A 144,179-nucleotide genomic window follows, 5' to 3' on the forward strand; every position below is an offset into this window, starting at 1 on the left:
GAAATTAAGCCCTGGGAGTACATGGACCGCTCCAGGAAAGCTATGAAAGTGAAAGAAGAAGCTTTCATTTCCTCCTACCAGCTGTGTGAGCAGCTCCATTTTTAACTATCCTTATCCTACGTTTTAAACATTCCAGAAAAATCCCAGGATCTCTCTGAGAATGGGAAGCTCACAATTTCTTTAAAAAATTTTTAATATATTTTATTTTCATAAAAGTAGTTCACAGTAGTTCATTACAGACAATATTCAAATACCAATCCGAGCACCTTCCCACCACAGTAAGAGGGAAGTGTGTGAAGTTTGTTGTATTTCATTCTGGAGCCATTTAAGCCCATATATAAGAGAATACAAGCAAGTATGTGAAAGCCAAACAAATGTGTGCTAAGTAAGTGAGATAGAGTGTAAGAGGCTATGTGGTCAGCTCCAGGAAATTCTGCAGCACTCTATTCCAGGAGCTTTAGTTTATAGTCTCTGGGTCTTGGCCGTTGATGAAATTACATAGCGCTGAGGGCAGTTTGTGGGTGGACTGCCAAGCTACTGGAAAACTGGGGACCTGGGGGGAGGAGGCCCAGTTCCGATCCAAGTGGGCTTGGAGATCTCAGTCACAGGATCCCACATATCTGGGTTTTCCTGCCAGTCCGCTCTTGGGTGAGGTTCATCCTGTTTTGGGTGAGGCTCATCCCCTCTTGGGTGGGGCTCATCCGAGCATGTGGAGAGTGGCCTTGGGCATGGCAGTCATTGGGTTCTGAAGGTTTTCGGCTGCTGAGTTTCTGCTTGGGGCAGGGAGGGAGACTCAACCCGCCCCATCTGAGGTGCCCTGGTGAAGACAGCCTGGCATGAGGTCAGGACATTCTGCTTCACAATTTCCTTTTTTTAGAAAAAAATAATGTAGGGGTGCTGCTATTTATTTAGCAATTATTAAGCTGATTTAGTGTCTCATACTTTCTTAAGGCTGTAAATTCTGCCCCACTCTTTGAGCACACAGGGGACTATCAGATAACAGGACAGTACTTGGGAAGATGTCAAATATATAAACTAAAAGGTCTTGAATAAGCAGTCAATCCCACCAGTCTAGATGAGAATGAAAGAAGATAATCATAACAATGAAAAATATGGAGCTGGAGAGATAGTGGTAGGCTGCTTGCCTTGCATGCAGTTGCCTTGCATGCAGTTGACCCAGGCTTATTCCCAGCATCTCATATGATCCTTCAAGCACCACCAGGAGTAATTCCTGAGTGCAGTGCCAGGAGTAACCCCTGGGTATTCTGGATATGCCCCAAAACAAAACAGAACAAAACAAAAAAACAATGACAGATGTTATTCTTAAATTAACAAGATATATCTGGGAAACAAATGGGAATCTTCGGTACTTTGATAAGTAGCACAAAGACCCAGTTTTCCTATATCACCCCAGCCAAGGAGTTCCTTCATCATCATCATCATCATCATCATCATCATCATCATCATCATCATCATCCTGTTTATCATTTTGAATTTCTCGAGGGATCTCAATAACATCTCCATTCATCCTAGCCCTGAGATTTTAGAAGCCTCTCCTTACTTGTCCTTCCCAATGACTCCGCATTGGAAGCTCTTTCAGGGTTAGGGGAATGAGACCCAGTATTGTTACTGGTTTTGGCATATGAATATGCCACAGGGAGTTTCCAAGGCTCTCCCATGTGGGCAGGAATCTCTCGGTAGTCTGCTCGTTCTCCCAGAGGGAGAAGTAGGCTATAACCGCAGCAGCGTGGTTCCTGGAGCTTGCTTTTAAGTCTCTGGCTGTTGGCCGTTGATGGGATTACAGGGCACCGGCTGTGCAGTCCCTGGGTGTGACCACCTAGCTACTGGAAAATGGGAAATCTGGGCGGAGGAGGCCCAGTCCCGATCTGAGGAGGCTTGGAGGTCTCAGCCCCGGGTCCCACACACCTGGGTTCCTCTACCAGTACCTTCATGCGTGAGGCTCATCTGAACGTGTGGAGAGGGGCCTTGAGCATGGCTAAGGCTCTGGAGGTCTTCAGCCGTGGGAGCTCTGCTCGGGGCGGGGAGGGAAGCTGGAGCCCACCCCATCCAAGGGGAAGACAGCCAGGCGCGTGGGCCAGAGACTCTCTGCTCTAAGGAGTTCCTTACTTTTTAATAAACTTTTTTCGTTCCAGTTCTGAGTCTGAGCATCTTTCTTATTCAATATCTTCACTTTTGAAAATACTGAAGACCGTGGGAAACTATGGATGGATACAGAGACCCACTGTCACTGCTCCAGCATCAAAAGGGCTGTAGGGCACTATGGAGGCTCAGCAAGATTTAAAGGGCAAGAGCACAAAAAAGGAAACAACTGGAGAACAGTATTGGTGGAGGGAGTGGAAGAGTGTGAGACCAGAGAAGTCAGAAGACAAAATCACCCAGGCGGGGATGGGGCCGACTATGGGGAGCAGATATGGCAGACAGACTTCAATTGAAGGTAGCTGGCGATGCAAAACCTATGGGAAGGAATCCAGGGCTCCAGAAGGAGGTGGCTCTGTGGCGACAGGATTGTGGGCTTTGAGGGTGAGAGAACCCATGTAATGAAGCTGGGAATGCGCAGCTGAGAGTTGAGCTCAGATACTGAGGAAGAAGCTCCCTTCTCGCACAGGAGCAAAGGCAAGGAGCCACTCAGGTCTGTGCGTTTCAATTTAGTGGACAAAGTTATGTGAGTCACCAGCTGGTGGCTTCTTTCCTGGGTAGAGCAAATATTTGAAATGAGAAACATCTCCTGCTGTGAGGTTTGGCATTGCTGGGGTCGGGGTTGGGGGGTAACCGGGATGCTGGGGATCAAATCCAGGGCCTCACATGCAAGGCATAGGTTCCACCCCTGAGTCAAAGCCTTAGCCCCAGAAATTGAGATGTTCCTGGTGATTTCAGAGCACATACTGCATTGACCACATGGAAGCTTTGTAACTCTACCTCACAGTTGCTGTAGACAGTTGGAACAAAAGGGAATCCTTAATGAGATTTGATGTAAGACAATTGTTTTCTTAAAACAGTACAGAAGTTGCAAATGATTGCTATAATATTTGCAAAAATTGTGGTTAATCTGAGTTACCAGAAAATATGCAGAAATGACATTCATTCGGTAATAAGAACCTATCACCATATAAGTACCTTTTTATCTTTTTGGAAGTTTTGGGGCCACACCTTGCAGTACTGAAGAGTCATTCCTGGGTCTGCATTCAGGAATCACTACTGGTGGTCCTTCAGGGATCATATGGGATGCCTGGGGTCAAACTCAGGTCAGTTATGTGCAAGGCAAGTGCCTTACCTGCTGTACTATCTCTCTGGTCCCAATCTTTTTATATTTAAAACTGAAAGATAAAACTGAGGTGTAAATTGAAATTTATGTGAGAATAGGGGTGGAGACCTTTTTAAAAAATTTAGGCACATAATTTGCAATATTGTCAATGATGGGACTGGAGCGATAGCACAGTGGATAGGGCGTTTGGCTTGCATGTGGCTGACCAGGGTTTGATTCCTCTGTCCTGCTCGGAGAGCCGGCAAGCTACCGAGAGTATCCCGTCCAAATGGCAGAGCCTGACAAGCTACCTGTGGCGTATTCGATACGCCAAAAATAATAACAAGTCTCACAGTGGAGATGTTACTGGTTCTCACTCAAGCAAATCGATGAACAATGGGAGGACAGTGCTACAGTGCATTATTGTTTAAATGTAGGAGTACTGCTATTTATTCAGCCACCAATTAAGCTGACTGAAGCAGGCGTGAACTCCACAGGTGTAAAACAATTTTAGCTGCTAAGCTTTTTAGACATCTGGCCCCCAAAAGAATCCCACTAGGCGTGCCCGTTCATATTGTTGAGTTAAAACAAGTTACCTACTAAAAATCAACAGATCATGAATTGATTTTAAATTTTCTGCCAGAAGCTTAATGTTCTCTTTCCTTTAGAAATATTTCCAGCTACCACTAGGGGGTGTTTTGTTCAATGAATTTAAAAGTACAATTTTCTTTTGACTTCTATTTCAGAAGGAAATGTACTGAAAAGTAAACATGCTCCCAGCTATATCTGAGTGCTAATATTTACACTTTAACTGATTCCAATTTTCTTTACCAGCTCTGTTATGAAGGGGAAGTTTGCTTTTTCTCAAGTGTTACACTGTCTAGTTGTCACTGAATGAAATGAATAGAAATGAAATCTTTATCTCTCCTCATAGGACCTGGGGTCTGGGCTGGGGAAAGAGGTGACATTATTAGAGAGGTAGGAATATCTAAATGAAAGAGCCTGTTTCACTTAGAATTCTAGTTCCTTTAAAAATAAAACTTCCATATTTAAAATCAAATATCCCTTCATAGAAAGCAACTGTCATCTTTTCAAATATGATAGGAATGCTAGCCACATATGTGCCATACAATCAAATTTTCTACACAAACATTTCTCCCAACTAATAATATAATTATTTAAATAAGATCAGCACTTTTCCCTCGCACTAGAAATTGCATAGGATTGTATGTATCAATACAAAGCCTTTCTTTTCTTTTATGTTCAGTTTGAGCCTAGCTTCTTCCCAGTATGTGTCCTTGTTTTGTCTTGTCCCCTCTCTAAATTGAGGCTTTTCACTCCTCATTTCAATATCTGCCTTGCAGGTTGTTAAGGTGGACACAAGTTATTGTTATTTTTACCATTAGCATTATTATTAATTTTGGGGCTATACCTGGTGATGCCTAGGGTTTACCCCTGACTCTGTGCTCAGGGATCACTACTCACAGGGCTTGAGGAACCACATAGGATGCTGGAGATTGAACCAGATTGGCCATACGCAAAGCAAGTGCCTTCCCTGCAGTACTCCTGGGGACCATAAGCTCAGGAACCATATGGGGTACCTAGGCTAGAACCCGGGCTGGTCACATGCAAGGCAAGCACCTCACCTCCTGTACTATCTCTCCACCCTCCTTGGCACCCCCCCAATTATTTTCTTTTTTTTTTTCTTTTTTAAAATTTTATTGAATCACCATGTGGAGGGTTACATAGTTCTCAGGATTATGTCGGTTATACAATTCTCAAACACCCTTCCCTTCACCAGTGCCCATCTTCCATCACCAACCCCCCCAGTATACCTGCAGCCCCCTCCCACCTCCCCAGTCCCCACCCTTGTACTTGATAAGTTTCACTTCGTTTATGCCTTATCTCGATTACATTCCATGTTTCAACACACAACTCACTACCGTTATTGGGGTTTCCCCCCAAAAAGAAAAGCAGTCCTATTGCCAAGGAGGCATTTGATAGTTCTCCACTACTAAGAATATAGAGATATTAAGTCCCGCTGTTTGTTACATAACTTTTCTTTTTCCCCCTTGCCCCGCGCCACCGAGTTCACGCCTGTTTAGTAATCGCCACGCTGCCTGACAAGGGAAAAAAAAAAAAACGAAAAGGATGGTTATTTCCCGTCATCAGCAGACATGGGGCTCTGGCTTAGTTGATAGACTAGTAGAGTGTCTGCAAGCAGTTTCTGGAACCGAAGGTCTTGCGCTGGTATCGGCTCCGGCTCGAGATTCCACCAGCGTCCCACTGTTCCATGTACATAATTTTTCCCCTTATATCCCATTCCCACGCCACCAGGTCTGTTTGCTTAATGGACATCACACTGTAGTTGACGACACGCCGCGTTTCTTCCCGAGAAAGAAGAAAATTTCTTCTCAGCTGGCGTGGGGATATAGCTTAGTTTAGTCTAGAGAGATGGCTACTGTTTTGATTGCCTTCAATATTTCAGCAACAGACTTACTATTCTTGTTAGGATCTCCCGCAAAAGTCCGACCCATTAAGAAGGAACCATTACATATTGCTGATGCTAAGATGACATTAGGTCTTAGCTGCTGCGGCCGCGCGGTTTTGGGTTTCTGTATAAAGTCCAGGGAAAGTACAACCAGAAATAACATCACTACAAACTTTTACCCTTTTATGGTGCTCATAAGATGGAGAAGTCCTGCGCTGTGCTCAGGAGGGAGGAGTTGAGAGAGAGAGGTTAAAAGAATTGGGGGATGCCCGGTTCCCACTGTTTCAGCGCACCGTGGGGTCTCTGGTCCCATGCCGGAATTAGTTCAGTGGGCTGCCTGGAGTCCAAGGGCGCTCCCTTGGGCTCTTCCATCATGCTCGCTCCGCAGCCAGATCCAAAGGGCCCCCCCAATTATTTTCTAATGTTGCAAAGTAGCTGGGATGGAATGCTTGTCAAGAGCGTTCTTTCTTTCTGGTTCTTTGCTCTTCCTGCCTGTTCTGTGGCATCGCGTCTGTTTGCTCTTTCACTCCCCATGCTGAGCACTTGCCCTTCTCTGCCTTTTGCTTGCTCTGGAGGTTGAATTCTTCAGATTCCACAGCAATCTCCCTGCCCTTTGATTCCTGGTTGAGTGTGACTCACAGACAAAAAACCACAAAAACGTCCTATTTCACAATTTACTTATTTTTATTTATTTTTTCTTACCACAGTAATATTTTCCCGAGAGAGTGAGCAAACCAGTGAGAGAGAGAGAGAAAGAAAGAAAGAAAGAAAGAAAGAAAGAAAGAAAGAAAGAAAGAAAGAAAGAAAGAAAGAAAGAAAGAAAGAAAGAAGGAGTTTGTGTGTGTGTTGGGCCACACCCAGCTGTACTCAGGGCTACTTCTGGGTCTGTACTCCTAGTTGTCTTTGAATAAAATGGATATAAATAAGATCTCTGTTCCCTTTTCCCACCCAAGACAACTTAAAACCCCACATAGGGGCTGGAGCGATAGCACAGCGGGTAGGGCGTTTGCCTTGCATGCGGCTGACCTGGGTTCGATTCCCAGCATCCCATATGGTATCCTGAACACCGCCAGGGATAGTTCTTGAGTGCAGAGCCAGGAGTAACCCCTGTACATAGCCAGATGTGACCCAAAAAACAAAAAATTCGAGCGGGAACTAGTAACATCTCTCATTGAGAGACTTATTGTTATTGTTTTTGGCATATCCAATACGCACAGGTAGCTTGCCAGGCTCTGCTGTGCAGGCTCCATACTCTCAGTAGCTTGTTGGGCTCTCCGAGAGGGGCAGAGGAATCGAACACGAGTTGGCCGCGTGAAAGGCGAAAGCCCAACCGCTGTGCTATCGCTCCAGCCCAAAAAGCAAAAAATAAATAAATAAAATAAAACCCCACATAGTCTCTCCCAGGGTGCCGGCTCTAGCCCAGCCTCACCAGGGGCGTGTAGGGTTCGCTCAGGAGCACACCCCAATATATTTTTATTTCACTTGACTCATCTCTGTCCCTCTCTCTGCACCGAATGTGGTCAGTCAGGGACCTATCATCTCTCTCTCTCTCTCTCTCTCTCTCTCTCTCTCTCTCTCTCTCTCACACACACACACACACACACACACACACACCCTTATATATCGTGGGGTGGTCAGAAGCCTGGTACCTTCTGGATACCTAGGTACCTCAACTAACCAGGCTAGAGGTTCAATGCAAAGTCTCCAGCTCCAGCCTCGTAGAGTTGGGATTCCCTGGGTGACCCTTGCTCAGAGACCTCCGGGGCTGCACCCAGTAATGTTCAGGGACTATGTGGTCTCAGGGATCAAAACAGGGCCAGCCACATGCAAGTTACTTGTCTTAAACCCTGTGCTATGTCCCAGCTTCTAATAACGTCATTTGCCTGAGTGTGGAGTATTAGGCCCAGAACACTGGAAATGTTCTTAGTAACAACCTGTGTCCTCGAGAACTAAGGGAGCGCGTCGGTGGTCTTCACCTCTGCTCAGGACCAGAGCATGTTCCAGGCACTTGCCCTAGAGATTATGTGTGGTGCAGCGTGAAGAGAGCGGGCTGAAGAACTCGCGGCCTCTCTTGCCCTACAGCCGTGTAGCCGTTGTTCCTTTCTTGCTCACTGTCTCTAAAGAAGAACATCGAACATGTTCAACCAAATTCACTGTCCTCTATTTCTGGTCCCATAGGCCTGGCTCAAGCAAAGTGGCTCATTTTAAATTGTGAGCAGAAAGGATGTCTGTGATTTCTGGAATTGCTGGTTTGAGACCTTGACGGTTTTCTCCTCTTCCCCCTACCCACCTTTGGTATGGTGACAAGTGGTGTTTAACATGAGAAGAGTCTGTCTGTTTGCCATGCAAAATGAAAAGGAATAAAGAGTCTCTTGAAGCTTTGAGCCCTATAGGTGCACTTTCAGTAACAATTCTGGGATTGTCTGGGATAAGAATACAAAAGAGGGGGCTGGAGTGATAGCACAGCGGGTAGGGCATTGCCTTGCACCTGGTTGACTGGGGTTCGATTCCCAGCATCCCATATGGTCCCCTGAGCACGGCCAGGGGTAATTCCTGAGTGCAGAGCCAGGAGTGACCCCTGAGCATCGCTGGGTGTGACCCAAAAAGCAAAAAAAAAAAACCAAAACCAAAAACAAGATATATATATATTTTATATTTATATTATATTTATATTTATTTATACTATATATTTAAATATATATTATATAAATGTTTAAAACTAAAAAACTATGTTAAGAAAATATTCCATGCTTCTGCCTTGACAAATATACTTCCATAATAAAAATTAATAAGCACATAAATTTTTTTAGAACTGTGAAATATCAGCAATGATCATACTTAATCATCAATGCACATAACTTTGAATGTTCTTTGGGTCAACAACATTGAGAAGAGTAAAATATTTAAGACACAAGACAGGAGATGTGGTTCAGTGATAGAGCACTTATCTCTACCTGGGAGATCTTTGTTCAATTCCCAGCACTGATCAAAAAAAACTTTTTAAGACATAAAATTTGTGACATATTTGTTCTTGTCCTTGTTTTAATAAAATCATAAGATCTTTTGTCACTAGAGATATAAAGGACTATAAAGTAATTATTCAAAGTTTATAAAACTATACTGTCATCAAAAAAGAAAATTATGTAAGTGCAAGAATAAAAATGAAACTTTTAAAGTACAAACATTAAAAATTAAATTTTTGATTTCAAAATCATTGCTATCCTCAAATAATTAAGTTATCAATGAAACAAAATTATAATTAATAATATCAAACTTTAAAATCAATGTTATTTAAGCATAATTAATCTTAATAACTTGAAATTTTAATTAAATCATTAATATTTTATAGTTTTTATTGCAATTCTAGTGTTTAATGTTCATCTAGTTGCTAATATAAGGCAATTGGTATTATTTCATGCATGCATCTAGCTCTAATGTTTAAAAATTTAAGAGTACTATGAATTATTAACATCGCATAATGTTTGTCGGGCACCTTGTGCATCCTTTCACAATTCGACAAGTAGGAAGAGAAAAAGAAAAATGGGCATTTGACATTAGGGGAAATGACACTTAATTGTGCAAGAATCTAGAGAAAAGATTTGATGTGTTCATTTGTCTTTTTCTTATCTAAACGCTTCTACAATTCAAGTCCTCTTCCCTGAGCTCATTTTTGACCATGGCAGTGACACAGCCAACAAAATGTTATAACATACCTGTCCTCCTTTTATTTCCATGACACTTGAGGGAGCAGTAGATAGGTGTCTTCCTGGGGTGGGAACATGTGCTTCCTAAGGGTCTCAATTGTGTTCTGTGAGCATTGAGTGCCAGGTGTGGGGTGACAGAGTCAGCACTCAGCACAGTGCTCCCAATTGTCCAGGGAGAAGGGGACAGGAGTGGCAGAGCTGGAGAAGCCACCTGTTTCTAAACTCTAAAAAACAGGTTTAAGAGGGGTCAGAGAAATTGCTCAAGGGGTAGAGCACATTTCTAACATGATCAAGGCTCTGAGTTTGGCTCCTGGCACCTTAAGCACCCCCTGCCCCCAGCACCACTGGGTTTTACCCTCGTGGTTCCCAGCACCACCCCTATCTGATTATCTCCAGGCTGGATGGGGCATAGCCCCCAAACACCACCAGCACCAGTGATTGGACCAGCTGAGCACTGCTGGGTGTGGTTCCTGTTGAAAAGGGAAAGGGGTTTGCATTTCAAAGACCAGTGTACAATGAAGCCAGCAGCAAAGAACTGAGCCCTTGCCCTTAAATCTGATTAGTTTAATCTGCCTTAATTTAGAGAGAGGCTGGGGTGAGACACCAATGTGGTGACCCAGACAGGTGCTGGGAGAGCCCCATCTAGGAATAAGTGTGGGCTCTGTGGTAAATAAATCACAAACCAAGTGGGATTTTGAGCAAGTTTCAGTGCAGAACCCGTGAGCCTCCACACAAAAGCTTGGAACAGGTGGAAATACAATCCTTGGCCCCCAAACTCACAGAGCCAAGAAATGGGCTATGAAATTGTGAGGTTCTGTGAGACAAAATTGGCTCTCACACTCAGAAGCGTAATTCAAATGGAAGTTCCAACCGAAGGGTGACCCAGTGGACACAGAAAACAAAAATAGCACCACCATGTGGAATTCTCACCCACCCATAGTCAGGGTGCCCCGCAGACAACGGACAAACTTCAGAGGCTCAGATACTGAATCCACACACAGGATCTCTGCAGAGAGACTATTCACTGCGCTCAAGGGAATCTGGTGAACACAACTGGTCATCTTAATTCTCAGCTCCATGAGCTCCATGAGTCTGCCAGGTGGATCATGGAAATGGCTAAAGAGTGGGAATAAGAGCTCTTAAAAGGGGAGGACAAAGAGCAGGTCGCTTCCTCTTGAACCTTCTCTTCAACCTGCATGGATGGAAGGCAGTGCCCAGGCTAACTGCACGTGGCCAGAGAAGAAAAAAAGCCAAAGGGATAAAGAGCAGCAAGTGCCATAAGGAGGGGTGGACTGCAAAACATCAAGAGACCAGTGCAGATTTCGAAGGACAAAACCAGGGAATAACCAGCATGAGTCCTGGATGTATGATGTCATTGTCCCCAAATCACCTTCATAAAGCTGTTAAATAAGTAATGACAGCTTCATAAGCCTTGGGAGTTTTGTGTGCTAATTTGACATATAAAACTAAGGAACCACTAAAAAGTTTGTCAGTTTCAGGCTCATAACATAGAAAGTCATCCCACCATAGTACATTCTCCAAGTGGCGGGTCCCCTTCACATTCTTCCCACATTCAGCAGATACAGCAACTGCAAAATCAAGTTTCAGTACAGGGGAAACCAGCAAGCACACACACACACACACACACACACACACACACACACCAAAGCTAATTAAAATGTCATCAAATACTGAAATACTGTGTCACCTTCTGGAAAAGTGAAAGTAATTCAAATCTTTTTTTTTTCTTTTTGGGTCACACCCGGCGATGCACAGGGGTTACTCCTGGTTCTACACTCAGGAATTACTCCTGGCAGTACTCAGGGGACCATATGGGATGCAGGGATTCGAACCCGGGTCGGCCTCGTGCAAGGCAAACGCCCTACCCGCTGTGCTATCGCTCCAGCCCCAAAAAGTAATTCAAATCTTGAAGTCACTAATCCAAATAGTATCACTGTCAAAGACTTGGTTTAAAGCTGGATGTTTTACAGGGTGTTTGCTTTGCATATGACTTGGTGCCCCCTATGGTTTCCCAAGCCTCGCCAGGAGTGATTCCTGGTCTCAGAGCCAGGATTAAGGCTGAGCACTGCCAGGCATGGCCCTAAAACAAACAAAAACAAGGTGGGAGAGCACCTATCTAGTATGCTTAAGGACCTGAGTTCCATTCTGGCCACCACCAAAATGACTCTTGTGAACTACTGGGGTAGACCTGGAGACCCCCAGCAACACATCAAGCCATCAGGCTTGTGCTGTGAAGCCAAGCATCCCTCCATTGTGTGGCCCCCATTTGAAAGAAGGAGTTTAACATGTAGACACTGTTGCGTACCGCTGGTGACTCACACTTGGATGTGATTAAGTTAACATTAATTGTAGTGCCATGTCAATATGTTAAAGACTAAGAAGAGTGATGGCACCAGGGCGTGTGTGTGTGTGTGTGTGTGTGTGTGTATGTGTGTGTGTGTGGAATATAATGTATAAGCACTCATGAGTCTTCTGAAAGAAACTCACAGGTGAGAGAGAATGGAAGGATATATTCAAAACACTCAAAAATAACAACTGCCAGTGCAAGAGCTCTATTTCATCTCTAAGTTTCGTCTATATATAAAGTGGAGAAATAAAATCCTCTACCAATGGGCAAAAGCTGAAGAAACTAATATCAGGCCTCTCCTATAAGAAACATTGACAAGAGCTCTCCTAAGTAGAAGGTGTTCACAAAAATTTGAATAAGGAAATAGATGGACATACTCAAAACACCCAAATCATAAAGTAGCTATTCATCATGTATCAATAATCACCCTTAATATAATGAACTAAATTCATCTACCTAAAGGCACAGTGGTCAAATGGAATAAAATGCAAATGCGACTATATGCTTTTTATAAGAGACTCACTTCAACTATGTATAGACAGACTTAAGGAGAGGGAAACTGGTTCATCAAATCAATGGGAACTTTAAAAAGCCATCATGGGGTGGGAGTGGTGGGAGAGATGCTGGGATCATTGGTGGTGGAAAATGGGCACTGGTGGAGGGATGGGTACTCGACCATTGTATGACAGAAATGCAAGCACAAAGTTTGTAAGTCTGTAACTGTACCTCACGATGATTCACTAATAAAAATATTTTTTAAAAAGCCATCAGTATTATGTGTAATACTTATAGACATTTGATCAATGATGAACATTATGCAATGATCAATAAAACAGATATAATGAATATGAATATCTACAATACAGCATCTCTAAAATACACTGAGCAAATAGTAATGGAGCTAAAGGGGACCATTGACAGTAACACAACAATAGTAAGGGATTGTAAAAAAAATTTAGAAGACACACTTAAAATTAATTTTTGTGGCACTGAGTGTCAAAGATAGCAAGGCAGTCAGACTCCAGTAGTAGAGCTGTCATGCTCATGCTTGATGCCATTGTGAGACCAAAGACATGAATTCGTGAACCATTCAAGCCTACCAGGTTTTAAGCCATTGCAAAAATTAACGAAACAAATAAGAAATGACCATTATTAAATTTTGTGAAAGGTTTTTTTTTCATTTTATTTACAGTTCCCTAAATACTTTCCAGGTTGTATATTTTTAAACATGCTGTGTGTAGGGATTGTTTGAACTTCTGCTTGTCCTTTTTTTTTTTCTGTTGTTAATTCTGGTCTACTTTGGGAAAATATTTGCCTTCTCATTTAAATTTATAGTTATCAAAGTTATTTAAAGAGGATATTACTTAATGCCTCTTTTAGTAGTTTCCTTAGGATTTATAATATCCTTCTTTTCTTAGTCACAGTTTATCTTCGATTCTATTGGGTGTCCCAGGGGTGGCTCAGTGGCTCAGTGCTGGAGCCCTGAAAGTGCTAGGCCATGAGTTTGATGGGACTGTCTATGTGCCAAGTGTGGTCACGGCTAGCAGCTCCACTGTTTATGTTCCCTGCCTCCACAACAAAGGGTGCAAAATCTGGTGCAGAGCAGATGTGTGTAAGTACTGCAAGGTAAGTGGGTATAAAGACACTTGAGGATTGTAGCCATGAGTGCAACTGCTAGTAAGTATGTGTGTGGATATCACAACGAACCCTGGTGAGTGCTACACCCAAAATGTGCTCAAAGGTCACAACTAAATAAATGCATCCTGATAAGCATGTGTGCATGCACCCCAACTAAAATCCTCTAGTGAGTGAGCACCTTGGCTGGGCGTGTGAGCAGTACAACTAGATGGCCAACTCATGATGAGCAGCACCACTGAAACGTCCAAATATCACAACCAAGTTTGGTACTCACAAAAGCAACAGCAGAGAAGGGAAGGGGGGGGGGAATATTAAATGATATTATTCTATTTCACACCCAGTATAAGAACCTGACAATAGGGGGCAGGGAGTGTACAATGGGAAAGGCTGAATCCTTGCATGCAGCTGACCCAGGTTCAACACCCAGTATCCCAAAGGGTTCCCCAAGTACTGGCAGGAGTGACTCCTCAGCACAGAGCCAAGACTAAGTACTGAGCACATCCCGGTGTGCTACAACATCATCTAGCCTCCAGAAATAAAACTCACATACTATATTCCAATTTCTTCTTTCATCTTTTATTTGGATCACAGGGCTACTCCTGGTTTGTGCTTAGGGATTGCTCCCACGGTGTGCCTGGGGAACCATGTGGTTCCAGGGATCAAATCTGGGCCTCCTGCGTGCAAAGCATGATTTACATGTGCTCAGCCTATTGAGTTCTCTCAATATTTAGTTCTCCATCTTTTGTGCAACTGTACTCACATACATTGTTTTATCATATACTATAAACCTATAATTGCTATATATTGCTATTCTTTCTGCTTTTGATAGTCACTAATCTTTTAGAGTTATTAGCTACAAGAAAAATGTCCTTTTATATTGATATTCATTTTAGCAACTTTTGTGAAAACTATCCTTATCAATCCAAATTGCTATTATTTTCCTTCTTTCTCTTACATTATTTGCAGTGCAACTATGGCATTGCTGTAGCTAGCATTACAGTGCATACTTTGCTTGATCCTTGGCACTAAAAATAAATTAAGAATGATTTATATGCATGAAATATAATTAAATTAAAATAATTTAGAGTAAATTCTTTCGGCATTTCTCTAAAAGCCTTTTGATTTTGAAATATATTTTTATTGACTCTAGAAATTTAGGTTCACCAATTTTGCCCCTGATAGTTAAAAGTGGTCACCAAGGAGGCGTGCTTCATTTTAGATGTGCTGTAATTTCGATCATTTCCTCTGCAGGTAATTTTATTCTGGTAGCTTTTCAAGAATTGTGCTTAATTTTCAAAGTTGTTTGCTATGTGTCTAGGTGGGTTATTTTGCTTTTTTATTTATCTATTTGCATTTTTCAAATCAATCTATAAGCTTCATTTCTAGATTTATGGCTTGATGGTGTTTATTATTTTCAGAATATTCTGGATAATTATCTCATAGGATAACATGATCGAGCTTTAAAGGTGATACTGTTTCACACCTTTTTGGGTGCTTTGTTTTATTTTTCCCACATGTGCACACATTCTGGATGATGCCAGCCCTGATGTGAGTGGAGCCTGTGAATGTCATGAGGATTATTCCTGATGTGGTCGGAGGACTCTGGCATGTGTGATGACAGCCCAGTAGCTGGTTTGGGATTACACAAAACAGCTTATTCTAGGTCAAACTCACATAATTAGATAACCTCTTAAGTGAGGTCAGATGGATTCAAAGCAAGTAAGATTCTCAGACTCGTGTCGCTGAAGCCAAGTGGCATCTGGAGAAGGGAACATGTGGTAGGAACAAGTGGGCTGCCTGGAGTTGCTGAAAACAGTCTCCAGCTGACAGTCAGCAACAAAGCAGTGACCTCAGTCCCACAGCTGTAAAAAGCTAATTCTGTCAACAACCAGTGAGCTTGGAAGGGGATCTGGAGCTGCAAATGAGATCGCAGACCCCGTCAACACATTGGTTTCAGCCTTGCGAGACTCTCAGCAGAGAAGCCAGCTGTGGCATACCCAGACTTCTAACCTGAAAAAAAAATTGTGAGACAGTAGGTATTGTTGCAAACTGCTAAGTATGTAGGAATTAGCTATACAAATAGAAAAACTGAAAATGCACCTTTTGTAGAGTGGTTTTTGTAGGCATAACTGATTATTATTCATTTTAGGCATATACTATAATTAACGTAGTTGTATATATTTATTATCATCATCATCATCATCCCATCGATCGTCGAATTTCTCAAGCGGTCTCAGTAACATCTCCATTCGTCCTAGCCCTGAGATTTTAGAATCCTCTCTTTACTCATCCTTCCCAATGATGCCGCATTGGAGGCTCTTTCAGGGTCAGGGGAATGAGACCCATCATTGTTACTAGTTTGGGCATGTGAATACACCATGGGGAGTTTTCGAGGCTCTCCCATGTGGGCAGAAAACTCTCGGTAGCTTGCCAGGGTCTCCCAGAGGGAAAACTAGGATATAAGATGTTGCTCGGCCTGAGGCCTCGAGCTTTCGGGAGCTTGGTTTTATAGTCTCTGGATGTTGGCTGTTGGTGGGATTACATGGCGCTGGGGGCAGTCCCTGGGTGTGACCGCCTAGCTACTGGAAAATGGGAAATCTGGGTGGAAGAGGCCCGTCCCAATCCAAGCAGGCTTGGAGGTCTCAGTCCTGAGTCCCACACACCTGGGTTCCTCTGCCGGTACCTTCATGCATGAGGCTTGTCCGAATGTGTGGAGAGGGGCCTTGAGCATGGCTGTGGCTAGGCTCCAGAGGTCTTCGGACTTGGGAGCGCTGCTCAAGGTGGGGAGGGAAGCTGGAGCCCACCCCCTCTGATGGGGTTGGGGGAAGACAGCCAGGTGTGCAGGCAAGAGACTCTCTGTGTCACTCTCTTCTGGGAGCTTGTCTTTAAGTCTCTGGATGTGGGCTGTTGGTGGGACTACATGGCGCTGGGGACAGTTCCTGAGTGTGACTGCCTAGTATTTTTCCAGTGTTTGTATATATATTAAGAAAAGATTATCTGGGATTTATTGCCTTGTGGTCAGAGTGCTAGTACAGTTCAGGGCACTTGCCTTGCATGCAGTGGACTCAGTTCAATCCCTGGCACCACATGTGGTACCCTGAGCAAGCCAGGAGTGATTCTTTTTTTCTTTTTTTTTTGCTTTTTTTGGGTCACACCCAGCGATGCTCAGGGGTTACTCCTGGCTTTGCACTCAGGAACTACTCCTGGCGGTGCTTGGGGGACCATATGGGATGCCGGGGATCGAACCCGGGTCGGCCGCGTGCAAGGCAAACGCCCTACCCGCTGTGCTATCGCTCCGGCCCCCAGGAGTGATTCTTAAGCATAGAGTTAGGAGTAAGTCCTGAGCACTGCTGGGTGTGGCCCAAAACAAACAAACAAAAGATTCTTGTCTTAAAATGGCCAATCCTGATTCAATCCTTGGTATATTTGGTTCCCTGAGCACTACCAGGAATGATCTCTGAGCACAGAGCCAGGAGAAAGGCAAGAGCACCCAAAAACAATAGCACTGTAGCACCGTCGCCCTGTTGTTCATCATCGATTTGTTTGAGCAGGCACCAGTAAAGTCTCCATTGTGAGACTTGTTGTTACTGTTTTTGACATATCGAATACACCACGGGTAGCTGTCACGCTCTGTCGTGCAGGCAGGATACTGTTGGTAGCTTGCTGGGCTCTCTGAGAGGGATGAGGAATCAAACCTGGGTCGGCCGCATGCAAGGCAAACACCGTACCCGTTGTGCTATCGCTCCAGTCCCAAAAACAATAACTGAGAAAAATGCACTTTTTTGACAGCTTTAAGCGCTATATTATTAACTATAGTCATGTTGTACATTTTTTGTTTGTTTGTTTTTGATACTGGATAAAAGGCAGCAAAAGGACTCAGGAGAAAAGTGCAGAAATTGTACCAGTTTACTATACAGAAGCAAGCTCTAGGCACTGCAACGGATACACAGAGCTAACTGTTGTCTCTGTGTTAAGGAAACAGATCAGACACTTAGCGGGGTGTGGGAAGCAGAAAAAAAAAATGACAGCTTCCAAACCCACGAAGATGTGTACATTTTAATTCCTGAAACCAGAGCACATATATGTGACATGGTGAAACTAAGACTGCAGATAAAATTTAAATGGCTGACCCTTGAGACGGAAATGTTATTTTAGGTTAGCCTGGTTAGCTCAATGTAAACCTAATGATCTTTACTTTTTTTTTTTTAATTTGTATTTTGGGTCACACCTGGCAATGCACTGGGGATACTCCTGGCTCTGCACTCAGGAATTACTCCTGGCAGTGCTTGGGAGACCATATGGGATGCTGGGGATGGAACCCAGGTCGGCTGCGTGCAAGGCAAACGCCCTACCTGCTGTGCTATCGCTCCAGCCCCATGACCTTTACTTTTGGAACAAGTCGGAGAAATCTTTGAAGGTGCTATGGTGCTAGCTGTGGAGAGACACAGTCACAAGTTTAATTGTAGGCGACCTCTAGAGCCTCTAAAACCTCTGCTGGAGCACTGACACCTTGTCCATGAAGCCCCAGGACTCTAACAGATCTATAATGCTTTCAGTTTGTTGACTCATATCCCACAACCTCCGTTGTGTGAGCCCATCCATCTCCCCAGCTTTACAGACTCACAACTAAATCTTAGAAGAGAAGCAAGCCAAGCTGCAAAAATTCACGAGCACACGGATCTCCCAGGTGAAAACTCTGGGGCATCCTCCCGAGATGGAGAGGCCAAATCCCCACCCTGCCGAAGCCCCCGCAGTCATCCCCATAGTCCACAGCTGCCACCAAGCCAAAGGCTCAAACAACCCTACTGGACAAAGCTTCACAACTAATCTGCAAGTATACCAAACTGACAAAAATTCCAGGGTCACTAGTTTTCAGGCTGAAAACTCTGTGGTCCTCTTGGATTAAGGGACAAAGCCTCCAGACCACAAATCCTTACCCCAGCTGTACTTCTAGAAGCCCTGGAAGCCACACCCACATCTCACAACTGCCACTTATATATCCTGGAGTTTCTGTTGCGAAAATGTGGCTGCTACACCTCCAAACTCTATGGTATAATATGCCAGCAGGGGCACACCAAATTTGATGGGGAAGTAACATAGAAGCTAACTTTGCTCAATGAACAATAACACCAAAGGCTCAACTAGTGATGAACAGCTTAGTAAATCTTAGATAAGAACTTAATGACCCCATATAAGAATTTTGAGATATAAGATATAAGAATTTTCACAAAATTTCTATGTAGTTTCTGATAATTCAGTTAGTCATTTATTTGTAACAAGCAGTATAAAATAAATTATTTTGTGCCTGCTACAGGGGCAGGTTTGGTGGTGGTTGGAAAATATTGTTTTGGGGGCAATAGTGGAGGGAAGGTCACACTGATGATGGGATTGGTGTTGGAACATTGAATGACCCTAGCAAGCGTATTATGAAAAAATTTATAAACTATGATGTTTAAACAAAGGGGAAAAGACCACTTTGTTCACAGTGATTTTTTTAAAAGCAGCAATAATAGGAAATGAATACAAAAAGTGATAGACCTTGTACAAGAACTAACATCTCCAGACTTTAAGTACTTATTTGTGGGTGCAAATAAGAATATTAATTAGATATTCCATAAAATGTTACCACAGGTTGAAGAAAGATCCTTAGGAAAGGAGTAGGCAGAAAATTTTTATGAGATCATACAGGAGGGGAAATACTTCCTGAGTTATATTCAAAAAGGAAAGAATACATATCCTTAGTTCTTTTGAAAACAGAAAACACTTTCAAACTCATTTTATAAGCCAATCCTACCCTGATACTAAAACTAGACAAAACCCTAAGGGATTGGCCACCTGTAAGGCATTACCCCTGTACTTCCTGCCTCCCCTGTTTTACGTTTTTTTCCTTTCCAACACCAAGAGGTGCTCAGGGGTCACTCCCAGTAATGCTTGAAGGACCATTCAGAGCCGAAGATCAAGTGTCTGGAAAAGTTTGCCCAAAACATGCTTTGAAAGGCAAGGGAGAAGCTGGTAAGAAGAAAACTGAGCCAAGGACCATTGGCAGGTATTAAGGGCAGAGATTTGAAGGGCTTAGATGTTGATAAAAGCTGGCAGCTTTTATGTACCTGCAGATCCAAATTAACATTTGTCATTAAGATCAGAAGTTTCAATATTGTAAACCTCAAGGTTTGAAAGGTCTTGCACACCATTCCTTTGCAGGATCTTCAGTGGCACCTCTGTGGAGCTCAATAATGTTTCAATGAACATGCAAAGGATTATGAAACCATATATTGCATGGGGGGCACTCACACCTAAAATCAGTAAATGAACTGATCTACAAGTATGGTTATGGCAAAATCCACAAGAAGCGAATTGCCTAAACAGAAATGACTGCTCCAGCTCTTGAATTTGATTACCCTAACGCACAATAAAAATGGTGTCATCTGCATGGAGGATCTGACTCATGGAATCTATACTGTTGGAAAATGCTTCAAAAAAGTAATTTAACCCATCAAATTATCAATTCCCTGGAATGAAGAAAAAGACCTGCAGGGTTTTTTTCTTGCTTTTTTGGGTCACACCTGGCAATGCACAGGGGTTACTCCTGGCTCTGAACTCAAGAATTACTCCCTGGCAATGCTCAGGGGACCATATGGGATGCTGGGAATCGAACCCGGGTAGGCCACATGCAAGGCAAACGCTCTACCCACTGTGGTATTTCTCCAGCCCCAAAAGACCAGCAGTTTTGTAGAAGCTAGAGAGAAATGCAACAGGGAGATTAAATCTACCACTGATTAAAGGATGAATTAACGCATCCACTATATTTTTGTAATCTGATCAGTTAATATACAATAGTTTTCAAATTGAAAAATGAAGTATAAACAACTTTAATCCACACATGCCTATGTGATACTAGATAATTATAGCTGGTTTATAATAATCTTTACAAGTTCTTATACTTGGGCCAGGTTGTTTTCAACAGAAATCTATCCAACTTTGAGGCACTTACACAACTCTGAGGAATAAACAGAGTGAAAATGACAAGGAAGCAAAATGTTTCCAAAATCATATACTACCTTTGTCCCAAATATATTCTATATCTACAATAATTACTGCCAGTCTTAACTGAACTGGTCTGCAATGTCAAGAAAAAAATCTGAGTTTTGCTAATATTTCATTTGCAATGTGTTAGACTATGAACATTGTTATTTATGATCCAGCAAATAGCTTTGTGTTCCTGAAAATCACTTGACATGATTAGGTAAGCCAAATAAATCAGTGTGTATTATTAAAAGCATTTTCCTAAAAGTTCAGCAACTAGGGAAAGTCAATATTTTAGAATTTTTTTTTTTTTTTTTTTGCTTTTTGGGTCCCATCCAGCAATGCTCAGGGGTCATTCCTGGCTCTGCACTCAGGAATTACCCCTGGCCATGCTCAGGGGACCATATGGGATGCTGGGAATCGAACCTGGGTCGGCCGCATGCAAGGCAAACGCCCTGCCCTCTGTGCTATCACTCCAGCCCCTATTTTAGAATTTTTAAACAATTTTACATGCTCCAATTAGGCACAATATTGCCTTATTTTATTTTTTACTGCTATGACTTTAAACAAGCAATCTCCTACTCCACACCCAGGCATGGACAGATCAACCTATCTAAATTTCAAATTAAAAAAATTACCAGTTGAATTATATTCAAACAAGAGACCTATTAAAAGGACATTAAGAAAGGGTCTTAATGGAAGATCATGGTATAGACATCTTTCCTCATAAACCTCATGTAATGCCTTTGTTCTCAGTTATGAAATTCATAATAGAGAAGTTATCATATTAGATCCTGATAAACAAACCTCATTTTTTGTCTGATTTTTGTTAGGACTATGAAAACCAGTCTCATAGTTTCCATGCTTTTAAAAATTATGAATTTTAAAAGGGCTATCTTGAAGGAACATTCTCATCTTTCACAAATAAGCAAAAGTTGTTATAAAACGAAGTGAATAAAGTAAGCCAACTAGTTTAAAAAAGGTCTAAACTCTCAATATACTGTCAGATAATTGAAGCAATGCCTAGCAAAACCACAGCAACTGTTTTGTTAGATTCTGGTTTAAAGAATGATGAGGGGGCTGGAGCAACAGCACAGCGGGTAGGGCATTTACCTCGCACGCAGCCGACCCGGGTTCAATTCCCAGCATCCTAAATGGTCCCCTGAGCACTGCCAGGGGTGATTTCTGAGTGCAGAGCCAGGAGAAACCATTGAGCATTGCCGGGTGTGATCCGAAAAGGAAAAACAAAAAAAACACAATGATTTTAATGTAAACTCCAATGCCAAAAGAGGCAGAAGGGACTGTGACCACACTGTATTCATCTCACCCTTCTGGATAGCTAATGAAAAAAATACCATATACATGTGAGGAAGTCATTGGCATGTCCAGATAGAAATCAATGGTCCATTATTGAATGGCACAATCCTTCTAGTCTGAGCGCTGGTCTTATTTGGTAACTTATTTGGTAATAACTTGGCCTTATTTTACAGTTAAGTCTTGATCTGGTGGTTTGAATGGCTACTAAAGATAATAAAACATTTGTTTTGGTGACAAGAGATTGAACCCAGGCCCTCATAAATGTGCAGTACACATTGTACTTTTGAGCTATGGCCCCTTCCCTCTATTTTCTGCTATGGTAGGTCCTGACAGCACATGGATTATTTTAGGTGAAATCTTTGACTTTTGGAAACATTTTAATTGACTGCACTTTTTCTATTAGTCTATACAACTTGCATCTCACCACTTGATATATATTTTTTTCTCCAGAAAAGTCTGTCTTCTGCATTTTTCCCCTTCCCACAGAGTTCTATGTTCTCTAATGAACATGAAATTATCACTTTTAAAGAAAGTCTTAAGTCTTTTATCAAACATTAATCTAAAATAAGTACATTTCTTAGAATGTGCACTTTCAAACAAACAACAAAAACAGCTACTACTTTTTGCCTCCTCCAACTGGTTCAATGTAACAGACCTGAATCTCTTCATATCATCTTTAGCAAAACTGGCTCCCTCATTACTTACAAAATTTTCTTATTTCTTATTTATTCCACGACGCTATGTGGATTGTAAGCTTCCCAAAGCAGGGCTTTTTCAGTTTTAGTTATTGGTGTATCCCAAGCACCTAGAACAATGATATCTGGTAGACTCACACATTCACTGAGTCCTACAACAGAGGTCAGAGGTGTAATTAGAAGTGATGGGGGAACAAACCTAAGGTCTCACAGGCGATAGTGAAGGACTCCAGTTCTGAGTGACATTCTAGGATTTGGAGTGGAGGAGTACTGTAGCCTAACTTACATTTAAAAAATGATTCTAGCTACTGCAAATGAGCATGCACTATTAAGTGGGGATGTGGGAAAGTGAGAGACATCAAAAGATACATGTATTCTGGGCACAGAATGATGAAAGCGCAGGTTGAGGTGACAGACAGCAAGACTGGTTCAAAGGTGGACTGTGAGCTGGTCAGATAACTCAAAGGTCTGCTTTGCTTGTAGGAGGCCCGTTTTCAATCGCCAGCACTGAATGGTCTCCCAAGCACTGCTGGGAGTGGCCCCCAAGCGTCTCTCGGTGGAGGAAAGAAAAAAAAAAAACAGTGAGAGAGGCAGACAGACAGTACAGGAGTTAAGGTGCTTGACTCACATGTAACCAACCCCAATACTGCTAGGAGTAATCCTGGAGTACAGAGTCAGAAGTAACCCTTCGGCACTGCTCCCCAAAACAAAACAAAGGGAGGGGGAGAAGAACAGGGAAGGAGCTGTGAGAAACAGGCAAAACCTCTTGTTGCGGGGCGGGCGGGGGGATTCAAGCTATGAAAAAACAGAGACATCAAGATGGAGCTGTTAGGGATCAAGCAACTAGAAGAGTTGAGTTGTCATCACTTTACAAAGGACTGAGAGAGGGCAGGGGGAGAGGCGAGGAAGAGTTCAGTGTTGGCTATGTTATGTTTAAGATGTTCTGTTGGGCAATTATCCAGAGATGATCAAAGGCAGGTAGATCTGTGTGTGGCTAGCGTTAGGTCAAGCGGGGGACATGCAAGTTCAGTGTATGGATGAGGCTTAGAGTGAATGCAGAAAAGGGGAATGACTAGTTAAAAGGTCCTTGAGAAGGAATAAGTTTTACCACAGAAAATACACACCATCCCAGGGGTAAATAAAACCCTAAGGGGGTAAAATGGTTACTTTGTAAATGTTAGGAAAGAATAAACAAATTATGAACGTAATTTAAAGATAGAATTTATTCTCTGATGGTTTACTCATGCAAACTGCACATGAAAGAAAATAGTACAGTTTGTGTAACATTGCAAATATAAGGACCCAAAATGCTAGGTACAGAAGTAGTGTGACATCCTGAAAGTCAAAATGGAATCTGAGTTTATACAACTAATAATGATTTTTATTTGCTGAGTACAGACTGATTTACAATGAAAGTTTTGCTAACCTTGGTAAGCTCATTAACCATTTACATGACTTCTTACATCTATGTAGTTTTATTTTACAGTGGCAAGAATTCCTGTTACCAAGAACTTTAACTTGCATAAATAATAGAATGAAATAAAAATGCACCGAAGGACTTAGGAGAGTGAAAAATTGAGGCTTTTCCTAACCCATCCAAAAACTACAATAAAAAATAGCCTTCTTGCAGAATTCATATTTTGTGCCTTTGAGATCAACTCCTTAACTAGGACCAAAATAATGATTAAACACTGATTTAAAATTAAAAAATCAGTTAAAGGTAAAAAAAAAATATTTTTTTTAAAAAAATGCTTTTTAGGGAATAAGTCAAATAATAAAATGTCTATTATCTTCATACATAAAACTCCTGAAATGTCATTTGTATAATCTGAATGTTTCCCAGTTTGAAACTTAGGCAGGTGGGATATTTCCTTGAATTATCAAGGATATTCCATAAAGATTTTTAAAATGTCAGTCTCATTAGGAGATAGCACTGAGACTTTAGCAAATAGTGTAGTATGGATGCAGAACAAACCACACAACTTATTATAAATGCATTACATATATTTACACAATGGAATCCTGCTTGAATGCCAGAAGTTGCTACTGGGTAAGACTCATAACTATTTTACAAAGTTTTCTTACACACATCTACTACTTTTTTATTTTCATTTTTAACAATTTAATCTATTTTAAAATATTGTACTGTATTTTGAACATAACTGCAGAATAAAAATAGATAATGGCACATTAGAAAACTCAGTATCCCACAGATGACTGAATAATGAGAAAAGTGTACCTACAATCATCTCATCAGAAACAAACTACATCATGGAATGTTAGTTATCCAAGCCTGCACAGTAATGACATTTTAAATTGCAATCATCTATTGGCCAGCATCACACTGAAGGCATCGTTAAACATTCAAGCAAAGATTGCTGGCAATAAACTATTGAAAGATACACGCACACACACACATACACAGACGCTCTCTCACTCACTCTTGTTTCCCACATTATAATTACATTGTTCTAAAGATAGATACTGATTTATTCCCCACGAGAAACATTATCAAAATTTGCTACTAAAAGATGACAGTGCTTTCACAAGAATAAGTACAAGTTAGCTTGCAAGTACAAGACAATGGGGGTAAACAGTCTTAATTTTCTAAGTAGTAATTTAGGCTTTTCTGGCAACCATATCATACTTGATTATGCATAAACTTCTTGGTTTGTAACCTGAAATCTGCAAAACCAAAAACAAAACCCCAATAAAAATGATTAGCTATCTGATAACCCTGTATCATACATTATATAATTTCATTAGCTTCAAAACATTGGGTTTAAAATACTGAATTTAAGACTTAAAAAATAGTTATTAATAGTCATTTCTGAAATGATAAAGGACCCCCAGATTCATGTCCAGTTAAAATCTTAAAAAAAAAGAAACTGCACTGATATTGATTTAGAGAGTGCATAAAAGCACTATGTCTTTTACCATGTTTCAGTCACTTAAAAAGTGTTCTCTTATGTTTTCCCTTTTGCATAATGTGCAAAATAAAAGGCAAAAAGATTAAAAGCAAATTTCTATCTCTCCCTTGCTAGTGCTTTATGACCTTGTCACCATTACAAAGTCAAGAGGGATAATGCAGAACTTTGGTATAAATGATATAACAATACTACCATCCATCACAGTTGAGGGTTAAGAGGTGGCAAAAAACAAAAAAAAGGAAGTTGAAACAGAGAAATTCAGTAACACCCCCATTTATTAAAATACCACCAAACTAAAGTGAAATAAACCACAATGAATCATAATACAATTTACACATTTAGCACAGAAAATTTAATAAATCTAACAATATTTATTTTAAAAAAAGCAAAATCAGTCTTTTTTTCCAAGAGACTAGATCTGGTCGTCAATTGGTGCTATACCACCTTTAGAGCCAAATTTCATTTCAAGTAAAAAAAAATTTTTTTTAACCACAGATTTCACATAAATGGAAACTGGTCTTTCCTTGATTTCCCTTTGAAGTCACTAATAGGTATCTAAAACTGTTGCACTGCAGGTTTTAATCAACTTCCTGAGGGCTGTGACTGGGAGGAAGGGGCCATAACAATCTGCGAAAGCGCAGGCTCTGTACTCTGGTCCGCCATCTGGGTGAGGACTGAGGTGGCCACAGCTTCTGCCTTGGAGGTTGAACTGACTCCATTGGATGTGCTGACAGAACTGTGCTGAATAGCTTCAGGATGTGGACTACTCGGCACTGACAGATCTTCCGAACTATCATCTTTATCAGCAGCTAGGTGGAAAAAACAAGACAATTTCTTAAGCAAAACATCTGCAAGACAGAATTCTTTTTAAAGCTTTCTTAATGACAGTAAGACAGGAAGATCACTATAATGAGATCCAAATATAAAATAAAATTTAATGCAATAAATACCTTAGATTCCAGAGTTGAAAACTTACATGAATGAGAATAAACATTTTATTATATTGTATGAAATAGTTTAAATTTCTCCATTTACATTGGTTAAAATCAGAAAGCAATAACAAATTGGCTCTTACTGATTTATTCTCTGATCATTCTATTTGCCATTTCTTTCAAGTTTTGTTGGAACAAGTAATCTGATATGTGCGTAAGAGGGCAGGTTGGGGATGGGAGGGAAACTGGGGACACTGGTGGAGGGAAGGTCACACTGGTGGTGTGTTAGAATACTAAATGCCGAGACAATTGTATTATGAACAACTTTGTAAATCATGGTGTTTTAATAAAATAAAGATGGGCAAAAAAATCTGCAAGAACTGAGAGTAGATAAAAATTGGAAGTATTCTTACAAAATTTCCTTGTTTAGGCAAATAGGTATAACTGGAATTGAATAGCTATAGTGGGTAATGTCAAGAAGTAGGTAATTTTACCTGCATTAGTCAAACAAAGGCAAGGCTGGGAGATGGAAACAGCTGAGTACCAATGTAGCAAATGCTGCAGCAGAAATATCTGCTAACTGGTCTTAAGACAGAAAAGGGCAGAGGACTCTGGGAGATACCATCCTATAGATGTAAGTCCTTATTGGGCAAAACACACAACAAATCCAGTCTGTTTGCCGGCATGACATTCTTCCCAAAAGATTTTTTTAAAGTATAAGCACATGCATAAACAAAATGAATTCTTACATACAAATTATACCTTCAAATTACTCACTTTACATTCTCCAGAACTATATTTATTCTGGATGATTCTCCATCTACTACAGCATGGATGATTAGAACACCTGATTCGAATGATGCATACACATGAGAATAAGCAATATTTAGAATCTAAATGCCACCAGCTGTTTATAGCTGCATGAATTAATTGGTATTCAAATAAAAACATATAAAACACTACATACTGCAATTGAAAAGATATTCAGGAAAGGGCAATCTAAGTATTTATGAAAATTAATCTACTAATTTTTTGGTTTTAACAACAAATCTTTTTCATATTTTAAGAGACCAGAATCCCATAATTAAAAAAAATTTCATATGTACAATATATAGTTATAATCTATGTAAGTTATGAGATAGAATAACATGATTGTTTGTGAGCACAGTGTCCCAATTAACACAAGATATCAGCAATAACACACTTTCTGAAGGCTCCACTCCCCAGCAAAGGCAATTACTGCTCTGATAACAAATTCCCTTGTTTTTTTCACTTGGGATTTTACCATACAAGTATATATGACTAAAGAATGTTCAGTATTACTTTTAAAATCCTCCGAACAATTATCATACTGGATACACTACTTTACACATCATTTTCTTCAACTTGGCATGAAAATATTATTATTAACTGTTTAGAAATCAGAAAAAGAGAAAGTTTTCTATTAAATCTGAGAATACATACCGGACTGCTTACTAAATAACCATTCTGACAACCAATTATTAAAAGACTAAGATCCCATGAAGCAAGACTTGTTTCATAATTTGCAACATACATGATAAAGTGGGGAGGAATCTGGCCAGCACAACTTTTAGTTTGAATAAAATCCTTCATTTGAGGGTTTTCTAAAATACGATACACACAGAACCTCGATTCATTTACCTTAAATCCTGTATTTTTGAGAAAGTCTGTAAAATATACTAAAAAGACTAAATACTATCTTTAGTTTAAAATGCTATAAATGCAAAAACCATACCACTGGATATTAATTTGACCTCACATAATTAAAAAAAGCTTTTCAATAAGTAAGCTTAAAAATTATATGAAAGGATTCTTTACACTGGTAAAGGCAGCTTGTTCTTCTTCCCCATCCCTACACCGCCCGCCCCGGCCTTAGTTTTCCTACTCCAAACTTTGCTCCAAAGTCACTGGTCGGACCATGTGATGCCAGATAGTAAATCAAGCCTCCTACATGTAAAACATGCACTCAGCCCATCAAACTTTCTCTCTGGTCTAGCAATGGGAGTCTAAATGGAGGGATCCCTAAAAACGTTCTTTGCTCATTTATACTATTTTCAAAAGAAACTGGTCTTTTTTTTTTTCTTTTTGGGTCACACCCGGCATTGCACAGGGGTACTCCTGCTCTGCAGTCAGGAATCACTCCTGGTGGTGCTGGGGGACCATATGGGATGCTGGGAATTGAACCCGGGTCGGCCGCGTGCAAGGCAAATGTCCTACCCGCTGTGCTATCACTCCAGCCCCAGAAACTGGTCTTTTATTTAGTGTAAAGTTCTAGGGATATGTCGGCTTTCAAAGAAGAAGTAGGCTGGAATGCATGATTTAAGGATAAGTAGTAGAAGCAATGATTCAAAATGAAAACAGTGTAAGAAACAAGTGCTTATCTTAAGACTTCCAGAATTAGATAAATCAAATCTTTAGGCTGTGACAGAATTAGGCACTCAACTAATAAATTATGAAATTACAAATTATATATGTATATATATAAAACCTTTATAATGTGATATATCTGCATTGATAGTTCTAAAAGAAAATTTACTAGTGTAATCACAAGCCTTCGAGAGATATAAGCAATCTTATTGCATTCAAAATAATTTTCAGCTATACTTTAGCTATAAAAAACCGGGTGCTTGACAAAACAAATTCAATCTCTCTGAAGTTCTCAACTTATAATACATATATATTTATTTTATAAATAAATATTTTCATTATTGAATACAGAAGCTCTCAATTGCATTTTGGGACAAAGAAGTCTTCCTCTCACAATTACAGAAAGTGAAAATGCAAACTATGTTCAGACATTAAAAATAAAGTATGATTAGATAATTCTAAGCTTTTACTTCATGGAATCCAAAGAATGTGCATACTTTCACTCATGTTTTTCATATTACTTAAATGTTAAGATGAAAAAAATGTGATGGTGTGGTTTTCCTGTGACTGATAGGTTTCCTGATAAGTAGGACTTCTGTGTTTAAAAGAGACCCTATGATTAAGTGACTACATACTGTCACCAATAACTGCAAGACTTTGCAATAAACCTTAACTTCTCAAAATCTTATTTTCTTTCACAATTGCTTCAGAGACAACAATTATTACAACTCACTACCAAAAGGAATTGCTCTATGCTATAATATGATGAATAATGCTAGGTATTTGTAAAATTCCTTACGTTTCCTCAAAAACTTAAGTCAATCTCTATAACAATAGGGAGCTCAATTTTCCCCAAATATTTAAAATTTGAAAACAAAAATCACCTTAAAATTTCTGTAAAACTCAATTATCTCCCAAGAGTGAAGATATCTAATTTTATGCTAGAACTACAATTTACTTCAATCCGATTACCTACATGACCACACTGGGGAAAAGAATAATAATGCCCCACAGGCAAAACTGTCTTGTTCATTTCTTGCACTTGCATGTGCGCATGCGTGTGCGTGCATACACACACACACACACACACACACACACACACACACACACACGATGTATATTCATTAACAACTTGCCAATCTGGATTTTCAATTATTTGAGAATATAGTAATAAACCCATACATTTATACACTTTAAGAAATGCAGATTTCTTCTGCATTTCTGAAAAATTATTTTGCATTTGCTGAGCATGTACTACCAGAGATAAGATTGTCATAATTATGTAATAAATTAACAGATAATTTTGAAATGTATGTAATTTAAGAATTTTTCCTTTCAATTTTATACTCTTTTTCTGTTTCCTTTTGAACAATCAAAATGCAGGAAGTCTTTTCAGAAAATCCTGTATGTCCAATGCTGAACTCAGTAGCTTCTATAGAAAATTATGTTAAGTCAGATGGGAGCCATAATGGTCTCATCCCTGCAGCAATCATTGTTAATACAAACCTTGAACATATTTCTATATGGCTCCAATTTACTCCTCAATGTGTTTCACTGTTCTGTCAAAATGACTAGATACCAAAGGACTAAGATTTATATGTTCAAAACCGACAAAAATCAATGTTCTAAATATATATGGCAATAGAGAGTTGCAAAATCTACTCAATCTTTTAAATTAAAAAATATTGCCCATTCTGATGAAACTGCTTACAATGACTACAAGTAAAGATGGTGGCCATTAAATTTTATTGTGAGCACCTGAGGAACTGTTTGTATCCAACACAAAATGTTTCTTTCTTTTGAATTACTGACACTGGCAAATTAAAATGAAGTGGATACATATGGTTGAAACAATCTTCACATTTACAAATATCCTGAAATATCACTAAATCATAAAAAGGAAAGCTGTGGGTTATATATTATGAATGTAGCCTAATGCATTCCCAGCTCTGTTATTTGTTACAAATTTGTGTAAGATGGACAAAATTGGCCATTTATTCAGGAGTAACAGCTGGTTCCAACACTGTGCATCTTATCCAAAATAAAAAGGACATTACAAAAAGAAAAAAGAACAATTAACCTCTAAAGTGCTGAAAATAGAATTTGCTTGGGGGGTAGAGAGGGTTAGAGGACATTTAAGAGAAAATTTACAAGCAGATCATTTGAATATGGTTCTATTTTGATATCTGTATGTGTCAAAGGCACAATATAAAGATTCACCACAATTGAAGAAAAAAAACTCTATAGTATTGTGGTATCTAAACAAAAGGATACCTTATCCTTAAGCCAAGATACCTGCCCCTCCCTCTTTAAAAAACCTTGCTCAAATCTCATCATTTCTGAATACAAGGTTTGAAAACAGTATTTCATCCAGTCAATCTTAACATAGTGTTAATCTGAGAAAACATCACCACTACTAGCAGTACATCTTAAATTATTAGCTCGTTTTGCTGATCGTTAGTAATCCTTCAGAAATAAAGCTAGAAATAGGAAAATTTTAAAACTATAGATTCTTGATATGTGTCCTCCCCTTCCAATATAACTGTGCAGAAGTTCTGATGTTTATTATTATATTAAATATTACAAGTGCAGCCTCCATGTTTTAAATGGCAGCGTGGCTCATTCTAGCAGTATTTCACCGATGCAGCCTAAGGCTGTAGGTAATGGAACATTACTCACTATGATAGCCAGATTTCTTCTGCATGGCGGTTACAGGGCAATCTTTATGAGCCAGAAGAAGCTGTTTCAGCTGTGCCACTTCATTTCTCAGCAGGGTGACTTCACTCTGGAGAAGAAACAACTTATGTACCTTACCAACATCAGACTAAACATTTTTTACTGTTTACAGGAAAGATGAAGCAATAAACATAGGACATCTTTAACAGTATTAAGGAACTGCTGAAAATCCTGCTTAAATCGGTATACATTAGCTTTCTGATTTTGGTATTAGTACAAAAACTGCAACTTGTTTTAATTTGGCCTGGTGCTAAGATCAAAATCAGAGACTCACACATGCACGGCTAGTGCTCTACTACTGAACCACATCTTTCGGCCCAAGAAGGGAGCTTGGCTCAGCAGTAACAACTCTGCCTTTTTTGAGTGGTGTCTGGGATCAAATACTACTCCACCACAACCTACAAGCCCTTCTGAGAAACCCCTTGAGGGAGTTTTAAAATCAATCTGATATAGCAGAAAGTAAGAAACTTTCAAATAATATATACCAGATTATTAATAATATGATTTCTTGTCATTAATAAAAAGATAACTAGAAGTACTGACACAAAATTTTATTTTATTTTTTAAACTTTTTTATCTGGGGCCAGAGATAGTACAGTGGGTAGGGTGCTTGCTTACCCTGCATGCAGCTGACCTGAGATGGATCCCTGGCATCCCGTATGCCCCCTGGAGCACTGACAGGAGTAATTCCTGCGTGTAGCGCCAGGAGTAATCCCTGAGCATATTGGATGTGTCTCCAACATGAATACCTTACTTGAAGCACTGTGATTTGTAACAGTGTTAATGAGAGGATTTTGGATTTCATTCATACATCATTCCAACACCACACTCTCCAAAGGAGGGTCCATTTCTCTCCACCATTGTCTTGTGTCCTACCCTCTCTTGCCAACCCTACTGGCTTGGGAAGCTTAAGTTCTGCAGACCAGTTCTCAGGTTCTATTGCCTCTGGTCGTTTGTTACTCTCTTACTGTATTTCTTTATATCCCACATATGAGCAAAATCTTTCTGTATCTGTCCCTCTCCTTTTCACTAATTTTATTGAACATGATACTTTCTAATTCCACTGCAAACTGCATTTTTTTTTTTTTTTTTGCCACACCAGCAGTGTTCAGGGCTCATTCCTGGCTTTGAGCTCAAGGATCACTCCTGGTAGGCTCAGGAGACCTTATGGGATGCTAGGTAACAAACCCCATGCTTCTGTGTGTGCAAGGAAAAGACCCTACCCACTACTACATAATCCCTCTGGTCCCTTTTAAAAGTCAAGCAGTACGCCATTGTGTGTGTATGTATGTATATATATATATATATCAGTCTCTGTCTCCTCCCCACAATCCCTGCCCTGCGCCCCAACCTGAAAGTACTCAGTGCCTATACCTGGCTTTGTGCTCAAGGGATCACTCCTGGTGATGTGCTCAGGAGACAAACTGTGGTACCAGGGATCAAATTTGGGTCAGCTGTATGCAAGGTAGGTATACCCTACCTATTGTGCTATCTCTTCAGCACCATACCACTGTAACAGTTTTTTTAAAATTATATAATTAACTTTTCATAATGACAAGAGACTGAACTCAGGATCATATACGTCCAAAGAAAAAGTTTTACATGAGCTTCCATCTTCTCCAGCTCTTTTAACAGATTTTTGATTGCTGGGCCATACCCAGCAAAGATCAGACTTACTCCTTTCAGGCATCATTCCTAGCCGTGCTCTGGAAACCATATGTACTGCCGGATTGAACCATGCTTGCCTGGGTTGCTGGATTTCTCCGACAATCGTCCGACTTGCTGGACTAGTTCCCCAGCCCAACAGTTTTGTTCTTTGATTACCACGACTTATTTCAAGTACAATATTCTAGATAAAATTTAAGCTTTTCATTAATTGTTCCGTTACAAATGCTAATTTTTGCACTGTGCTTTTTAAAACACTGGTAGTTTGCAGTGTGAGAGTTATTTGACCTAACAGATTCAAGTTCACATTGCTTGACTTTAATTCCTTTTATTTTTTTTTTTTCCCATTTCTGCCATTGACTACCTAAGGAGGCATAATGAGTCTTAGCTGCTAACTTATCTGAAATCCAGCTTTCTGGTTAAGAAAACAAGGGCTAGAAATGACGTTTCTGAGCTTTTTATGTACATTTGTTTAATTTTTTCATTTAACTTGTGCTCACTAATTAAATCTATATAGTTAAAGTCCAAATAAACGGAAGTTCTCAAAATTAGTACATTATAATGTTACCAACTTATTAAATTCAAATCATTTCTAACTCAAAAGTTGGTAATTGGCACTAACTTATGTGTAATATACTTTAAGTATTTTAAATTAATATATGGGTGTGTATGTAATCATTATTTGGGTATCTCTGTAACAGTACTTATCCCACAGGATTTTCTTTGTTTTGGGGCCACACCTGGTGCTCAGAAGCTATTGCTGGCCCTGTGCTTGGGAGTGACACCTGGCAGTGTGCAAGGAACCTTATGTGGTACCTACGATTTGAACCTGGGTTGACTAGTTGCAAGGAAAGCATCTAATATCCTGTACTATCTTTCTGGCACTGAACTTTTAAAATTTTTTGGCTTACTTGTTTCATACCTCTACCAGACTCTCAAGATCCGGCATTTTTTGCTCTATGTATTCTCAGATCTTAGTATATAGCCTGCCATAGATTGGTAGGTACAATATTTAGACATGACAATGATAATGCTATATCTAGGATGTGTGGGTGGAGGGAAAAAAAACTCAATTAAGAGGAAATGAAATAGCTTAAACAATACACTGGCCAGATGTCCTAGTGTTTCATTCTTTTCTCTTGTTTTGTTTTGTGGCCACATCTCAGTGTACAGGGGCTATTCCAGCTTGGTGCTTGGGGGACCATGCAGTGCCAAGCACTAGCTGAACTCTCCCCAGATTTCTAATCTCATTCTTTATGTCAACAATCTCACTAACATAAGTAACAGTTAATTTTCTGTTATGTCTCCACTACAGAATTTTTAAAATCACAGAAGTCTTCTCTCTTAAATACTGTTATATTCATCACGTAGATTTGGAAATTTAATGCTGTATTAGAAAACATTCCTAAAAGCATCTATCAGCTAATTATCTAATTGATATAAAGAGCTGATTTAAATAATTCTAAAAGGATTAACAATTAGTTGGTAGTATTATAGCTGTTCAACTAATTAGATTACCTGGTCCATTAACACATGAACAAATGCGAAGATGCCACTAGCTAACAATGGGTAATGCACTCTGAAATCTAAAAAGGTAAGGCACGCGACTTTCATTATAACAACTTATATTTTTGTAGACTGAATATTAAAATGGTATCACACTTCTTTACTTTAAAGAGAAAATCCAAAATAGAAACTTAACATTGTAATTTGCAAACACATATGCCGAAAAGATAAAATATAGAAGAATGCTGCTATTCATCAAAATTAAATAACAAAGTATTCCTCAATAAGAAAGGCATATACATCATACATATACTTATTAATATACAGATATGTAAAATCCGTATGTGTAATGAGAAGATTCCTAAAGATTCTACACCCCTCTTTTCCCCAGCACTAGATTCTATACACAGGGGCCAGAGAGACAGCTCAGTGGGCTACAGTGCCTGCTTTGTGCAGGAGACGTGGGTTCCATCCCCAGCACTGTATTTCCCCAAGCACTGCAGGAGTGTCTCTCAAGCACAGAGCCAACCACAGCACTAAAGCCTGCCAGTGTATCGCGACCCCTAAAAAAAAAAAAGTTTCTCTGCACAGACCTTAGGATGAAAAAAAATGAAGCGGTGAAAGACTTGCTAGTATTTGTATTTATATAATGATAAAAAGCTAGTTAAGGCAAAGTATCTTAAGTTACTAAAATTAAGAAAAATATTAGGGGCTGGAGTGATAGCACAGCAGGTAGGGCGTTTGCCTTGCACGCGGCTGACCCGGGTTCAATTACCAGCATCCCATATGGTCCCCTGAGCACCGCCAGGGGTGATTCCTGAGTGCATGAGCCAGAAGTGACCCCTGTGCATTGCTGGGTGTGACCCAAAAAGCAAAAAAAAAAAAAATTAACTGAAAAAAAATAAATAACTAAAGAGAAATTTTTACTTCTCTATTGTCTTGTCCAAGTGTTTTTTTTCTTTTTTTTTGCTTTTTGGGTCACACCCGGCAATGCACAGGGGTTACTCCTGGCTCATGCATTCAAGAATTACTCCTGGTGGTGCTCAGGGGACCATGTGGGATGCTGGGAATCGAACCCGGGTCGGCCGTTTGCAAAGTAAACACCCTACCTGCTGTGTTACCACTCCAGCTGCTCCAAGGGTTATTTTTAAACTGAATTTTAATTGACTTTAGCCTCCTAAAGGCCTTCTGGCAGTATTATTCTTAAATTATTTGTAAAATATGCAGAATTATCTTCTAGTGTCATTTTTAAGATGTGAAATAGACACATGAAAGTATTTTAAAAACGTAAATAGCAACTTGTGAGCACTTACCATTTATGTCAAAACAACTATATTTATAAGGTAACACAGAGCTGAAGAAGAATATGCTGATCCAAAACTGAATGGAATTATTTTGGCACTGTCAATATTGTGTCCACTCTATTACCATATTTCACTGCATACTCAGATCTTATGCCTTCTTTTTTTTTTGCAAAAAAATGGGAGGATGTAGGGGTCAGATATAGTGCCAGTAAGGGACTTACTTTGTACACAATCAACACTGGTTCTACTGCTGGTATCACATATGGTCACCTGAGTACCACCAGGAATGATCCCTGAGCAGAGCCAGATATGGCCCAAAAAACCCAAGTCCCCCTGCACCACCACCACTTCTTCTAAGACAGGGTGTAACTAACTGCCTTGTCACCCCTTGAAAGATCAAGTAGACTAAAGCTCAGTTAGGAAATATTGGCTTTGAAGGATGAAACAGAAGAGGGGAATAGTAAATATGTACAGGACTTTTCATTCCCCAAAAGCCGAACATACATTCTTCTCCAGTGCACCTGGACATTTTCCAAGAGAGACCACATGCTGGGCCATAAAACATACCTTCCTAAAATTAAGAGGTTAGAAGTTGTTTCAACTATCTTTTCAGACCATGATGCACTGAAAATAGAAGTTAATCACACATAGAAATGGAGAATCAAGTCAAACACTTGGAAATTTAACAGCTTGCTACTAAACAACCAGTGAGTTAGCAATGAAATCAAAGAGGAAATCAAAAGATTCTTGGAATCCAATGAGAACAAGGTACCAGAACTTGTGGGACACAGCAAGAGCAGTGTTAAGAGAAAAGTTTGTTGCTTTGCAAGCATATAACAGGAAAGAAGAATGGGTCTGATGTAAATAACTGGACTTCACACCTTAAGATCTTGGAAAATGACAAACAAAAAGAGCCCAAACCAGGAAGGAAATGGGGAAAACAAATAAACAGAAATGTCCTCAAAGAAATTCAAATGGTCAAAGACACATGAAAAATGCCCTACATCGCTAATCAGGAAGATGCAAATTCAAAACAATAATGAGAAATTATCTTACACTATAGAAGCTAGCACACATCCAAAAGAACAAGAACCACTAGTGTGGGTGAGGATGTGGAGAGGAAGGGACTCTCCTTCATTGTTGGTGGGAATGCCAATTGGTCCAGTCTTTTTGGAAAACAATATGGACATTCCTTAAAAAATAAGAAATTGAGCTCCATTTGACCCAGCAATACCACTTTTGGGAATATACTCTGGGGGCCCAAAGACACACAGCAGAAATGCAACCTGCACTTCTATATGCACTACAGCACTATTCACAATGGCCAGAATCTGAAAACAAACTAAGTGTTGGAGAACAGACAACTGGATAAAGAAACTTTGGTACATCTACACAATGGAATACTTTGCAGCTGTATAGGAAAAATGAAGTTATGAAATTTGCTTATAAATGATGGGTATGGAAAGTATTATGCTGAGTGAAATGAGTAAGAAGAAGAGGGACAGACATAGAAACACTGCACTCATTTGTGGGATGTTTAAAAAAAGTGTGAGACTAATATTCAAGGCTAGGAAAAACAGAGGGCTCGAGCAATAGCACAGTGGGTAGGGCGCTTGCCTTGCATGCAGCCGACCCGGATTCGATTCCTCCGTCCCTCTCGGGAGAGCCCGGCAAGCTACTGAGAGTATCTCGTCCGCAAGGCAAAGCCTGGCAAGCTACCCGTGGCGTATTTGATATGCCAAAAACAGCAACAAGTCTCACAATGGAGATGTTACTGGAGCCCGCCTGAGCAAATTGATGAGCAACGGGATACAGGAAAAACAGGGGCCAGAAGGAATGGTCAATGGTTGGAAGACTGCCATAAATACTTGGGGGGTGAAGGCAATATAGATAAGGTACCAGTATGACAATAATAGTAATGATCACTCTGAACTAAAGAACTTAGTGTTGAAAGTAGGAAAGGGATAGATGATAACCTTTGAGTATCTGTATTGCAAGCCATAGGCCTAAAGGAGGGCGGGAGGTAAGAGGTGGTGGGGAGAGGAAGGAACAGGGACGGAGGGAGGGAGAAAAATAAGGGAGAGGGAGAGAGACAGACAGAGAGAAAGTGCACCTGACATAACACAGAAGGGGTGGGAGGAGGGATGAGGGGTCGGTAGGAAAACTGAGGACACTGATGAAAGGATGGGTGTTGGAATATTTTATGACTGAAACCAAATCATGAACAACGCTGAAACCATGTATATCTCACTGTGATTCAACAGAAGTTTTTTTTTTTTAAAACAACAACAACAAAACATACAGGACTGTAAACATGCACAGCGGCCCTGGCTGTGCTCAGGGTTCACTTTTGGCTCTGTGTTTAGGGATCACTCCCAGTAGGGCTTGAGGACCATATGTGGTGCATGGATTGAACCCAGATCAGATGTGTATAGGAAAGCATCTTCTCCACTGTACTATCTCTCTGGTCCCATGTTATGTAAAGCTTTTTAAAAGATTAAAAGACAAATTTTGGACTGAAAACCAGCGTGATTAAGTGGTGGCAATGACCAATCATGTGGCAAAATATAGTAATATGGTCACTCGAAAATTATAAGCTAGTAATGAAGTTAACTTTTCTAAATGTTTATCTTAAATTGATCAAACTTTTAAAAACATTAATCTTAAATTGATCAAATTGATAAAATAATGGCCAAAAAAATCAGGTGATTCATCAATCAAAACTTTTAATATCTGGTCACAGATTGATGACTAAATTCCATACTTATGATTTTTGACATTCTAGTTCAGTCACTACTGCCAAAATTAAGGAGCAAATATTGAATATATTCTTTGGCAAATTTCTTACTGCTTTAGATATATTTTCTTCATACTGTCCTTATAAAATTAATGATTAAAGTATTAAGAGTCTTATAAAATAATATAGTATGAGACTAACACCCAAGGACAGTAGAGTCAAGATCCAGGAAAACTGCTCCATGGTTGGAAGTTGAGAAGGAACCACTAAGTCAGTGATGGTTGGAGGGATTGCTTGGGATAGGAAATGTGTGCTAAAAGTAGACAAAGGACCAAACATGATGACTTTTCAGTATCTGTATTGTGAACCATAACTTTTCAGTATCTGTATTGTGAACCATATGTCCCAAAGTAGAGAGAGAGTAAGAAGGAAGGAGCCTGCCATAGAGACGGGGGAGGGGGTAGCAGTGAGGGTAGGGGAGTGTGGGGTAGGAGTCGGGAGAATAGGAATGCTGGGGACATTGGTGGTGGGAAAGCTACACTGGTGGGAAAGCTACACTGTTTGATCACTGTATGACTGAAACTCAATCATGATAGCTTTGTAACTGTATCTCATGGTGATTCAATTTAAAAAATGTATTTTTAAAGTATTAAGATTCTGCAGGGTTGGAGAGACAGCACAAAGGTAAGGTTCTTGCCTAGCATGCAGCTAAAACCCAGAAGTGGTCTGAATCGTAGCACCACATTTTGTGCCCCCAGCACCATCAGGAATGGCGCCCTTTTTCAAAAAAAGTGGGGAGTAAAGGGGGAAAAAAATCCTAATTTTAAATGAAGTATTAAGGTTCCCATCAGTGTTCCAAGGGTTTATTATGAATGCATCAAGTCCCACTAGAGAACAAAATGATAGACTTAAATTTTAAAACTACGTTGCAAAACTAATAGAATTGGTCCTTTTATTGTCATGCTTTGACTACTAGTCTCCTCTGCCAGACTACAAATTATGTTAAGTGCTAGGACACTGGCCTCTTCACACATATCTCCTGTATTTACTATTATGCTCTGCACACAACAGGTGTTAACAACAAAATAAATAACAAAGTCGTATTTGCATGGTGCAGTTACAACACTTTTCTAACTCACTTGATTTTCTTAATAGTACTAAGCCTTTATTTTTTTTCTAATTTTTTTTCTCCTTTATTTATTTTTAATTAGTGAATCACCGTGAGGGTACAGTTACAGATTTACTCATCTTTGTGCTCTTGTTTCCCTCATACAAAGTTCGAGAACACATCCCTTCACCAGTGCCTATTCTCCACCACCAGTAAACCCAGCATCCCTCCTACCCTCCCCAAACCCATCTCCCCCCACCTCACCCCGCCACTGTGGCAGGGTATTCCCTTTTGTTCTCTCTAATTAGGTGTTGTGGTTCACAATAAAGGTGTTGAGTGGCCACTGTGTTCAGTCTCTAGTCTACATTAAGCACATATCACCCTCCCGCCCCCCCCCCCCCATGGCCTCCGACCGCCTTATACTTGGTGATCCCTTCTCTGAGTTGCCCTCTCCCCAGAATGTGAGGCCAGCCTCCAAGCCATGGAGTCAGCCTCCTGGTACTTTTTTCTACTAGTCCTGGGTGTTAGTCTCCTACTCTGTTATTCTATATTCCACAGATGAGTGCAATCTTTCTATGTCTGTCTCTCTCTTTCTGGCTCATGCCCACTCTCACCACTTCTCTAGTACTAAGCCTTTAAATTTGAGAGCTTTTTAGTAAAAGTTGGTCAACAAAAATCTAAATCTGAAACCCAGAACAAAATGCATGAGGCAGAGTTGTATCATTACTACCCATTCCCCCCCTCCAGAATGCAATTTTAAAACTTCTCTAAAATATTTAAAACTTGAGAGTGGGGATAAAGTTATACCAGATAATATTTTTCAAAAACTAAAATAAATAGGCACTATGTCATATCTTCTATTTGTTGCTACTCCTTTTTATTTCAAGTAACAATACAGAAATTTAAATTTTTATGAAGTATGAGGAATAGATTTTACTACATACTTATTATATATCAATGAACCAATAAAGCCTTTTCCATATATTGACTTATGAGTGAAAACTCACATATCCAGCTCTCAAAGACTGCTTCTATTAATTTATTGAGTGCTATAAACTTTTGCAATATCTATAGTTTCAATAACACAAACTTTATTTAGTTTGGGGGTGGGGGTACACAAGGTGTTTGCAAGGGAAGCATCAAGTCCCAGGACCGAATCACTTGAGCTACATCCCTGATTCAGTATAAGTAATACCTGGTCGGTGTTTTGTTTGCTTTGGGGCCACACCCAGAGTTGCTCAGGGCTTACTCTAGTTCTGCAGTCAGAGATTAATCGACTGAAGCTGGGTCAACCACAGGCAAGGCAAGCACCTTACTGCTGTACTGTATCTTTGGTCCCAGTGATACCAAAGTTTTAAAAGCAAAATCTCCAAGTTTCATCCACTAAGTATATTGTTAAGGAACTCTCTATTATTGTAAGGAAAAACTCTGCTTTTTACTTATAAATGATACATACTGAAATTATAAACTAAGTTTAAGAAAAAGCCATAGAGATTAGAACATTTCAAGACAACAAAATCATATATTACTTCTAAAACAGAATTGTAATTTATAATCAACAAAATCTAATTCTTGGACTAAATTACCATGATTTTCTCTAGTACAATTGATGAAACTGCCCTTTTACAATGGCCTTATAAAGCAGAAATATAAATTCAGTGAATGGGGAAATAATATTTTCTTTAATGTTTAATGTGAACTTGGGGAAAATATAAACACTAAAACCTCAATACTTAATAAAACTTTCATTATATATAATCTGTAAGTAATCATGGGTTATTACTGCCCACAATAGCTGATCAGCTAAGTCTGTACATTGTGTAAAGGATCGAGGAAATGTTGAGTTGATAAATGTTAACACATAAAGGAGAATTTAATTATTTGTTTGACACTCAATTTCTTTATAAGTCATTCTTCTGTTCTTCACAGTTAACAGTTTTGCTGCTGGCAGACTGTAAGAAATCTTTTCTCTCCAAATATATTATAGGTATATATTAATTATACTCTAAAAACTGAAATGGTCAGTTTCTAAAATTGAATTAAAAAAAATTTTCCCACTCAAAATGTTTTGTGTTAGAATGTTTGTTCTGACATAGTTATCCATACATTAGTCACAGAGTAAAATAATCAACTGGTGCAGTTTTAAATCATACCCAGATTACAAATACAAGCAGTCTTGCAAGTATGCAAAATAAGATGATTACAAAATTAAAGTTACTAGAAATATTAGTTCAAAGAATGAATATCTGAGAGAAGAATAGCAGGGGTACCATAAAATTCATGTCAGTTCAGTAAAAGAGTTTTTCCGTGCTGTCATTCATAAAGTTCTATGATAACTCTTACATTAATTTGTAATTATTTCCTTTTTTATTTTGAGAACTGTAACACATAATAAAATTTCTTAAGTCATACATCCACTTAAAACAGTAAAACTATAACTTGACTACTTTCTTCCCAAAACATCCATGTTTCTCAATCCCATCTTCGTCACTATAACAGCACGTCATTCCTAAAGTTACACCTAAATTTAGGATTCATTTCATAACTCTAAAGTTATCTACCTAATTTTTTTTTTTTTTTTTTGCGCTTTTTGGGTCACATCACTCACTTTACTCCTGGTGGTGCTCAGGGGACCATATGGGATGCTGGGAATCGAACCCAGGTCGACTGCATGCAAGGCAAACGCCCTACCCATTGTGCTATCGCTCCAGCCCCAATATAAATATTTTATTAATAAAATAGTTCCACTATATGTTTTAATATTTAGCTTTTTAGTAACTACTGGGATGAGCTTCCCATAGGATTAATCATCTTTAAGTGAAAAATTCATTTAAGTTCTCAGCATATTTACAATGCTGTGCAACCTCCCTCTCGTCATAAAACAATTCTATAATTCCAAGGAAAATACCCCCACCTATTCATCCATGTTTTTTTCCTATTCCCTTCTTCTCCCAAGCACCTACTAGTCACCAATTCACATTTTGTTTCTATGAAGCTGTCAATTCTATACATTTCATGTGAATGGAACTCAATACAATGTGACTACATCTCCCCCGTTTATTACTAAAGTTTAATGTTTGGAGTTTCATAAATACTCTACCATGTTTTCACTCCCTGGGCCTGGGATGTGATTCAATGGCAAGGTGTTTGCTTTGTATGTGTGAGGCCTTGGGTTTGATCTTCAAAAAAAAGTAAGCCTGCCTCCCCTGCCCCCAAATAAGAGGTGTATTTGTTCTTTTTTGGAGGCACATCTGTTTGTCCTCAAGGCTTACTCCTGGCCCTCCACTCAGGATCACTTAGCAAACCATATATGGTGCTGGGATTGAACCTTACACAGCCACATGGAAGGCAAACGCCCTACCTACTGTACTATCTATCCAGCTCTTTCACTCTTTTTTAAGGCTTAATAATATTAATTTAAGTACTACATTTTACTGCAAAATCATCATAGATTAACTGCCCGAAATTTTTTTTGGCAAAGAATTGGGGTGCAACTCTTACTGTGCCAGTTTTACTTTCATAACAGGATATAATGATTATGTGGCAAAATACAGCATATACCACAAACTTTTATCCACCGGCAAGACATTCACGTTCTGGGGCTGGAGCAATAGCACAGTGGGTAGGGCATTTGCCTTGCACGTGGCCAACCTGGGTTCAATTCCCAGCATCCCACATGGTCCTCCGAGCACCGTCAGGGGTGATTCCTGAGTGCAGAGCCAGGAGTAACCCCTGTGTATCGCCAGGTGTGACTCAAAAAGCAAAACAAAACAAAACAAAACAAAAAAGACATTCACATTGCTTCTAGCAATTACTTTTTTTGTTCAAAATATTTCAGACATTTCCCCAGATTAATTCATACACATGGGTCTTCTTTTTTATCAAACTATTTAGAGAAAAATTCCTGATAACACATTTTTCATTTATCTCTATTCTTTGCCATGCATCTCTAAAACTAAGAACATTTTCTTTAGGAGGGCCTTCCAAGTGACTGCTGGCCAATAATGCCAGTGGCCCAATGCAGAGGAAGACAAAGATGCAGAGCTACTCTGGCCCTGTAGTGCTGGGGACCATCATGGGGCACCCCAGCAGTGCTGAGGCCTCCAGGGCTATACTTGGTGATGCTCATGTGCTCATGTAATGCTCATGCTCGTGTGGCAGTGGACCATGTGGTGCCAGTGATTAAACTGCAATTTTATGCCAAATTTTTCTGTAGATAAGTGGATGAGATCATTATGTGACACTTTTAAAATACTGTGTTATTACTGGAAAACAAAAAACAGTGCAATGATTATGCAGTGAAATACAGTAATCTCAACATTTAAAACAAAGGGAAGTGGGCAGAGAAAGAACACAGGGGATAAGGCACTTGCCTGCCACATTGATGACTCCTGTTCAATCCCCAGCATACATATGGCCCCCCAGCACTGCCTGGAACGCTCCCTAAGCATAGAGCCAGGAGTCAGCCTTGACAAGCATTGGGTGTGGCCCAAAACACAAAAACTAAAATTAAAAATTTACGGAAAAAAAAAAGGGAGAAAGAAACTTGATGCTGCCTGATACTATTATTTTAAAGTATAACAAAGCCTTAAATCCTTCTTACCTGCTACGGATCTAAAAAACGTATCCAACGTGCAGTATGGCATACTGGCATATTGGCAGTGCAGTATGAAATGGTCTCTACTGCCACCCAACCACACCATACCTATTCTTGGACAGTGAGAGTCCTTTCGTTTTTAAAGATGCTAACGTGGCACTCTTCACAAGCACTACAAAAATTTATAATTCAAAGAACAAAGTAACTTAACTAAAGCAACATGTTGAGATATAAACCAAAAAATAAGATATTTAAAAAATTACGTGACTTTCCTTTAAGTCAGATAGCTTGGATATGTTTGTACTACATAGTTTCTATCAGCACTGAAAGTTTTATGTTACTTCATCTCACGATTCAAGACTTTGCTTTGGTAAGAGTCCACACATACCCAATATTATGCTCCCCAAATGTCCGAACAGTTGACTAAGAAAAATGGGGAAGAGTTTTATATTCACAGTCACTTTTTGTTTTAGATAAAAATAAAAGTGACAGGTACATGCACCATACCTGCAGCTGACCATTTAATGAACTCAAGTCTTCTGCTTTTTTCTCTAAGGACTGAACCCAGACTTTCCTCTTTTGTCGGCATCTTGAGGCTGCTGCTCTATTTCGCTCCAAAAACTTTCTCCTTTTTTCATCAGGATCCTCGTTAGCTGCTCTTCTTCGACGGCCACTTGTATTTTGTGTCTGTGGTGTTGTATGAGCTGGAGAAGCCTATAATATACATCAATGGAAATGTGTTCTGTTTATATGTAGCAACTGAATTAACAGATAGTACAGGGCAGACAGAAAGGAAAGCCACTAACTGTATCTTCTAAGTCTCACTGTACATATCAACATTTGGAGTATGAGGAAAATTACCCTGGGTTTAACAAATTTCTTGAAATAAATAAGCACCACTAACAAGAGTTATTGTTCAAGAAATTAACAAATTTCTTTGTTTCTTGAAATGTAACAAAGTTATATTTCAAGAAATTAACAAATTTCTTGAAATAAATAAGCACCACTAATAGTAATTCACTACCAAAAACTGCATATTTTCACTTAAATAGCAAAAATTTTGAAACTAAAATGCAATAGAAACTATTGACTACAGGACTTTTTAAAAGTCTACTTTAAAACATGGAATTATTTAATCCATTGAAACTCATAAGGTACAAAAGTAAAAAAAAGAAAAAAGATGTAAAATCCATTATGGTAAAAGCCATTATTTTCTATGCTTTTTAAATTTTGATGGTGCCAGATCAAATGCCTCTTTATTAGGTTTATCTTGTTTGGGGATATAACTCCCACAACAATAGTGAGTTTTGTGTTGAAATATGGAACGTAATCAAGGTGAAGAGAAAATAAAGTGAAATTCATCAGTTATATAGTTGGGGTGGGGGGCGGGGGTATACCGGGGATTTTGGTGGTGGAATATAGGCACTGGTGAAGGGACGGTGTTTGAATACGGTATAACTGAGACATAAACCTGAGAACTCTGTAACTTTCCACATGGTGATAAAATTAAAAAAAAAAAAAATTTGATGGTGCCAGGAATGAATGTAGGGTCTCACACATGCAAGACAAGTGTTCTACTATACACCCACATCCCCAGCCCTTTTATGCTATTTTTGATATTAAAAAAAATTATTTTGATAGTTCACTAAGCATGGTTGGGAGTGACTCCAGAGGAGAAAAGCAGAAGTAACCTGAATAAGATATGCCCTTATCCTAAAATACTTTAGCTGTTAATTTCCTTTAAAACATGATTCTCTAAAATTAAGGAGTAAAAATATTTATATATTTTGCTGCAATTGGTTCTTAATCAGGTTTTAAATTTTAGGGTCAGCCTTTTTCTAAGGGACAGGCATATGTATTAACAATGCTCATTTTGTCCGGTGGATGCCATGGGTGAAATCCCAAAGAATTCTTGATTTTTATTTTAACCCGTTCTCCTGCTAATGGATATATTAGTATGGTTATCCAGGTTATCCGGGATCAGCCAGAGACAAATTTTCAGTAACTAGTGGTAACTGTCTAATGTCCAGGACTACAGAACAATGAAGAATCTCTAAGCCTCTTATAAACCCTAAGAATCTCTGCCACAAAATAGGTGCTAAAGCAGAATGAGTGATTGTAAATAGTGTAAAAAAACCAGAACTTTGTGGTTAGTATACATATGTGATCCAAAGAATCATGGAAACAGTCTTTGTCATGAATTATATTTAAAAATGTTACAAGCAAAATTTCTAATAAATATTAATAGTCCAAAAATTAAAAGTTTTACATATAAACTAAGATAAATTCTTCAGGGAAATTACTGCAGTAGTTCTCAATCTAGAAACTCAAAAAGTATTTTTTCATTTCCTTTACAAATAACTAGCATTTAAGATTATGGGTGTTATTTCATTTATATTATGTATGTTATTTTAACTTCTATAAAGATCAAGTATTAGATTACTTCTGTTACCTACATAATTGCAAGTTAATCTTTTAGAAATATATTTTTATGTCTGGCTTCAAGAATGGCAACCTTGAAATATTTTCTTTTCTTCATCCTCTTAACTTTCTTAGGGATAATAGCAGGTTTTCTCTTTAACTCATTTGGCTGAATAGAAGAAAACAGTTTTTTTTAAAAGAAAATAATTGATTTAATGCATTACAATAAAGATAATCACAAGAATTAGAAACATATGATTACAGACATGTGCATTATTCCTTTACCTAACAAAGATTTGCAGGTGCTTAGAAGTTTGTATCCTGTCGCCCACCATTCTACTAATTACACTTCCTTAACACATGCCCTCCCCCTACTGTGAGCACCACAAAAAAATGTGTGAGCCCAGAGAGTCCAACAACAACAAAGGGAGGGTAACCATGAACTCCCACGTAATACAATATGGAGATAAAAAGGAAAGTCGGGTCCAAGTAAACTATAGTTGTAAAGCAAATAATTTATATCAGTTTAAGTAATCTTTTAAAGATGTGAAAGTCATACTCTGCTTACAGCTCACATGAAACGTCCCTGGGCTGCATTTAGCCCAGGAGGCTGTTTCCTAGATCTTGAATTACACCATTAAAACATAGTCACTTACTTTTCCTCTATTGGTCCCTAAGTAAAAGTTGTTTAGTAGATAACAACCGTAACTACATTCTACTTTATCTTAAGTAAAATAAAATTCTGTTACCTGGATAATTATGTTTAGGAGGCAATCGAAAACTTACTGTTTATTCATTCATGTTATTTTAATTGGTTTTGCCTTTTAACACCAATGATAATATACTTTACTAGAGAAAATAGGAGGTTTAAGAAATTCTGAAACATTTATGAGAAATATAGCACCTCTTTACTGTAGAAAAATACTGCAGATATATATATATGTATATATATGTATATATATACATATACAGGGATAGCAGTCATCAAATAGGCTGTCAAAATCTAAAAATAAGTGAAATGAACCCCTATCATAAGCAACTACCAGAAAACACATTTGTTCCTTTAGTAATTTTAATTAAAGGATATTTTGTTAGAAATATATTATTTCTTGAAATATAATCCCACAATACAATCAACATGAAAAAAAGTTTTGTTTATAAAAATACTGATGGGTACTGTACCAGACCAATATACAGTAATGTTTAATGGACACCCACAGAAATAATCATAGTAATAATCCAGAGTGTCTGAAGGAGCAACAACTTCCCAACTATTTTTGAGGGTTTCATGTATTTTTCAAAATAATGATATGACAAGAATTTTTTTTCAAAGTATATTACACGATCTTTTTAAAGTAAGAGCCACACCCAGTGGGCCTGGGTAGTGGAACACCCAGGGTGACCCTGAGTGCTGGTGGCACGGGATCTGAAGGCAGCATTCAGTGCAAGTCTCTACTATTTTCTTCTATCTCCCTGGTGTCTGTTATCTGTATTTTTAAAAATGACAGAAATACTGAATGATAACTGTCCACATACCGGAGTTTCTGTAGTGGATGTGGCTGGCTGCTGTAAAGACTGTGGTCTAGATTCTTCTGATTGATTCCTCACCAGTCCACTTCCATGGCCTTTGACAGTATCACCGTTGGTAACTGGAGGATGTTGCTGGGTCAAAGCAGCTTTTAATCTCTGAAATATAAAATACCAATCAAAAACAAACCCCCTGCTTTTCATACAAACTCAACTCCTGGTCGACCAGACCAACTCAATGCAGGGCCTGGAGGATGTAGTGCTCCTCACGTACCTCCAGGGCTGCAGCTGGAGAAGCCTGGGGTCTATGTGGTGCCAGAAGTGAACTGGAATCTGCTGCATGCAGGGCAACCCCCTTGATTCCTGTACTATCTCTCTGTTCCAATTGTTTTAGGGCCCTCCCTGAATTTGGACAACCACAGCTGGGTGGGGTCTCCTCCCTTTTTATCTTCACCGTTTCTGGTAAGCACATCGAGCTCCAAATGCATTCCTTCTACTTGCTCCCTGTTGCCAATTAATGGCCTCTGTCCCACTGCTGAGACTATGAGAGCTCAGACTGCAGATGTGTCTCAGTCACAAGAGCGCCTGCCTTGCATGTGAGGCCTTGGGGTTCATACCCCCTCCCAGGAGAAAGTGGCCCCCAAGCACAGCTGGATGTGGCAAAAACACTAAAGTAAGTCTGATAAATCTAAGCACTATAATGAAGTATTTCTGGCTACCTCTTTTAAGACAAAATTTGAATAAAGCTTATTATTTTATTAGCATAAAATGTACCTTTCTTATAAGAGGGTATATCTTATCCCTCAAAACAGACAGCAATGTCTTTAAAGCAGAGACTGTGGTATTGTTATTTTTTTAAACTCCTCTTAGCAAACTACTGCAGGCTAGTAGATCGGGGGGAGGGGGACTGGTAACGACACTGGTAATGGGTCTTGGGAAATAAAACTAAGAACAAATTGCCTAACCCTGAAGTGGCCCAAAGGTGTGAGGAGCACATCTCTCTGAGATGGAAATCCTGAGCTACCAGGAGATGAGAAACAGAGGCTTCATCCAGAGAAGGGTGGACCCCCATAGAAAAGAAGAGCTACAGCAGAATCCAAAGGCTCAGGTAAGGATATGAAAGGACCACCAAGAGTCCAAGGTTTCATCTGCAATAATACCCAGCTTAATTTTTATGTATGCAGAGAACTCCAGGAAAAGGCAATTTGGGGAAAATTGTATGTAAACTCCCTGAACACTTCAGTTATTTCTCTTTCTCTCCCACATTTCTCTACATAAATTTAAGCAAAACTAATTTGCTTGACTGTTTTGTCTCCTCCTGAAATTCTTTTCTACAAAGGAAGATAGCATTCTTGGAATATATGTGCTGAGATTAGGACTGGCTTTCTTTTTCCTGCAAAAAGGTGAGGACGTTCTTCTTCCTGCAAAGAGCAACCCCTCACTCCATTCTGAGTCCAAGGCTCCGAGAATTTGGGTGAAGGGACCAGTTTCCAGGCAGAACAAGTGGACATTAAGTGCAGCTGGACAGCTGCCTCACGGGACTAATGGTGAGGGCCTGTGAGCATCTGTGCTGTGCTGGGGCTCACAACAGACTTTTATCAGCCTTAAGGTAGATTTCCATTACAAGGGCTGCCACCTCTCTCCTCCCCACATCACATGAGCCACCCAGAAAACTTTAGGCAATAATATAATCAGGCATATAACTGGGGAGAAGGAGGCTACAAATACCTGAACTGTAATGCTTTTTAATCTTTAGCAAACTACTCTTGAGACCCATTCTTATTAGTATCAATACCTTTTCTATGATTTTCCAAAAAGATAGTATAGGTATCTTATAGTTAAGAAAATAGAAATTATTTTCCTAAGTTAATTCAAATCCTGGAGTTGAACCTGGATCTTTCTTATTTCAAATTATACAATTTTTCCATGATACAATGCTTTTCATATTATCCCTGGTACAATAAAAGAACCTAGAATCAAGAAAGATAATCTGAGGCTGGTGGCTCCATGGTAGAAAGGATAATCACCAAGTACACCAAGTACTGAAAAGACCCAAGTCTGATACTGCAACTGTGAATTCATCTATCTGATCACCCAAGATCAGGTATGTTTGTCTATTCCCTCTTTAATGACAGACTACTTTCCTAAGAATAGTACCATCAAATACAAAGTCCTGGTATGTTAAACAATTTATATAATCCATACTATACACATACATATTTCCATCGTAATGTACTGCATGTCATTGTATAATTGCCAAAGATTCAAAGATTCCTTTTTTTTTTTTTGCAAAAAAGAGGGCAATGACCAGTACGTAAAGTTTTTAAAAGAAAACGGAGTCACTATTACTTAAAAACAGGGAGTGGCAATTAAGCAGTGGCTATGATCATGAATCTTGATTTCTCAATCTGTGAAACTAGGAATGACAATAACATCCCAAGAGAAATAGAGGTAAAGATGAAATCGGTGCCTAGAGAAAAATACCCATGGCTTAGGATGTCTACTTTGCAACCAACACAGCAAAATAATCCCTGAAGCTGCCACCTGTGCTGTGCATGATCCGGGCAGCTCTGGTGCCACAGGAGTTTCCAGTCACAAAGTAGCAAAGTAGCTGTTTGTGTGTGTGTGTGTGTGTGTGTGCGCGCGTGTGCGTGCGCGTAGTGTACTAAAGGTGTGTCATCTCTGAGTTCCGCTGTGACTCATGGTAAATGCTAGAAGCAGAATGAGTAAGAGCTACACAACTCAAGAGTGTGCACCACAACTTAATGTATGACCCCTCGGGAGCAGCACAGCAAATGTGGGAGCAGCACAATCAGGCACATGTGTTCACCAAGAAAGGGAAGAGGAAATTTTTAAAAAAGACTAATTAAAACACAAAACCACCTAAGTCATTTATTGTATATTTGATAATTTATTGTATATTAGCTTCCTTGTATTTCAAAAACAGCTATTGAGGTCTTAATATTAATTTAAACTAAAATCTAGCACTAAGTTAACTTTAAATAGATTTTATTATCTAAAATATGTTCTAGAGACCAGATCTCACAATACATCTTGAGGAATTCAGATAAGAGTCCTTGTAGTTTCCCATAGGACACTGAGACATTCTCAACTGATGGGCTAGAGTGGAAGTGAAGGATTTAAAACTAAAATAACTGATTATTGCATCAACCAGCTGTTATAAGGTAGGAATCCTTAGGCTCCATAGTCAAGATAAAGAGTTGAAAGATAGTAGTAGGAAGGTATAGGTCACATAAACAGAACAAAGGAGGAGAACCTGGGGACATGGTCTGTCTGCATAACCACGTCTTTTAAAACTGGTGCTAAGACTTCAAAATAGTGATCAATACACAGTGATCAATACCCAGAGCGGCATCATGTTAGGGCCTTCACTTCTGGATATAAAATGTACATAAATATAAGCATCAGGTGAGATGCAAAGCTTGATAAATTAAGTGTTGATAAAACATTTTTTAAGTCCTTAGGTAGAAAACATCATAGAACTGAAGAGCATTTAAAGTTTTATAGTGAAGGGTTTAACTCTTGGAATTAATGAAATACAGTAACTGCACATAGGGGAATCTCAAGTACATAAACATCACTCTCTTGAATAATCTTTAGTAGGGCAAGTTACTACCTTATAGAGCACTTAAAAGGATCATCAGTATTCATTCATTATCTTCTCCTGACTGCCCTAGGGTATACAATACTCATCCAGTGAGGAGGCTCTAATGTGTGCTCCATGCTGTTACATTGATTACAATGGGCCTGATTTGGGAAATGTGCCACTGGGTATACAATATAAGAAAAGGATTTTCAAGGGTTAATTAACATTGCTCTGAACCGAAGATTTTAAAGAGTAAAAATAGAGCAAAAAAATTAAAGATAGTAAAAAATTTATCAAATATTAAGCCACAAAAATTTTGAAGCTAATATAAAGATACTATAATCCATGCAGATATATGTTAGACATTTAAGAGTATTTTTGTTTAAAAAGTTAATTAAAAATTACTATTTTACAACAAAATTTTGAAATCAGCAGAAATACTGGAAAATTCAAATAGTACAATCACTATAGTAAAGATATAGACACTCAGATTTAAACAGCAAAGTTAACTTTCTAGAACTATAGTGGATTAAAACAGGGCTAGGACCAGAAAGTCTGTCTGATGGCTCTGGGTTTACTGAAAATATTTTAAATAAAAGTTTTCCAATTTGAGATTTTTGTCTAGTATCAAGTGGTCTAATTACATTAGTATTCATTAAAAGTATCAAACATCGGTCAGTCCCATTACTGATACCAAAATTCTCAAAATGAGAGAAATTTAATATAGTCTGAGTATTTATAAATTAAAATAAAAATGTTTGTTTCATTGATCATAATACTTAAGCATAATTTTGTTTGCAGCACCAGGGATCAAATTCTAATTCTGTTTAATTGTAGCACCAGAGATCAAACTTGCAGGTCTCATACAAAAAGACTACTCTATCACTGATTAAATCACCAGTACATCATTTTAATTTTAAACCAAATGTATACATTGTTTGAAGGAAACTAAAATATCTTCATCACTGCATTTCTGAACAGACTGCTTTAGTGTTTACAGTTTATTCTTAGTGATGTAAAATTCAACTACTCTTTTGAAACTTTTTTTAGTGATCTAGTCTGTGTCAATTAGCTCAAGGATGAATAGTGTGTTGTGTTGACCAATATGACATATTCATTTCATAAGGTAATCTGCTAAAAATAATTTACTATTCAAATTCTGTTATATGTTGCACCCTTCAAAACAAATTTTGCCACATCTGTCAAAACTTAGTGGGAACAAAGTATTCCATCATGGTTCAAAGAAAAACATAATGTTCTCTAGAAACAATTTATGAAAAAGTCAGATCCATATTTCATATGTGCCACAAAAGCTCATCAGAGTAATAACCCTCCTTCTCCTGGGTGTTATTCTACCATCTGCTGCTCTATTACTTATCTTTATTTTGCAACTAATTAACAGCATAATCTTCTAAATTCAGCAAGTTAATTATCATTATTGTGGTCTTTGCAGCATCATCAGTCCTCATGAAGTCTTGTCTCCCCTCCCCCAGAGAACATATGAAAATGAAGAAGGTTGGGAGAGAGTCTGTTTCTTTGGAGTGGGCTCATTAGGTGTTTGCTGATTAGCTTGGCATGCAGAGGCAGGTCAGAAGAATTCTGCTGAACATGAGGTTCCATGCAGGGCCCAGCTAAGTTAATGTAGGTTTCTGAACATTTGCCAAGATGCCCTCTGTCAGCTCTCGGTAGAAACCTCCTGCAGAAAACCAATGGGCTACCCACTGTGTGTAAAGATCATTTCTTAGTTTGTCACATAAGACTTAAAAGAATGACTCTAGAGGATACTACTCTTAAATATGTTACTAAATCTTCTTAGGACCCCCAAATAATTAACATTTCCTTATTTACAGTAACTTTTAAGATAAAATATAAAAATACTTTTATAAGAAGAATATGGTTTGTACGATTAATAACAAAAACCCTAAAACTTAAATTTAGTGAGACCAGTGAAATTTTGTAGATATTGATAGACCACAGGAATTCTGCTGTAGCACTTAAGGCAATACAAAATCTTGTATTTGTGGTACTGTGACTTTCAGTAATTTTTCTGACTGCACCCTGCAGTGCTTAAGGCTTACTCCTGGCTCTGCACTCGAGGATCTCCCCTGGTGGGCTTAGGGACTGTGAGGGGTACCACAGGTTGGGCCCAGACAGGTTGGTGCGTGCAAAGCAAGTGCCCTGCCTGCTCTGGTCTCCATCAATTTTTTTAAAACCACATTCTTACTTTACCTCTTAAAATTAATTTTTGTTTATTTGTTTTGGGGCCACATCAGCTTGTACTCAGGGCTTGCTCCTGACTCTGCTCAGGGATCACTTCTCCTGGTGGTCAGGGGAACAGGGTGTCAAGGGCTGTACCTGGGTTGACTGCATTCACAGCAGACACTATGCCCACTGTACTCTCTCCCTCTGGCCCCTTAAGGGTTCTTTTTTTAAAAAAAAGGACGCTGGGGCTAGGGTGAGAGTACAGTGGGTAGGGCGCTTGCCTTACACTTGGCCTACTTGGGTCTGATCTCCTGCATTCCATATGGTCCCCCCTGAGGCCTCCGGGAGTGATCCCTGAGCACAGAGCCAGGAGTAAGCCTGGAGTGCTACTGATGTATCACCAAAACAAAATTTCAAATAAAAACACACCCTTAGCTACACCAAGAGGCCAAGTAAATTTCTCTGCATGAAGTGGTGTTACTGATTTTTATGTGTTCTCAGGCTGCCAGTTACATTATTTCTTAACCACATGTCAATGTGATTGCCTGAGAAGAACTGCCAAGGGTAGTCTCCAGGGTCCCTAAACACCACGGGAGCACTCCCAACCAGAAGAAAATGCAAGCTAGATGGTCATTTATCTGGTTACTAAAATAGCTCTTTGCACTGGGATATAAACTCAACCTCAATATTTTAAAGTTGGTACAACTATCTCTTTAACCTTTTGAGCGCCTGGAAAACTCAAATCATTGACACTTTATTTGGTTTTTGATTCTCACCTGTCTGCTCACAGGCTAGTGCCAGTCAGGTGTTTGAGGGACCATGCAATGTTGGGGATCAAACTGAAGAACCCCCACATGCAATGCATCCACTCAGTCCTTTGTGAACTATCTCTCCAACCTGACACCATCAATTTAATTCAAACTTAGAATGTGCATGTATTTGGTACACTAAGATTTATTTTAGAATGTGGTTCGATGGTACAAGACACACCTCATGTGTTGAGTTCAATCCCCAGCACTAATTGGTAAAAAATTTTAAAAAACCTTCAAAAAATAAATAAGAACATAAAATGTACTTAAAATAACTAGCCACCTAGGCGCATATGCTGCCTGAGCCCATGTGCTGCTTGCACCCGCGTGGCTGAGCACATGTGTCGCCTGCATCTCCCCTCTTGAGATGTGTACTTTCATGCTTTCATACTTTTGTGTCTAAAGCTCGGTTATGTGTAGGGGCTTCCTCCACCCTTAGAGAAGCCCGTGTTCTCTCTTGAGTGCGTTATATTCACTATTCTCTCTCCCACTTATTCCTTCCTCCTTCCCTCAGAAACCTCTAAATAAGATCTATTTACTTAAAAAAATAAAATAACTAGCCACTTATACAGAGTAATGCATTAGACTTGAATTACAATTTAAATATTTTGGATGAAGATGCGCTATGCTTTGCACACATGTAAGTTCCTGAGCTACACCAAGAGACTAAGTAAATTTCTCTGCATGAAGTGTGTTACAAGGCCCTCTTGCCTTCTCTGCCAGGTGTGGTCTTTCTGACACTTCAAAAAATCAAATTTTTAAAGAGAGAAGCTCATTACACAGATCTGTAAACTGGCCTTGAGAACATAAAAGTTATTGAATTTGTCTCTTTAATAAAGCAAATGTTAGTTTAAAAAAATTTCTGAAAGTGGTTTTGTGGACAAAAGTTTTCATCATTAATGGTATTAAAAATACAAAAAAAAAAAAGGGTTGGAGAGATGGCTCAATGGACTGGAGCAGATGTTTTACACAAAGGAGATCCGGGTTCAATCCCTGGAACAGAAGGTCCACTCCCTGAGCACTTAGCTGGGAGCAGCCCCTGAGTATTGTCAGGTGTGGCCCCCAAACAAAATTATCTTAAATATATCCTCCCAAATCACCTTACTTATACAATATTAACATGCTGACACCAGCATGTTACCAGTGGTAGCACACACTTAAATGTGGTTTAATTAACAAAAATTGCAGAGCCAATGTCAGTATGTTTAAAAAAATCAAAATTAAATTAAAAAAAAAATCAGTAAAGGTCTTCGCTAAAAGGTAAGACTTTACTCTCTTGAGGATCACCAGAAATATTTCCCCCTCCCAAGAAGTAAAAGAAAACTCACTAACTAAAGATCACAACTGCTAATTTTCTCAGTACCAGGAAATGTTTGTTAAACAGTAACAGAAATAGTTATTTAATGAGGCTGAGATAAAATATGATTAAACTACAAAAACCCGAAATATTCTGGTTTGTTCCCTAAAGTTGGTAGCTTCATCCTTTACACAACAAATACTGATAGTTGTTGATGATAATGACATGCAAGACTGAAAATTCGTAAGTTTGCTACTAAATGTTCATTCCTTGGGTCAGGGAAAACAAACTATAATATTTAATTAAAATATAAAACCAATATTGAGGTGTAAAATTATTTCTGAGAAAAAAAAACAATGATAGTTCCCTGGAAATTGACATTTTTCAATAACATTCCAGGTAACTGACATTTTAAGTTGCCTATGTAAATAGCATGGCAATCTCTATTATCTTCACAATGAGTTTAACATATACGGCATATTTAAGATATTTAAGATAGAAATAGCGTCCAAAAATATCAAAGGTACCATATTCCCAAACCACACCGCAGTTATAAGGAAAAGAAAAAAAAATAAGAAAAACCCCAAACTATTTAAAACTCAGACAATGCATGTTTTTTAGACAGGCCCCCTTGTGCTGGCAGTCATCAGGACCACAGCTGGCAGGGCTGGAGGTGGTGGGGGCTCAAATGCAGGGCCCTGCACATGCTAGACTTGTGCTCTGCCTCCTGAGCCATCTCTCCCATCTGGGAACGCACTTTTAGTTATGTGGGGGTTCCTCAGTAATTCCAGGGAACACGGGGGAAAATCCCAGCAATACTTGTCCCAGTAGTGTCAGACCTGAGTTAGGTTTTGGGGCCAGCAGGGCCAACCCAGTAGGGCTTGGGGACCAAACCCAGAGCCCTGAGCATTCTAGATATGTGCTCTAGACCCTGAGTTATCTCCCAGCCCCATAAAGCATTTCTATGTAACACAAAACGCTAGGTGTTATAAGTTATAAGGAAAAGTAGTAAATGATTACAAAAGTAGTATATCAGTATTTGTGCATAGAGAAAGTTCTATCCTTGTGTGCCTACATTATAAAAGAGGTGATTCAATACTGTTTCCACTGTAAGAATCTAAACAAGTTGGGAGTACAGTAGGGGATGTGGCTCAAATGGTAAAACCCAGGGTCTGACCCCTGGTACCATACACCCCTCATGCTCCCTGTACCACTGGGTTTGGCCCCCAAAACAATGAAACAAGAAGGTAAATTAAATTGGAGTGATAGCACAGCAGGTAGGGCGCTTGCCTTGCATGAAGCCAACCCGGGTTCAATTCCTCCACCCCTCTTGGGTAGCCTGAGAGTATCTTGCCTGCACAGCAGAGCCTGGCAAGCTACCCGTGGTGTATTCGATATGCCAAAACCAGTAACAACAAGTCTACAATGGAGATGTTACTGGTGCCTGCTTGAGCAAATCGATGAGCAACAGGATGATAGTGATACAGTGAGAGTAATGTAGAAGAAAAAAAAAATTGATTGAAAAATGAATAGGGAAATTATGGTTTATCCACGTGAACAAACAGTCCTCAGCAATAATAAGCAGCAAACAGTGACACCTTCAAAAGCATGTATAAAAATTTCAAACACACAATATCAAACGATGAGATTCTTTTAGCTTTAGACTGAAGAACTGGAAATCACCAAGCAGGGAAGGGCTGGGAAAAGGGAGAGGAGGACTCAAAGGGACTTAAGGACAGTACCGGGTACTTGGGGTACTTGGAAAGGGTGGTACAGGTACAGTGACTTTGTACTTCACCTTCATTGCCAACCATACAAGTTAGCATTATTATAACCATGTTACCTTAATTATTAAAAAAATAATAATAATTTTAAAAGAATGAATGAGTGGGTGGTGGGAGGGATGCTGGGACAATTGGTGGTGGAAAATGGGTACTGGTGGAGGGATGGGCACTCCATTTCACTGTATGAAATGCAAGCACAAAAGTTTGTAAGTCTGTAACTGTACCTCATGGTGATTCACTAGTAAAAAATTTTTTAAGAAAAAGAATGAATGAAAAATTGACTTAGACATGTGGTGATTTAAATGTCATTATATATTTATATGAAGTTTCAGAACTAACTGCTGGTGAGAAATATCAGAACAGTAGGGACAGGAAAACTATTTGGGAAGGGAAATGAATTTCTGGAAGGATATTAATGCTCTATACTGAGATGTGATTATAATTTTAAAAAAATTTTTTTAGTTTTTCGGAACATAACCCGTGGTGCTCAGGGATCGTTCCTGGTGAGGCTTGGGAACCATATGCGGTACTAAGGTTCAAACCAGGGTCAGCTGCATACAAAGCAAGCACCTACCCACTATACTTTATATCCAGCCCCAACAATACATTTATCACAGTTCTATAGGTAAAACTTACATACTATATGTAAATTTCACACATGAAAGGCTTATTAAATAAGGGTCAGAGAAATAGTTCAGCAGGAAGGGTGCTTACCTAGCATGCAGGGGACTGGGTTGGATCCCTGGCAACCCATAAGGTCCTCCAAGCCCTGTCAGGAGTGAGCCTTGAGCACAGAGCTAGGAAGAAACCCTGAGAACAGCCAGGTTTGGCCCCAAATAAATAAACAACAGTAAAAACAAAATAAAAAAAAAAACCTTTCCTGACTATTAATATAAAACTTGTCCTTAAATATAAACACTAAGTTTTTAGTGCTTGAAACAACCAAAAATTATGGGTCTCCCTTATATATTACGAGCAACCCTTACTAACTTGTATGCTGTTTTAGAATTGATGCTAGTACTGTTTTATTATTAAGTACCACTATTTGAAACCATTAGCACTACCTTCTGTTGTAATATTCCTAGCCACCACTAGGAGGAGAGTTTGTTTAAGAAAGCCAGTCAGAAACCAGACAAACCAGTGTTAAGAACTAGAACTTAAATCAAATTCCCTCTAATTCCCAGCAGTGGTATTGCTGGGTCAAATGGGAGCTCAATATCTAATTTTTTGAGAATCGTCCATATTGTTTTCCACGGTGATTCACTAATTAAAAATAAATAAATTTAAAAAAATTCCCTCTAATTATTTAAAGTGTCAGTAACCCAGGGTTGGTATGCTAATAGAAACTTTTCTTTCCCAAAACTGCTGTTCTTCTATAGTATTATACGGTCAAAATTTTTATGAAGCATAACTTGTACATTTAAGTTTTAATAGAAAAAACACATTTTCAACATGCTAGACAAAGTCAGAGAATGAAATCTTACCATTTTTGCTTCTGACTGGACTGGCTGGGGGGAGGAAGGACCTGGAATTCCTGGAACACTAGGCACCATGGTGACTGGTCGAACAAGCTATGTGAAAGAGAATAAAAAATAACTGTTAGAAAGTACATTTTAAAATATTGGCACTGTGCCCAATGGCTGCAAAATATTTGAGACTTATGAATCAGAAAATTCTACTAAGAATTTGACTAGTCTTGCGGCCAAAGAGAAAGTCCAGCTGGTAAGGTCTTGTACGCTGCCAACCTGGGTTCAATTCCTTACACACCATATGGTCCCCTGAGCCACTTGAGGAGTAATCCCAAAGCACAAAGCCAGGAATAAAACCTGAGCATCACTAGGTAGTAGGAATAAAGAAAGTAATACAAGTGAAGAGAAGAGGAAAAATACTTAAAAAAATACTATTGGTCTTTATTCTTCAAAGATGATTGGTTCTTCAAAGTTGTCACGTTTCTCAAAAATACCTGCTTAGCACATATGCTGCCTGAGCTCATGTGCTGCTTGTGCCCATGTGGCCGAGCACATGCGGTGTCCGAGCACATGTGTCGCCCGCATCTCCCCTCTTGAGATGTGTACTTCCATACTTTCGTGTCTAGTGCTAGGATGTGTGGAGGGACTCTCTCCATCCTCAGAGAAGCCCAAGTTCTTTCTTGAGCGCATTACTCCTGCTGTTTTTCCTTTTCCGCTTATCCCTTCCTCCTTCCCTAAAAACCCTCTAAAATAAAATCTGTTACTTCAAAAAAAAAAAAAATACCTGCTTAGCCTTCAGTTTTTACTGTTTGTTTTGTGGGCACACATGAAGTGCTCAGGGCTTACACCTGGTCTTTGCTCAGGGATCAGTTCTGGCAGTGCTCTGGAGACCTTTAATGGTGCCAGACGTCAAATCACAGTTAGCTGCATGTAAGGCAGTCTTACCCAGAGTACTATTTCTCTGACCCTTACAAAGACTTTTTCCCCTGTTTTTTTAGGTGACACCCATCAGTGATCAGGACTTATAGCTGTATTTGCACTCGAGGATCACTTCTGGCAGGGCCTGGGGGGGGAATCATACGGGGTGCCAGGAATTGAACTCAGGACGGAAGCACGCAAGGCAAGTGCCCTACTTGCTGTACTATAGCTCTGGCCCCTTTAAGGGCTTTTTAAATATAAATTTGGGGTGAGAGAGATAGCTCAACATGCTGAAGTTGGTTTTGCAAGCCTAGCACAGCATGGGCCCAGGAATAGCTCCCGAGTACCAGGAGTGTCACTCCAGCCCTTTGTCCCCCCAAAAGTCTACATTTTAAACTTACTGGAACTGCAGTTGGAACGTGCACATTAGAACTTGTGATTGATGCAGGAATAGCAACAGGCATGGTTTGTCCATTAGGAAGATGTAACAGAAGGGGAAAAGGGCCTGGTACAGGACTAAATGGAAAAAAAAAACAATAAAATTAAAGATTAGAAATAATTACTAATCCTGAAAATACAAAAGTATCTTTATTTCCTAAATGCGTACAAATATTTTATCATTGCAAGGCAACTGCAAACTTTATTTTAAACTGTATTTTAAACACATAATGTATGAGTGAAAAACAGTAAAACACTGGTTAGATTTTCACATAGGACATTCTCCAAAATATTAAATTTTTCCAATCTATTGAATATTGTTTTTATAAATACTTTTATTTATACTCAACTATTTTTTTCAAAAACAGAACCAAGCAGAATATTAGGTACACATAGACAACTGAGTTCACAATTTTGAATAATCATGTGTATTAGAAAACACCTTAAGAAAAGTTAACAATTCTAGTTAAAACGCTGAGTCCAAATCACTTACACAATTGGCCTATTAGAGGATGGTGCCTGGGTGATTACAGTACTTGAGGTTGGTGAAGGTACTGCCTGCTGAATAATCACACTTGAGTCTGAACTTGTAAGCAGGACATTGGGAACCTGTAATGATGCTGGACGAACAATAGCTGATGTGGGCTGTGCAGTTTGTGCCAATGGTACTTCCTATATAATAATGAGATATGACAAAATGAAATTAAAAATTACAAGTCAGTTGGTGGCAGGAAAAGTACACTGGGGAAGGGATGGGTGCTGGAACAGTGTAAGTCTGAAACTCAATCATGAACAACTTTGTAACTTCATGTCTCAATTAAAAAAAACTTTTTTTAATCCTAAAAAAGAAAAAGAACCAAGTCGATTCTGTGGTTTGGCTGTGAGTTCTTCCCTTTCATTATTCCTCTTTACTCCACTGTTGCTGCGCTGACTAGAGCTCGCACACACATCTGGTATGTGATGTTCACACACCAGGCTGCACTTCTCCAATTGTGATGCGCATGGACACTGGTTGTACTGCCTGCCAGCAGGTTGTAGTGTTATTTACACTTTTTAGGTGCGGCGTTTATTAAAGGTTGTGCACAGCTGAGTGCAGTGTGCCAGAGGCCCCACATTCTGTGGTGGGAGTCCCAACCATAAGAGCTGCTGGGCAGCACCCTGTGCATGCAATCAATACTGGGGATCTAACTCATAGCCTCAGGCTTCCAGACCAGGTATTTTCTGTCACAGAGTCATCTCTGGGCCCATCCCCTTCTATTTCTAATAGTATTTATTGGGTTCTCTCTTTTATTCTTAGGGAGCTTAGATTAAGGAGTAGTTCATTTTGTTTATCCTTGCAAAGAATGAAATCTCGGTCTCATTAAGATCTACACTGTCTTTTTTAAGGTTCTGACTCATTTATTTCTGCTCTAATTTTTATTATTTCCTCCCTTTTACTACTGACTAGTTTTCACTTTTAAGTTCCTTGCTCTTTCCTTATCATAGATTGCGATTTTTCTTGTTTTTCCTCAGATAACCTGTACTACTGTGAACTTCCCTCTTTTGTTGTTTCCCATGTTCTAATTGCTCATGTCTTTATTTTCATTTGTTTCCAAGAATTTTATTTCCTCTTCGTTTTCTTCGCTGACACAAAAATTATTCAGTTGCTTTTTGTTTACAGTCTCCATATAATGAATGTTTTCCCAGTCTTCTCTTTATGGTTGACTTCTAGTTTTGAGTATCAAGGTCTGAAAAGGTAGATGTGGTTTTAATCTTCATGAATTTATTGATACTTATATTGTATCCCACAATGTGATGTGTTCCTGGCATGTCTCCTACGTACAGCATGTGCACTGGGCCTCATTCAAGGTGAGAGCCCTGGAAGGCTCATCTTGTATACCCCTTCATTTATGGCTGGTGTTTCCTTGATAATTTTGCCTGGCTGATCTGAGTATTGGTGAGAGTGGGATACAGTTTCCTATTGTAATGGTGATATTGTCAATGTCTGTCTTCAGGTGTGTTAACAAACGTTTGTTTATTCTGATGGTCTTTCATTTGGCACATCTGTGTTAATGAGATTAAGGGACATTTATGAAAGACAATCATAACATAATGCCCACTACCACCTAGCTACCTCTTTTAGTTTTAAGTCTATTTTATCCATAGAACTGTTTCTGTTTTTTCAAAGTCACCATTTGTTTGTAACGTTCCCTTCCAACCTTTCACCTGTCATTATTACTCTCACTATTGTATATAGGAAGCCTCCCCAGCAGGGCTACACCTAATACTGCTCAGGAGGCTATTTAGTTATAGGAAACAAACCTGGGGCCCTGTGCATCAGTTGCCTGTGTTATTTCCCCTACCCTCCAACCTTTTTATTTTAAACTTATGGTTATATTTGAAACTCAAGTAGGTATCTGGCAAACAGGTTAGGTTTTGCTTCCTAATCCATTTTACCACTCTGTACCTTCTGATGACACTGGCGTTATACCTATCGGAAAAGAAAATGCAATGCCATTTTTCTTCATAGATTCTGGGTGTTAAAACTGCAGTATATCTTTGTTATTTTGTATGTCTCTTTCTTCCCTTGTACTTTATCGTATATCTTTTATATAGTTAGTGAGGACTGGAGCGATAGCACAGCAGGTAGGGTGTTTGCCTTGCACATGGCCAACCCGGGTTCGATTCCTCTGTCCCTCTTGGACAGCCCGGCAAGCTACCGAGAGTATCTTGCCTGCACAGCAGAGCCTGGCAAGTTACCTGTGGTGTATTTGATATACCCAAAACAGTAACAAGTCTCACAATGGAGACCTTACTGGTGCACACTTGAGCAAATCGAAGAACGAGACAACAGTGCTACAGTGCAGTGCTACTGAGATATATTTGCTTCCAGTTTGTGTCTTCTAAGTACTTTTGTTTGGAGGTTATCACAAAGTTTACAATCAAGGTCTTCAGTCTACTTTAAACTGAAAGCAAACAAATACTGAGTTGATTTTAAAAGAGCCCATCATGACTCTTCTCCTCCTGAGTGGAGTTTCCCTTTCTTAGGAGTTAGTGGAAAAGAATTCTTTGACTATTATCTAAAAAGCTCTTCCTGCTTCATATCTTGAGTAAGCTAGATGGATAAGGTGTTCTTGGTTGTTCTTTATCATTCAGCATTTTGCATATATATAATGCCTCTCTCTTTCATCCCCAAAAGTTGCTTTTTGGTGAGTGTGGTGGTTAGTGAGGTGGGGACGGGAATCACACTCAAGTGTGTTTAGAATTTATTCTTAGCTTCTGTGCTCAAGGATTCCTCCAGGTGATGTTCAGCAAACCAGATGTGGCACCAAGAACTGAATTGGGGTTGGGTATATGCAAGGCGACAACCTTAATTCCTTACGATCTCTCTGGCCACCACAGAATTTCTGTCCCAGAAATCTCACTGACTTATAATCTCTTATGTGACTCTGCTTTTCTCTTCCTACCTTAAGGATTCTCTTTATCTTTTACTTTATTTCATTTGTAGGCAGGCAGGGGACTTAGGAGGCTCCCAAGCTCTGTTCTGGGGACCAGGCAAAATTCGGGTATGTGGTTCTGGCCCAGGAGTACTGGGTAGCACCCAAGGGCCACTCAGCAGTGCTGGGGGACACCTGGGCGACACCTGAGAGTAATGGGGCAAGAAGGTATGTGAGGTCGATAATTAAACTTGGAGCCAAGCACATGCAAGACAAGCTTTTCATATGTTTCAGCTATCTTTATGGCCCCTTATTTTTCTCATGTTAATTTTATGTTTGGGGTTTTGTCCTCTTTTAAAAGACCTGTGTGTACAGTATCTGAGAAACTAACTCCTTCCTCAGCTTGGGGAAATCCTGGTTATCATTTCTTTAAATGAGACTTCTGCCTCTTTCTTTCCCTTCTCCTTCTGGAAGCCCTATAATGTAAATGCTGATCCTCCTGCCACTGTTTCATAAGCCCTCACGTTACCTTGGGAGAGAGAGTACAGCAGGTAGGGCACACGGCTGACCTTGGCTCATCCCCAGCACAACATATGGCTCCCCAGGCATAAGCACAGTCAGGAGGAAGCCCTGAGCACAGCTGGGTGTGACCCGAAAACAAAAACTAATAAAGTCTTTCTTCTTTTGGGTAGTCTTTCTGGATGGCTTCTGAAACAACTGTATCTTTGAGTTCAGAAATTCAATTTTGGGCTTCTTCCCTTCTGCTGTTGAGATCTTTTACATTATTTTTTCAGTTCAGCTACTCTAACTTAAATCCATGATTTCTGCTTGAACTCTTCTGATTAATGCCGACATTGCATTAATTGCACTTCAGTGGGCATCATGAAGATTGTTGTCTGAAGTACTGTTCTGGTGGCTTGTATGGCTACTGCAGTCTGAATTCCTTACAGGCTGCAGTCAGGGCAGAGGAGTTCCTCCATCTCTATTCTATCTGGTGTTCCACAAGGGTCTGGGAGGGAGCCGTGTTTAAGCCAGCCTGAGCAGCAACTAAGAATTAACAGTCACAGATGCCTGGTCCCAAATATGGTTCTGAGGTCAAGCAGACCTCAATGGCAACTGGGAGTCCGTGGTCCTGAATGCCTGGCATTGGCTATAGCACCAAGGCTGAAAATATCTAATGGCACGGTAAATAATCATTAACGATAAATGTCTAAAGTACAATATAAATGAACTAGTATATCTCCATCTATCTTACATATCTTAGAAGAATGTTCCAAATTATTAGTGATTCTTATTACCCCATTATAGGTTAATGGGTAATTCTGGTATTATTTTCCTGTATATTAATAATTTTTATACAGAAAATGCACTGGGAGGTCTGCTCCCAAGCAGTGCTCAAATGGCCCAGGGACCTTCCTGGTGTACTGAATAGATATTCAATGCAAGAACCCCGGGATGCTGTGCTGCCTGCACTGTGCAACGGGGATTACCTGGGCCATGCACCTGGTATGATGCACGAGGGGAACGTGATGTTGGGTATCAAACCAGGCATAAGACTCATACAAAGCATGTGACATAACTCCTGTACTCCCTTTCCAGACTCTGAAAGTATATTTAAAAAACAAATAGCAACAACAACAACAAAAAACACCTCGTGGGACCAAACACTAAAAGTGCTCAGGGAGCTACCCTGACCTCATCCTACAGTGCTGGGGAAGGAGGCAACATGTGCTGGGGAACACAGTCAGGGCCTTGCACATTTATGGGATATACTCTACCAGTTGAGTTACAATCCCAGCCGAGTGCACTTTTTTCAGTGTCCATACCCCAGTGGGACTGGAGGGACCAAGGACCACTGCTAGGAATGCCTGCTTGGCCCAGAAGTGCAAGCTGTCAGGTCAGTGTTTGGTCCAGAAGCCACAAGGGCTAACCCTGAGGGAAGAGAACATGTGATGCCAGGTATCAAACTCAAGGACCTCCACACGGGCTATCTTCCTGATCCTTGAGAATGCACTTTGATAACCAGGAAATGAAAAAATAGACACAAAATAGAGGAAAATAGGTATTCATAGGTAAAAAGTTAATTCTACTTTTCTTATAGTCCCTCTACCAAGGCAGAAGCCTAGTAATTAGAAAGAGTATGCCGTTCCCTCTATGTATCCTACTACCCCTTCACCGCGCCCTGCATGACACTTCCTCAAAATAAATCTTCACTCCTTGCTTATAAATGAAGCGATCAAGAAAATGACAATAACTAAGGCTGGAGTGATAGCACAGTGGGAAGGGCATTAGCTTTGCACACAGCCGACCCGGGTTCAAGTCCCAGCATCCCATATAGTTCCCTGAGCAATGCCAGGAGTAATTCCTGAGTGTATGAGCCAGGAGTAACCCCATGTGCATCGCCAGGTGTGACCCAAAAACAAAACAAAATAAAACAAAACAAAAAAAGAAAATGACAATAACTTAACATACACTACAGCCCTGGTATACATAAATTGTCAAGATATAAAAGATCCAAGAACAAGGCGTTAAGTCACCATGGAAGGTCTATACTGAGTATCATTATTATCTTGCATTTCTTCTATCAAAAATTTACATCGCTGAGAATGAGTATATATATATTTTCTCATTTAAAAGCCCAAATAACCTGCATTTAAATAGGTTTTTTGGAGGGTCACTCCTGACTCTGGTCAGGGAGCACAACTGGTGGGGCTCAGGATCCTATGGGGTACAGGAATCTGAACTGTCACTGCCACAGCCGCATACAAGGCAAGTGCCTAACTTCTACACTACCTCTCTGGCCAATATTTTTAATTTTAAGGATTCTTAATTAAGCCTATCATTATACATAACTAGCTAAAAATAAAATAGCAAGCCCCAGGAAAATTTAAATTTATATTCTTTTAAAAGTCTTACTCAAACTGACTTTTTCCCTGTAATTTTTCTGCATGTACTGGGGACAGAAAGAGAATAAAGGGGTTAAGGAACTTGCCTTGTACATGGCTGACATTTGTTCAATCCCCAACACCACCCTGAGCACAGCCAGATGTGGATCTCAAGCCCCTGGCTCCCACACACATTAAAAAAAGTTAATCTTCTGAAAATGAAGTCTTTCTCGCCTGAAATTTCTGACTAGTCACAGGCTTTATACATAGACAAACTGACACTGAATTATTGTTTATCACATTAACATAAATTCTGATAAATTAAATATTCAACTTTACTTGGGATACTGAATTTTCCCCCCCTTACTTGATTTTCATATTATAAATGCAATTGCCTAACCTTTTCATCACTGGTAGTAGACTCTGGGTGAGGTAAAGGACTGTCTTGGTGGGTTGTTTCTACAACAGAGGGCTCCTCAATTTTGCTTCTTATGATGGGTGTTGCAAGAGGGGATAAATCTAGAGGCATCTAAAACACAAACATTAAAGAAAATTATCAGGAGTTTTAAAATACTCAGTACATGTTAACTAAGAAGCAGGAGGTGTAAACTGCTTTTATTCAGTCAGAAGTATTGGGGCTGGTTTTTCATGGTTCACATACTTTTTTAATATCGTCTTCTGAGGCTTTCTTGAATTCATTCTCAAATGGACTTGCCAACTCATTAAACAAACCCACTTCTTCACAGTTTTTCAAGAATCTTGTTGGTGTTGGGGTCTGATCTGAAATAAATATCAAGAAGTAATCATATAAAGTTAAATACACAAGAATGCAAAATATATCTCATAAATCAATAATTTAGCAGGAATGGTTCAGTAAACTGCTAATTTTCTCTTTGGAAAGACCTCCTCCTTTAAAGCAAACAAAACTGGTTAAGTTTTTATTTCCTCCAACTTTAAACCATAAAAGAAAGAAGTCCTTCAAGTTCCTTAGTCTATTCCTAAGTGATATAAAGCCTCTTCTGCTCAGATCAGTTAACAGCAGTAATTTTTTAAAATTTGTAATAGTTAATTTTAAAATACATGCTATTGGGGGGAAAGTAAAATAAGAGCATGTAGACTCATGTAAGTAGGTGATTCTACTAGAGTTTAAGATTTATTGTAGAAACAAGCTTAGGCTAAAATAGAACCTTTATTAAGTAGACCAAAATAATAAAAGAAAAAGGTTAGAAAGCCTAAAACAAAAACAATAAAATAATGCCCTTCTGAATACTATCTATTGAAGCCATTTTTCTATAGTAATGTATTCTTCAATTTCGGTATGAGGGGCTATGTAAGAGTTTCATATTTATAGAATGTTCCAGGTTAATTTTAAGATAGAAGAGGAATAGTCTATTCAATTTCTCACCAACCTGAATTTTTTTTTCTGTATCTGAATGTGTTCATGCTGTGTACCCGTGAATAGGTATTGATTATAGAACACACACCAGTTAAAAATGCATGTTGAAATAAAATTAACAAGACTATGGATTTTACCCACTGAACCTTACTATTTCCCATGCTAAATATATTGATCAGAACAGGTAACAGTTAAAACCTGTACTCTCATTTTATATATTTTAGGGCACCAATTTTAAGTCTCCATGAGGAGGATTCTAGGTATAAAATACTTATGAAGTCACTTGTGAAAAAAATTAAGGTAACTTTAAACTTCTGCTTTCTCAAATTTGTATCTTAAGTACTAATATGTTTACTACATAGAAATATATTAAACATTAAAACAACCTATCACATGTTAAAAAATTAGTCATTTTTTTATTATCAGAATGACTCTTGTTCTAAATAGTCTACAATGCACATATCCTTTCTTTTTAACCTGTAAAAGATTTCCAATATCAGATTACAGTAGGGCTAGTGAAGCTAGAGCAGTTAGTTCATCATGAAGCAAAATCTAGTGAAGCTAGAGCAGTTAGTTCATCATGACTGAATTTGTAAAACAAATATATAAATCTTTGACTCTTTTGCTTACACCCAAAGGTCTGTCTATCTAGCTTAATATAAGGCTCCAAATGTGTGTTAAAGAAAAAGACATGTCTACAAAATCAGGTACATACACATAAATTAACTTATCAATGGTTACTAGAATGCTGAAGGTTAAAAAGGTAACACAGGCATAATCACTTAAGACATGCAAATGGCTTATGGCTTTTGATCATCAAATATATACCACACACATCATAAACTGCATTTAAACAGACAATACTAAGCTTTTCAACGTGTATTAAAAATATGGTCAAGAGCTGTTTGTTTTTGCATTTTTCTATTGTAATAAACAGAAATAGGAAAGTAATTGCTAGAAACTAATCCCTAACAATTTTGAATTTTAAAGTAACACAGAGATCGTTACTGAGGCAGTGTTTCCCAAAATAGGTGATACCACCTGGGAACAAGGAAGGGGTACTGAAAAGATAGGGAGGGGGCGTAGTAGAAGACTCAGGTAGAACTGGTTTTGGTTTGCTTTTTGTGTCATACCTGGCGATGCTCAGGGCTCACTCTTGGCAGGGCTTGTGGGACGATATTTGGCATCTGGAACTGAACCTGGGTTAGCTGCATGCAAGGCAAGAGCCCTACCTGCTGTTAGTACCTCTCCTGCTCAACTCTGGTGGGACTGGGAGGCATTTTCTGTTTGTTGCTTAACAAAGGCACACTTCCAGAGGCACTCAGACTAAATAAATCTGGGAACAGGGGCTGGAGCGATAGCACAGCAGGTAGGGCGCTTTGCCTTGCACGCTGCCGACCCAGGTTCAATTCTCAGCATCCCATATGGTCCCCTGAGCACTGCCAGGGGTGATTCCTGAGTGCAGAGCCAGGAGTAACCCCTGTGCATCGCCGGGTGTGACCCCAAAATAAATAAATAAACAAACAAACAAATAAATAAATCTGGGAACCTCATCTCTAAGTTATGAAGTTTCAGAGAAGCAAGGACCTTCCAAACTTGAGGCAAACTTTCCAGATTGGTATTATTTTGCTTGATTGCTTGTATGGTTCCAGCTCTAAATAACTGATTCACAGTAGTCTAAAGAAATGCATACTTCACTCTTTTCTACTTCTTCACAGATGTGCCAAAAGTTTCATTATTTTTTCAAAGTTGTTTTTGATAAATTATCAACTTTTTGTTATTTCTGATTTTTTCATTATAAAAATACTGCAAGTTCAGGAGACATCTAATATTTGCCTCAAAGATATAACTGCTACAAATTAATCTCTACGGTGAGCAACAATTTTAAAGTACCAATTAAATTCAGTATGCAGGCACAGTGCCACATTTACAAATACTATAGTCTGAATTTTACAAAAGGGAAGAATTAAATTTGATATTTACGGGAGTCTTTAATTATGACAAATATCTGAAATTTATAGAAATTTCATAATTTTTCTTATAATTTTACTTATAAAATACACAAAAAATGAAGTATCTTATAATGTGTGTATAAATACATAGATGTGTGTATATATATTTAAGTACAAAAAACAGCATGGAAAGACAATAAACCAATGCATGAAATAGGCTTCTCTTTCACATAATCTGCAAGATAAACATCTGCTTAGTTGATACTATAAGTTCATATAGGATCAACATACAAAAAGAGCACTGACTGAATTTAAGGCCCACTTAAATCAGATTACTTACTAACACTAATGGTCAGTTCTGAAAGAAACACTAATGAACAAATCTGCTAATTGCTCTTCTGCAACAGGAGCTTGATTATTTTCTGTCTTCACACAGCATTGTAAAGCAGGTGTAAACAGCTAAAAAAAACATTTTCTATACACATTAGTTGAATGATTCTTTAATGTAAACTATGGAGATGGCATGAATGTTCCCAGTGTTATAAATAACTTCTACAAAATTGACATTGAAATTTAAATTAAAATGAGTGGTCAGAAGTAAACATGGAAATGTAATGGGTAAAATACATGTTGCCAACATTTACTGAATATGAAGTCATTGGAATATCACCAGACTATATTATTTACAGAGAATACACAAAATTGTGCACATTCCAGGTGAAATATGTATATAATCTATTAATAAAAGCATATACTAACCAGCCACAATGACACTGTCATTACGTGCTGGACCAAATTTCAGTGTCATCTCATGTTTATGTTTATGGACAGCCAAATGATCCTCGTTGGTAAAACGCTGTGGCAGAAAGTTTTAAAATACAGTTAAGATTTTCAATTTGATCAAATAAGTAAAATGATAAGGAAATTCATTTCCACAACATGTAAAACCACCATTAACAATGAAATAGTTTAACTATAAAAGAATCTATTGTTAGTACAGATAAACATAATAGATTTTAAATAATGATAGAGAAACCTATTATCCAAGAATAAGCAAGAAACGATATTATTACGAGGTCACTAAAGACCAAACCTGTTGCAAAGAAATAAATTTCATTTGGAACACTGCAACTAGACCACTACTGATTGATTTGCTGTTGTAGAACATAGTAATCAGCAGAAATATATGTTCCATTGTACAATGATTTTTGGAGAAAGAACTAAACCTATTGATATTTCTGGTTACTTACCACACTTAAATGAGAATTTTCTTATGAAAATATTATACGTGGACAAATTAAGAAGTGTGCTGGGTTCTTTATACCTCTGTTATAATCCAATGAAGAAACAGCAGCCAATCAGTTCATTTTAAAACACAATTAATTGGGGGGTGGGGGTGGAGGGAGAGTTTGTGTCACATCTATTGGTGCTCAAATGCTACTCCTAGCATGGTGATTAGGGATAGAACCCAGGCCTCCAGCTAGCAAAATTCTTGCTCTAGCCCTTTGGGCATTTCCCTAACTCAAAAACTGTATTATGGGGTGTGGGTGTGCACTAAGCCACACCCGGTAGTACTCAGTAATTACTCCTGGCTGTTTTCAGGCAATGCTCTGAGGACCATATGCTTGGGGACCAACAGTTGGCTGCATGCAGGAAGTGCCTGACCTGCTATATCTCTCTGACCCCCCAAAATTGTATTTTTAACTTAGGATAACTAAAGTTACTTTAAAAATGATTTTAGGTTTATTACAGTTCTTATATTAAAAAATTATTTAAGGTACACTTATCATAGATAGTGGCTAGGTAATATTTATGATTGCAACATAATAGCACATTGTTTAAATATCTCCTGATTATGTCTAGCATCAACCTTTATGAAGACATTCCCTACTGAGTAACAATTGCAAAACAAAATAGTTACTTGTTATTTCTAACAATTATAACCTGTTATGCTAAGAGATCCAAATTTACTCTCACCTATATCCTTATACACAGGGATGATAAAATCATATGTATTTCAACTTGATTCCCCTACAACAATGGTTTCCCAAGGTCGGCAATACCACCCTCAGAGAAGTGGTAGAAGTATTGGGTACAACTGGGGTGGGGGGGGGCACCTTGTTCACTTAAAGGAGGTAGATTGGGCTGGAGCAATAGCACAGCAGGTAGGGCGTTTGCCTTGCATGTGGTCGACCCGGGGTTGATTCCCAGCATCTCATATGGTCCCCTGAGCACTGCCAGGAGTAATTCCTGAGCACAGAGCTGGGAGTAACCTGTGCACTGCCAGGTAGGTAGGTAGGTAGGAAGGAAGGAAGGAAGGAAGGAAGGGAGGGAGGGAGGGAGGGAGGGAGGGAGGGAGGGAGGGAGGGAGGGAGGGAGGGAAGGAAGGAAGGAAGGAAGGAAGGAAGGAAGGAAGGAAGGAAGGAAGGAAGGAAGGAAGGAAGGAAGGAAGAAAGGAGGTAGATTCCCAGGGAGAAGCTGAGTGATTTTTTTGTATGTTTTTGAAAAGGACGTGGTAGAAGAATACAATGAACAAACTATCCTAGAACATCAAAATGGGTATCTTCTCTGTGATCCTTTCAACCCTACCCAATTCATTATATCCTCTGATGCAACTAATAATAGTAGCACTAGAATTACCTTAAAACACTTTAAAAGAACAACTATTTTTTATTATAATCTGCATTCTAAATTTAAATATGTATGTGTACGTGTGTGTGTGTGTGTGTGTGTGTGTGTGTGTGTGTATGAGACACTGAATACCTATCAGTCCAGTGACCCTCAGTCTGGAAAATCCCTCTCCTCACACTCCATCAGAGTTCACACAGTGCCTAGGCTTGGATTTTTGGACCACATCCAGCAATGCTCAGCGTTTACACCTGTCTCTGTGCTGCTTGAAGGTTTCTCCCAGCAATGCTTGCAACCCATATGCACTTCAGGGGATTTGAACCGAAGTCGGCTGCATGCAAGGCAAGTGTCTTATATCCTATACCACCTCTGTGGCCCACTGACTGGTATTGAGAAAAGGAACAAACTAAAATTATTTTCAAGTATTTACAATCATATGAACATTAGCAAGAAATATTAAAGTCTCATGTAAAATATATATCAAACCTGCAAATTAAATAGAATTTTCTTAAATGTTATTTATGAAGACACTGTTGATCTACAATAGAATTTTTATTTATTCACAATGACAAAATACACTACAATTGGGACTTGAAACCAGGGTAGTTAAACCAAGGTTGGTAACAAGGTTGAGAAGATTTATTTCTAATAGAAACTTATAAGACAGTATCAAAACAACAAACTTAACAACATGAAAGTGCTGCTGGGAAGGGGGATATAAGTAATATAAACAGATATGAAGATACAGATGAATAAAATGTATTTTTTTTAACAAATACAAAGTAGCTACTATATGCTAATGCTTCTACAGAACTATTTAAACTGCTATCTCAGACAAAGTTTTGTAGAAAAACTCTAATATTACTAGTATTGTCTACGGCCATACCACCCTAAACCACCCTAAACGCCCCCATCTCGTCTAATATTACTAGTATTAGAGTATTATTACTAGTAATAATACCGATATACTGAATTCAAATAAGCTCTTGAGGCAATTCAAAGTTCAACTCTAATACAAAGTACTGTAGATGCAGGAAAGCAGTTTAGTAAATAAAACTTTGAAGATATAGCAGAATAAATAATGAAAAAGGGAGTCAACAAAGAATTTTTTCTGGCTAAGTCTCAAGTAGAATATATAACCATCTCAGTAAAAAGTTGAAAAACTGGAGCTCAATCCCCTATGCTGCCACATACAAAAAACCTGATCCTGGCAGAACTACTGTTTGTCGTTCCCAGCAAGAGTAATTTTCAGGTGTATTGCAAACATCACAACAAAGAGGTGCGAACCCCAGGGGGCACTGCAATTACAAAGAAAAATGAGCACTGTGGCCAGGAGTACAACCCCCACAGGGCACTGGGTGCCTACTGGCATGCTGGAGAATACTACAACCTTAAGCACAAGGAGTGCACTCGCACCACCAGTGAAGGAAGAAAGCCTCTGCTAGTACTACAACCTGATGTGTTGACCCGGGGTGAACCTAACTAGAACATGCAAGCACTGAACCAGACATGTGTGCAACCCCCCAATCACTGTAACAATGTAGGGAAGGGGTTACAAAAGATAATAAAGATGGAATAGGGTCACCATGATGGGAGGGAGGTGCTGTTTCCATAATAAATTAAGCCTTGATATTTGAGAAATGGGCTTTACTGGTACCATAATAAACTTTGCTAGGAATCAGTCATTGATCGTGCAACTCATGTATTCACAGCCATAATATAGATGAACCCTACTTAACAGAATACACAGGTACAACTAAATTATAAAAGTCAGGCCATTTTACTAATTATCATTTCTATTTCTTTCAGTAGTTGAAGGACTCTATTACACATGAATAAATTGCTGACACAAACATACTGGAACTTTAGACTACAAAAGGCATCTTTATCTCCTTTGTAAAGCAGTCTATAAACAATCTACCAAAGAAACAATTTTCAATGAGACACTGGAAGCAAAGATATATAGGAGTTTCAATGGTACATGCCAAAAGACTGTAATTCTGATTCAAAGATTAATGATTAAGAGGAACTACTAGAATAAAAATTAGTGTACACTTTTAAAAATTCCTGCACTGTAGCACTCAAGCATCGATTTGCTTGAGCGGGCACCAGTAGCGTCTCTATTGTGAGAGTTGTTGTTACTGTTTTTGGCATACTGAATACGCCAAGGGTAGCTTGCCAGGCTCTGCCAAGTAGCTTAGTTATTTAAAAATAACTGTCACTGGGGGCCGGAGCGATAGCACAGCGGGTAGGGCGTTTGCCTAGCACGCGGCCGACGCGGGTTCGATCCCTGGCATCCCATATGGTCCCCCAAGCACTGCCAGGAGCAATTCCTGAGTGCAAGGCCAGGACTAACCCCTGAGCATCGCTGGGTGTGACCCAAAAAGCAAAAAATAAAAATAACTGTCACTGTATCACTGTCAACTGTTGTTCGTCAATTTACTCAAGCAGGCACCAGTAACGTCTCTATTCCTCCCAGCCCTGAGATTTTAGCAGCCTCTCTTGTCTTTCCCAATGATTGGAGGCTCTTTCAGGGTCAGGGGAATGTGACCGATCGTTAGTTTTTGGCATATCGAATATGCCATGGGTAGTGTGCCAGGCTCTGCCTGTGTGGGCAGGATATTCTCGGTAGCTTGCCGGGCTCTCTGAGAGGTGTGTATGTGTGTGTGTGTCTGTGTGTGTCTGTGTGTGTGATTTGTTGCCTGCTGTCTGAACTCCATCAAATATGGTGTAGTAATTATGGAAAATGGGTAAGAAATGTCTTATAATGTCTTATAAATTCTCTTATAATGTGTCTGGAGAAAGTGGCCTGGAGCATGTCGGTGGATGGGGAGTGGAGGTCAGCTTCTGGGGCTGGGAGGGTTCTTACCGGCTGCACTGTGAGGCGCCCCTAGTGAAGACAGCCTGGCGCAGAGTCTGATCACTTAAAAATAACTAAGTATAAAATTTTTTTATTTATTTTGGTTTTGGAGACACACTCAGGACTCAGGGCTAACTCCTGGATCTTCACTCAGGGATCACCCCTGGCAGGGTTGGGAAACCATACTGGGAATCAAACCTGGATCAGCTGCATGCAAGATAAATGCCTTACCCACTGTACTATCTCTCCAGCCCAAGAATGTTACTTAAACTTTGAAATGTATATATACATTTTTATCTGGTGGTTCATTTTATTCCTATAAACATATTATAAGCAATCAGATATGTATATAGAAATTATGCAGAATGATATCAGAACATTACAACTTTAAAAGTTCAGAATGAAGGATAGCAACAGAATACTATGAAGCAACAATAAACTCATGTTTTCAGTCAGCACACAAAATACTCATGAACTGTGTTATCTGCATACAAACAGAATACAGAAATAGCATGTATCACATGCTCTCCCTCCTTTCTGGATTTTATTGAAATTTGTCCTTTACTGGGATTTGTTTTGGGGGTCACAATCAGCTACAATGTGCTCAGGGGATCATTCCTGATGGTGGTCAGGGGAAGGGAATCATATGTGGTACCAAGGATCAAACTGGGTCAGCTGCTGCAAAATGTCTTAACCCTTATCAGTCCAGCCCCTGAAATTTAGTACTTTTAAGCTTATCTACAATTTTCTGTGATACTTTTATAAATAAAAGATAAAATTTCTACACTTATCAGTCCAGCCCCTGAAATTTAGTACTCTGAAACTTATCTACAATTTTCTGTGATACTTTTATAAATAAAAGAAGATAAAATTTCTACACTACACTGAAAAAAATACACATACAAAAAGATTTCTGATATCTGATCATTCTATTTAGAGATGTGTTTTATTATATGTAGCATAAAAACACATGAGTTTCAAGTTATCTCCAATATTTAGTTCAATGACTCAAAAACTGTACAATAAGTTTCAGTTTGACTGCTCATTTGTACAACTGCAACAACAGCACTTTTGGGGGGGCAGGGGGTGCAGTGGAGGTGTCTAATGGGGGATGGACAGACACATCCGGCGTTTCACTCCTGCCTCTTCACTGGGGATCATACAGGTGCCGGGAATCCAGCCTGGGTTGCTTGCATGCAAGGTATGCACCCTACCCATTGAACTCTCTCTCCAGCTAAACATTTCAATGGGTTGGTCTTTTTCCTTGTTTTGTTTTTGTTTTTGAGCCGCTCTTGCAGAGCTGATAGTTGCTCTGCGTGCTTGCTAGGGGGCCCACTCATGTCAGGGATGTTGAAGATTAAAGGGTATAATAACACATAAAACTTAGCACAGTGACTAGCCTAAAGTTAGAAAATTTTACAAAGGGAATTTTATTTAATTGCTTTTATTTGGAGACCAATCTCAGGGGCAAGTCTAAGTTCTGGGGGTTACTCATGGCACTACTCTGCGAACAAACGTACTAAGGATCAAACCTGAGTAAAGCCTGTATTCCAGTCCTTTGAATTCTCTCTCTAGCCACGAAACATAATTTTTACTACAACTACTGTTAAGTCTTTATTTCCTTCAAATATACTTACAAGTTGGCACAGAGATAACAGACATGATAAAACAAACAAAAAACAGAGGCCAAGAAGATAGCTTAAAGAGGTGAAGGACATGCCAGGTATGTATGAGCCCTCCGTCCCCGTTCCCTACCCCCAACCTCCAATTCAATTCCAGGCACAACATGCCTCTCCCATAGCACTGCTGGATATGACCTGTTGTCCTCAAGCACCACTTGGCCTGAGCAGCACCCGAGCAACACCTGGGAGAAAGCACCACATTGCCGGGCCAACCAGTATTGCCAAAAGTGGCCCTCTGGAAACCCTCCCTCAAGTTAAAAGGCAATCCAGTTTTTGAAAACAAGTAAAATATCTGGTATCCAAGTTAAAGCACCCAAAGAGGTGCTCGTATATTAAGAAAAATTAAACCATAACAGAAATGTCTAAAATTAATTAAAAGACATCAAATGTCAACAAGGGTAACTACTGGCAGGAATGTAAAGCGGTATACATAAAGTTGGTCAAATAAACACATTACCCACCATATAATACCAAGGTTACATCCCTAAGTATTTACCCAAGAGGAAAAGAGCATGTCTACAAAGACCTGAATATGCATATTCAGTTTATTTTTTTACAACTGAAAACTGGAAAGAAGTCAAATGTCCCCAAACAGATAAAACTATAGAATAAAGAAATATTACTCAACAATAAAAATAATGATCACAAAATATGAAGAAATTAAATTTTAGAGAAAAAAAGAAATGACTTCTTTAGATTACAAACTAATTTATGGTGACAAATCAGAGGTCAACAAGGACTAGGAGGGGCAGGAGCGACCAGGAACATAAAGACATGCATATACTCTGGGAGTGATATGTATGTTCAGTAACTTAATTGTGGTCATTTTATATTAAAGGTTTCATACAATTAAGGTATAAATTGCTTCAAACATGGCCAAATAAATTAAAACCAAGAAAGCAGTGCATACTTATGACTTAGTTTATATATTTAGGTACATATTAACAACATTACACATTAAATTACTTCATTCCTCAGTACTCATAGTTATTTTAAATTAGATTAGTACAAAGACAATAGATTAATAATAACTGAATGGCCATTAAAAACTAATACCTTTTATGAATAACACTAGGATATTATTTTTTGGGGGAATGTTTCCATATATTCTCTGTACTAAAGATGTTAAAACTTAGGAACAATAACACATTCATGATATTCTGAAGGTTGAATATCATGTAATTTCTTTTCTTTTCTTTTTTTTTCCTTTTGGGTCACACCCGGCGATGCTCAGGGGTCACTCCTGGCTCTGCACTCAGGAATTACTCCTGGCGATGCTCGGGGGACCACATGGGATGCTGGGAATTGAACCCCTGTTGGCCCCATGCAAGGCAAACACCCTACCCACTTTCTCTACTTTTGCTCCAGCCGCTCACTAATTTCTTAAAACCATAAAAAGTTAAATTATTTTCATATAATTTCCAATTAGACAGTTTTTGAATGAATCATAGCCAAATAGGATAAAAGAATAATAATTTTAAAGCCTGGACATACACAACATTTTCTCTAACCCTCTGAGCCAGTTCTTCAGCCCCTCTACAGCCTGAATTTTCTCAGGTTTTCAACCTTCCCATACAAGTCTTGTATTTTTTTTTTTCTGGTTGTGCTGGGGATCAGACCCAGGACCTCATACATTCATCGTTCAGCTGCATCCCATACTATCTCTCATATTTTGGATTTTTTGTTTTTTATTAGTTGTGGGAATCACAGCAGTCATAGGCAGGATCCAGCAGGATTAACCCAGGGGTGATTAATGCCATTAATGCCATGAATGAACCCTGGACCTTTCTGTTCTATCACGTGAACTACATCTCCAGCACATAATATTGTATTTCTGTAAACTCAAATAATCTACTGAGGAAAAAGAAGCACTTCTTTCCCAAAATTATATGGGCTGCTTTCATTCTATCTCCAAAATAAACCTTTAATGATAACATGTACTATCATCAATGTTTTAATAAATGGGAATATATAAAATGACATAAGTTAACACATATATTACCTGGCCACATCCAGGCGCAGTGCATAGAAAGGGTTTGTCATCACTCATATTCCACAGGTCCTTGTATTGCCTATTCAAACAAACATTAAGAGATGAATAGATGCTTCACATTATATATTTTTAAGCAACTAAGTTAAAGTAAATATTATTTGAATATTATTGCATTTTCCATTGGAGTAAGAAAGACTTTTTAAAAAATTATTTTGGATGCACGTGGCTGCAGTCAGTGCTTACTCCTAGCTCTGTGTTCAGGGGACCAAGTGGTGACATGAATCAAACATGAGCTGGCTACAAGCAGGGCAAGCATCCTACTTGTCATACTATCTCTCATACCCCAAATACAATATCTTAACCATTTTAACCCTAAATCCCATGCGATATGTAAATTCATATAATAAGCAACATGTAAAATTCATACCGTAAGAAGTAATATGAATACTTTATATTAATGAAGTAACATGAATAAAAAAATAAGAAATACTATTTCATGTGTGGGATACAAAGAAACATAGTGGGGGAATAACAAGTGCACCAAAGCAACAGAAATCTTACTGGGGGTAAAGGGGACAGTGGGACAAGGAAGTGGAAACTCTGTAGAGTGCATGGCACTGGAATATTTTATGCATGAAACCCTATCATAAACTATTTTATAAACCATGGTGCCTAAAATTTAAGAAAAAATTTAATATGAAAATTTCATACTCAAAAAGGTTTAGAGTATGGTGTTTCGACCTAAATTGTTCAACAACATAATAGCAGAAACAAATGAGGAATTAGATAAAGGTGGTCAGTCAAAAGGCACACACTTTAGCTGTAAATATCTGGGATATAATGTGTAACATGATGACTAGTACAGTTAACACTGCTGTATGGTATACTTGAAAGCTGCTAAGAGTAAATTCTACATATTCTAATCAAAAGGGAAAAACTATATAAGATGAGATATGTACCTATTTGAAAAGACAGATGTTTAATGTATTTATTGTGGCAATCATTTCATTAGCTATTAATCATGTGATACATACCATAAAATAGCTATATGTCAACTACACCACAATAAAAATGAAAAAAAAAAAAGAGGTCACTATTTTAATTCTCAATGAAACATGGATCTAGGCAACTACCATCAACAAATCTGATAAACTACAAAGAGATATGGTGATATACACTTTATTTATTATGACTGGGTTAGGCTGACTGTACCTGAAACTAACTCACATTTCAGTCTTCTATTATTGCCCCTAAAAGTGGAACAAAGAGATATCACATGCATCCTGACATGATGCACTAGCAAACATATCAAGTACCATGGAGAGGGGAAAAAGGAATCAAATTTAAATCTTATCAAACCTCTCTATAGCCAACTCTGGCGAAAGAGACAAAAACCAACATTACCAGAACACAACGAAATTAAACTGAACAAAAAAACCTAGTTTCTTTTTTTTTTTTCTTTTTGGGTCATACCCAGCGATGCTCAGGGGTTACTCCTGGATATGCACTCAGGAATTACTCCTGGTGGTGCTTGGGGGACCATATGGGATGCTGGGGATCGAACCCGGGTCGGCCGCGTGCAAGGCAAACGCCCTACCTGCTGTGCTATCGCTCCAGCCCCCAAAAAACCTAGTTTCTTAAAAGAGAGAGAGAGAGAGAGAGAGAGAGAGAGACAGAGAGAGACAGAGAGAGACAGAGAGAGACAGAGAGAGAGAGAGAGAGAGAGAGAAACTGTTTTACTGTATTAGTTTCAAAACATGGGCTGGAACAATAGCACAGTGGGTAGGGTGCTTGCCTTGCACACAACTGACCCAAGTTCGATTGCTCCGTCCCTCTCAGACAGCCCGGCAAGCTACTGAGAGTATCCCACCCGTACGGCAGAGCCTGGCAAGCTACCCGTGGCGTATTTGATATGCCAAAAGACAGTAACAAGTCTCACAATGGAGACATTACTGGTGCTTACTCAAGCAAATCGATGAGCAATGGGATGACAGTGACAGTGACAGTTTCTAAACATAATAAACACAACAGCCAGAACCAAATAGATAGACAGGATGGGAGATAAGGTGCTTGCCTTACAATGGCTGAAATGCTTCTATTTTTGCCACCAGAAATGGTCTCCTAAACCCCACCAGGAGCTAACCCTGAGCACAGAGCCAGAGTAGCTTCTGGGCATTCTCATGTGTGGTCCCCAAATCAAAAACAAAAAAGACTTATTAACCAAATGCAATATGGGTATCTGACTTTAGTAGGCTTAACAATAGTATTGAAGAAAAAAGTAATGATTATTTCCTACCCTTTTTTTAAAACTTCTGGGCCATACCTGAGGTGCTTGGGAACTATTCTCAGCTTAGGTGGCTCCCAATGGTGCAACATGTGGTAATAGGGCATAAACCCAGGACTCCAATATAAAAAGTATGTACTACAGACATCTGTACTATCTCCTGATCCAATTTTCCTACTTTTAAATTTTGACTTAAAAGTTTCTTATTCTTTTTTCAGGGGTCACATCCAGCAATGCACAAGGGTTATTCCTGTCTTTGCACTCAGGAATTACTCCTGGCCCTCGTGCTCAGGGGACCATAAAGGATGCTGAGAATTGGAACCAGGAGGGCTGCGTGCAAGGCAAACGCCCTACCCGCTGTACTATCGCCTCAGCCCAAAACAGTTTCGTATTCTATCAAATGCCAGGGTTTTGGTTTTTAACAACTGTATCTGATTCAATAATTCTACAATATTATTCTTTTTATCAAAACTAATTTACCTTTTCAAAGCAAGGATTTCCAAAACAATTCCCACCTAAGTAACAAGGGTTATCACAGAACAAACCAAAAGGGTTATTACAGTTATTACAGGTCAAACAATTTGGGAAATGCTAGAGTACACTTTTTGGGAAGATTTTTCAGCACCGCAATTATATTCAAGTGAGATGACCTCACAAGAATATACATTTTTGCTGCAAATGCTTTCTTAAGATCTCATTGGATGAATATTATTTGGAACATTTTTAAGAAGACATTAAACCCTGAAATATGCACAGTTTTAAGTATATTTTCATGCTCTTCAATATAAAAATACTGTAAGAGTATCAACTTATCAACTACATGCTAGTTTTTCATTGGTGGCAAAAAAAAAAAAACCCACTAAGCTGTTTATCTAGTCACAACTTAGAAAAACTTTTATAATCTGAAATGCTAAAAATACCTAAAAATGAGCTGAAATGATAATACAGCTTACCTTGCATACAGCCAACCACGGTTAGATCCCTGAAGCCCTGCCAAGAGTAATCCCTAAGCAAAGAGCCAGGAGTAAGCCCTGAGCCTCCACTCTCTCCACCAAAGGCAAAAAAAAAAAAAGTCTTCATATACAAATATTGCATTGCATACGTACCTGGCAGAATTCACATGTAACTTGAATTTCATAGGTTGAACAACTTATCACGTCCTCTTTTTCATGGCAAGGTTACTGAAAAACAAAGTGGTTTTGCAACATTAAAAATAGACTGGGGTGCAAAAGGAGAGAGAGATATCAAATTGGAATGCCCTGCCACAGAGGCGGGGTGGGGTGGGAGGGATGGGACTGGGGGTGGGTGGGAGGGATACTGGGTTCATTGGTGGTGGAGAATGGACACTGGTGGAGGGATGGGCTCTCAAACATTGCATGAGGGAAAAACAAGCACGAAAATGTGTGAATCTGTAACTGTACCCTCACTGTGACTCACTAATTAAAAAAGAAATTTTAAAAAAATAATAAATAAATAAAAATAGACTGGGGTGGGGTTGGGGGGATTTGGGGCGAGTGGGTGGGACGGAGCAACAATATAACAGGTAGAGCACTTGCCTTGCATGTGGCCAACCCAGGTCTGGATATCTGGCAACACATATGGTCCCCTGAACACCATCAGGAGTGATTACTGAGCACAGAGCCAGAAGTAAGCCCTGAGCAGCACTGAGTGTGGCCCAAAACCACATCAAATAAAAACAGCTGAGGTAATACAGCAGGTAAAGCACTGACCTTGAATGTGGCCAATCCAAGTACAATCCCATGGATCCCATGACACTGCCCATGACAGGAGTAATTCTTGAATGCAATGCCAGAACAATCTCTGAGCTTTGCTGGCTGTGCCCCCTCGCACTCCCCCCATCCCTCCAAAAAGAAGGCACTGTAGCACTGTCGTCCCTGTTGTTCATCAATTTGCTCAAGCGGGCACCAGTAACGTTTCCATTGTGAGACTTGTTGTTACTGTTTTTGGCATATCAAATACGCCATGGGTAGCTTACCAGGCTCTGCCTTGCGGGCGGGATACTCTCGGTAGCTTGCCAGGCTGTCCGAGAGGGACGGAGGAATCAACCGGATCGGCCATGTGCAAGGCAAACTCTACCCACTGTGCTATCGCTCCAGTCCCCCAAAAAGAATAAAAGCAAAATTAAAATAATTTAAAAAAAAACAAACCATAAACAGCTGAAGGGCTGAGAGGTTGGGGAGAGTGAACAGGGGCCAGGGATACATGCTTTGCTGGCTCAGGGTCATCAGTTCAATTCCTAACACTGTTGAGTACTACTGGGTGTAGCCCTAGGGACCCCCAAAAGCTATTAACAAGGCCCTAGCACCATAGGGCCCTCAGAGTACACATCCTCAGCCCTTTCACGGAACCATCTGCCCTGGTGAGCAAGTATTACTGGGAGTGGTTCTTGAGCCACATGATCACTGCCTGGAAAGTACCTCTCACCAAAAATAAACAAAAACTTTGAGGGTCCATCGATAGCTGAGAGTTAAGAGTGCCTACCCTTCAAACAAAAATTACCTATCAGGAGTTCACACCAGTGGTGCTTAGGGATTACTTTGGATCTCTGCTCAAGAATCACTCCTGGTCACGCAGTGACAGGGATCAAACCTGGTTCAGCCACATACAAAGCAAATGCCTTAAGTCCTATACTATCTCTCCAGTACCAAATACTTTATCTTTAAATATGAAGTCCCAGATTTAAATACAACAGCATAGGCATATTTGCTTATGTATTTTGTTTGATATATCTAACAAAGTGTACCATATTTTGACTACTATAGTAGACTACCAATTTATCTACCAATTAGACTACTGTATTTTGAAAGAGCCTACTTGCCATGCATGTTTATTAAATCAATTACTGTCTTTAATTTTCAGAAGTCATACATACAGATCAGAAACCAATATACTTTACATCATCAATGTCAATACATTACACTATTCAATTAGTGTATAATTGAATCACTTAATCAACATCTAATTAACGTTTTTGAGTTGCATGAAATAATTAAGGTACTAAACTGGATTGACATCAATAAATTTAATTTTTATTTAGCTCAAATTACAGTAATACTTATTAGAAAATACTTCTGATTTTCTATACAAAAAAATTTTCCTGTTGCTATTCTTATAGAAATCTAAAGAATTGGAAGTTTGATACTGGAATCTTTTACTATAATAGATTCCTTGGTAAAATAAGTTTTAGAGTATCTGGGTTAAATAGAATCCCTATATCTCCAAAAGGACATTTCCAAGTCTGCTGCACTTCACATATTTTATTTTACTAAACAGTATCAATACAGTAGATCACTAACATTCTATGGACTGGAATGCTTGGAAATACCTACTTAAATCAGTAAAATATGATTTAATTTAGAACAATCAAGTTCTAAATATTTTTACATTAAAAGCTTAAAATTACTTACCTTTCTAGGTGGTGGGCCATGAGCTTTATTTTCTCTGCTGCCAGGAACTCCTTCAGCTCTCATCAAGTAAGCAGTGTTCCTCAAGTTTCCATCTAAGTGTCCCTATAGCAAAGGAGACAGGCAGGTAAGAGCAAACTCATTACTGAGGTCTAAATAGGTTCATGCAGTTCAAGCCCACATTTTTTCAATATGCTTTAAAATGCATAAGGTATACTTAAAAGAAACATGAAATTGTAACCTAACAACACAGTCACATAAATATTTGTTAACTCAATGAAAGTCAATTTTTTGGAGGGGCTGGAGAGACACTACAGGGGTTAAAGCGCTAGCCTTAAGTTCAATGCCTGTCACTGTGTTTGGGGTTCCCTGAATATTGCCAGGAGTAACCTTGGAGCACAAAGCTCCTGAGCTCTGGAAGCATGGCCTCTGGTGAGGACAAGTGCAAGAACCACAGCAGGCCCCAGAAAGCATCACAACTGTAACTTGTGGCCCTCAGCTGACAGTTATGCATGAAAGCACCACAACCAAAGGAGTGGAACTTTGGCAAGCACCGTGGTCAAATATGCCAACATCACAACCTGATGTACAATCCCAAGCAGGCACCACAGCCGCGTATGTGTGCAACCCTGTTCACTGCAACACCATCATCAGCCATGAAGGGAAGGGGAGAAGAAACTAAAATAATTGAAATTTTTTTTAAAAAATGCTCCATGTCTATCATTAAATACAAAGATGAAAATGTTTTTAAAAATGAAGAGAAATAAAGTTAATTTTGCCTTCCAATATAGTATTTAAAATGTAAAATTTCCTATAAAATCTTCAATGCTAGAAAATGCTATGGCCTCCCAAGACTTCAGGGACAGACACCTAAAACTTTCATAGTGTAAGAACTTCAAGAATGTAAGGCAAGCAAAGGAACCCTGGCAAAAAGGGAAAACTAAGATTAGAAGAGGGAGGGAGTCAGGTCATAGCTGACATTGCTGATGCTTGAGCATCAAATTTCTTATAATGAGATTTAACAATCTTTCTTATGTACATGTTGTACCAGTGTTTTCCAAAGTGGGTGAGACCATTTTTCCTCTCCCACCCCAGCACCAGGGCCCACTGAGGTAGTCGTAGCCAGTCTGCCTGTTTATTTTAAAGAAGATGATTTTCAGGGACCAAAATAACTGTACAACAGGTGGGCAACTGCCCTGCCCAAGGCAGTCTCAGGTTCAATCCTTGGCACCCCATATGGTTCCCCCAAACCCACCTGCAGTGATCACTGAGCACAGAACCAGAACTAAGTACTGAGCATCACTGGATGTGGCCCCACAACTAATAAAAAGAAGAAAAAATAAGAAGATAGATTTTGGGGATTGGGGTTCCAAAAATAACTTTTTCCCCCTGATGGCCTTCTACCAAGGGTAGGCTATCAAATAAGTTTGGAACCTCTGTTACACCATAGTATCTCATCCACAGGTTCTGTCCCTGTGTATGTACTGCTAACTTAGAAAAATGTAGCTGACTTCCTTTACACCCACATCTACACCCGTATCAGCCTAAAATTTGTTTCAACTATGACAGAATGACAGAAAATTATTAGCAACAGTATTTTGGGGTATTGTTTTGGGGCGACAGGCTTACTCGTGGCTCTGTGCTCAAGGATTATTCCTGGTAGGCACAGGGGACCATTTGGCTACTTGGGACATAACCCTGTGAGCCACATGCAAGGCAAATGCCCTGCCCTCTGTACTACTGTTCTGGCCCCCATAGTAACAGTGTTTTGAGTAACATTGAAAGTTTCTTTCTCTCAAACAAATGTTAGTCCAGAACCATGATCATTAGAATTCAGACTCTGTTTTCTTATTTTATATTATCAAAATATGGTCCCCACCCCTTTTGGTTTAAAATTACTCAGGAGCCAGGATTGGAGTGATAGCACAGTGGGTAGGGCGTTTGCCTTGCACGCAACCGACCCGGGTTCGATTACTCCGTCCCTCTTGGACAGCCTGGCAAAGCTACCGAGAGTATCCCGCCTGCACGGCAGAGCCTGGCAAGCTACCCGTGGCATATTCGATATGCCAAAAACAGTAACAACAAGACTCACAATGGAGATGTTACTGGTGCCCGCTCAAGCAAATTGATGAACAATGGGACTACAGTGCTACAGTGCTACTCAGAAATCAAAGAGAATACAGAGGGTAAGGCTCTTGCCTTCCATGCAGAGGAAGCTGGCTCAATCTCTGGAACCACATATAGTTCTCCGAACATCACCAAAGGTCACTCCTGGGTACAGGATTGGAAAGAGCCCCTGAACATTGCCAGATGTGGCCCCAAAACACCCAAAAATGAAATAATTACTCTGGACCAGAAAGACAGCTCAATGAACTGGAATACATACTTTGCACGCAGAAATCCCAGGCTCAATCCTATAGCCAATCAAACCCGCAAACATTACCAGAAGTAACCTTGGAGCACTGGGCTAAGTGCAATCCTCAAGCAACATGTGCGAGGCCCAAAAATAAATCAATCAAATAACTGATTATTATATTCATAGCTTGGGTTTCTTTTATTCCTATGAATTCAAATTCTACTTAAAACTTAAGTGGATCTGGAGCTGGAGCAATAGCACAGCAGATAGGGTGTTTGCCTTGCATGCGGCTGACCTGGGTCTGATTCCCAGCAGCCCATATGGTCTCCCGAGAACCACAAGGAGTAATTCCTGAGTGCAGAGCCAGGAGGGACCCCTTAGCATCGCCGGGTGTGGCCAAAACAGGGAAAAAAAAAACTGGAGTGGATCTAGAAAATGAGGTATTTTGCTAACAGGTATTAAGTCACCTTTATAAATCTTCTTATTCACTAGGTACTATTTGATGACTAAGAGAGTAAGTTTTCTTCAGAAACATCAAAAAGCATGATAAAATCAAATTAAATAATGATTGAAGAGCTAACATATCTGATTAGATGCAGGAGCGAGAATAAGAAATCAGCAATAGCTTCCCTTTTAAGGAAACTTCACAAATTTCAAAGGGAACTTCTATCCACAGGACCACAGCCCAGAACTTAAGTCACATGAATGCACTAGACATCAGGGAAGCAAGGAAATACAGTCTTTATTCTGCTGTGTGTCCAATTAAATATTAGACTTCTAATGTAAGAAAAGAGAAGATAATAAAGGCTGGTGAATAATGAAGTTGTTTTCTCAACATATTCATCTATTTAGTCTATCATGGGCCATTCATATGTCTTCTTTGGAGAAGTATCTCTTCAGGCCTTTTACTCATTTTTTTTCCCTTTTAAATTGGGATTTTGTTTTTGTTTTTTTGTTTAAGTTGCATGAGCTCTTCATATCAGCCCCTTGTCAGGTCTATGATGTGCAGATATCTTCCACTTATTTGCAAGGCTGTCTTTTTCTTTCTGTAGTAGGTTTTATTTTTTTTTTCTGTTGTTATGTGATAAAGATTTTTAATCTGATGTTGTCCCATTTGTTCCTGCTTCTGTTTCCTTTGCCACTGGAGTGGAGTCTCCAAATACATGTCTGATGTTGAGATCCTGGAGTGTCTCACCTATGTTTTCATCTACTTTATGTTTTTGGGTCTTATATGATATCTCAAATTCTTAAGCAATTTTGAGTACTGGATCTTGAAAATTTTTGTTTATTTTGCATGGTTGTTGGAATGATCTTGTAGAAAAACCTTACTAGCCTACTAAACAGAGCTTTCAAATGCAGAAGGTCCAGGCCAGAGCAATAGTACGGAGGGCAGGGTGTCTTCCTTGCACAGAGTCTACCCAGGATCTATTCCCAACATCCCATATGGTCCCCCGGGCACCACTAGGAGTGATTTCTGAGTGCAGAGCCAGGAGTAACCTCCCTGAACACTTCCAGGTTTGGCCCCCAAACAAAACAAAAAGCAGAAGGTCCTACCAGTGGCCAAAGAGTAAAAAAAATGTTCATAAAAGCTTCTATAAATATGCAAAGCCAATCTGTATGTGACAGAAGGGGAGAAATATTTGAAGACCAGAAAAACAATGCAAATGGCTGTAGTTGGGGAGGATAAATTCACATAATCATTCTAAAAAAATTTAACAGAGCACAATTATGTAAGTAACGAAGTACACATGGTGGGAAGTTCAGTTACCAATCACATTAGAAAAAGGCTGCTGATCCCTAGAGAAAGATGCTAAAAGGAAAAGACTTTACCACTAATTTGAAAACTATTATTACACCATTTATGAATGTGAGAAATTTTCCTACTGCAGACTGTTGGGGAAAATAGAGTTGCACTTTACACCGAATAAGTTTGGCTTAAGAGCCATAATTGACATGAATACCAAAAGACAGATTCACATTTAAAGCTGGCAACAAAATTCTATTTCTTATGCAGACTGTTCCTTAAAGGATTTTGGATCAGAAAAGGATTCATATCTATACAAATGAACTATAAATGAAGGAGCAATTCAAAGCACAGGGAGCTCACTGGGACCATGGAAAAAAGGTTCACCTCTTCTAGACAGTTAACTATGCAAATTGCTTCTTTTAAGGAAATGCTTACTACTTTTTTATAATTAGAAACAGATGATCTACAGAACCTATAATATGCCATACTTCCCCACCCTTACTACTGCTTATGTATTTGTAGTATTTGGATATATCTGTATATGTATAAATATGTATGTATGTGTATACACACACACACACGCCATCCTTCCTCATTCTCCAAATTCAAAAGAAAACTGTACTTCCTCACCTAACCCATACTAAATCTTATTACAATGGCCAGAATGATAGTACAGTGGATAGGGTGTTTGCCTTGCATGAGGCTGACCTGGGTTCAATCCCCAGCATCCCACATGATTCCCCAAGCAGGGGCAAGAGTTTAACTACAAAAATTAGTGCTCTTTTAGAATGCTCAATACATGGTATTTTGTGATGTAGGAATAAAAAGTAACTGAAGGACAAAATAGTTCAACTGTCTGAGACAAGGCTGTGACTCAAGGCTTCAAGGGCAGAGGCACTTTACCCACAGTTTTCTCTGTGCTATCATTATCCTCTTGGTCAAGCTCCACAAATACAAGAAATGATTCTAGGCTCACGATCATTAAAACAACAAACAGAGAACTTAAAATGTGTACCAATTAATTAGAAAGTCTTCATTTCCTTCCAAGATTAAAAGTACCTTTGAGTTTCTATACAAGGAAAATCTTCAATGATATGATTATCATAAGCCCCTGCAGTAAAATAACAAAACATCAGCTACAAGGGTGCTGAAACAAATACATGAAGGGGCCCGGGGACAGCTCGGTTGCTGAGTGCCTGCCTTGCCAGCTAGAAGCCAGAGAAGCTTCAAGTTCAATCCCTAGCACCACCCCCAAAAGCCCAAGTGTGATCCCAGAGGCTCTGTTGTTTGGGCTCTCCAACACAGGGTAACCAAGTATGTGCCAGCACCACAACCAAATGTGAAACCCTAAGGGAGTGCTAACCAAACTGTGTGTAAGAACCACAACTAAATGTGCATAACTCCCATCAGAGCAGAAATAAAAAGGGGAGGATGAGGGCTAAAAAAAAAAAAAAGAAAATATAAATAAAATACATAGTCTAGTGCATGGAACCTCAAATACCTATGAATGTATTATAAGTTTTTTAATATTTTTATTTTACTGCATTTTACTTTTACTTGACTAAATGTTTGCTTCCTTAATGCTTAATTATTCCCAATCTTATTTTTAAAACCAGAAGCTTAAAACCACATGTTTAACCTTTAGAAAAATTTTATTCATCAACACGTTGATGCCAGTGCTGCAATTTGTGTTTCTTGCCATTCGATGGCTTCATTAAATAAATCCTACTTTCAACAAATATAAATTAAAATTTTGAAACTGTCAATAAGTAAGTTAATTTTCAACTATATAGCAGATTTTTCTCTTGACCAACCAATTTAACAAACTATTGGACATATTCAGTGATATAGTCTAACAATGTGGCATTAAAGTTCAAGCCTCCACTGGTTCATGCCAGCATCAATGTGCTATTTTCTATTTTTTTTTAAATAAGAATTTTATTTTATTGAAACACCATGTGAAAAATTACAATGCTTTCAGGATTAAGTCTCAGTTATACAATGCTGAAACAACCATCCCTTCACCAGTGCCCATATCCCACCACCTAGGAGAAAAAAAAAAACAAAACCAGTACACCTCCCATCCTGCCCCCCGACACACCCCCCCCCCCGCCCTGTAACTGATAATTTCACTTTACTTTCTATTTACTTTGGTTACATTCAACATTTTAACAAAAACCTCACTACTGTTGTTAGGAATACTCCACTAGAGTCAAACCTGTTGTGAAGAGATATGAGGTCTTGGTTTTGGATTTCTGTACTTTAGCAACGAAGTCCTGGGAGATTTCTTCCAGATATTGGATCACTACAAGCTTGTAAATCCCATCTGTGGTCCTCATCATATGGCAGTCACCATGCCCTTCACCCCCGGCAAGGAAGATGTGAGAGTGAGAAATACCACAGATGGGATTTACGAACTGCAGCAATAGGACGAGAGGGTGCTCTTGGGAAGGTGGGCGGCACAGGCCCCTCCTGCCGCCGAGATGTGATCCCGGGGGCCACATGTGTGCAAACTCTCTGCAGCTACACGAACGTGACCCAGACCCAGCTAAACTACTTTCGGTATGGGCAGCTCCTTGCAGAATGTCTCCAGACTGAGAACTAAGCCGCGGCCCAATGCCTGCCCAGGAGGGGAAAGGTATTTCTCAATGTGCTATTTTCAATGAACTGTATCTCTTACAGTTATTTGATATATGTTCACTTCATCAATGTAAGGAAATCATTACAATCCAAAAAGCAAACTTAGCGATAAAGTTCCTCAAACTTGTAGAACACATAAAAAGCAACCTTATTTTTATTGCTTTTGTGGTGCTCAGATCTTATTACTGGCTCTGTGCTCAGCGATCACTCCTCCAACCGTGCTTGGAGACCGTGCCTAATGTCTGCAGCAAAGCAGGTGGACTTTGTGCAAGACAAGAGCCTTAATTATCAAGGCAAGAGCCTTACTATCTCTCCCTGGCTCCCTTTTCAAGATTGTATTTGTGAAAGTACAGTCTCAATATGTTAAGTGATACCAGTTCAAAATCTCGTTTTCTTTAATAGAAATACAAGTATCCTAGCCCTGCACCAGGCTGTCTTCACTGGGGCACCTCGGAGGGGGGCGGGCTGAGTTTCCCTTCCCGCCCCAAGCAGAGCCCCAGCAGCCGAAAAACTCCAGAACCCAGCCACAGGCATGCTCAAGGCCACTGTCCACACGCTCGGATGACCCTCATCCATGAAGGAACCGACAGAAGAACCCAGGTGTGTGGGACCCACGGCTGAAATCTCCAAGCCTGCTTGGATCAGGACTGGGCCTCCTCCACCCAGATCCCCAGTTTTCCGATAGCTTGGCAGCTACACCACAAACTGCCCCTGGTGCCATATAATTAATATCAACAGCCAACATCCAGAGCCTATAAAACAAAGCTCCCAGAAGAGAATGATGCAATTTTTCCTGGAGCACGCAGCCACATTTGCAGCCATGTGACCTCTTTATTTTTATTTTTACATATATTTTTAACTCCCCTCCACCCCCCCACCCCCCATGCACGGCAGAGCCTGGCAAGCTACCCCTGAGGTATTTGATATGCCAAAAACAGTAACAACATGTTCTCCATGTTCCTGGAGTGAGCAGATGCCACTGGGCTAAACTAGCACACGACAGGGACAATGAAGACGTTACTGGCGCCCACTCAAGCAAATCACTGAACAACAGGATGACAGTGATACAGTGACAGTGATACAAATATCCAAATTTTCTAGCTAAAACTTCATTTCCTGAGTCGTGAATATTAGATGTCTAGGTAACGTAAGTTAAGCAGGTTTCTGTTCTATTTTTGTATTTTAAACTGGTAATAGGATATTAGAAATACAAAGAATTTACAGTCTAATGGTTATGAAGGTAAGTAATGCTTAAATACCAAATTTTTACTATGAATATTTTTTAGATTTGGAAGCCATCAGTCTATTTTATAATGTTCAGAACTTTATTTTTGCTTAAGGTAGAAGCACCAGAAGTAGTTTATTTTTCATTAACAATTTATCATTTTAAAAATAAAAGTAAAAGTAAAATTTATGTGGACTAGAGAAACAGAACAACAATAGGATGCTTTCTTTGCACACAGCCAACTCAGGTTCAATCCCCCAAGAACCACATATGGTTCTCTGATCCCTGCCAGGAAAGATCCCTGAGTAAGCTCTGAAGCACCGCCAGGTATGGCCTAAATACCCCTCACCCCCCAAAATAAATAAGTCACAGTCCACCAAGAGTTAAAAATATACAGTTATCACTGCTATTAAGAATACATCAACAAGAGCTTGGAGCAATAGTACAGTGGATAGGGAACTTGCCTTACACACAGCTGATCCGGTTTGGGTTCAATCCCTTGCAACCCATATTGTCCCTCGAGCCCTGCCAGGAGTGATCCCCAAGCAGAGCCAGGAGTAAATACTGAGCAACGCTGGGTGTGACTCAAAAACCAAACGAAACAGAGTGTATCAATAGTAGTACCTCATATTAAGAGGGCACAAAACGGGGGTTGGAGCAATAGTACAGCTGGTAGGGTATTTGCCTTGTACAGTTACCTGGATTCAATTCCTGGCATCCCAAATGGTCTTTCATGCTTCACTGGGAGTGATCCCTGAGCACAGAGCCAGGGAGGAGTAAGCCCTGAGCACTGCCAGATGTACACTCACCCCCCCGCCCCGAAAAAAAGGGCACAAAATAATAGAGCATATATAGATTATATATTCCCACAACACTGATGAGCTCAACTTCCTCCTCCTCTCAAAGTCCATCAATGTTCACATAAGTCAAAGAGGTGAAAGACTATTAGAAGCTAGCCCTCAAACCAACATCCATATTTCAACTATCATTAAACTTCCCTTAGAAATGATAGTAGACACCACAGTTGGGAAGTGATGGTGTAGTTATACTGTCACTGTCATCCCGTTGCTCATCGATTTGTTCGAGCGGGCACCAGTAATGTCTCTCATTGAGAGACTTATCGTTACTGTCTTTGGCATATCCAATATGCACGGGTAGCTTGCCAGGCCCTGCCGCATGGGCTCGATACTCTCGGTAGCTTGCCAGGCTCTCCAAGAGGGGCAGAGGAATCAAACTCGGGTCGGCCGCGTGAAAGGCAAACGCCCAACCGCTGTGGTGTAGTTATACTAGTTAAAATAATTAGTAAAGAAAACTCCAAGACCTCTAGGGCCAAAGCAGCAGCTGCAAGCAACTGTCCAGCCCAGAAGCTGAGCATCACAGTGAGTGGTCCCTGGGCCCTCAGGCACTGCTTGAGAAGCTGGGAAGAACCAGCCCCAACCCCCAGAATAAAAAAAAAAAAATTGGGGGCGGGGGGCGCCACACCTGGCAGTACTCAGGGTTTATTCCTGGCTCTACACTCTGGAGTCATTCCTGGTGGGCTTGGGGGAACATATGTAGTGCCGGGGATCAAATCCAGGTCAGGCAAGTGCAAAGGAAGCAGCCTACCTGATGCATGATCTTTCTGGCCTCAGAATAAAATATTTTTTAAAATGAAAAAAATCAGGAGAAATATGGTATTTTAACATCTCTTTCATAATGAGGATGAGAAAGTGGAAGGTCTCACCCAAATGTTTCCAGTGGGACTGGTGAAATACTTTTAAAAATCATGTATTTTATCACAGAATCACAATCTTATCTCAAAATATGGTGTGCTATATACCACATTGTGTTTTATATAGAAAAAAGAATGACTTGAGGATGAGCATATGGAACAAGATATTCTCTCATACAGACATGATAATTCTAAGGTCTCAAGTTAGGCTCCTAGGGAAAAACTAACCTTATTGCCAAAGTAAATAAATGGCTTAGACCACTTTCAAATCGTCTATCACATACATATGCCTGAAAGTCATGTTAAATTATTTCTGAGTAAATTTTATTTATTTCGAGGAAGAGGGGTTGGTGGCACGCTGGTTCAAGAATGATGCCTAGAAGTGAACCATACATGGTATGAGGGATAGAACTGTCAGCTGCCTGCAAAGCAAATGCCTTACTTAGCTCCAGTACTATTTTCTGGTCCTCTGAATGAACTTTAACAACACAGTTACCACACCATAAATGAGTACTAAGTTCTTGACACTCTTTTTTAAATGTTTTTGGGGGTATCAGGGGTTTGCACCGAGAAGCCCTGGCTTAGTCCTGGCTCTGTGCCCAGGGACCACTCCTGGCAGGGCTGAGGAGACCAGGAGTGGTGCTGGGGATCGAATGTCCTACCACTGAGTTACCTCTCCAGTCCAAGTTCTTGACACTTCTAAGCACTAAATATATATTGTCTGAACACTTACAATAAAATTATGAGTTTAATACACTTAAAGATAAAAGAACTGGGAAACAAGAAGTTATATAACTTGGCAAGGTAACCAACTGGTGATAATTTGTTTCCTAATAATTATCCTAAAATACTGATTATGAAATTACATATGCTATAAGATACCGAGGAAACAGCAGCTCAGTAAAATTTGCTATAAAACACATTATTTCAAGTTACTGATATGGAAATGTCATGGGGGGATGGAGCGATAGTACAATGGGTAGGGTGCTTGCTTTGCATGCAGCCCAACCAGGTTCAATTGTTGACACCCAGGAGTAATTGCTGAGTGCAGACCCAGAAATAACCCCTGAGCACCATAGGAAGTGACAAAAAAATTAAATAAAAATGTTATGGGGCTGAAAAGACAGTACAGGAGTTAAGCACTCCAACCACATTTGATTCCTACCATGGCATTTGGTTTCCAAAGCATGGCCAGGAGTGATCCCTGAGCACAAAGCTAAGAGTAAGCTCTAAGTACCACCAGGTATGCTCCCATCCCGCCCCAAGTAAAAAGCAAGTTAAGGGGGTGGGATAAAAAAAAAAAAAAAAAACACAAAACTATTAATTTGGGATATGCCAAAAACAGTAACAATAACAGGTCTTATTCCCCTGACCCTGAAAGAGCCTCCAATCATTGGGAAAGATCAGTAAGGAGAGGCTGCTAAAATCTCAGGGCTGGGACTAATGGAGACATTACTGGTGCCCACTCGAGTAAACTGATGAACAAGATGACAGTGATAGAGACAGTGAATTTGGTAAGACAGAAATCCTAAATTCTGTAATTCAGAAAGTAGCTCTCACATATCAAGTATCATAACTGATCTAATGTGCAAATTATGTAAAAGTACCTAATATATTGGAAGGATTGCTAGTATTAGATTGTCAAAAATGTCAGCAATCTTTTAAGAAACAAAGTCAGCAAACTGACAGAAAATACTGTTAAGAGGATAAAGGTCACTGACAAACAACTGGACTGAGATGGTTAAATGAAAGTAAGAAATAACATAACTTTTTCCACCAATAATTCTCAATTAAGTAAACTTACTGTCATCACCACTCCAGAGTTGCTTACATTATGACAAAATTGGTGCATTCAGGTTCTGATTAACACTATAAACTTACTCTGCACAATGCTTTGGAAAGGCAAAAATTTGGTTTACAAATGTAGAGACATTTACATCTTTTGACCTAATCTCATTTGAAGTTGAAATTCTGTAGAAACTGGGGCTGAAAAAAATAGGCAGGGTACTTGCCTGGCACGCAGCAAACCCAGATTCAATCCCTGGCACCACAAAGGGTCCCCTGAACTATACCAGGAATGATCCCTGAGCAAAGTCAGGCATAAGCCCACGAGTAAGTCAGGTGTGATCCAAAACTGGAAAGAAAAAAATAATAAATTTATACAATTCTAAGAAAAAAAATCTATATGCACAGCAACGCTCGATTAAGTGTTAAAATGGGCAAAAACTGAAGAGTTGTGAGCCTGAAGAGAGAACACAGCAGATAAGAAACTTGCCTTGCCAAATTGGGTTCAATCCCCAGTATTGCACAGGGTCCCCAATGCTGCCAGGAGTGATTGCTGAATGCAGAGTCAGGAACAACTCCTGAGAATCTCCAGGTGTGGTCCCAAAACAATAACAACAACAACAACAACAAAAAACTCAAATAGTTGTTTTGCTGTTGGGCATTTAATACTGAGGAAAGTTTTAATAGTTACTTGGTTAACTATAATGTAAAACCATTAAATGCTGGAACGGTAGAAAACAGGGAAAATTAAGTTTATAAGAATAAAATAAGGCTGGGGAAATTGCTCAAGAAGCAGAGCACTGGCCTAGTATAAGCAAGATTCTGAGTTCCCCGAGCACGAAATGCCAGTCCTCCATCACTTCTAGGTATAGCCCAGACGATCCCCAAAGACTGTCAGAGGTGGCCCCTATAAAATAAATAAAAATATAAAATTCTATAAGTCTGTAAAAACTGTAAAAACTTTATGTACAAATAAAAAAGCAACAAAAATAACAGATACTTGTTAGAAGGGTAAAAGTGGAGTTGATCTCTTGTAATACTCTAACAAGTGTTCAATAAATAAAAATATACTAGACCAAATATTTGAGAAAAAAATTATGAAGCTAAAGGAGAAAAGCTATAAAATTGCAATGGCAAAACTTTAGCTTTTTTTGACAACTAGACAGCATTCTCAACCTGGCTTTTCCTACGGATCTTACTGAGGATGTCTGTGGTGATATGCTATTATTCCTTGGTATTTAAACTGAAAAAAGAGGTTCGGCCTGATTAAAATACAGAATGTATATACATATGTGAACAGGCCTACCATCATGGTCATTTTATTTACACCCTTTTTGTGCCTGAAAACTATTGTTCTTAACTTCTGTGGGGACCAATATGAGAAGGGGAGGCAGTCAGGAGTGATAGGCAACTCTACTGGCAGTGCTCGGGGCCACTGGTACCAGGGATCAAACCCAGCACAGGTACCAAGAAACATGTGGCTCTAACATTTGAGTCACATCACCAGCCTGCAAAACATAACTTTAATCATTGACAAATACCAAAAATGAAAAAGTCACAAAATATATTTTCAAATGTAGGGGCTGGAGAGCAGCCTTGCACGTGGCCAACCTAGCATGGATCCTGACACCCCAAATGGTCCTCCGGACTAACAGGGGTAATCCCTGAGGACATAGCCAGGGGTAACCCCTGAGCACTGCTGATTTGATCCAAAAATCAAAAAGGGATTTACCAGTTTCAACATTATTCAAACTAGGTGAAACTATTTATTATATCGTATATGCACACAATTAGCTACTTGTAATGTAATAAGTAAAGTGATTTCAATTCCTGTTTGCCTAAAGAGCCACAAACTTCCTAATACTTCCATGAAGCTATTACACCTTACTCTTAAAACTTTTGAACCTTAAGTTTAAGAAACAAAATAAAAAATAAAATGTTTTGTGGGATTCCCTTCCCTGAGATATGAAAAGATCACTACTATTATTACCCTGTCGTAAAGATCACATTAAGAAAACATATACCATATTTTAAGTAATTTCTTAGCCTCAATGATTACTTGTATGGATAAACACAGAAAACAGCTGATAATATTTTATCATACGCTCTAGAGGATAGTATAACTAAATTTTTTTTATTTATGAGTACCATTATGGGCTGGAGAGAGAGCACAGCAGTAGGGCATTCGCCTTTCACGCAGCCGACTTGTGTTCGATTCCTCCGCCCCTCTTGGAGAGCCCGGCAAGCTACCCAGAGTATCGTGCCCAAACAGCAGAGCCTGGCAAGGTACCCGGGGCGTATTCGATATGCCAAAAACAGTAACAATAAGTCTCACAATAAGAGACATTACTGGTGCCCGCTTTAACAAGTCGATGAGTACCATTATACTATTATTCATCAGGTTTTAAACAAGAGAAGTCCTGGTGAACATTTAGCTTTAAATAGGGAAACTTTTACTTTATCTTCTCTAAAGACATTACAATAATAAATATCAGTTTTAAAAAAATACCAACTTGCAGACATTGTTCATATTGGAAAGAAGAGTGAAAACAAAATCAGTGGAAATAACATGTAATTGAGCCTATTTTCCTGGTCTAACATGATTTGCAATTTAATCTACCATCAAGGAACAAATTATTGTTAACTTTTCCAAAATAGAAAAATTTGGGCAGATTGAGGAAAAAAAGAACCCTGATTTCTTGAGTTAATGTTCATTTTAGATGTTCTATGTACAGCATATAATTTTTGATATGATTTCTATGTAGCTTCCAAATCCTGATCATCAATAAAAAGCAATTATTTGTAAAAGAGATGTCATAACCATTTCTGCGACTATCTTGTTTTAAAAGTAGGAAACAGCTTACTTGACATGTATTGGCAGAAATTTAGAGAGAGCTGGAAAAAGTAAAGACAGCCATGTTACAAGCCTGACCAGCACTAAGGTTAAGGTCCCTCCAAGTGCATACAAAAGAAAAATAAAAGTAGGAAACAGATACTTTGAGTAAAACACAAAATGTAGGAATTGTTAGATTACATATCTAACAGATAATTTATAATATGAAATATGAAATAAAGTTTTTGAAAAGTGGTTTAAAAACAATTTTCATGTACACTACTGAAGGGGGACAGGTGTTGGAACATGGTATGACTGAAGCCTGATCCTGAACAACTTTGTAACCGTGTTTCTCTCAGAGCTTCAATAAAAAAAATTTTTTTTTCGTTTTCCAGCCAAAGATTTCCACCTGTGAGACCCTGGGTTTGATCCCCATCACTGGGGGGGAAAAATTCCAGGAAAAGTTACCAAAGCTACACAATGCATTGTGCATCTCAAAACAAGCACGCAAACTTTCCTTTAAATTCCTTGCTTGCTAATAATTAAAATACAAAATGCCTGGTGCCTTTTTTTTTTTTTTGCTTTTTGGGTCACACGCAGAGATGCTCAGAGGTTTCTCCTGGCTCTGCACTCAGGAATTACCACTGGTGGTGCTCGGGGGACCATAGCTTTCAGTGCTCAGGAGATGATATGGGATGCTGGGAATCCAACCTGGGTTGGCCAAGTGCAAGGCAAACACCCTACCTGCTGTGCTATTGCTCCAGCCCCAGCAGTTGCTAATTCTTGAGTGTGGAGCCCTGGGTTAGATGTTTGGCACCTCTAAACACATTTCCCCCCAAAGTAAAAGCTTAAATTACTACAATATTGGGTTTTAAATAACTGAATTTAATGGCAATAGCATTGGCCCAAAGGCAGATTGAATGTCTTGGGAAAACACACACATCAGCATAAAACTTGTAAAATCTTTACATCTGAAGACCAGGATTCTTTGTTATTACTTAACTGCTGATGCACTTAAAAATCCAGGTCCTTAATTGTTTCTTTTTTGCAAGTGTGGGACCAAATCCAGGTCTCATACACGCAAGAAATGGGCTTTACCATTCAGCCACCTCCCAGACTTTTAAATTGTTTCTTGAGCTGCGGTATGGGGGGTAAGGGAGGGAGGCGCACTGATAACAAATACACTTTACCGGAAATGTTCCTGCAGTTCTGAAGAAAAGAGTTCTCAGACCAATGTCACAAATTTAAATACGAGATATTACTGCTACAGAATGTCTCATTCAGGGCCCTTAATCGCAGGCCTAATACTTTAACACACGTCTCATATTCCTCTAGGATTGAAGACACACCTATAATTGCCACTACTGACAATGCCCATGATTATGAATTTCTCCAAGTAGGTCAACATATGCGCTCAGAACTGTGTGCTTTGACTTAAAATATATATATATATATATATATCTCCATTTAAATTTAATGCACTTCCACTGTTTCCACTGTTTTCCTCTTTTTAAAGTTCCTAAGAAATGATCACTTTCACATAATAATTTAGGGATTGGTCAATCGGCCTGAAAAAAAAGTCCATCAGGAGCAATAAACCCTTTCACTCCAGCATATTCTAGCGTCGGTTCCAAGAAATAAAGACAAGACACAGACACAGACAGACACACACACACACGAAATCCTGCTCCACACACACATACACGACACCACTGCTCCCCAGAACATCAATGGAAGAAGGTACAGCCTATTTCCCTACAGCTCTGCAGTGCATCCGGAGAGATAAAAATAAAAATAATATTTTTTTTAAAAAATAAAAGGTGAGGGGAGTGGGGGGAATGCCAGAATCAATGCATCCACACCTCGGCCCCGCCCAGCGGAGAGAAGCGGGGGGCGGGGGGCGGGGAGAGTAGACGGAGTGAGAGGGGACAGAAAGGGCAGAGAAGAACCGAGGCTTCCCGCTCCCGGGTGCCCCCAGACCGTGCGGCAGCGCTGCTTTCGCCGCAGCCTGGGACTCTGACCCTATTTTCGGCCGCGCCTCCTCGCCATCACAGCACCCGCAACCCCCCCGAGCCGGGAAACCTGCTCAATCCCTGGACCCCCCACCTTGGTCTCGCCGCCACCCCCACCGCGTCCTCGGCGAGCGACTGGGGGCCCCGGATACCTCGGGGCACCTCTGAGGAGAGGGGAAGACAAGCCGGGGGAGGGGTCAAAGAGGCGCCCGTTATTCTTTTTTTTCCTCCGTTAAGAAAGCGCGCCGAGCGGGGAGGGGCAGGAACAACGAGGGCCAACCTGACCTAGCGGGCCGGCCCCGCCGCCCAGGCAGCCCCAGACGAGGCCGCGCCGGGCACTGAAGGTGGCAGCAGGGCCGCCCCGAGCTAGGAACCGAGGCAGCAGCGCCGGAGGTGATGGGAAGCGGGGAGGGGGGGTGGGGACTAGGATGTGCGACGTCGCCATGTTAAGAAGCCTTCTTTCTCCGTATCCCTCCGGTCTCCAGTCCTGCGGCCCTCTCCTCATCACTACTCACCTTTCCTGGTCACTAATTCATGCTCTTGGCAGTCGCCGGGCGAGCCCAAGCTCAGCCGTGTTTACAAACTACCCCTGGAGGAAAGGGCTGAACCGTACTTTAAAGACCATGGGCTCCCACAGGCTTCCGTCCTCTCTCGCGAGATCCGACTGACAACCCTTGTCCCCGCCCTTCCTCCCGGCATGCCCCCTTTCTTCTTGTGCCCCGCCCCTCTATGCACACGCCCCCTCCTGCCCGCCTCAGAAAGGAGCGCCTCCGGGTCAAGAGATTCCGCACGCTTAAAAGAAGAAGGGGGCGGGACTTAGGGCGGGCGGGGTGAAGGAGGCGGGAACCGAAGAACACTCTGACTCCGGTGATTGGGCCAGGTGCTCGAAGGGCGGGAGGCCGTTCCCAGAGAGGGCGGGACCACGGGGGGACCTAAAGATAGCTGCGGAAGCCAGTGATTGGCAGCTGTATGGAGGCGGGTACAGGTGTCGCTGGAGCAGGTGGACGTGTGTCACTCCGCGCGGGGTGGTTGAGGTTGACCGCGTGCCTTGGATGTAGGTAAACTGGAAATGTTGTCAATGCTTGGAGAGTAAGCGCCATGCACCGTCCGAACCCAGCCCCGGCCGAGGTTTCCGTTGATTTCACTTCCAGGGTAGAAGAGTAGAGCGCTCCACCTTCTGGCTATTCTTAAGGCTGAGATTTGCAATAGATGGAGTTTTCAGGTTTTGACACCTAAAACTGGAAATCAAGATCAGTCAATTCTTAGATAGATAGATAGATAGATAAAACATTTACTGAATGGGATTTTCAAATTTAAGCTCAAACTAGAACAGAGTGCTCCTACACGCTTCCTGCAGTGTATGATAGCAAGCAAGGATATACCCTGCCTTCACAATATCACTATGATATGAAACAGCAATCTGATTGTAAGGGAAGGAAATCTTCTGTATCATGATGTAGTCAGTTTTTTTAATCAATTTTCCTTAATAAGTCATAGACAAAAGTATATCCAGTTTTTATTTTAAGGGCCTCCAGGGACGCGTGTGGGCCTGAAGGTGAGGTTATAAAATTCCACTAGGCAGTGGAATTCTGGGCCTTCCAGGGCCACACTCCGCTGACAGGGTTAAGGTACCATGGATTAAACTCCCAGTCTCACACAGGCTAGGAACATACTCCATCTGTTTGAGCTATACCGCCTTCCCAATATATTCATTTTAATGATTTCAGATATATACCATACCTACCACCAGAGTCAGTCCATTGGACACCCTTGCTAAGTTCACTTCTTTTTTTCCTTTTTTCTTTTTTTTTTAATATAGGAGTACTGCTATTTATTCAGCCATTGATTAAACTAATTGAATTGGGCGTGAACTCCACATTACTTTTTTATTCAGAATGTTAATTTTATTTTTTTGTTATTATTATGTTTTAATCACCATGAGATACAGTTACAAAGCTTTCCTGTTTGAGTTTCAGTCATACTATGATCGATCACCCAACTCTCCACCCACCCCTCGACCAGTGCACATCTTCCACCACCAAGGTCCCCAGTATCCCCCCCCACCTTACCCTTCCCCCATCTCTATAGCAGACAATCTTCCCCATCTCTCTTGGCCCCTAGTTGTTGGGGTCCAGCCAAAGGCACAGAGGCAATTTTGAGGTATCAGGAAGACTGAAGGCACCATTGGGCTGCTGATGCACTCCCCTGTAGGTACAGGTTGACCTGCTGGCCACACCATACCTCCGGTGAGTCCACTTCTTGCCTCCCTCTTTTGTAACCTCAGTTCTGCAGTTTTGGTGTAACGAGTCTATCCCTTTGTCTTGTTTTCTGTATCCCACATATGAGTGAGATCATTTAGTATCATTTTGATTGTCTTTCCCCTTCCGGTTGGTTTTATTGCTTAGTATGATTGCCTCTCCATTTCCAATCATATTGTTGCTTAAAAGCAAAATTTTATTTCACTTATACCTAAATTAACTTTCTTTATTTATATATACACCACCTCTTCTTAATCCACTCGTTGGGCACTTGGCTTATTTCAGTAGCTTAAATATTAATGTGCATTATCTCTGCAAATTCATGCTTTTGTGTCCTAAAGATAGTAACCTAAGAGGGGAATTGCAGGCAAACATGTTTTTAGCAATATCTGAGAGTGCACCAAGGGATACCAAATTTGAATATATCATAAAGGTGGCACTTTTTTTTTTTTTTTTTTTTTTTTGCTTTTTGGGTCACACCCGGCGATGCTCAGGGGTTACTCCTGGCTTTGCACTCAGGAATTACTCCTGGCGGTGCTTGGGGGACCATATGGGATGCCGGGGATCGAACCCGGGTCGGCCGCGTGCAAGGCAAACGCCCTACCCGCTGTGCTATCGCTCCGGCCCCAGGGTGGCACTTTTTTTGATAATGAAATACTACTGCTTAATAGGAAACTGTAATGGCAAAGAAAACTCTATTAAGGCTCCGAAAGTGGCTGCTTAGAATGGGAAGGGGTATTTATTGATTTCACATTTTTGTCATTTGTGGGACCATGTTTTCCACTCAGAAATTGACACAGAATGGGGCGAAAATGATAGTATAGCCTGTAGGACCTTTGCCTTACATGCAGCTGACCAGGGTTTGATCTTCATCATCCCATGTTGTCCCCTGAACCCACCAGGAGTGAGCCTGAGCACTGCTGAGTGTGGCCCAAAAAACAAAATAAATAAATAAACATAAATAGACACAGAATTACAGGGGCTGGAGCAATAGCACAGCGGGTAGGGCGTTTGCCTTGCATGCGACCGACCCGAGTTCGATTCCCAGCATCCCATATGGTCCCCTGAACACCACCAGGAGTAACTCCTGAGTGCAGAGCCAGGTGTAACACAAAAAGAAAAAAAATAGACACAGAATTACAGTGCTGAAAATATATCATCTTAATATTGTCTATGGTTCTCTATTTTAATGTTAAGTATAGTGATTAATATACTCTGATACAAATTGAAAATGTGGTTATGGTTCCCTGTAACAATTTACATGAACTATTTTTAGAAATCATAGAGTCTAACATGCAAATGACCAGTAGGCACATGAAAAAGTGTTCAACATTACTTATCATTAGGTAAATCCAAATCAAGACGATAATAAGATATCATCTCACACCAGTGAGAATGGCACATATCAATCTGTTTATGGGAATGTGGTAAAAAAAAAAGGAACTCTCATCTACTGCTGGTGGGAATGTTGTTTGGTTCAATCCCTGAAGAAAAGTTCTCAATAATCTTAGAATTGAACTGCAGGGGCTGGAGCGATAGTATAGCGGGTAGGGTATTTGCCTTGCACGCAACCGACCAGGGTTCAATTCCTGGCATCCCATATGGTCCCCCAAGCACTGCCAGGAGTAATTCCTGAGTGCAGAGCCAGGATTAACCCCTGAGCATTGCTGGGTGTGACCCAAAATTAAAAAAGAATTGAACTGCCATATGACTCAGCAATTCCACACTGGGGCATCTACCCCCAAGACAAAAAAAAAAAAAACTCATTCAAAAGACATGCACAGTATTATACATTTAAAGCATTTAGTACAATAGCTAAGATATGGAATCAACCAAGGTGTCCAGTGACAGATGAATGGATTATGAAGAAATGGTGTATTTATACACAATAGAATACTATGCAGTGGGAAGGAATGATGGAATCATGCTATATGCTGCAACCTAGTTGGAAATGGAAGATATGTTGAGTGAAGTAAGCCAGAATAAGGACACAGAATAATCTCACTTACCACATAAAATAACTGGATGAAGAAATGAATTCAGTCAATGGGGGATGCCTAGATTATCCTTGACCACAGAGTATAGGGTGGAGAAGGACAGAAAAGGAAAGAAATCAAGGAATGAAGGAAGACGATGAGGAAGGGAAGTAGTTAGGGAACAGGAGTCAGGGGCCTCAGTTATGCCAGTAATGTGGGAGAGTGGGAGGGCTATATATCCAGAACACATACTCAACAATACTGAAATTTTGAGATCTAAACTACAATCATCAAACTTTGAAATGTGCCTATCAACTAGTAGGTGGGGTGGGAGTGGGGTTAGGGAGGAGTATGGAAACACTTGAGGGAAGTTGACATGGTGGTGGGATTGGTTTAGAATATTGTATGCAAAAAAATGAATATTGCTTGCCTAAAACTCATCTATCAATAACTTTGTAAACTATGGCCCTTTAATAAAATATTTTAAAATTCAAAGAAAGAAATCACACGGATTTTTTTTCCAGTGCCTTATTTTTTCATTAGATGTTGACTTCTAAACTTAAACAAAAGCTTGAATAAAGTTTCACTGTATCACTGTCATCACTGTCATCCCATTGTTCATAGATTTGCTCAAGTGGGCACAGTAACCTCTCCATTTGCCCTAGCCCTGAGATTTTATCAGCCTCTCTTTACATCATCATCATCATTATTATTATTATTATTATTATTATTATTATTATTATTATTATTATTATTTTGCTTTTTGGGTCACACCCGGCGATGCACAGGGGTTACTCCTGACTCATGCACTCAGGGATTACTCCTGGCGGTGCTCAGGGGACCATATGGGTGCTGGGAATTGAACCCGGGTCGGCTGCGTGCAAGGCAAACGCCCTACACGCAATTATCAGCCTCTTTTTACTTGTCCTTCCCAACAGTGCCCCACTGGAGGTTCATTCAGGGCCAGGAGAATGAGACCCATCTTTGTTACTGTTTTTGGCATATCGAATGTTGCCTTGGGAGCTTGCCAGGCTCTGCCGTTCGGGCAGTATACTCTCGGTAGCTTGCTGGGTTCTCTGAGAGAGAGACCTAGACAATAAAATGTTGCATGGCTTTTGTTTTATAGTCTCCGGGTATTGGCCATTGATGGGATTACACAGTGCCGGAGGCAGTTTCTGGGTGTGACTTGCCTAGCTACTGGAAAATGGGGGGTCTGAGTGGAGGAGGCCCAGTCCCAATCCAAGCAGGCTTGGAGATCTCAGCCTGAGGTCCCACAACCTGGGTTCCTCTGCCGGTTCCTTCATGTGTGAGGCTCATCCAAGCATGTGGAGAGTGGCCTTGAGCATGACTGTGGCTGGATTCCGGGGATCTTCGGCTGCCAGGGCTCTGCTTGGGGCAGGAAGGGAAACTCAACCCACCCCTCTCCAAGGTGCTCTGGTGGAGACAGCCAGGCGCGGGGGCAAGAGACTCTGCCAAATAAAGTTTATTAACTTAAAATATCGCCTCAGAGTCAGAGAAATAATACAGGGGTCAAGGTGCTTATCTTGCATGCAGCCAGTCTCAGTTCATTCCCAGTACAGCACATGGTCCCCCACCCTTAGCAAAAGTGATCCCTGAGCACAAAGCCAGGAGTAAGCCCTGAGCAACAAGGGGTGCAACCCAGAAAAATCAGCAATACACACAAAAACCACTCTCAAACATCACCTCCAACCAAAGTGAAAATGAAATTGTTGGAAGATTTTAGGGATAGAATTTGAGAGCTAATGAACCTATAGTTTAATAATAGTATCTGGCATAAAAGTGAAATTGTAACAGGCACTAGACCTTTAAACAGGTTTCTGGCCTGTATACATAACAGTGAGCCAACTCACTGTTGCTCTTTTAAAATAAATTGCTTTACTCGAGAGACCTAAGAGAAGCCAAATTACTAACACTGATCACTTCTCAAATTAAAATGGAATAACCATCCCTCTATAATATCAACACTGGAATAGTGTCAGTGTAGTAGTAATCAACACAACTTCAATAGCTTAGACTGCTGATGATGAGTGATGATGGACAAACAGATCACAGATTATGAAATCTAGAATATACTCACTAAATGGAGCACTTCTCTCTCCCACCCTACCCTCTACTCCCAGGGTCTATTGGAAAGGAAAAATATAATACATCTTATAGAATTCAAAATAAGTTTGCATTGGGGCTGGAACGATAGTCCAGCGGGTAGGGCATTTGCCTTGCATGCAGCCGACCCAGGTTCGATTCCCAGCATCCCATATGGCCCCCCAAGCACCACTAGGAGTAATTCCTGAGTGCATGAACCAGGAGTAACCCCTGAGCATCGCCGGGTATGACCCAAAAATAAAAATAAAGAGTGGGGGAAAGGGAGAGCATACCTTTAAAAAAAAATTAAAAAAAAGAAGTTTGCATCAATTAGAGAAGATTTTTTGGAAATAATTTCTATCACTTACATTTCAATTTAAAAAATTTTTTGATTCAGTTTCAATTGGCAGTTGGTTGAGTTTTCAGATTCTCCCCCTTGTCCTTCTGTGAATTGTCAAGTAGTTAATTATCTGCAAGCAATACAGTAAAGGAACGTGTCATTCTTAAGCAAGTATTTCAGTCCTTTGAAGATGGGAGAAGAAGCATTTAGGGGTACAAATAATACTCTGATCTGTTGTGAGAATGTAGTTTTAGCTAATTCTCTTTCTAAAGAGAAAATAAAGCCAATCAAGGTGAAAAGATGGAGAGAATGCAAACAATTTATATATGCATAGATAGGCAGTCTGACAAGTAAAGACTCACTTTATCTACATATTTCTAGTTCCACAACACTTCTTTCACAATGGCTTTTCTAGAAACATTCAGTGTGGAAAAAATGCTGGATATAGTGACTATTTTTGGTTGTGATTATTCTGTAAACTTGTCTCATTATGTACTTTAAATAATGCTTTGCTTTTCCTTTTTTTCATTTCCTCATTCTTCAGTAATTCCAATATCCCTAAAGTTTTCTATAGTCTTCTCCTTAAAAACAGAAAACATTTTGTGGACTCCTTTTAATTTTTTATGCATATGTCTGCTGAACTCATTCCTAGGAAAATTAGTGAGGATCTGGTGAACCTCCTTTAATAATCCAGCATGATTTCAGAATAAAATTTGTTTTCCTTAGAAACAAGAAGAGGCTTAAAAAAAACACACCATATCTGAGACTGGAAAGAGAGTATAAGGTCAAGGCACTTGACTTGCATATGGTCAAACCCACCAATCTGATTTGAATCCGTGGCACCGCATATGGTCCCTCAAGCACTACCAGGGGTTACTTCTGAGCACAGAGTTAGGAATAGCCCTGCACACCACTGGGTGTGGCCCTCTCAAAACACATATCTATAGAAAGTTACCATTACTAAATATTATAAGTGACAGTGGTGATCTTTGGGGGATTTCTTTGTGGGGGTATTGTTTTGGTTTTAGGGCCACACCCTGACTACAGTCAAGGATCCTCCTCACAGGATTCAGGAGCCATATAATGAGCCCAGTGCAATCTGTCAATAAAGGTCCAGCCCACCCAGATTTAAAGAGAGCAGCTTGTCAACTGTCCTCTCTTTCCAGCCCCCAAAATGGTGATCTTCTGCTGCCTCAAATCTTTCTAATGACACAGAATGTGATCTTTTCACATTGTTTAGAAGTATTAAGTAGGGGAAAGAGATAGAGCACAGCAGGTAGGGCCCTTGCCTTGCTCATGCCTGACCCAGGTTTGACTCCTGGCATCCCATATGGTCCCCCAAGCCCTGCCAGGAATGATTCCTGAATGCAGCAGAACCAGTGGCAAAAAAAAAAAAGACTAAGAGTTATGTAGTTGGAAGAGGAATAGTTTAGTGACTGAGAACATCTCTGCCTTGCAAGTACAAGGACTTGAGTTCAACCCCCTGCACATAGTAAGCCCAACATGCAATCAGTGAAGCCCCAGCCTCTCTAATCGGTAGATCATGGCAGTTCTGCTCTCTGTGGTCCTGGCTTCGCAAGTGGTTTCCAGCCACACCACAGCTTCGTGTGTATGAAACAAAATGATATACACAAAAAATAGTGTCAGGGGCTGGAGCGATATCACAGTGGGTAGGGCTTTTGCCTTGCATGCAGCTGACCCAGGTTCGATTTCCAGCATCCCATATGGTCCCCCGAGCACTGCCAGGAGTAATTCCTGAGTGCCGAGCCAGGAGAAACCCCTGTGCATTGCTGGGTTTGACCCAAATAGCTGAAAAAAAATGGTGTCAGCTCTGACAAACACCACAGCTAAAAGATGTGAAAGCACCATGGCCATGAAGACCACGAGCACCATGACTGAAGAGTGTCACTCTCAGTGAGCACCATGGCCTGATGTCCAACCCTTGTTGGCAGCACAGCTGAAATGCTTGAGCATAGCAACAAGGCATGTGCATGTTCTCTGCCTGTGGTTCTCACATTATGAAGGGAAGAGAATGAGGGAAATATCCCCCCTTCACCCCATTCAACCACCTCCTCCTCCTAGTTCAATCAGTCAATAAAGCTCCAGCCCATCCTTACACAACACTGCACTCATTCCAGTTAACTTGGACACAACAGCTTAGATTATCTTTCAACCAAATGCTCTGTTTCTTTTTTTTTTTTTAATCAAGAGTAGTTTTTTAGGGGCTGGAGCGATAGCATAGTGGGTAGGGTGTTTGCCTTGCATGCAGCCAACCCGGGTTCAAATCCCAGCATCCCATATGGTCCCCTGAGCACCGCCAGGAGTAATTCCTCAGTGCAAAGCCAGGAGTAACCCCTGTGCATCACCAGGTGTGACCCAAAAAGCAAAAAAAAAGAGTAGTTTTTAAAAAATTATTTATTTATTTATTTATTATTGAATCACCATGTGGGAAGTTACAAAGCTTTCAGGTTTAAGTCTCAGTTATACAATGCTTGAACACCTGTCCCTTCACCAGTGCACATATTCAACCACCAAGAATCACAGTATACGTCTCCCCCACCCCCCAAACCCCTGGTCCCCCACCCGCCCCTGTAGCTGACAAATTTCACTTTACTTTCTCTTTACTTTGATTACATTCAATACCAAATGCTCTGTTTCTTTAACTCACTACTCAAAGCATCAATTATTGAATATGGATACAAACTGTTCCTGGCCCTGAGACTACAACCATAAATAAGCTGAACCTCCTATGGAGACTCTCATGGGAAGAGGAAAGGCACAACACAAATACAAATAAGATTATTAAAATAATGTTTTCTGGGAGCCATAGACATAGTACAGCATTTAAGGCACTTGTCTTGTACCTGACCAACCCAGGTTTTTGTGTGTTTGTTTTGGGGAACACACCTGGTGATGCTCAGGGCTTACTCCTGGCTATGAACATAGGAATCCCTCTGGCAGTGCTAGGGGTACCATATGAGATTCCAGAGATTGAACCTAGATCGACTGCATGCAAGCAAGTGCTCTATCTGCTATGCTATCTCTCCAGCCCCGCCAACCCCCATTTGATCCCCTTCATATGGTCTCCCAAACCCCACCAGAAATAAGCCCTAAGCACTGATGAGCTTGGCCCTAAACAAACAAAAAGCAAATCGTGTGTGAAAATTGGACAAGAACATGATAGCAGACAATTTAAGTTAACTAGTTTTATTCTTTCCCTTTTGATTTTCGACCATCCCCAGTGGTACTCAGGGCTTACTCTTGGCTCTGCACTCAAGAATCACTCCTGGCAGGGCTCAGGGGAGCATATGTAGTGCTGGGGATCAAACCTAGATTGACTGTGCAAGGAAAGTGGCCCACCCGCTGTACTGTCTCCAGTTTTATGATTTTCTTGGGAGAGGTCACTGGGCTGAGTAGAGCAGTGCTTAGGGGCTATTCCTGGCAGTTCTCTGGGGACCATCTGTGGTTCCAGAAATAAAACCAGGGGTTTAATGCATGCAGAGCAAATGCCATAAGTCTTGTGTGACCTGTAAATTTTATCATACAATTTCAAAAACTTGAGAGATATTTTAGATATTTCTAGAGAATAGATTTTTTGAGCTATTCTTCGGATCAAGGCCTTGAGGAATTAATACTGGTGTTAATGCCTTAACTCAGCCAACCAATGTGGCTGTTTGAGAAGGCCAATCTTAGTGCCAGGGTGGAGTTGAGTCTTGCTAAACAGCCTCTTACAGCCTGTGGGTCTCTTAGGAGTCTGCCAAGACCTGTCTTGGGATGCTAACTCATGCAAGAAGAATGATAACTTTTGGATATAAAAAATTCCTTTTGGTCTTAGGTCAATTCCGCTTTTTAATATTTAATGTTTTAATACCAGATCATCTTTTTCATATTTAAGCTTGCTAAAGGAAGAGAGTCTGTTATTAAACACCCAGAGGGTAGATCACTTGCATAATTCAGAAGGAGAAAATACAGGGGTGTGTCACCCCTGTGTTGGCTTGGCCAGAAATGATGTGAGGAAGCTCTTACTATGTGCTCCCTTGTGGGAAGTTTGCTCCTTCCCACAAGAGCATGGACCAGCAAGGGAACCAGTACATGTATGTCACCCACCCAAACTTCATCTGACATCTGCAAAGGAACTGAGGAGACTCGTGATACTGGTGTCCAACAACAGACTAGCCGGGGCTCATTACCTGATTAGTGAACCATATGCATTTCTTTTTAGAGAGGCAAATGTATCCAGGGATCACAAAGTACTTCTTTTTTCAAAAGGAATGTTTATGTGTAAATAAGCTTCTCTTCAGGGATATTCAAATACTAGGAATAGATACGAATTGTGCCTCCAGGTGATTCTTATGGGACCATGTAGTACCAGGGAGATGGAGTCTGGGGGTTCTGTGTGCAAAACTTGCACACCTACCCATGGGACTATCTCCCTGTCTCTCAAACATTTTGGTGGGGGAGGAGGGGCTAAAGGCACACCCAGCGGTGCTCAGGGCTTACTTTTGGCTCTGTACTCAGGGATCACTCCTGGTGGGCTTGAGGGACCATATGGGTTTCTGGGGATCAAACCTGGGCTGTTTGCATGTAAGGCAACGTTCTACTCGCTGGACCATCGCTCCAACCCTACCTGATCTTTCCCAAGCTTTTCTTCTTTCTGTTTCCCAAGGTTCTTTTGCCTGTTTGTATCTGCTTTTGAGTCTAATGATTTTTTTTTTTGGGGGGGAGAGGGGGTTGTTTGTGTTTTTGGCCCCAGGGATTACTCATGTTTCTGATGCTAGAGATCACTCTTTGCAGATCTCAGGTACCAAGGATCAAACCTGTCAGTTGCAAGAAAGGCAAGTGCTTTCCCAGCTGTACCACTGCTCCAGGCCTGCTAGTGAATTTTTCAATTTTAGTAATAGTTCTATTCAAATCCAGATTTTCTTTCTTTCTTTTTTATTTTTTGTGGTTTCTCTTTATTGATCCTTCTGTTTACATATCATTTTCTTAACTTTCGCTACATCTTTTAGTTCTTTGAGCAACCGTACTCTCTCTCTCCAGCCCTAAGTGATTTTGAATGTCCTTAGTGACTTTAATGTTTGGCTCCCCAAAAGGAGGAAATAGAAAAAGTAAGATGGGTGGGTACTGAAGCCAGACCTTTACATCCCCTGGAAGGTACTTCATCTGCATGGGAAGGGACATGTAACCTTGAGGGAAGCCTGTTTATCTGAACCTTTGTAATCAGAATCAGTGACCAGAAATCGCATGCCCCAATATCTGGAGGACAACTTTCTTTTTGCCTACCCTAGTTTCTGCAGGCTGTGTGCAAGCCAATTCCCAGGAACACATGCTTGGCTTCCTACACAGAGACCGAGACTGGGGAATGGTCATTGCTATTCTACTAAAAGCTGACATCAACTGAAATTAATCCTGATGTACAGTGCAAGTCTTCCTCTGGGATTTGGAAGTGTTCAATCACTTGTATCACTTGTCATCCCGTTGTTCATCAATTTGCTCGAGCGGGCACCAGTAATGTCTCCATTCGACCCTGTCGCGTGCTAGTGTAGACCAATGACATCTGCTCACTCCAGGAACACCAAGAGCATCAAACCGTTCGTTCAGGGTCTTGACAAAGTCTAACCATCTCGTAGGTGGGCAGCCAGGCTTTCTTTTGTCATCCTGTGAAATCAAGTAAGTAATGGCTCTTGTCCAGCAGTCATCTCCAAATCACATTACATGTCTGGCCCATCTGATTTTCGATGCTTTAGCAATGAGACGTGTCCCTGATTCTCGATTGTCGACGGAGGTCGGAACTCCGAATTCCTTCTCTCACTTGAGTGAAACATGACATTCCAAGCATAGCTCTTTCGATTCCTTTTTGGGATACCGGAATAGCGTTCTTATACTGTTTTCATAGGGCTCAGGTCTCTGCAGCGTATGTTAGTGCAGGAAGAATGGTGGAGTCGAAAAGATGTGCCCGGAGGTTCTTTGTCCTCTTAACAACTTCTTTGACACTCTTGGAGGCATTCCATGCTGCTCTCTTCCTCCTGCGCAGTTCTGGCACCAAGTTGTTATAACTGCTGCATTCGGAGATGTTCGTTCTGTTGAGAGCAAATGGAACATCAGGAACTAGTTTGTTTCTCATGAACATTGTCTTCATGAGATTCAGTTGCAGTCTGACCTTCCACACTCACAGTCAAAGTTGGCCAGCATTTGTGCCACTTGGTTAATGTTTGGTGTTATTAGAACAGCGAAGCAGAAGTGGTGTAGTTGCCAACTGTCTATCTTCACTGCCATTCCTTCCCATTCCAGTTGTCTCATGATGTTCTCGAGGGTGGCACTAAAGAATTTTGGTGAAATGGTCTCACCCTGCTGAACCCCTCTCTTTACGTTGATGATCACTTCCTTGTAGAATGACGAGTTCCTGGTGGTGAATCTGTAATACAGCTCACGGAGGATCCTGATGTACTGAGTTTGAATGCCCTGTTTGGCTAGGGCTTCGATGACTGCTTCAGTCTCTTTCCTGTCTGAATGCAAGGAAATATTTAATAGAATCCGGAATTCCAATATAATTGTATAAGGCAGATTATGACTGTGTAGTTTTTGTGTAGGTGGGAAGAGAGATTCCAGATGTTTCCTAGTCTGCAATATTCCCAGGGAACTGTTGACCTTCCCTTTTATTGTAATATATTACCCCATTGTGGCTTCACTTGTTCTGTGTCTTTCTGAAACTCACAGGTCAGCCCATTAAACTGTAACCTTGCTCGCTATCTGCTTAAAGTACCCTTAACTTCTGTAATTTCTTAGTGCCAATAATAAGCCCTGGTGACCCTCACTGCTCTTTACATTCGCTTGTGTTAATAGGCTTCCTAACAGTACTGAAGAGGCACAAAACTAGGTTAATGAGGATCATTGCAAATTCCTGTTATCTACCTGGAGCTGAATCTTTACTGCTGTTCTACCTTTCTTTGGTTCATACATACCCTTTGCACACGACATGCCTCTCCTTTTATACCTTTTAAAAAATTTTTATTTTATTGACTCACCATAGAAACAGTTACAAAGTTGTTCACGATTGAGTTTCAGTCATATCATGTTCCAACACCAGTCCCTTCATCCAGTGTACATTTGCCATCACCAGTGACCCCAGTTTCCTTACCACCACCATACCTCCTCACTCCAACCCAACAACCCACCAGCCTGCCTCTTTGATAGCACTTTTTTCTCCCTCTTGTGTGTACTCTTTCTCTTTCCTTTTGGGCATTAAGGTTTGCAATACAGGTACTGAAAGGTTATTATGTTTGTCCTTTTACCTACTTTCAGCACTCAGTTCTTGTCCAGAGGTTTCACTTACTTCTTAATCCTGTAGCCTAAATTTTTGGCAGGTTGATTTCTGGGTGAACTCGGTCCTGAGATGATGGAGTCTGGCTGGAGGTATGGTGGCAACTTTGGAGCAATTGCTGGGTCTCTGTTTGGGTGGCACTGGGCTGACCCATTTCCCTCCAGGATACTCAGGCATAAGCATCTCTTCTCTCTTTTTAAGTTTAGGCATTCTCTAAGATTATGAATCAACTTTTTTTTCTTTTTTGGGTCACACCCGGCATTGCACAGGGGTTACCTCTGGCTCATGCACTCAGGAATTACTCCTGGCGGTGCTCAGGGGACCATATGGGATGCTGGGAATCGAACCCGGGTTGGCCGCATGCAAGACAAATGCCCTACCCACTGTACTATTGCTCCAGCCCCAATGAATCAACTTTTATTTAAAATCCTATTATAAAATAAAATCAGCTTCTCTCTGGCCATCCCTATGGTAGTCATCATTTAAAAATGAAAGTTTGGGCTTTGGACTCATGGAAGACCTGAATTTGGATACTTTATAGCTGTGTGGTTTTGGGAAACATTTAATTTCTCAGAGTGGGGTTTTCCCTGCCATCATAAAGATTTCCAAATATTGTAGGGTGGTCATGAGGGTTGTGACATAGTATACATAGAGTCCCTATAACAGAGAGTGACACTTACTTAATGCAAACCATCTCTTCCAATTTCTCTTTGTTCGAAATCTTGACATCCTATTCCACCGATCTTAGTTTTCAAATTCTTTTAATCAATATTAAGTGTTGGGGCCTGAGTCATAGTTCCATGGATAGGGCATTTGCCTTGCACGTGGCCAACCCAGGTTCGATCCCTAGTACCCTATATGGGTCCCTGAAACTTCCAAGAATAAGCCCTGAGCACTGCTGAATGTGGCCTCCAAACAAAAATTTGTCAATTTGGGAGAAGAGGTACTACCTACAAAAATGGTAAAATAGGGACAGAGAGGTAGTACAGTGGGTAGGGCCTTTGCCTTGCACTTGCTAGCCTGGATTTGATCCCTGGCATCCATATGGTCTCCCAAGCTCACCAGGAGTGATTCCTGAGAGCAAAGCCAGGAGTAACCCCTGAGAATCACTGGGTATGGCCCAAAAGTCTAAAAAAAAGTATATAATAAATCTGCTGTTGGAGCAATCTATTCCAGTGTTTCCGCCTCCCCTTCCCCCCCTCTCCCCACCAGTGTCTTTTCAGTGTCAGAAAAGTTTTAGTTGCAGAAAAAATATGCACAGGGGATGTATTTCCCACATTTTGATCATATTACACAATGTTTTTCTTTTTTAGATCAAATAGTCTCCAGGTACAAATTTCCCCCACTATTTCAGAGCAGAACCTTCCAATTTACTTATGATTAGGCGTATTATCCTGTGGGGCATGGGAATGCTGTTATCGTTAATTTATATGAAAGAATTTTTGTGGCATTTCCAATCAATCCCCATGTTTTCAGGGTCAATTTAGTGTGTGTGTGTGTGTGTGTGTGTGTGTGTGTGTGTGTGTAGTACTCCGACATGTAAATCAGGCAACCACAGAGTTAATACCTCCACTCCCACTTTTTTGGGGTGTGTCAGAAATTGAACCCAGAAACTGTGGGTTCAAACCCAGGTCAGGAACATATTAGGCATGCACCTTAACTCCTATACTTTATCATTTTAGTGTACAATTCTGTGGTATTTAGTACAGTGACAATGTCATAAATTCAACACTTCATCTAGTTCCATAAAAACCATAAAAATAGTCATTAAAGTGATCTCCCACTCAACTCCCTCCAGCCTCTGGTCACTAATCTGTCTCTAGAGTAGTCTTTTCTGGGCATTTCATACAGAATCATACAGCATCTATCTTGTTTTGCTTGGGTTGTGTGTTTTGTGTGTGTGTGTGTGTGTGTGTGTGTGTGTGTGTAGCCAACGTTTACTCGTTGAAACAAGTATCAGTGCCACCCTATTTTGGGCTGGATATAGATGTATTATATAGATGTACCATTCTATTAGATTATATTACATAGATGTACCATTCTATTAGATAGATGTTCATTCATACATTAGTTGGATATTTGGTTGTCTCCAATTTTTGGCTATTTTGAATAGTGGTAGGAACATTTACATGCTTTTGTTTGAAAAACTGGTTTTAATTAATTTCATTAGATACCAAGGTGTATAATTATAGGATCATATAATACAATATATTTACTTTGCTGAATTCAGATACTGGGAAGTACTTCAGAAAATAAAACTCTGGGGCTGGAGTGATAGCACATCGGGTAAGGCGTTTGCCTTGCACGCGGCCGACCAGGGTTTGAATCCCAGCATCCCCTATGGTGACCTGAGCACCGCAAGTAGTTCCTGAGTGCAGAGCCAGGAGTAAGCCCTGTGCATCGCCGAGTGTGACTCCCCCCATCAAAAAAAAAAAGAAAAGAAAACTTTTGAGGACTTATGTGATAGACAAGATTAAAGAATCAGGGGCTGGAGATAAGGGGTTTGACTTGCATGTGGCCAACACATGGCCCCCCAACTTGTGAGGAGTGATTCCTGAGTGCAGAACCAGGAATAACCCCTGAGCACTGTCAGGTGAAACCCAAAACAAAAATCAAATAAAGGAGAGAATAAAATTCAAGTAGTACAGCACGTCTTCCATGTGCACTACCACATGTACTTTAATCTCCATCACATCCTTCGTCCAACCCCCAGCAGTGCCAGGTTAGCCCTGGCAACCCCCAAGCACACAAAGGTATAGCACCTGTAAAAATAACCAAATGGCTGGAGAGACCAAGATGTAAGAAGTTTGCCTACACATGCTGACCCAGTTCAATCCCCAGCACTACACGCAGTAGCGCCAGCTGTGCCAGGAGTCATCCCTGAGTAGAATAAGCTCTGAATGCTGCCTGGTGTGGATCAACCCCCCCTCCCCCCAAATAATCAAATATAAGTAGTCTAGCTCTAAAATTTATTTTTTGGCTTTGAGGCCACACCTGGCAATGTTCAGGGGTTACTCCTGGCAGTGCTCAAGGGACCATATGAAATGCCAAGAATTGAACCAGGTCAGCTGCATGCAAGGTTAAGCACCCTACTCATTGTACTCTCTAGGGCCCCTAGTGTTTGAGCCTTGTTCAAGCAGGAAAAGAACTACCAGTTAAATTTCATTTTATACAAGACATAGAAAGTTTATTATAGATATCCAATTGCTTAATGTCTTTCTGAAAAGCATAAAATCCACTTCCACCTGCCATTTCACAAGACTTAAAACCACTTTTTCTTTTTCCTCTTTCTGGGAACCCAGGACCATGGGGTGGTTAGGAAAGCTTTGGCACACGTAATGTCACTAGGGATTAAGCTCACAGATATGGAGCCATCTTCCAGGCCCTTGGGAATCCCTAACAGGGCTGTCAGCACCAGGGTTTGAACTCAGCCCTGCACTTTCCATCAGCTATCCTCTGGGCATTGAGAAGTGTATGTCCAGTCAGAGTCCAATTCTTGGCACCAGATGGCCTCATGAGCTTTACTGGGTGTGGTCACGAAAGTCTCCTGCAACCACAGGGACCAGGCACTTAACATCTAGCCTGGTTGACAAAGTATTGCTGAGCATCATCCCTTGAAAAGCTTCAGAGGTCCACCTCCACCCAAATGAACCTATCTTATGGCCCCTTCTCTCAGTGAATCATGAACAGTGGGACTGTCTTGGTTGACTCAGCCCACACAGCAGACAGCAGTCATCTTTGGGCCCTAAGCATTCAATTCTTATTTTAGAGTCACACCAAGCAGTGACCTGGGACCATGAAGTGCTGGAGATTGAGGTCTGGCCTCCTACATGCAAAACATGTGCTCTAGCCCCAAGCCTTTAGTTCTTAGGAAGTTGACATATTTTAAACATCAATGGTGTAAAACCAACCAAGTCTGCTTCCAAGCACTGTAACTCATGTATATACAAAACAGTTTGAGGAATTGTTGGTTTTAATAAGACTTCATAGACACTGAAGACACCCAGTTATTTCTATAAACAAAAGCCCCATAAATTAACATGGTGCAGAACACTACACACGAGAATACCCATAAAAGCACATCAGGATCTTTTCCGTCAATAGGGCAACTGCTGCAGTTTCCTCATTTGGACAGCACTTGCCCGAATGCTGGGTCTTCTTTGTGTTGACCTAAATTTAAGTTAAGTACAAATCACAGCAAAGATTAAAGTTTTCATCTTTAATGAAATGACTGGAAATAACATACATTTCCATGACACCCATACTACAGTGTTCGGAGTCACAGTAAGATACACAGAATTACATCCGTAATTATGATGAATGCCAACATTTCAAGCAGTAATTTCTGTTACATGGCAAACAAAATCAAGAAAGCCACCATCAAACAAAAGAGACCCATAGCTTCAGACAAGGCAAATCCCAGGATAGCGTATGAGAAGAGCTGCTGCTTCAGCGAAGGGTTTCTAAAAGAGACACAACACACATTTATTACTATGAAGCTATTATTTGAATTTCTAATTTGATAAACAACAAAGTATCACATTAGTAATGCAGCAGTGTATGTGGGGGGAGGTGTTTTTAAAAAATGGTTAAGTGGCCAAAGATTTACCCATATCTCTTTTATTTTACTTTCTGGCCTTGCCCCAATTTCTAATCAACGGCTAGGTAGGAAGCTGTGGTTATATGATATTATATATACATATACATATATATAAACAAACTTTTATTTATTCAAGAGTGCAGACTCTGAAGCCAAATTGAGCTATACTTTATTTTCTTATTTATTTTTTGGTTCTGGGGCCATGCCTCAATGGTACGCAGGGCTTATTTCTCGCTTTGCATGCAGAACTCCTGGAGGACTCCAGAGACCACATAGGGTGCAGAAATGGAGTCCAGGTCAGTGTACAAGGCAAATGTCCTACCTGTTGTACTATTTGCCCTACCTGCTATACTACCACTCTGGCCCTTAATTTTTCTTTTTTGGGCCATACTTGGTGGTACTGAAGGAATCATAGGATTCCTGGGATGTCAGCTGCACTCAAGGCAAATACCCTACATTTGACCATCACTGCAGCCCTAAATTTTGTTTTCTGACATTTACTACCTATGTTTTTTTTTTTTTTTTTTTGCTTTTTGGGTCACACCTGGCGATGCACAGGGGTTACTCCTGGCTCTGCACTCAGGAATTACCCCTGGCAGTGCTCAGGGAACCATATGGGATGCTGGGATTTGAACCCGGGTCGGCCGTGTGCAAGGCAAACGCCCTACCCGCTGTGCTATCTCTCCAGCCCCTATTTACTACCTATGACCTTGGGCAAGTGGTATAACCTCTCTCTCTCTAGTTTTTGACAGGTCAAATGGAGTGTATCTCCAAAGGTATTGTTGTGAGCATTAGGAGATAAAATACACACGAAGCCCCACAAATACAGTGCAAGACACAGAGCAAGCAATGAATACACTTCAGTGAATTCCCCAAAGTGAATTTACTTCACTAGATTCCTTAGTTTTCCAACTATTTCAAGCAAGCTCTTAAATTAGTTTCTTTTTGGCAATAGTTTTACCTGGCATAACCAATGATAAGGCTGCCAAACACTGTTCCAATACCAGCACCAGATCCAGCCACTCCTACTGTTGCAGCACCTGCACCAATAAATTTGGCAGCAGTATCAATGTCTCTGCTGATTGCACTGGTCTGAAACTCCCTCTGGATTAGCTGAGACACACCATTCTGGGCCCCATTAAATACCGTCGAGCCCTAGAGAACAGGAAATAAAGGCAAAGGTCAAATCAGAAATCACAGCTGTTTAATTACAGTACTGTCAAAATGATAACTAAACCTCTCTACTGAGTGGCTCAGCACTAACGGGAAATGGCAGAACACTAGAGCAAAATCAAGGGCTTATTAGATCATTCTCATCATGAAGGAATAACACTATCTCTATCTTCTCTATCTCACTGATTTGTTGAAAATCAAGAAACAATACAAAAATATGCTTTTCAGTTACAGGGTTTTCACTAACTATAGCTGTAATAATTGTAAAAATAAAGGCAACCCAAAGTGTAAAGTTAAATATGATACTGTATTTTGTGACTAAGGTGGGTGTATACGTTTCTTCCAGTGATTGATGTCTATACATATATTTTGGAAATAATTAGGAAAAGGATTTCCACAAACCATTAATGAGTTGTTCTTTGCCCACTTCTATATTACTTTAATAAAAACAATACTCAGTAGTGTTGCTCAATCCACAATTAAACCCATACCTCTCCAGTCCTCGCCTCTGGTCGAGATAACACTGATGCTGATATTGGTCTGTAGGCAACTCTGGATCCAACTCGGATCTAATAATGAAAAAAAGAAAAAATAAAGATTCTAAATATTAAGAGTACAAATAAAGACTCCAAGGACCTTTCCTGTACCATGAGTTCTAAAAGAGAAGAAATATATCAGAAAGCCCAGACATTTTTTTTTTTTGCATTCACTCTTGACTTTCTGGCCATTTTAAATGCAAGAAGCAATTGTCATAGCTTTAAAGTCATTAATAAAATTTTAATGCCTTTAAAACTACAATTACCTTAGGGCCACAATTCCGATCAGGGGAAAAAAAAAAAAAGAAGGAAAACCCTTCACATTCTCCGGTAAATCGAAATAGACCAACAACAGAAAAGATTGTGAGGGTCAGGATAAACGCCTGTCGTTTAAACTAGCCCGTAAAATGAGTTCCCACCGATCCCCAGGAGAGGCCCATGTGCATTCATGATAAAAAGAAAAAAAGCAGATGAAGCAATTCCAGCGACTAACTCCGACCATAAGGCCATATTCCAGTCCAACTTCTCTGCCCTTGAGTGTCCACTGTGCTAAGGTCACAGAAAACCTTTTCGGAACCCCGGCAGGATTCTCTTCAGCTAAAATCTCCGCTGCACCGAAAGTCTCCAAAACTGGGGTGGCCAGCCGGGTTCCGGGGCAAGGCAGAGAGCTCGTGGGCCCCCAGCTCCCAGCCTCCCGCCGCCCACACGGACTAGGCGAAGTCCCTCCCTCTGCAGCAGCAGCGAGTTTGACCTAGACACAGGCGCCGCTGCGGCGTGGGGGGGTACTAGTAGGCCTCGGAGGCCCCTCGCGGCGCTTGGAGCACCCCCCGACGCCACGGGGCGCCTGCAAACCGAGAAGCGCGCCCGAGGGGTGGGGGGAGGGGCCCCCTGGGGCCTCGAGGGGCCAAGGAGGGCTTGACCTACACCCGGGGGCGGCCCGCCCGCTAGGCCGCGGCGGCCAGGGCCGGCTCAGAATCTGGAGCCAGGCAGCAAAGGACGAGGGGGGGGAAACGGAGGGGAGCGAAAGGGCGAGCGGGGAGAGCCGGCCGCGCGCCCCGCCCGGAGGTTGCCCCATCGCAACAGCGTGGACGCTCCGGGCCAAGAGGCCTGGCCTACACCCCCCCTTCCCCCATGCCCCTCACCCCACCCCAGGCCCAGCCCGGGCTACGCACCAGAGCCGGGGTGCAGGCGAGCTTGGCGCAGGCAAACATCTTACAGTCTTCGGGGGCGGCGCTGCTGCAGGACTCGGGTGGCAGGCGAAGTGGGCTCCTCTCCCGCTTCCTCTCTACGGACGCAACGAGGCTTAAGGTCAAGTGTCCTCCAGGGGCCCGTCCTTCCCAACCCGGTCCCCGGGGGCTCTCGTGCACGCCCGTCTGCGCGGGCCCCGAGCCCGGCCGGGCGACAGCACAATGAATGGGTCCCCACTGGCCGCTGCTCCGCCCCGGCCCGGCCCGGCGCCCGCGCCCGGCACTTACCTTCCCCGGAGGTGGCGGCGGCGGCGGCGGCGGCGGCAGAGGTCGAAGGAGTGGGGCTGGGCGCGCAGGCGCGGGGCGGCTCTTATCCACGCCGCGGCACCCGGATGGAGAAGGCGGGGAATCGCGTGCAATAGGGAAGACGCTCAAGGTCACTTTGTAGCAACTTTATTGGTAACCCGGCGGGAAGGACAAGGACAGCCACTCGGGGATGGGCTAGAAGGCGAGGGGGCGGGGCGAGGGGGTTAATAAATAAAAAAGAAGAAAAGAAGAGCAACCCTGGCAGACACTACGAACCAGGTTGCTTCGCTTTGGATTTGGGCTGGAGGGAAGATAGATTTTTTTTCTTTCATTTGATGCCTTTTATTGGGGTGAGATTTGCTCTTTCATCAGTTGCTGCAAGTTGTAAAGGGGTCCCCTTCCTGCCCTCTCTTCATGTTGTGGAGCAAAAGTCCGAAAGGGGTCGTTCAACTGTTTGAAAGGAGGAAGGAAGGAAGGAAGGAAGGAAGGAAGGAAGGAAGGAAGGAAGGAAGGAAGGAAGGAAGGAAGGAAGGAAGGAAGGAAGGAAGGAAGGAGGGAAGGAGGGAAGGAGGGAAGGAGGGAAGGAGGGAAGGAGGGAAGGAGGGAAGGAGGGAAGGAGGGAAGGAAGGAAGGAAGGAAGGAAGGAAGGAAGGAAGGAAGGAAGGAAGGAAGTCCAAAAGAAGTTAGCGTCTTAGCGTCCCTAAAGTAGTGAGTACATTTGGTGGACTCAGGTAAAGCTTTCAGAAGTTGGGTTGAGCAAATTAATAGATCAAAGATGTGAAAAAAAATCCCTTCTTCGCAAAGTGAGGGAACTTAGTTTTCCTTCCAGCTCTATCATTGAAAGAATGAAGGATCTGAAATGCATTTCATGTAAAAACTGGGTCTAAAGATATTTGAGTATTTTCAAAATTGACTTAACTATTTAATTTATTTATTTTTGCTTTTTAGGTCACACCCGGTGATGCACAGGGGTTTCTCCTGGCTCTGCACTCAGGAATTACTCCTGGTGGAGTTCAGGGGACCATATGGGATGCTGGAAATCGAACCCGGGTCAGCCAGTTCAAGGCTAACACTCTACCTGCTATGCTTTCTCTCCAGCTCCTCAGCTTAACTTTAACACTGTTTTTGGTAACTTTTCAAGCCAATACAGAAATGGCTTAGAAAAAAATGATTCATAATGAACTTATAGTAGGTCCTTGAATTCTGTAAATTTGTCATAATGGTTTTAACAAAAGAGCTTTAACAAATGATAAAAGTTAACAACATGCTTTACAAAATTTTTAGCGTATGTTTTATTTTTGTTTGGGGCCACACTCGGCAGTGTTCAGGGATAACTCTGGTTCTGCACTCCGGGATCACTCCTGGTGATGCTGATGCTGGGGGACCCTTGGGTGTTCTAGAGATTGAACCCTGTTGGCATGTATCCTACCCACTGTACTATCTCTCCAGCCTCTTAACATGTTAACAAATTTGAATTTGATTTAATAGTTTGGCAAAATAGTTTAACTACTGGAAGTGATACAGGATCAACCTGAAAGAAGAAATACTTGATATGCCCTGCCAGGCAGAAGGTGGGATGAAATCCAGCACATTTTACCTGGGGCCTGGGCTTAGAGTAACGTCAGCCCAAAGGGTCACCCTTTACTAATTAGCACAGAAGTTTAGAACATCTAGCAGTTTGGAGAGAAAGCCTTAGAACTCACACTGGAAGTTTTTGTCACTGAGCCAACTTCAAATGCAAATAGTTCTAAATCATATGAAAGCTAATCATGTTGGGTTCAGTCATTAACCCATAACTCAGAGTGGAGAGATAGTTCCATATATGATCCCATCAGCACTACCAGGAATATTCTTGGAGCAAATACCCAGGAATAATCCCTGAGACCTCTTGTTGTGACCCCCCCCCAATGAAATAGCAATATATAACAACAAAGTATGAATAGCGTGTAATTCCAAAGGTTTATTGAGTATATATTTCTTAAGCACTTAGTTTTTATCTGAAATTTGTGATGTCCTTATCTAGAGCGGTATAAACTATAATGTTTTGCTTTAGAGTTCTCTAGAGAACCTGAGCCAGAGGGGATTATACATATATATTATATAAATATAAGATTAAACAACCCTTAATGCACGTAAGTATATGTAATATATAAAGTAATTGATTCACATGCTATGGAGTCTATGTCCCACAAAAAGACCTGAAGTCACAAGTTGGAAAGCTGAGTGAATATTTCAGTTAAAATCCAGAAGCCTGTGTGGGAACTGGTCTGAGGTCCACAGAGGAGGAGCTGTGATGTCACTGTTCAAACACTGAGAAAGGAAAAATATGGGGCAAATTCTGTCTTCCTGACCTTTTATTATAGGCCCCCAGTGGATTGGATGATCGGATGATGCTCACACACATATGGGCGGCAATCTGTTTCACAGTGAATCCCATATCAAATGCTAATCTCATCAGAACACCTTCACAGACAAACTGAGAAGTAATATTCAAACTATGTACCCCATAGCCAAATTGCTGTGTAAAATTAACTGGCATATGCTTTATACTCCAAGAGACCCTTCTAAGAGAGAAACTATTGGATTTGTGTAGAGATGACTTATGAGATGTTCCCATTTCTTCAGCCGGATGTCAAAAGCTAGTATAATTTGTGGGAAGGAACAGAAGTGAAAACTGGAAGTTTAACAGGATCCCTTCCTGGGTGCATTTGGGCTGGATTACCCATGGCAGGGAGAGGAGCAGTCTATATTCAGATGCTAACTGTCAACACATGGAGTATGTAACTGGCACAGAGGAGGGAATACATCTTTTGGAAGTGCTATCAAAGTAAACTCTGATTATTTATTAAGGAGTACTGCAGGAATTTAGAGTTCAAACCTGGTATTTTGTATGTGCATGTGCAAAGTGTAGTTCTGATACTTCTACTTGATTTAAGCCTGCCAACTTTGTTTTCTGCGATCACTGATGTAACTGATCTATGACTGCACTCCAAAGAGGTCTGTATAAACAACACAAAAAGGAATGAGGGACCCCAGTGAACACTACAACTGAAAAAAAAAATCTATGTGAGTGCCATGGTGCCATGATCAGGAAGTACAGAGCTATGTGAATGCCATGACCAAGAAGTATAATCTCTGGGGAACACCTGTCTGAGCATTACAGCAGCCTTCAGTGAGCAAATGCATGATCTATGTGTCTCAATGAAGAGTCTTGTCTTTGCTGAGCATATGTGCCAGCACCACAACTAAAGGAACACTGTGACTAAGTTGCACAACCACTGAGTGAACATCACAGCAAAAATGTGTGAACACCATAGGCTGCCTCCTGTCATTGCAGCAATGGATGGACATGGAGAGTATCATGCTGAATGAAATGAGTCAGGAGCAAAGGGACAAATATAGAATGACTGCATTCATTTGTGGGATATAAAAATTATATAAAATAGAAGTATAATATCCATGGCCAGAGAAAATGGGTTAGGAGTACTGGTCAATGGTGGAACTAACCACAGTGTGTGTGGGGAGAGGCTGAAAGTAGGTAAGATAGAGAAGAAACTGTTATAACAATAATATCTGGGAACTATCATGCTCTTCAAGATCTGAGGGTTATAAGTAGGTAAGGGATATTCTTGATAACCTTTCAGTATCAATATTGCAAACCACAATGCTCAAAAGGAGGGGGGGGAGAGAGACAGAAACAGAGACAGAGAGACAGTGAAAGAAAAAGAGACAGAGACAGAGAGAGTCAGACAGAAAGACAGACAGTGAGAGTGAGTGAGAGAGAGAGAGAGAGAGAGAGAGAGAGAGAGAGAGAGAAGAAAAGCACCTGCCATAGAGGCAGGCAGAGGGTAGGGGGTGGGAGAGGTGATGGGAGGGAACCTGGGGACACTAGTTCTGGGAAATGTTCACTGGTGGAGGGATGGGTGTTGGAATGAATACTGTATGACTGTAATCCAATCATGAACAGCCTTGTAATGGTCTATATCACAGTGATTCGATAAAAGTTAAAAAAATAAAAAACATAAGCTCTAGCTTATTGAGCTATGTCTCTGGTTTGGTAGTATCTCTTTATTATGGCTTATTTCAGCCTAGAACTCCAGGCATGGTTATCCAAAAACAGGGAAGGGCACATGTCTCAAAACAATATGACTTGCCTGTCTTCCTTGAAAGCCCAGGGTGGTATGGAGTTATTGTTAAAACTTTGGGAAAGTAATTCTAATCTGAACACATTAAAAAATGTTTAAATGATCTACTTCTTTTTTTTTTTTTTTTTTTGCTTTTTGGGTCACACCTGGCGATGCACAGGGGTTACTCCTGGCTCTGCACTCAGGAATTACCCCTGGCCATGCTCAGGGGACCATATGGGATGCTGGGATTTGAACCCGGGTCGGCCGCGTGCAAGGCAAACGCCCTACCCGCTGTGCTATCTCTCCAGCCCCAAATGATCTACTTCTTGAAACTTTTAATTTTAATAGTCATTTAGGCTTTTTACTAACTTGCTTGTTTTAGTACAATAAAAATTATTATTTGTGGAACTAAAAATCCGAAATGCAACAGTAATATTCTGGGCTGTTATGCATTATTTTTCTTATGAAAATGTTTTTCTTTTCTTTTTGGGAGATGGGGGTGGTTTGAACTGCACTTTTCTATGCTTAGGGCTTTGTCCTGACTCTGTGCTTAGGGATCATTCCTGGCTATTTATGCTTGTGAGACCATATGGGGTGTTGGGGATTGAACCTGGCTTATCTGATACAAAGCAAGTGCATTTCATGCTGTATGAAAGTGCTTGTTTCTTATTATGGGTCTGATTTATCTTTGCTCTTTAATTTTTATAAGTCTTTTATTTTTAAATGTTGGACCACTTCTAGCTGTGCTCAGGGACTACTCTCATCTTCATGCTCAGGGGTCACTCCTGGTGGTGTTTGGGGGCCCATCCAGTGCCAAATATTAAACAGAGGCCTTCTATATGTAAAGCATGTTCTCCAGCCCACTGATCTCTCTCTGACCTTGACTTTATTTTTACTTTTAAAAAGTAGGTGTCTAAACCTGTACTAATTCTTTAGGCTCATTCAATCAAGGTGAGCTCCAAACAAACACGATATTCTCTTTTGAACATAGAAAATACAGAGAAAAAGTAAGAGTTTAGAATGTCATTGAGATAAGGTTTATAAACAATTGGAGTAAGGCACATTAGTGTTCTCAGACTGAGTTCTGTGGTATGTGAAAAGGGAAATAACTATCAACAGGGGGGGAAAAATCAGCCTGTAATAGAATCAGGAAAGCATTTATTTGAGAATAGGGATCTCGAATTAATCCATAGTTAAAGCAGGCCTCAAAGTGAGCACCACCAGGCATAGAGAACTGGGCATTTTAAAATAATTTTAAGTTAGGTAACTGTTTACACAATTGCTAATACTTAGGATGTTGATGTAAATAGTTACTGTACCCCCCTCCCTCCCTATCACAAAGTGCTCAGGACTCTCCACCAATGTCCTTATGTTACTTCTAAAGCACCTCACCTCCCTTCCCCCACTTTCCTATCCCTCCCCTCCTCCCTCCCTGCTTGGTGATGTTGGTTTTGTAATCTAAGGTCAAAGGTTGTCATTGTTCCATACTGTCAGGGAATAGGGCAGTTTTAAAGGGTCAAGCAGAGAAGTGGTCTGAGTTTAGAGCTTTCATTTTGTAACTTTTGTATTAGTTTATCCTCTGACCATGGGTCGACTCAAGTCCTTGGACCTAATGCTGCAGTGTTAGGTCTTCTGTCACAAGCAGCAGAAGGTTTCTTGTTTCTTACCTTGTTACTGATGAGAAGTAAATGGTGATTTACTGATTCAGAATTGCCCTCAGCAATTCACTCAGAATTCTCAACATGGAAGTCAGATACTAGGTGGAGTGTGGTTCAAGTTAGGTTCTGTGACACTTAGGATATGAGATGGCTCTATCCAGAAAGTTTTTCATCAGACCCAAAGAGATAGTTCAGTGGACTAGGGAGCATACTTTGCATGCAGGAACCCCAGGCTTGATCCCTGGCATCTCATGGCTCCCCCCTCCCCCCCACAAAATCATGAGCATTCCCTGAGCACAGAGTCTACATTAGTTATCAAGCACTGTCTGGTGTGGGCCCCCAAAAGAAAACATCTCACTGGAGGCAAATTTGAGTTAGGATTTGCCAAATAAAAGGTTCAGAAAACATTTTCTTGTTATCTCTCTCTCTTTTTTTTTTTTTGCTTTTTTGGTCACACCCAGCGATGCTCAGGGGTTACTCCTGGCTTTGCACTCAGGAATTACTCCTGGCGGTGCTTGGGGGACCATATGGGATGCCGGGGATCGAACCCAGGTCGGCCGCGTGCAAGGCAAACGCCCTACCCGCTGTGCTATCGCTCCGGCCCCCTCTTGTTATCTCTTAAAAAATAAGACATTAGATTACTTCTAGACCACTAAGATTTTCATTTTATTTTTTAAATTATTTCTATTGATTGAAGTTCTGTAATTTATAATACTGCTATTGGTGGTTTCTCATGAACATAATTCCAACACCACATCCATCACCAAGTATCCCAAAGCTATTCCCTTTCAACTCCCCACTGATTGAATGGTGTGGATTAGTTCTTCCATTGTGTTGCCTGTGGCCCTTTGTTGCTATTTCTAGGTTTCACACACCAATGAGATAATTTTTTTAATCTATTCCCTTCTTTCTAACTTCTCTTAGCATGATATCATGTTGCTGCAAATTGAATGAGTTTGTTCTTTCTTAGAGCTGTATACTATTCCATTCTTATATATTACAACTTTATCCACTCATCTGTAGTTGGGCATTTGGGTTGTTTCTAAGTACAGTGATGAGCGTAGGTGTGTATATATCCTTTTGAATGAATGTTTTTGTGTTTAGGAAATAGATGCCAAGAAGTGGTACCACTGGATCATAGAAGAGTTTTATTCTTGTTTTTTGCAGAGATCATCATATTGTTTTCCGTACAGGCTGAACCAGACAACATTCTCACCAACAGTAGGTGAGGGTTCCTTTCTCACCACAATCCTGCCAATACTGGTTCTTTCTAGACTTTTTGATATATGTCACTCTCACTGGCATGAGATGATATCTCAAGGTTATTTTGATTTGCATTTCCCTAATCATGAATGATGGACTGCAGCAATAGCACAGTGGGTAGGGCGTTTGCCTTGCACATGGCTGACCCAGGTTTGATTCCTCCGTTTCTCTCAGAGAGCCCAGCAAGCTACCGAGAGTATCTTGCCCACACAGCAGAGCCTGGCAAGCTCCCTGTGGCGTATTTGATATGCCAAAAACAGTAACAAGAAGTCTCACAATGGAGACGTTACTGGTGCCCACTGGAGCAAATCGATGAACAACGGGACGACAGTGTTATAGTGCAATGCAGTCATGAATGATAATGAGCACTTTTTCATTTGCCTGTTGGCCACAACAATCATAGAGAAGCTGTGATTTTTAATCAAAATGTATTTGATTTTACAGATATTTCTCACATGAAGTTGGTATTCATCCACAGAGTTTGTCTTACAGTTCCTAAAATCCTTGGAACATCTAAGTGTTTAGTGTGGTCAAGGCTATGTGACTAAGGTAATTTTAGGAAGCATCAAAGGATGGTGCTGGAGGCAGGAAAAACTGACCACAAGAATAGTAAGAACCTCCCATTCCCATTCTTCCCGCCTCCACCCGCGGGCCCCGTGCCCCCCCTCCCCCGCCCCAACTCCAGATCTCCAGGGAGAGGAAAAATGCTGGTGATCTAGTTTAGTTACCGCTTAACTAATGAATCATCTTGGTTTGGGAATCAGAGCTTTTCTTCACATCATTAAGGTGGGTCCCAAACTCTATGAGACAGAAACTTCCTTGTTCTCAGGACCTTGCCCTGTTCTCTCTTCATTTGGTGGTTGTGCTGTGTTCTTTGGTATCTTTTGTAAAATCAGTGACCTAGTGAGCAAATGAATTCTATGAGCTGCTCTTGCAAATTAGTCAAATCTGAGGAGCAGATTGGGAAACTCCAATTCATGACCAGTGTCATAAGTACAGGCCGAGGATGCTGTGAGCTGCATCTGAAGTGGAGGATGGTCTTGAATTCAGAACCCTTAATCTCTGGAGTCTGATGCTATCTTATATCCAGGTAAATATGAGTCAGAATTAAGTTCAATTTTTGAACCCCTGCTGGGGTCCTAGCACTGCTTATTGTTCTATCATCATCATCATCCCATTGATCGTCGAATTTCTCGAGCAGTCTCAGTAACGTCTCCATTTGTCCTAACCCTGAGATTTTAGAAGCTTGTCTTTACTGGTCCTTCCCAATGAGGGAGGCTCTTTCAGGGTCAGGGGAATGAGACCCAGCATTGTTACTGGTTTTGGCATATAAATACATCACAGAGAGCTTGCCAGGCTCTCCCATGTGGGCAGGAAACTTTTAGCAGCTTGCCAGGTTCTCCCAGAGAGAGAAGTAGACTATAAGATATCTCGAGGCTTCCAGGAGCTTGGATTTAAGTCTCTGGATGCTGGCCGTTGGTGGGATTACATGGCACTGGGGGCAGTCCCTGGGTGTGACCGCCTAGCTACTGGAAAATGGGAAGTCTGGGCGGAAGAGGCCGAGTCCCGATCCGAGCAGGCTTGGAGGTCTCAGCCCCGGGTCCCACATACCTGGGTTCCTCTGCCGGTACCTTCATGCATGAGGCTCGTCTGAACGTGTGGAGAGGGGCCTGAGTATGGCTGTGGCTAAGGCTCTGGAGGTCTTTGGCCTTAGGAGCTCTGCTTAGGGTAGGGAGGGAAGCTGGAGCCTCTTCTACCCAGATTTCCCATTTTCCAGTACCTAGGCGGTCACACCCAGGGACTGCCCTGGGTGCTGTGTAATTCCACCAACGGCCAGCATCCAGAGACTTAAATCCAAGCTTCTGGAAGAGAGCAATGCAGAGAGTCGTTGTTCTGTGTACATTAGAACTGGATCCGGGAACTCCTTTCAAGTTGCAATTCCTTAGTAGTAAGGAAGTCTGTTAACTTTCATTTTTGAATTCTTTGCAAATTACTTAGCCACTTTCATGTCACATAGTATACTGGTGTATAGGGTATATACTGGTGTATACATAGTATAGGATAGGTGATTCTCAAAGAATTCAATAGTGAATTAAGTAAATGTGTTTCTCCATGTCTTCTTAGAGGTCTGTCTACTGAAATAAAAGGCTTTCTTGGGGAGTTGGCATCACACCTGGCAGTACTCCATGGCTGCTCTTGCCCTGTGCTCAGGGGCTGCTCCCAGAAGGACTTGGGGGGAGGGGCTTGAATTGCCTGGATCAAACCTGGGCCTCCTGCACAGAAAGCCTGAGCTCAGCCCATTGAAAGAAGGTCTCTTTAGACCCTGAAATAAAAGCCTTAATGACAAAGAGTTTACTAGTTAATCAAAGTGAGGACTTGAATCCGGGAATAGATTTTTCTTTGGAAAAACTGCTCCTACTCCCTCAAGTCTTTGTCCAGTTTATATACCCTTATAAAGAGAGAGCATGTGTATATGAAAGAAAGCACTGTTGCACTGTTGTAGCACTGTCGTCCTGTTGTTCATCGATTTGCTCAAGAGGGTATCAATAACGTCTCCACTGTGAGACTTGTTGTTACTATTTTTGGCATATCAAATATGCCCCGGGGAGCTTGCCAGGCTCTGCTGTGCAGGTGGGCTACTCTTGGTTACTTGCCGGGCTCTCCAAGAGGGATGGAAGAATAGTACCCGGGTCAGCTGCGTGCAAGGCTTTTACTTACTTACCTGGCCAATTTTATATCACAAATAAAAATTTAACAATATTGTATCAGAATTGATCAGTAAAATGCTTTAGAGCATTATGATTTAGACACATGAGAGTATATAGAATCTTTTCTAAGCATATACAAATGTTTGAACAAACTCATGTCACAAATCCAAAACCCTGTTCCCGAGGCTCTCTTAAATTTGAATTTGGCAGCATTAGAAATAGAACAAAATTAATTCTAAAGGTTCATTATAATTTGACATTTAATTATAATAGTTTAATTATAATTAAAAGAGAACAGAGGCCAGAGCGATGGTACAACGGGTAGACCACTTACCTTGCACATGGCCAACCAGGTTCGGTCCTCGGTACCACATATGGTCCCTCGAGCCTGTCATGAGTGATCCTTGAGGGTAGAGCCAGGAGTAAGCCCTGAGCACCGCCAGGCGTAGCCCCCCACAAAACAGAAAGTAATGAAGTTTCTGCAAATCACTTTTGTACCTACTCACAACCATCGTCTGTATTATTAAGTAAATCCCTTTACAGAATGATTATTGCATTTCTAAGTGAAAGAAAGAAACAGGCAATCAATTATGTCAAGATTACAGTGATTTTGGATGGAGTTTTCTGATTTTGCTTTTTCAATATCCTAAACCACTGGATACCCTCAGCCCTTGTGGGACCACAGGTGTAGAAGGAATGAAGAAAGCCGAGACTTGCTCTTAGAGAGTTCTAAACTATCTTCATCTAGAGAATGTTGATGTTATCTACGCACAGTGGAGGTAATACAGTTTCCCGGGGGCATATTTAAATTTATTTTTTCACTTATTCACTGCTAGGACCACACCCTGTGTGGTGCTCAGGGGCTACTCCAGTCTATGTCCAGGAGACCATAAGCGGTGCCAGGATCCAGTCGGTGTCTGCTGCGTGCCAGGCAAGCGTCTTTTCCCCTGCCCTATGTCTCTGACCTGGTGGGGGCTCTTAGTAGTTGTCCAAACTCCTAGGTGTCCATTGCTTAGGGGCCTGGTTCTTGGGTCACAGAAGGTTGTCGACTTGGCTTCCCTTAGGCACTGGCTGAGTGCATGGAAGCCTGACAGAACAGCTGCCCCAGGAGGTCGGCCGAGGTTGGTCTGCAAACCAGTCCCGGGCGCCTGTGGAAGAGTCGGGAGTCGAGAGGGCGAGGAGCGCGCTCGCCTCCGCCTCCGCGTCTTTCGTCGCCCTCTGTCGGCAAAGCCTAGCACTGGGCTCGCTGTCAAAGCAGAGCCGAATCGCCCTTGAGGTCCAACGGTAGCATACCGCCGCCAGAGGGATGAGCTGGTAGCTTAGGTCACAAGTTAATAGCTGGCAAGGGTGGTTCAGTTCCAAACCTGAGTCTCATTCATATATTCTTCTTCCAAAATACTTAGAAATGCAATACTCATTCTATAAAGGGGCTTACTTAATTATACAGACGATGGTTGTGAGTAGTACAAAAGTGATTTGCAGAAACTTCATTATTTTCAGGGCTTACTCCTGGCTCTTCCCTCAAGGATCACTTTTGGCAGGCTCGAGGGACTTATGTGATGCCAAGGGTCGAACCTGTCTGGCCATGTACAAGGTAAGTGGCCTACCCGTTCTACCATCGCTCTGGCCTCTGTTCTCTTTAATTAAGATTATACTCTGTCAAATTATAATGAATCTTTAGAATTAATTTTGTTTTATTTCTAATGCTGCCAAACTCAAATTTAAGAGGGCCTCAGGAACATGGATTTGGATTTGTGACATCCAAAATCAATTTCCACAGAATTTGATTCTAAGGTTAGTTTTCTATATCATGTCTCCAAGCAAGTAAACTTGGTTTCAAATAGAGATGGCTATGTCATAATTTTAATGAAGGTATGAGCTTCAGAGGCAAAGTATAAGGAAGGTACATTCTACATGGGGACTCTGACTGGAAGCCTCAAGGGTCATTTAAGCCTCAGGATGAAATTGGAGTGCTTTCTGAAATTGCCTTTCTTGATTTGAACTTGATGAGCACCTAGAGCAAAATGTGAAAGTTTTAAAATATAAAAACTTTATTTGAGCTTGAAGTAAAAAAAAAACCACGCTCAGACAAATACCCATGATCAATAACTACAAGAAAGCAAAGTTGCAGCAAATAAAAACTTTAATTTAGAAGGTCCCATTCCCTCACTGTGATAACAATATTTCTGTTTGGAAAGGCACACCTGAGCACCAAACAAGGTGTAGCTTCTGGGTATAGCTGTATGTGGCTCCAGTCCTACCCCCCACAAAAGAAAATTTTGATCACTTTTCTAAGTATTATTATTACTGGGGTTTTGGAGCCACACCTGTGGTGCTCCTGGATTGGCTCTCAGTTTATATACTCATGGTGGTGCTCAGGGGACCATATGGGATGCAAGGAATCCAGCCCAGACTGGCTATGTGTAAGGCAAGTGCCCTATCTTCTGTACTATGGCTCTGGCCCCAAACTTTCATAAATATTAGAAAAAACTACAGAACTCTCATGAGGAGGACCAGGAATGTGGCTCATCAGTGCCTTACATGTGTGTGAGATCCTGGGGGCAATCACCAGCACCTTAAAATCCAAACCAAACAAATAAGTAACAAAAAACTCTAAATGAACAAAAAACCAAATACTTTATCCTGTATCATCATCATCATCATCATCATCATCATCATCATCATCATCATCATCATCATCATCATCCCATTGATCGTGGATTTTCTCAAGTGGTCTCAGTAGTGTCTCCATTTGTCCTAGCCCTGAGAGTTTAGAAGCCTCCCTTTTACTCGTCCTTCCCAACGGTGCCACATTGGAGGCTCTTTCAGGGTCAGGGGAATGAGACCCATCATTGTTACTGGTTTTGGCATATGAATATGCCACAGGGAGTTTGCCAGGCTCTCCCATGCAAGCAGGAAACTGGGTAGCTTGCCAGGTTCTCCAAGAGGGACAACTAGACTATAAGATGTCTGGGAGTTTGGTTTTATAGTCTCTGGATGTTGGCCATTGATGGGATTACACGGGGTGGGGGGGGCGCGCGGCAATTTCTGGGTGTGACCGCCTAGCTACTGGAAAATGGGGGATCTGGGAGGAAGAGGCCCAGTCCCGATCCGAGCAGGCTTGGCGATCTCAGCCCCGGGTCCCGCATACCTGGGTTCCTCTGCCGGTTCCTTCATGCGTGAGGCTTGTCTGAACGTGTGGAGAGGGGCCTTAAGCATGGCTGTGTCTGGGTTCCTGAGGTCTTCAGCTGCCGGGACTCTGCTTGGGCTGGGGAGGGAAACTCAACCCGCCCCATCTGAGGGGCCTCGGTGAAGCCGGGGGTAAATGTATAGAAAATGTGTAGAATGTATAGAATTTATCTCTTTATTTATTTATAAAGCGAAGATCATTAGCTACTTAGGTGGGGGCTGGGTGGGAAGGGGGTATATTGGGGTTCTTGGTGGTGGAACATGTGCACTGGTGAAGGGATGGGGTTTCAATCATTATATGACTGAGACTTATACCTGAAAGCTTTGTATTTTTTTCACAGTGATTCAATATAATAAAATAAAATTAAAAAAAAAGAAAAGGTGATGGGTAGATCCCTTTAAATATATCTCTCCAAAAATGTTGAATAATATTGTTTATAAACAAAAATACCTCATGATATTTATGAGCTCATAGTGGTTGGAAACTGTCCCTATTACATTTTCTATGTTTTCTTATATAGATCGTTGCCCAAGACAGTACTTTAATTCATGTTTTCCTCCTAAATCTGATTTTAAAGACAAGACCATTGTGGATTAGGGAGGGGGCAGGGGAGTGGGGAGGAGGGAAATGGACCGCTCAAGGTCACACAATTAGTAAAGTATTGAGTGTTACAAAGCCAAGTTTTACCTGGCATGCAAGTCTCCTTTTTCTCTTTCTACCCATATTTAAATGACAGCACACCATGAAAAAACTTTCCTGTAAGATATTTGCTAAAAATAGTCTGCGCTAACCTGGAACATTAAATTTTATTTCAAGTGATGTTATATAGTAAGAGTTGTACGCGGAAAATCTCACATTTACGACCTTTTTCCATCTTTAAAAACACTTCACAGATTTGTGAATGCTAGAAAACGGCAGCCCGGGCCAGAAAATCCTCCATGTGCACATCAAATTGTATCCACATGGGGGCACCCATAATGCAGCTTCTCTGCTGGCTCTTCTGCTCAGGCTCTTCCAGCCTCGCTGAGCTGGAGCTGAGTTGCCTGATGAGTTCGTCCTGGCCCACGGAGCTCAGCCAGTCAGATTTGATATCTAAACTCGGGTTTGGGGATTCCTTGCTTAGCATGTTGCCTACACCATAAACTATTATGTACTTTTTGAAAAGATTAGTCACTTGTACTTTTGTTATAGAACACAAGTGCTCAATATATTATTATAGCTTAATGACCACAGACTAAAAAGAATTTGCTGATTACGAAGGATACGTTTGTCTAAAGGAACTTTTGGATTTATGTTATGCCTAAATTAGGAACATAATAATTAACCAGCAGGGGTAAAAATGTGTCCTAAAATCAAGCTAAGTGTTTATATTATCTTTCTCTCATCTAGGCATACTCAGATATGTGTGTGTGTTTTTCTGTGTTGAGAGTATAAGTATGTGTGTGTATATGTATGTTTGAATGCATATGCATGTGTCTGAATGTTAATGTATGTGTGTTTATGAGTGTATGTTTATATAAGGGTATATATGTGTGTGGGGGGTTGTGTCTAAATGTGTGTTTGAGTATGTGAGTATCACTTGTATTACTTGTCATCCCGTTGCTCATTGATTTGCTCGAGCGGGCGCCAGTAACATCCCCATTTGTCCCTGTTGAGTGCTAGTGTAGCCCAATGGTGTCTGCTTGCTCCAGGAACATGAAGAGCCTCAAACCGTTCCTTCAGGGTCTTGATGAAGAAGTCTGACCATCTTATAGGTGGGCGGCCAGGCGTTCTTTTGACATCCCATGGAATCTAGTCGGTAATAGCTCTAGTCCAGCAGTCATCTCTAAATCGCATTACGTGTCCAGCCCATCTGATTTTTGATGCCTTGGCAAACAAGACAGTGTCCCTGATTCTTGATTGTCTATGGAGGTCAGAACTCCGGATTCCTTCACTTACTTGAGTGAAACCTGATACTGCAAATTTACCTCTTTCAATTCCTCTTTGGGAGATCCAAATAGCATTCTCATCCTGTTTTCATAGGACCCAGGACTCTGAGGCATACGTTAGTGTAGGAAGAACGATGGAGTCGAAAAGATGTGCCCAGAGCCAGACGTTCTTCGTCCTCTTAACAATTTATTCAACCCTCTTGAAGGTGTTCCATGTCAATCTCTTCCTTCTGCTCAGCACTTGTGCCAAGTCATGAGTATATGTGAGTGCATATATATATATATATATAAATATATATGTGAGTGTGTATGTGTGAGTGTGTCTATATATGTGTATGAGTTTGAATATATGAATATGTAAGTTGTGTGAGTGTATGCATGAGTATGTATGTGAGAGTGTGTGTATCTAGTATATGTGTGTGAGTAAATGGATGTGTGTGGGAGTCTGTGTGTCTAGCATATGTGTGTTTATAAGTATATGTGTATGTATATAAGTATGTCTGACTGTGTGAGTGTATGTGTGAGTGTGACAGTATGTGTATGAGAGTATGTTTATCTTGTGTATGTGTGTATGTGAGTGAGGGTGTGTCTCTGAGTATATGTGTACGCATATGTGTGAGTGACAGACACACATATGTGTGTGAGTGAGGGTGTGTGTCTGAGCGTATGTGTAACTACATATGTATGTGAGTGTATGGATGTGTGTGTATGTGTATGGTGGTGGTCCTGAACAAGAGAGGTTTCTGTAGGTGCTTTAGCTGTCATCTGCAGGTCAGTCATTTGGTCTCAGCTCCATCAGGTAGGGGATACATTACTGAAGGATGCTGAAGTCATTGTTGAGATTGATCCAGATGTAGTTGTTGTTATTATTTTAGAGAACAAGAAGACAATATATGGAAAATAATCTTAAAAAAAATCTGCTGCCTCTGCTAATAAGGCAGATAAAGTAGTCAGTATCATATAAATCTGCTTTTCATATGGCTGATTGCTCTAGAGGCATCCAAAAATTAGATTGGCTAGTGACTTTTCATGTGGAAAAGTCTCCTACTGAGAGAGGACAAAGCCAGACTAATCACATATTCATGGGAACCTGTCTTGAGAGACAGATACCAGGTCAAACAAATGTGAAGGGACATACAGCAAGTCTAAGATGAAGGTGGGTTTCAAGGGAACTGAATTTGAAGACGGTGAAGGAATAATTGAGCAGAAATTTTGGGAAGGAGAAAATACAGAGATGGAAAGGGGGGAGGGGTGGAGAGATAGTACATTGGGTAAGGCGCTTATTTTCCATGAAGCTGACCTGCATTCGATCATTGGCATCCCATATGGTCTTGAACCCAGACAGTAATGATCTCTGTGTGCAAAGCCAGGAGTAAACCCTGAGCATCACCAGGTGTGGGCAAACAAAACAAAACAAAACAAAAACAAAAATAAGTAACCGAACAACAACAAAAAGAGATGAAAAGGGGTCAAGAATTTTTCAGGATGCATAGCAAGAAGGCTTGTGAGGAGAAGCAGAGACAGAACCGAATGTTTTATCAAGGTAATTGATGTGTTCAGAGGAACACTGCATATGTGAAGTGAAATAACCCTTATTTATGTAGTATTTGTAGACTAAGTTCTGAAAAGAAAGGAAGCAATGGACTTTGTGAATTAAGGTTGGAAATATCTATGTGAATATCAATGGACTTTGTGAATTAAGGTTGGAAATATCTATGAATTTCATTTTATAGCATATTATAGCAACTTGACTCTTGAACTCTGTTCTTTGGAACTATCCTTCTAAAAGGTTTCAGAGGGTCATAAAATAGCCATCTTGCTGGTATTCAACCCAGACTCCAAGGTGAGTCTGAGGTGTAAGTGTATAAGCTTATTGGCTCAGAAATACCCTGATGTCTCAGCCCCGCTGGAAAGAAAATTGGAAGGACGGTTCTATCACCAGCAGCTCCCACAGAATCGGCGGAAGCAGTCTGATAGCACCCTCAGCCCAGTTTTGCTTCTGTCCCACTATGGTCTGAATATCTGTGGGTAGCCCAAAATTATATGCTGAAACTCTGACCCCCTACCATGAGGTGATGAGTAGGTAAGGCCTTTGTGGGGGTGTGTGTAGGTCATGGGGTGGAGCTCTCATGAAGGTTTAGTGTCCTGATAAAAAGATCTCAGAGATGTCTCTAATTACTTCCATTGTGTGAGGAGACAACAAAAAGCTACAAGCTTTGAGGAAGAGGGTATTCATTAGAGAGGACCCCATGGTGGTCCCTTGTGTCCAGTTTCCAGAACTGTGAGAAATAAACTTTTGTTATTTCTTTATCTTTTCTTTTTTTTTCTTTTTGGGTCACACCCAGCGATGTTCAGGGGTTACTCCTGGCTTTGCACTCAGGAATTATTCCTGGCGGTGCTTGGGGTACCATATGGGATGCCGGGGATTGAACCCGGGTCGGCCACGTGCAAGACAAATGCCCTGCCCACTGTGTTATCGCTCCAGCCCCATTTTTGTTATTTCTAAGTTATCTAGCTGATGAAGGCATTTTGTTGTAGCAACTCAGATGAACTTAGAGTTCTCTTCATTTTACAGGTTTTCACCTCAAGAGTTTTCCTTTGTAGACATCCTTGCCATGAATGGGCCTCACCTTATACTTGGTGTCCATTTTAATTTAAATTTTTTTTGTGGGGGAAGGATGGTTAAGACTATAGTGGTGCTACTAAGGCTTAGATACCTGGTTCTGTGATCAAGGATGGAGATGCTTGGTGTTGGATGGGCGATATGTGGTCTTGGGAATCGGACTGGGGATCAAACTAGGACGAGCCACTGTAAGGCAAGTACATTATTTCCTGTGCTATCTCTCTGTTGCTCATTTTAATTTTCTACATTTCTTATTAATTTATTTTTGGTTTTGGGGCCACACCTAGAAATACTCAAGAGTTACTCTTGGCTCTGCACTCAGGAATTTCTCCTGGCGGTGTTCAGGGGACCATATGGGAGACAAGGGACCCAGCTTGGGCCAGCTGGGTGCAATCAAGTCCCTGATGCCCATTTTTAGTTCTTGTTCTCAAGTCCCTGTTCTGGTGACCTGGCATAGACCCTGGGGCCTGATTTTAATATGACTTTGCTCTCACTGTGGCTGCTATTACCACTTTGGTTTCTTTTCAGTTGAGGGAATTTGCCAATACTGACTAAATTCCAATGAAATTTTCCTGTCACATAGAGCAAAAAATGTTCCCAAGCATTTATAACTACATCCCTCCCTCAATTTGGGTACTACCCTAGTTGAAAATCACTGTTAGAACACTTTCTTTGGGGTCTTATGTTGAACCCATTCCCTGACCTTGGCTGTGTCCTATGGTGCTCATCTGTTAGAATGCCTAAACTTGAGGAGTAATACTTGAGTGCAAAGCCAGGAACAACCCCTAAGCATTGTGGGCTATGGCCCCAAAAGAAAAAAATTAGAAAAATAAAAATATGAGGTAAGATATTATTGAGTGTGGGGCTGGAGCCATTGCACAGCAGGTATGGCTCTTGTCTTGCGTGAGGCCAACCCAGGATCAATCCCCAGCATCTCGTATGGTCCCTCAAACCTGCCAGAAGTGACCTCTGAGCACCTCCAGCTGTGGCTCAAAAGCCAAAAAACAAAAAAACAAAAACAAAAACAAAACACCACCCTCAAGCCCCCCCAAACAAAAAACCAAAACCAAAAAACTGAGAAGGCATTAGTGTACTTAGTTTCCTATTTTTTTCACCTCAACTCTGACAACTGTGTGATGTCAGGTAAGTAACTTTGTAACTTAACCATTTCATGCCTCAATTTTCCTACCTATAAAATGTAAAAAAGAGATCACACTTAGCTCATTGCATGATTGTGAAACTTAAGTGAGCTCATGTATAGAAGTACCATAGTAAGCCACGATTAAAAGATCACTATTCATGGGGCTAGAGCAATAGTACAGTGAGCTTACTTTGTATGTAGCTGAACCGGGTATCCCATATGATTTCCTGAGCCTGCCAGGAGAAGTTCCTGAGTGTAGAGTCAGGACTTGCTCCTGAGTACTTCCAGGTGTGGTCCAAAACCAAAAGCTAGCAAACAAAAGTCACTATTCTTATTGATGAAGGTTATACCTAATGATGCTCTGTCAATCTATTATTAGCTTCAGCCTACCTACTTTTATCTTGGCCTCCCCTGCCTCCAACAGATGGTACTATAAAGAAGGAGTTTAGCCATTCTAACAGATGAGCAAGTTCATTAAGATTAAAAGAATACATTGATGGAATCTAGGGGATAGCTCAATGCCAAAAAACAAAACAAAAAAACCCCCAAAACCCAGTGAACTTGTAAACACAAGTCTGCAATCAGATCTGTGTATATCAAGCCAAGTTCCCACCATCAGGTTCTGCTGCTTGGGATCTTTGGAGCCTCAGCAAAATGCAGTATTTGTGGTCAGCAGGGCAATGTGTGAGCACCATAATCAAACCAGTACAATCCCTTGTTGTTGCAGTAAAAAAAAAGGAAAGAAATAAAGAAAGAGAGAAAGAAAGAAAGAAAAAGAAAAAGAAAGAAAAAAAGGAAGAAAGAAAGAAAGGAAGGAAGGAAGGAAGGAAGGAAGGAAGGAAGGAAGGAAGGAAGGAAGGAAGGAAGGAAGGAAGGAAGAAAGAAAGAAAGAGAAGAAGGGGGATGGGAAAGGAAGAGGAGTGCATTGAAATTGGGAATACACTTAAATATGAATTTACAGAGAGTGTGAGCTGACGGTGGCTCAGGATTTTGTTGCAGGCCAGATTACATACATTTTATATTAACAAAAGAGAGGGGTCAAAAAAAGTGATTTACCAAAGAATTATTAAGCTAAAAAGTATACAAATGTCCTTCCAATAAAAATCTAACCTGCGTTTGTGGTGGCCTGAATGTTTTCATCTCAAAGCTTGTGTGTGCAAGACATTTCAGTTAGAACTTTGCTGCACATTAGAATTTTCTGGAGAGATTGAAGAGCACTGGCTGCCCAGGTGCATTCTATGTTAACTGAATCAGGAACTCTGGACTGGAGGCATAGTCAGCAGTATTGAAAAAATTTTGAAAATTCTTTTTCTTTTTTTTTCTCAAGTAACTCTAGTGTTCTTAATTTGACATGAAGAGAACTCTAGTGTTCTCAGTTTGGTTTAGAGAAGTGGTTCTCAAACAATCATTAGGTACGTTTGAACCACAGGATAGGCTTCTGAAGCTAGAGAAGGCTGAATTTCTGATTCAGTAGAATTTGCATTTCCAGCACTCTTCAGAGGGGGCTGGTCGAGAGGAGCCACTTTAACAACTACTAATATGAGAATTATTTACATATTTCTTACAGGCCTTTGAAGACATGAAAGTCATACATTTTTGCTGGGCTACCGAAGTGGCTGCAACATCCTTGGAAAGGAAGCTCACCACAATTGTGAACTCTGCACACACCGGTTCTCTGGCAGGGTGATATTCATGCCCATCTGTTAGGCTGGCAGTCTGCCCACGAAGAATGTGCTTTGCCAGTGGCAGCAGGGCATAGGTGCTAACCAAACACACTGGAGAGGGCAGCTTTCATCACGCAGCAAGTGCCAGTGTCTGGGCCAGGCAATCCTGCTGTTTGCAAACAGCTCCAGTCCAAGGCCTCTCGCTTCCTTACATCTGTAACTGCTTGAGGACATGATTAAAAAGTAAATAATCAACAAATGGCTGATTATATTTCACCCCCACAACCTGCCTTCATGTTGTAATTTGGCTTGCAGAGAGGCACTCTCTCTCCTTGGTGAATTGGAAGACACGCTTAAGGATCTTACATATATAA

General features: G+C 40.6%; 2 protein-coding genes and 1 pseudogene across 2 annotated transcripts; 1 reads left to right on the forward strand and 2 right to left on the reverse strand.

Moving 5' to 3' along the window:
• The first annotated feature begins 2,280 nt into the window (after positions 1–2,280).
• Positions 2,281–19,952, forward strand: LOC129399866 (60S ribosomal protein L7-like; annotated as a pseudogene).
• A 3,751-nt stretch (positions 19,953–23,703) lies between these two features.
• ATF2 (activating transcription factor 2) lies at positions 23,704–102,377 on the reverse strand. Its single transcript, XM_004601172.2, has 14 exons — positions 102,219–102,377; positions 85,398–85,499; positions 83,076–83,150; positions 79,695–79,764; positions 71,282–71,378; positions 67,836–67,954; positions 67,575–67,703; positions 61,367–61,545; positions 60,837–60,951; positions 59,533–59,619; positions 48,359–48,508; positions 44,909–45,115; positions 31,428–31,533; positions 23,704–26,237 (listed from the first exon to the last, which is right to left on the reverse strand). Exons 3-14 carry the CDS (start codon positions 83,105–83,107, stop codon positions 26,011–26,013), a joined length of 1,518 nt encoding a protein of 505 aa, XP_004601229.1. The 5' UTR covers positions 83,108–83,150; positions 85,398–85,499; positions 102,219–102,377; the 3' UTR covers positions 23,704–26,010.
• A 17,528-nt stretch (positions 102,378–119,905) lies between these two features.
• On the reverse strand, positions 119,906–123,632 carry ATP5MC3 (ATP synthase membrane subunit c locus 3). The gene is made up of 5 exons (XM_004601174.2): positions 123,486–123,632; positions 123,183–123,295; positions 121,966–122,043; positions 121,263–121,456; positions 119,906–120,164 (listed from the first exon to the last, which is right to left on the reverse strand). Exons 2-5 carry the CDS (start codon positions 123,219–123,221, stop codon positions 120,050–120,052), a joined length of 426 nt encoding a protein of 141 aa, XP_004601231.1. The 5' UTR covers positions 123,222–123,295; positions 123,486–123,632; the 3' UTR covers positions 119,906–120,049.
• Positions 123,633–144,179: the final 20,547 nt, after the last annotated feature.

This window comes from Sorex araneus, chromosome X (assembly GCF_027595985.1).
Source record: "Sorex araneus isolate mSorAra2 chromosome X, mSorAra2.pri, whole genome shotgun sequence".
In the NCBI taxonomy this organism is placed as follows: domain Eukaryota; kingdom Metazoa; phylum Chordata; class Mammalia; order Eulipotyphla; family Soricidae; genus Sorex; species Sorex araneus.

Bases quoted from the DNA above. Each gene is read 5' to 3' on its own strand.
- ATF2 (XM_004601172.2), bottom strand. From the start codon at position 83,107: ATGAAATTCAAGTTACATGTGAATTCTGCCAG. The intron at 71,379-79,694 runs GTAATATATGTG...TTTCTGCCACAG, and splicing joins CTGCGCCTGGATGTGGCCAG to CGTTTTACCAACGAGGATCA. The intron at 48,509-59,532 runs GTAAGATTTCAT...TTTATATTTCAG, and splicing joins TCCAGTCAGAAGCAAAAATG to AGATTAAAAGCTGCTTTGAC.
- ATP5MC3 (XM_004601174.2), bottom strand. From the start codon at position 123,221: ATGTTTGCCTGCGCCAAGCTCGCCTGCACCCCGGCTCTG. The intron at 122,044-123,182 runs GTGCGTAGCCCG...TTTCATTATTAG, and splicing joins TCGCCTGCACCCCGGCTCTG to ATCCGAGTTGGATCCAGAGT. The intron at 120,165-121,262 runs GTAAAACTATTG...TGTCTCTTTTAG, and splicing joins CTTATCATTGGTTATGCCAG to AAACCCTTCGCTGAAGCAGC.